This window comes from Ranitomeya variabilis, chromosome 5 (genome assembly GCF_051348905.1).
Source record: "Ranitomeya variabilis isolate aRanVar5 chromosome 5, aRanVar5.hap1, whole genome shotgun sequence".
In the NCBI taxonomy this organism is placed as follows: Eukaryota; Metazoa; Chordata; class Amphibia; order Anura; family Dendrobatidae; genus Ranitomeya; species Ranitomeya variabilis.
The window spans coordinates 206,663,943-206,808,121 of NC_135236.1; the positions used below are offsets into that span (position 1 = coordinate 206,663,943).

The window sequence follows — 144,179 nt, forward strand, 5'->3', positions numbered from 1 at the left end:
GGGAAAATTTACTAATCCTGCCTAACTTTTAGGCCGAGCGCCCACGATCTGCATGTCCAAATCGCTGCCGGCTATTGAACGCAGGGGAATCTGCATGTGTTCACTGAATCGTGCGGATTCACTGGGTCCAATACATTGTATGGGTGAAAATTCTGCATGTCCGTCTCCGCGGGTGAGCCGTTGTCATCTGTGGACGCATAGTAGACATTTCTAGAAATCCCATCCACTATGCTGTAACATCTGGCCGCTGCGGGTTTGACACTGCGTAAGTACGTAGCATCCAACCTGCAGCAACTGCGGCTCATCTGCACATACCCTAAGGGTATGTGTCCACGGTCAGTAAACGCTGCTTGTTTGACGCTGCGCAGAGCTGCAGCGTCAAACACGCAGCGTCCAGATGTTCCAGCATAGTGGAGGGGATTTTATGAAATCCCGTGTCCACTATGCGTGGAAACACGCATCCGACTTCCCTGCGACTCCGGACATGCTGCGCGTCTTTTCAGATCGCAGCATGTCCGTGCTACCTGCGGCGACGCTGCGTCGCCGCAAATAATATCACAGGGCGCTATGCGAGGGTGCGATGATCCCGGATGTGTACAGTTAACACATCCGGCATCATCGCGTCCCAGAAAGGGGGCGGGGCTTAGCGCCGAGTGGCTTCGCCGCTCCGGCGATACCGCCGGCCATCCTGACCGTGGACACGTACCCTAAGAAAGAGTAAATTTAGGGTGTGTGTACACATTGTCTTTTTATGGCTGATTCCACCCTTAATCCATCTGAAATAATGCCGCAAAAATGCCACATAAAATGAACATAATGCACAGCAACGTCAAAACGACATTGCTGCTTGCATGTTTCGTCTATTGTTACTTATTTTAACCTCTTCAGGGTTTAGCTTAGGCCTCATTAAACATCTTTTTTATTTTTTGTGTACAAGAAAAAAACAAGATCGTTTTTCATCACTGTGCATGATTCAGATTTTCATATGCTTTTGGCCCATGTGTGTATTTTTACCATCTGTGGGGTTTCCAATTTTATCATATACAACTTTTTTTTTTTTTTTACACATTAAGCAGTAAAAGCACACCACATTTATATTACACAGCTGACATCTGAGTGCCATGCTTTTTTTTCTTCACAAAAATGAGTAAGTTTGATCCGAAAATCATATCCCCATTTTTTTTGTTTGTTTATGGACAGACGGTACACAAAAGAACGGACACACGAATATGTCCAAAGAATTCACACATCCGAGTTCTGGAAAAACTCAGGTGCATGAATGGGACCTTACATGGAGCGCAGGGTCACATTCAGACCATGCCCCTTTCCTTGGAAGCCACACTCTTTTCAATGGACAATACACCTTTGCTAAACAAATATGAAAAAGATTCTAATGTTGAGTTTCAATGTGCCAACTATAGCCATTAATTGACCATCTGTTAGCTACATGCAGGCTGATAGAGGGTTTTCTAATGGCCTGTTTAGGCAGGTTAACCCCAATTCTATGCGCACAGAACAATTGTTAATATGATCGTTCTGTGCACATAGGATATCATTTTTTCAACAGCACATTTCTTTCTTAGGCTACTTTCACACTAGCGTCGGGAACAACCCGTCGCTGTGCGTCGGGCCGACGTTCCCGACGCTAGCGTGGTCTCCGCCGCACAACGGGGGCAGCGGATGCATTTTTCCCACGCATCCGCTGCCCCATTGTGAGGTGCGGGGAAGTGCGGGGAGGTGGGGGCGGAGTTCCGGCCGCGCATGCGCGGTCGGAAAAAGCGGACCGTCGGGAGCAAAAAACGTTACATGTAACGTTTTTTTCTCCCGACGGTCCGCTACCACACGCCCAAGCGTCGCAAAACGGACGCAACGTTTGGCAATGCGTCGCAAATGCGTCGCTAATGTTAGTCTATGACGAAAAAACGTATCCAGCAAGAACTTTTGCTGGATGCGTATTTTCGGCAAAACGATGCATTTGCGACGTATTGCAGTTAACGCTAGTGTGAAAGTAGCCTTACACATCACGATGTCCTGTCGACAATCACATTTTGCTAATTTTTGCTTGTTAACTGGTGATTGTTGGCCTGCTATAAACGGCCCAACGTCCATGTAAATGGGATTTAAAACACATAAGAAATGTGGAGCATGTCATGAAGGACTATTTTTTTTTACGCAAATTTAACTAGAATTATCACACATTTAACTTAGTAAATCTCCTCTAGTTTTATTATAAATATAATGGCATATATGGTTTAGGAGAATAGTGAGAGGAGATAGTACCTGTATGGAAGAGCATAACACGAAAATATAAAACATGTGCATAATATAAAAAGGCACAAATAGCACTTCTGCATTGTGACCTACCACCTTTGTATTGTACATTGTATTCACACTAACTATGATGTTGTTAAGTATTTTAATGAATCTCACAACTGACACATTATGGGGCCGATTCTTTAATAGCATTGCACATGCCCGTCTTAATGAAGGGCTCGCTGGAGTACGGTGCACCAAATTCATTAAGAGGCGCACATCACCTAATAAATTTAGTGCCACTTCTAAGTCAAGTACTCAAATAGCGGGCATAGCCATAACCCATCCCACCCTGGTGCCTCCTCGGCATGAGCCATTTTGGCAGAGCTGATTCAAATTGGCATGAAACTGCCCAGAGGTGCTGAATTTTTGCACAACTACACGTTACAGTAACATATTGAGACTTTTCAAACTGTTTTGCACCCGGTGTCTGACAAAAAAAATCCCAACACTTTGATAAAAAGCCCCCTCTGTGTTCAGCAACGTCTTCTGTCCTCCATAGAGACATGAATGATAACCCAGCCACAATTCTTTTAGCAGTTTTCCAGCATTTTTGTGCTGTGTTTTTACCTTGGTTTTTCCAGTCGTGTTTTTTCCCTGTTTAGCAGTGAAGGAACCGCTAGCAGTTTCTAAAGCGGAGACGCTGGATATACACTCAGATGTCTGGGCACCTTCTGTAAATCTTTTGAGCCTTCCAACTGTAAAGAATAGAGCGTCTTCAGAGTGGAAAATACCTGAAGAACAGTAAGTTAACTTCTTTAAGGGTGCTTTCACATTGTGGTTTTGCACCCTTTCGTTGGTCCCGTTGGGGCTTATGTCTATATGGCCTCTGACTATAAACAGTGTAAACCTATGGGAAACAAAAAACACAGTGCACATGCTGCGGAAAAAAACGTGCGGAAACGCAGCGGTTTACATTCCGCAGCATGTCACTTCTTTCTGCGGATTCCGCAGCGGTTTTATAGCTGCTCCTATAGAAAACCGCAGTTGTAAAACCGCAGTGAAATCTGCACAAAAACCGAGGTAAATCCGTGGTAAATCCACGATAAATCTGCAGCAAAAACGCAGCGCTTTTGCCCTGCATATTTATCAAATCCGCTGCGGAAAAATCCGCAGTGGACCATTATACGTGTGCACATACCCTTAGGGTGTATTGTCAGTGTTTTTTGAGGTGATTTTACCTCACAAAACGGTAGCGTTTTATTCACTGCTTAATAGACTTCAAAAAAATGTGAGAAAGTAGCTCACAAAACATACTAAAAAAAGCTCAAAATACATTACCAAAACGATTACAGAAAAAAGCCTTCGGGAAACGTTAACAAAGAGCTAACAAAAAAAGCCTAGAAAATGCAGCATTTCCAGAAGTAGTTTCTGCTTGTAAAACTTGTAGTTAAAAAAAACCTCTGTGTACACATACCAATAGAGTACATGTACAGCAAGTCGTTTTGACATTGCTGTACACAGATTCATCCTTTCTGGGATTATTTCATGCTTTTTCAGGCGGGTTTCAGGCAAAATCTGCCTTAAAAAACGTCTTGTACACATACCATTATAACCCCATAAATTACCAGCTGCTTGCAGTTTTGGGAGTAACAATATGCAAGCTAGTGTGAAAAGGAGTCACGAAGTTGAATGTTTGGTCGGCTGTGACAGGTTACATCACATCATGGCTATTTCTACCATGGAATTATATGAGCTGTATATATTCTTTTACAATAAAATATAAATTAATAGCACCATGTTCCCATACAAAGATATAGACAATTCAACAGGGTGCTCATAATATCCAACACTGATATTCCGTTTAGTGCAGTATACAATGTCATTCACAGCAAAGCATATAGGTTTGTCATTTCCCATGCAAAATGGCTAGCAGTGTAAACATATCCATTAGTGTCTGACTGAGCGTAGTGCCGCTTTGCAGATTTTCACATTTTATAACATAAGACATTGTACAATATAATGTACGATACGACAGAAAAAGCTGCACAAAATTATACATCTTTATATAATTTGGGCTATTTTTGTATGAGAGAGGGTTTTAAAAGTGCAACCAGACGAGGGCTATGAAACATTAAGCTGCATGGCCCCATTAGTTGCCAGTTGCCACAATATAGCTCTAAGGACCAAGTGTTAGGAGCTGTCTGCCATGTCTGACACCCAGCTGAAAATGCGTCTGAAAGGGTCCCTGTCAGCAGTGGCTCAGAGAAAACCGCTACGGCTGGGGGCAAGATGACTATCCCAACAGGCAGGGTCCCCGTATAGTCACCCTGCCCCACTCACCTACATCGACAAGCTCTCCCCTGGTGGGTGCATGCTGCTCGTGGTTCGCTCAGCATGGTGAAGGAAGAGTAGTTTGACAGAAATTGTTTTTGTAAAAATTCTGCAAAATTTGTGTTCCAATTTTAAAAGCTAAATCCAGAAGATGATCTAGCAGGAAGTATTAGACCATTATCACATGACACAATGTTGGTGCCTTTTTTGGCTACAATTTTCTAAATCGTGGCAAAAAAAAAATCATAGCCCAATTGCATTGTGTGAACATAGCTTAAGTGTTTCTAATAATTGTAGAAAAACAGGGATCCAACACTGCTTGCGTTAAAGCAGCAATGATGAAACTAACTACATTCGGCAACATATTATGCAGATAAGAGAAAAATGTCTAAAGTGAAAAAACATTTTATTTTCTAATTATTTCAATATGGAAGAAGAAGCTGGCGGCGAAACGCGCGTCGAAGTAAGGGGACGCTGAGGTGTACAGTCCACAGGATTCATCAGGCCACTGTTAACTAGAGGTAAACTAAGGATATTAAACACTTCATGAGAAGGTTTTAAACTAGCACTTGCTAAGATATGGTATGTATTCTATCATTATCTCTTGATATATGGGCTATAATGAAACACCTTTGTCCTGAACATGCTTATTACAGCATATTACTAATCTCCATTTAACAGCCCCGATTTAGTAGTATAACACCCTTCTTTCTTTCTTACTTATTTTAGTACAATGCATAGTGTACACTTTATTGACATTTTTTTTACCTATGCATTTTACTCACATACTTTTTTCAGTGGGCCATTTACATTTTTCTTCAACTTTTTATAAGCCAACTTTAAGTATCACCTAAACTAATATTTTTTTTTAATCTGACACCTCGCGTCCCCTATATGGCATCTCTGCTTTTTCACTATTTTGTATTTGTGATTTAATAAAAATGTAACATTTTAATTATATGGATCTCTTCATCTTTTGACCCCACATTGTTGGGGATCAAATTTGTTAAAAGAAGATTATTTTAATATGTGGCAGAGCTCAGAAAGCTAACCTTGCCACAACACAGCTTTCTATATCAATACCTATTGGCAGTGAGCTGCTTATCAGAGGGGGAGGCGGAGTTGGATCAAGATGTATGCAGGCAGCTAGTCCAGCAGTGATAATCTCCTACTGATAAAACACTCATGATATTGAAACAACAGCACACTGCCTAATAAATAATAAATGACACATCACTGAAATCAGTGTCTCAGCCTCTACCTCATGCTACACTCAGATTACATAGAAAATCCTGCTGACATATTCCCTTTAAGATCACAACTGTCCATCTTTTAGTATTAAATGCTACATATCCTGCAGTTATGGTGGAAGTGTAAACTGCGTTGTCAGCACAGATGGCAGACGTGGCAGAGCTGCAGATGTTTTCTGAGTGTATGATTAGACATCTTGTCTTCAGATATTTAGGCATTGGTACAAAAATAAGCATGAGACCTCATTTACACCTCACTATTTTTGCATCAGTATTTCATCAGTATTACTATGCTAAAACCAGGAGTGTCTCCAAACCCCAGAACAGGTATTAATCTTTCAGTTATAGTTTTACTCTGTAAATCCGCTCCTGGCTTTGGCTTATAAACACTGATGCAAGATACTGAAGTGTGGATGAGGCCTAAGACGTAGAGCCCTGGGCACATTCGATAAATACAGATGTAAAAACAACCTCTCGCCATCGGCTTGGAGGAAGTCAGCAGGAAGTAGGAATTTTCATAGTTATAATTGTATTATCCTGTATCACCCCTCAAATTGACTCGTGAATAGACGGCAAAAATTCAGGATAGTAGTGGAGAAAGTAACAGAAATGATATAAGAAGGTAAGCTTATGTCTGGCCGCTATGGACATTTTAGAGGAGCCCAGCAACAATTTAGTCACTGCTTTAATGTATAAAAAAATACATAAAAAATGTCAACTTATGTAAAATTAAATCATACACAAAATTATTGAAAGATGGCAATGCATTGTCGTGTGCCCCCTTATAAAAAAGTGAGGTCACACGGCAGCACCATGGGGTTGGCAGCGCCAGCACTTCACTGACAGTCATGGGTTCAAGGTCACATTTAACCTGTTCTGAATGAACATATGCAAAGTACAAGTGCAGGTCCTAAAAAAAATATGTATTAAAGTCTTCATAAGTCAGCAATATAAAGTAGTCCAATAGGACTGTATCACATTAGTGCAGCTATCCGTTCCACAAGTTGGCTTCTCCTTCTTCCAAAAGAAGACAGCATATGTATTTCCAGCATTCCCTCATTTACTGATGTTCCCTTTCTACTCTTTTTTGGCGGACTGCAAACAAAGACAAAAAGAATTCAGTTTATTCAAATCTGCATATTTTTCTTCACACTTATTCAAGAGTACAGAATATTGGAATCAATCAAGTAAAGTAATCGGTAATTTGGAAAGTTTGTACTTATTTCCCTGAAAACATTATAAGTGTCAGAACCGTCCATGTTTAAAATTCCTGACGTTTGACTACAAGCAATTCCAGTAAATGCCACCAGGTGGCGATGTCTTCAATGAAAATGTATATTGAAGTCTGATCTGATACAGCTTCTGCATATGGTCGGTGCAAAAATATGCAGGAAATGTAACTAAGTACACCACAAAAATAAAGTTTTTGCTTCAGCTATTTGTTATTCCAAAATCCTACCCTTTCTACCACGAAAGTCAAGCACTTTATTTAACGGCAGAAATATAGATTTGGCAGTACCCTTATGATGCACCAGGAGTTTTATAGCAAGATGTAAATTAATGAGTTAATATCACATATAGCTAAATTTAATAAAGCAAATTTTAATGGTTAATGTGATATTGTGCTTATTTTTCTATGAAGAAACACACACATGGAACATACCCAATGTTTGCTTGATAAATCCTCACATTTATTCATGATAAATAGAGAATAGTACGGGAGTAGGGGACGATCTTGGCACACGTATCCTTCATTTTATACCAGAATTGTTTATTATTATTGTTATCATAGTAGAAAAGTATCCTTAAGGGGTATGTCAAGGATTATTAACAAACATGTATAAAATCTGTATATGTATAAAATACAAGTGCTTCTCACCAAATTAAAATATCTACCACACTTTTTCCTTCCACTCCACTTTCCATTAATATGCTTGGATACAGCACTCTGTGAACAGCCAGTGTCTTTAGCAATGCCCTTTTGTGGCTTATCCTCCTTGTGGAGTGTGTCAATGACTGCCTTCTGGACATCTGTCTAGTCAGCAGTCTTCCCCATGATTGCGGAGCCTACTGAAACAGACTAAGGGTACTGTCACACAGTGGCGCTTTTGTCGCTACGACGGTACGATCCGTGACGTTCCAGCGATATCCATACGATATCGCTGTGTCTGACACGCAGCAGCGATCAGGGACCCTGCTGAGAATCGTACGTCGTAGCAGATCGTTTGGAACTTTCTTTCGTCGCTGGATCTCCCGCTGTCATCGTTGGATCGGTGTGTGTGACAGCGATCCAGCGATGCGTTCGCTTGTAACCAGGGTAAACATCGGGTTACTAAGCGCAGGGCCGCGCTTAGTAACCCGATGTTTACCCTGGTTACCATCGTAAAAGTAAAAAAAACCAAACAGTACATACTCACATTCCGGTGCCCGTCAGGTCCCTTGCCGTCTGCTTCCCGCTCTGACTGACTGCCGGCCGGAATGTAAGAGCAGAGCACAGCGGTGACGTCACCGCTGTGCTCTGCTTTCACTTTACGGCGGCACTCAGTCAGAGCGGGAAGCAGACGGCTAGGGACCTGACGGGCACCGGAATGTGAGTATGTACTGTTTGGTTTTTTTACTTTTACGATGGTAACCAGGGTAAACATCAAGTTACTAAGCGCGGCCCTGCACTTAGTAACCCGATGTTTACCCTGGTTACCCGGGGCCTTCGGCATCGTTGGTTGCTGGAGAGAGCTGTCTGTGTGACAGCTCTCCAGCGACCACACAACGACTTTCCAACGATCACGGCCAGGTCGTATCGCTGGTCGTGATCGTTGGAAAGTTGCAGAGTGTGACAGTACCCTAAGGGACCTTTTTAAGCACTTAGGAAGCCTTTGCAGGTGTGTTTTGTTAATTATTCTAATTTACTGAGATAATGACTTTTGGGTTTTCATTGGCTGTAAGCCATAATCATCAACATTAACAGAAATAAATACTTGAAATAGATCACTCTGATTGTAATGACTCTATATAATATACGAGTTTCACTTTTTGTATTGAACTGAAATAAATTAACTTTTTGCTGCTATTCTAATTTAGTGAGAAGCACTTGTATGTTAAAATAACCTGTCGCTCCAGTGCTCTGCTCCCAGGGTCCCAACCAATCCTGTAGAAATTACCGTACTTAACATAGAAAAATATTTAGAATTTAGAGTCCTCAGTGGTTGATACCTTTTAATGGCTAACTGAAAAGGTGGTAACAAATTGCTTAGCAATTTGTTAGCATCTTTTCAGTTAGCCATTAAAAGGTATCAACCACTGAGGACTCTAAATTCTAAATATTTTTCTATCTACTGGCTAACACGGTACCAAGATATGTATCTTTCCCGTACTTAACATACTCATTTATCTGACCACTGCAGTCAATCACTGGCCTCAGTCACTGCGGGGGGCCTGTGATTTGCCTCATGATGTACAGCTGGTGATTGCTGCAGGACTGCCAGGGACCACTCAAGGTAAAAAATAAATACGTACGTAAGGCTTATATTGTAATTTTAATACATTTTTAAAACTCATAGACAACCCCTTTAAGTTTCCAGGTGGCAGATCTGCTGTGTGACCAAAATCCTAAATCTCATTATTCTGAAGGCTCTCGCATACTCCTTAAATAATTGTGGGCTGAGAATGTATTTCTCCCGACTCCCCCCAAGAGCGTTCATGTGTTTTCTAGGGGGCAGAGGAATGAAGCTGTAGGTTACATTTGGCCGCATCTACCTGGCGAACACAAGGATCAGACATTTAAACTCAGAACATAAATTCCTATGGCAGATCTGTAGCTTCTCTAAACCATGTCCTTTTATATATATTTGTAAAAAATAATTAAAAACCCTTTATTGTTATCATTTTTATGATTATTATTTATGACCCGATCTGTGCGGTTCAGCAGTGATTATTCTCAGCTGTGCCATTCCTATCATAAAAGAAACTAGAGATACATAGAAGGAAAAGTTATGTTTTTGTTACGCCACTAAAATTAGTATGAGAAGGGATCACAGAGGAGAACTTGCCCTTCTCTCACTGACATATCTGGAAATAAATGTACATGACTCACAGAGTTGGAAGGAACGCCTGCTACAAGAGGATGAGGATGCCAGAAGGCTTTACTATCAGACTCTTGATTCACAGTAGGAAATAAGGTAGTTTCCAACCTTTTATTATTAGTGTTTGCAGTTCTAGATAATAAATTCTATTTTACATTAATAATGCCAATTTCATGTCCTGTTTTTTTTTTTGTTTTTTTTTTACAGCACTAGGTAAAATTTGTGAAACTGAAGAATAATATGCAAACTGCTTCTTCAGAGAGGCAAGGACTTGAACTCTAGAGCCACCTATTGGAAGCAATCCTAAAAGTCAATATCGACCCTCTAACGAGCCTTGCAATATGACTTTGGGTAAAAGCCAAACCAGAATCTCAATTTGCAGACACGGTGTTTCAGGGTGATTGCCCCTCATCAGTGCAAAGTATGAGATCTGATTTGGCCAGATGAGAGGCTCTGGACTGGGGTTTATGGAGCAAAGTTTCTCCTTGTGGAGAATGACATGTTACCTTTTAAACCCCAGTCCAGAGCCTCTCGCCTAGCCAAATCAGATCTCCAACTTTGCACTGACAAGGGCAATCACCCCAAAACACAGTGTCTACAAATTGAGATTCTGGTTTGGCTTTTATCCTATGTCATGTTGTAAGGCTGTTTGAAGGGTCGATATTGACTTTTAGGATCTCTGCTTCCAATAGGTGGCACTAGAGTTCAAGTCCTCTTCGTCTATGAAGAGAGAATTTGCATATTTAATTTCCCAGAGGAGGATGTATAAGTCTCCTCACCCTGATATGGCAGATTTGACATGTCACTCTCCAAAAGGAGATAAGTTACCCCTTAAACCTGAATCTGAAGACTAATATTTGATAATCTCTGTAGCCTTATAGGAGTTTTCTGATGTTCGACATTTATGGAGTATCCATAGAGTATGCTATACATGCGTGGTAGATGTATGTGCCACCTTTGGGACCTGTACCTTCTCCAAAATAGGGGGATCACCTGCCCAGTTAAGTGAGGGGGATGCTAGATGTGTATCCAGGTGCAGAATAGATAAAGTGGTGGGTCTCTCCATTCTCTTCTGAGAATCCCAGAAACGGCTGACCACGCTTACCTGACTACTTCCCATAGAAGTGATATGCCAGAAATACCTACGATAAGATCAGATTACTCCTTCAAACCTCTTTGGCACTGTTTAATCAACTGTGGTCTGGATGCATTACATGGCCACTACGATTATCCAGATGAATACAGAATGTAATGATGGTAAGGCAGGCAGAAATCTACATACATGCAATGACTACACCCTGCTCCTTGACATTCGGGTCGCTTTCCCTTATGTCGGTTCTGCCTGGTTGGAGAAGACTCCCTTATCTGTGATGTCTGACATCTGCTGATCACACTACTGTGGCAATTGATATCTGGTATCCCTTACGGTCACATTACTGCTCCATGCTGGTAATAACATCACATCAGGACTCACCTAAGTCATTATTGTTTGTAATGGCTGCAGCTACTCGGGTCCTTGGACCTTGCTGTGTAAACGGATATCCAAACTTCAGAATAGCCGAATTCTCCTCAAGCATCTGAGCGATTTCCATCTCCACGGCAGTCCCCAGCTGCTGTCTCTGCAGACGAGGAGCTAGATGTAAGATGGATCTGAGCTGTAGCCGGCTATCCAGGACCAAATAAATGATTATTCCATTACCTGATTAGCAATCTTAATCTCAGTGAGGGTTCTGTTTTGCTTCAGAGCTTCTACAAGGGCCAAAATCCCAGCTCCCGTCATGAAGTTTGTTTCAACGTTGAGACTTCTCAATGTTTTATTAACTTTTAACATGTCTGCAAAAGCCTTTAAAATGACAGTCTGGTAAGGGATGGGTATGCCACAAACATTAACACTTTAGTAGAGTGGACAAACTATTGGTGCAGCCGCATAGGGGGCCACTTCTACCTCTACGGCAGGTGTAATTGTGCAGTGTGATACATTCTAAGTATGTTTAATATGTAGCTCCATTTAAGTTCCCAGTAAAAGAACAGCACATTCCCTTAGCTCTACACTGAAAACTATGTCACAGTGGAACTTAAAGCAACTTTTTCAAACATTCTGCTTTAATAGTGCGCTGCCTATAAGATACTGTATATATCCCTGAATCTTAGCAGCTTTGCACAACCCAATACAAAAGTATCACCATTCTGCTGCAAGACGTGTGATCTAACAATGGAGCTCTCCCACAAGGAGTAGTGAGGATACAAGTAGGGGTAGTGGGGTGGCCTGCCATATTAGTTCAGCTAAATCTAAATTCCCCATGAGTATATAGTGGAAACCAACGCAAACACGTGACATACAAATCCCTATGATGCTGACTGCTCACAGGACCCCAGCACTGCAAAGGATCAGTGCTAACCACTGAGCCACCGTGCTGCCCATCTGGTGGGTACTTCAGCTGCCTCTCACTCTAAAGACATACTGATAGGGAACTTATATTGTGAGCCCCCGATGGGGACAGTGATGAAGGTGTCTGTAAACGCTACGCGGAATATGATGGTGCTATGTAAGCCAGTAAAATAAATCAGAGACATAAAAAGGTCCAGCACGGCCCAATTGGTGCCACATCCTGCTCTGTAAAACCCATCTACAATTCTTCATGTCTACATATTAATCCATGACTCCCAGCTGTCAGATAGCTGTGATGGGTGGGCTCAGGGGAGACAACGTCACTGCCTTGGTGAAGTCATGAGTGCACAATGTATGTGGTAACATCACAAATGTAGTGAAGTCAGTTATCGGGTGGATTCATTGTGGGCAGTGTGCATATCTGCTAGATAGCTGCTGGGGCTGCACCATGGGCATATGTTGGACGCGTGCTGTTAAAGCCCATTTATGGCAGGTGACTACACCATAGATATGATGTGGCATTAGCATGATGTGTGGGAGGTGGTCTGGGATCTCGTGGATCTCCTGTAGGGCATCATGGTAAGTGATGACATCATAATCAGACATTGCCTGATGTGTCCCTACAGGAATAGGAGGTGATGACAGCCTAAGGCCAGGGTCACACTAGCGTATAACACGGCCAAGTGCTATGGGATAAAACAATGAATAGCACTCGGCCCAGTGTTATTCTGTGGGCAGATCACATCTATTTTCTCATACGGATTGCTGACGGTCATTAGCAAATTGTATCCATTGCTCTCGCATTGGATGCCATACACTAGTGTGTTTCCAGCCTAATAATCAGTGTGACCTACTGATGATGTCACTTGGTGGTTGTCAGAGACATGGGCAGGTAGGTTCCCAATAAAACTTAAGAATATAATAAAGTCACAGTGAGGATTACATAATAAGGGTGGATGAGCTTATAGTCGGCCATGTCAGTGACATTGCTACAAGTCACCACGGGAGTCACAGCACTGGAGTCTTAGGACTGCATGGTCATTGTCAGGGACTGCGCTGTGCCCGGGGTTGTACAGGGATTTCGCATGGCCCACTTTGAGAACTCTTACTGTTTCCTTGACGTGGGTCAACATCAGTACCCTGGTGACCTCTCTGTTGATGGTGACATCTGGCAGGTTTGACAAGGACATTCTTATTGTTCAGCCTGTATGGATATTGAATAATGCTCTGAAATATAGTGCTGCTCTCAGCTAATTCCTGCAGTCTCATAGAGAATGAATGGAGATGCACCTGCACAACCTCTACTCCATTCAGACAGGGCTCTTCACAGCCCTATTCTCGGGATTTGTGGGGATCCCAGCAGTTGGTACCCCACCGATCAAAAAGTTATCCCCTACCCTAAGAAAAAACTAGACACAAACCCTTTAATCTGGCACCTTTTATTCATCTCCTCCTCTGTCCCTAGAAGACAGCCAACATTACCGGGAGTTTATGGCTATACATCAATGTAATTGTAGGCCAGGTGGATACACAGGGAATGTAAAAACCTGCAGCACAACAGGGACCAATTATAAATGAAGCACCATGGATCTCCTACTTTCTCACAACTCTTATGCTACAAGCAATTGCAGCCCCCATCACATTACATAGCCCCCTAAACTATCCTATATCTTATCATAGCCACATTCTAAGAGATTCTCCAAAATGTTACGCTCCTTCATAATTATACATTTACATAATATTTTTAGCCACAATTCTACAAATCAATGGTTCATGTTTAATATATACTTACAATAGCTACTGGATCATTGCTTCGTGTTGCCGCAAGGCTGAAACACTTAACATGGGTATTCGATTCCAAAGACTTTGCAAATTCCTTCAGGGTCGGTATTGGGATATTCTACAATTCATTAGAAAAAACAAAAAAACAATGGTATCAGCCAGAAAAGAAAAATCAGATAATGTGTGCATCTAAATCTTGTCTCATGAGTGTTAGGTTTTAAATGGGCCTCAGTGCCAAAGATAAAATAAATACCGTAAGTTACCAAAAAGGCCTCGCTCACACTGGCGTATAACATGGCTGTGTGCTATCCGATGGTTTATGGGGCAGTGCAGATCTGCAATTTTTTCTCATGCCGATTCGGAATGCTGCGAGTGCATCCGATAATCAGATCGAGTGCACCAATACAAGTCTATGAGTGCGTGTGATGTGGACATCCGAGAACATGGAGAAGATGGAGAAATTAAGTTCTCCATCTTTTCCACACCTGTGCTGCCATTATCTCATGTAAGAGAATCGGATCACCGGTAAGGTGACACTCGGCTCACACTCTGGCAGAGTTTATGCCATTTGACATTAGCATAATTATCCAGATTCTCATGCATGAGAGAATCTACGACAGTGTGAGAAAGCTCTAAAAGCTAAGAGTCTGTTATAGGGATTAACAGGTTAATTGTGAAATAACTTAAAAAAAAGACCCGTCTTTCATGTCAGAAGTGGCCAGTTTTTGCTCTTATTTTATTCCTCCCCTGAGCATTCCATGTTCTAGAGATAAGGGGTTTTCAATTAAAGTTACTTTTTATGATATTTTCCAAGGGGGCATGGCTCACAGTGTAATAAGCACAGCTGCCCAAAGATACGGCCCCAGAGAGTCCTGTGAGCTGTGCCCCTTAGTAAAGATAGTAAAAATTTGCACCAAACAAAAAGGTCCATAATTCTGGAACCGTATGGCATACTCAGGGGAGCAGAAGGAAGAATATTAGATTTAAAAACACTGTCTGCTTTTGACCTGGTGACGGGCCCTCTTAAAAAAATGTAGATATTGTCAACTTCAAGAGGAATGTCTTGCTGCTGGTTACTGAACCACCCATTCACTTGTACAAATAGGTTCCGAAAAGTCGCCTCCTACCATGTTCTCATTATACCGCCCTTGGTCCTCTGGCTGTCCAGTCTAATGGGAAGACAGACTGGAAACAGCGCTACACAACTAAGCGCCCAAAATGTTCAAGAACAAGGGTAATTGTTTAAAAGGCTTGTGTGGCTGACAAAAGAACACGTCCTTTAATACATTACTGCGTAATTCTGCGTTATTAGGGTGGAATCTCTATTTTGTAGCCTAATTTATTACAATGGAGCAGATCATATCTTTACATTTTTTTTTTCATAGGAAATTGTAGTGCTGTAGAAAACTCTTGCTGAAGATTTCAGGGCCAGCTTTCAGAAAACCTCTAATCAGATTTTAGCGGGGCACGTCTAAGGCCGAGGTCACACTTGCGAGTGCAATGTGAGAAACTCGCGCGAGTCTCTCGCATCAATACCCGGCACTGCCGCCGGCACTCAGGACCGGAGCGTACGGCAGCATAGAAATACATACAGCCACACGCTCCGGTCCCGAGTGGCGGCGGCAGTGCCGGGTATTGAGGCGAAAGACTCGCATTGCACTCGCAAGTGTGACCCCGGCCTAACAAGAAGGAATCTTTCAGCAGTTATAGCTCAGTTCACACGGACACCATAACTGCTATAAAAGTGGAAATTTATGAGGGATCCAATATGGTCTCTTTTGTAAGAGATCTTGACAAATACCATTAACCGTAATTGATCCATTTTTTTAACTTCTGTTGAACACACTTTCTCTATCCTGGACATTAATAAGCAGTGTCCCACTGTAATGCAAATGTTACATTACCCCTATTCACAAATGTACCTATTCTTCTATAAAATAATAAAATGGGCAGTTTGTAAAATGAATGATGAGATGTTTGCTTTGCCTGAACATAGTGTGTAGTGTGTCAACTACTGCTCAAATAGGGGAATGGAGCCACTCCTGCATAGGGCCAGTTCTCCTGTGGGCCAGTCCAAGCCTCATACTAAGCAACAGAGAAGAAGCTCATACGTATGACCAGAGCCTTAGGTGAGGGCTACAGTAATCACTTAAATGGAGATCATTCTGGTACGTCAGACTTTACAAGGGTACATTCCCCTCTCCCCATAAGTGCTGGAATCCACAGGAACGCTGCATCATAAAAAGCAAAATCAGCAGCAAAACTCTGATAAATACAAATGAAGAACACAGGAGAAATCGGACATGATGCAGTTTTAAGAATCTTTTCTGCTCTGTTTAAAGTGAGACATTTTTTTTTTAAATCTTCTTTCCCACAATGTAACCTCCCTTCTAAGTGTATTTCTACCAAAATAATTTCAGTATAGCAGCAGGCGATGGGAAATGAATATTTTAATTGTTGCCCTTATTTCACCCTCACTGAAGCTGCAGTTCTCTCGGGCTGACGGCTGAGTAAACAGTTCCTCGCTGAGTGCAGCCATTAATAAAGCTGTAGCCATTGTGTCCTTAGAGACCAGACATGTCTCTGCTGATCATCTCAGGTGGATGGCATTGTGCTGACATCTTGCCAACAGGCTTTCATATTACCCTCTTAGAAAATAAAGAGGTGGAGAACCTTTCTAAACCCTTAATGACCATGTCAGAAGGGCCTTAATGACCTCATTTTTGTTCTTGTTTTTGCATCTCCATAATTCAGTAGCAATAGCTTTTCTTTAGTGGTGTGGTCTTGTTTTATGCGGCAGATATTGTAATTTGTTTCGGGGATGTTTTGGTGCACATATAAATTACTGGTGGTAATTAAAATAATTATTTTTGTGGTGCAAATATAGCTGAAGAAAGCTATTTTTGGCCTTATTCTTTGTTATTCTGATATTTGTGTTGCTGTTCATGTCCCCTTTCATTTAAAATAGACTCTGGAGGCAGATTCTCAGGAAGATCTATGTCCGGCCCATAGATCTTAGCCGCACATTTACATATAAGAAAACCATGAATATCTCTGGAATAAGATATCGGATCGCAGATTTGAAGATACCATTTTATTCAGATTTCTATTACCTACATGCCCATAACGACGGTTTAGGAGGATTGATCTTACTGGCAGGTTCCCTTTAAAGAGCCGGACTTTTATAGTATCTATCTCCAGTAGATTGAACTACAGAGACATCTTTCTTTTTTCTGGAGGAGAGCTATGTTTTGCATATCTTTCTTTTTTGCCTATGTGGTCAAAAGAAAATACGGTTTTGGTACCAAAATAGCCACTTGAAACAAGATTATTGCTCTGAGTGAAAGGAGATAGATATGTTGCATATCGTATTGTAGATATACATTTTTGTTAGCCATGAATGGTGCAATATCTACAAGATTATTCATTTTTTTTCTTACGTCTTCACATGGAGCATTATCTGGTTTGCGAGGCTACTTCCATCACATGGTGTTTTCCGAGAGGAGAAACAGCACTAACCAAAACATCACCCTGCGATGGATGGTGCGGGTCTTCTGACTGTGACTAACAGCAAGACCTGGTATAAGGCTCTCTGGATGATCCCGTTAAAGGGAATCTAGCAGCAGGTATTTGCTATCTAATCGTAGTGCAGCAGGATGTATGGGGCAGAGAGCCTGATTCCAGGGATGTCACTTATTAGGCTGTGCGTTGTAGTTTCAATGAAAAGAGTGTTTTATCAGCAACAGAATATCACTGCCGGACTAGGTGTCACGTGCAGGCCAGTCAGGTTTAATCTCTATAACTCCGCCCCCACCACTGATTGGCAGCTTACTGACACAATGTACACAGGAAGCTGCCGATCGGGTGTGGGCGGGGTTATACACAGCTCAGCATTCTGACCACGCTACATCTACAAGAGAGAAAAACAAGCAAGTGATAGATTACTGGAATCAGTCTCTCTGCCCCTACATCATAATGCTCTCATATTACATAGCAAAAATCTGTTGACAGATTCCTTTTAATAGAGCCAATTCAGAAAACTAAAAACAGGACAGCTCTAAGTCACAAACTTCTGAGCTTAAAAGAAAATAAAGCTTCAGTTTTCGTATTGGAGCATGATAAAATGGGAGCATGTGAATCCCTAGAGGCTTCTAGCTAGTTTCCATCTCATGTCTGCTGATTCATGAATACATGTAACACTGTACTGCTGCAATAAGGGGGGATCTTATTATCGTATATTAAATTCTTAAAATTCACACATTTATCTTGGGTTATGAAGACAAACCTTAATGTTGTTCAGGTTGACATCAACAAGGAAAGGATCATTAGCTTTTATCCTCTGTAAAGCATCTTCCACATTAGTTGGGTTTGGGGGATCTTCAAAAGTAGGTTTTACCTTCTCAGCCTTCACAACATCTTCAATGGAAGGTCATTAATGGAAACAGATGGGCAGGTTAGCTTATGTCCCGACTGGAACCAATCATATCACCTGATATATGACATTTAGCGGTTGGGAACTTGTAGGAAGCGATGAACGTTAAGACTAAGTCCACACTGTGCAGTTTTCCAACCGTTACAAAACATGTAGTTGACTGTATGTGGTTTTTGCATATATATAATCATGCTATGGCACAGTCTTTACCCAAACTTAATAAGCCAATTTGATCAACATGGAAAATGTATTTATTTTTTTTTACTTAATTTATATGGTCTAAATAAAACCCCCACATAGATCAGGTGTCCTGTCTAACATCAGTGTTGGAAAGGAGTAATTCTCCAGCTTCCTGTCTGATAATCGAGGGCTTGTACACTACATTTTATATTCTTACTTCTTAGTTCGGGTCTATCTGATCCATCTTCATTTCTCTGTGGTCTGCTAGAAAAATGCTGCACTCCTAAGACGGCTGAAAAACGGAGAGCAGAATGCAGATATGACATAAGACCGCGGTGTTGTAATTGAGCAAGCTAGCACAAGAAAAAGCCTGCATACATAGGTTTATTATGTCCGATTAGCGCAACCCACATGACGTTGTTTAGAATGAAGGAATTTCTTCTTCAACATGTTCCACCAGTAATACATAATAGATTTTTTGTTTTGCTTCATATTTGTCATAACTTGCTATTTTAAGAAAACATTACTAAGAAATTGCTGAAGAACAATTTCCTATATCTTAATAGTGCAGTACAGGTTAAAGTGAACCTGTTAGTAGGATCAGCCCTCCTAAGTCGCCTGTATGGGCATGTAGGTCATAGGAAGCTGAATAAAATGATACATAGATATCTGCGGTCCAATGTCTTATTCCAGAGAAAACTATGTTTGTCTTACATGTAAATGAGCTGTTCAGAACGATGTGCCGGACCCTGATCTTACTGAGAATCTGCCTCCAGAGCTTGTTTTAAATGAAAGGGGAAGATACCAGTGTGAGACATGTAATGGCTGACAGTCTGCCCTCCTGATCTACATGTTTCACACTGGTAACTCTCCCATTCATGTAAAATATACTCTGGAGGCAGATTGTCAGGAAGATCAGTGTCTGTCCTATAGATCTTAAAGAAAATCTGTCAGCAGGTCTTTTGTATGTAACCTGAAGGCTGTGTCACTTGTCAAAGTATGTGCTGTTGTTTACTAACTGTGAAGGATTTATCACTAAGAGATTAACATTGCCGGACTACACTAGTCTGGCAACTAAGCCGCTGATTGTGTCAGAGGTGTTGTACCCAGTAACCTAAGTGATACATCGTTGGATTCAGCTTCTCTTTGCCTGCATTATGCTGTTCTCAGAAGAGGTAGCAAAAGCCTGCTGACAGATTCCGTTTAACAGCTGCTTTGCATATTAATAAAACTTGGATTTCTCTAGAATAAGACATCGGATTGCAGATATCAAGGTATCATTTTATTCAGCTTCCTATGACCAACATGCCCATATAGATGCTAAAAGGGTTGACCCTGCTGACAGATTCCCTTTATCTCTATGAGCATCACTATATGAACAGCTGCATATGTCCCAAATGACATTACTGACCAGAAAACATCAGATTGAATAATATTAGCTCTCAAGTACACCTTGTTTGATTTGGACACTGGTTACTAGACCACATTTGATCACCATTTCCCAATTCTTTAGTCACCAAGAAATAATGATCATGCACACGTTCTGCATGACACATGAGGCTTTTGCAGCCGATATCCTCAGCGCCTCTAAGGCCCCGTCACACTTAGCGACGCTAAAGCGATCCCGACAATGATACGACCTGTCAGGGATCGTTGCTGCGTCGCTATGAGGTCGCTGGTGAGATGTGAAACAGTGAGATCTTCCCAACGACGCAGCAGCGATGCGGCGACCTGTAGCGACCTGTACAACGATGTCGTTGGTCGTTGTGACCCTGTCACATGGCAGCTATTATGACTAGGGTTGAGCGAAACGGATCGTTCATTTTCATAAGTCGCCGACTTTTGGTAAAGTCGGCGTCTCATGAAACCCGACCCGATCCCTGTGTGGGGTCGGCCATGCGGTACGCGATCTTGGCGCCAAAGTCGCGTTTCGTATGACGCGTTTAGCGCCATTTTTTCAGCCAATGAAGGAGCGTGGGCAGAGTGATGACATAGGGGTTAGGGCGTGCACGCCCATCATTTTATTGCGAGAGAGAGAAGGAGAAGGAGAAGAAGAAGAAGAAGAAATCCCCATTGACGTGCATAGGGTTTCGTGTTCTGGCCGATCCTCGACTTTGCGCTGTAATCGGCCGATTTCGCCAGACTCGACTTTTCCAACAGTCGGGTTTCACGAAACATGACTCGACCCTAAAAAAGTCAAGGTCGCTCAACCCTAATTATGACGATTCAGACCTCGATGAGGGACGTCCTGTGTGACGTTGTAGTCAACGAGGTCGTTGGTAAGGTGTCAAACACAGCGATGTGTGCTACCCAGCGGGACCTCAATGATCAAAAAAAGGTCCAGGCCATTCCGACACCACCAGCGATCTCACAGCAGGGGCCTGGTCGCTGCTACGTGTCACACATAGCGAGATCGCTACTGAGGTCGCTGTTGCGTCACAAAACTTGTGACTCAGCAGCGATCTCGCTAGCGACCTCGCTTAGTGTGACGGGGGCTTTATAGCCCCTTGATGTCATGATGATGCATGAAGCTTACTGAATAGGTCTCACATGACTCCATGATTGCAAACACCAGAGGTGCCCAGGATGCCAGATGCATAAGTGAACACTGTCCTGGTTTAGCTGCCATGTAGGACCAGACTGTATGGTGGACCAGGGCAGCACAAATCTCTTTGCTCAGCTCTATTACATAATTTTGCCTTTGATTGTCCACATGCCCAATCTTCTGTAACATTGCAGCTCCCAGGCTTATCTTCATGACAGACAGGATATGCACTATTGACAGCCTTTAATTAAAGCACATAATAACACCTCTCCAGTGCTTCGTTAGCGAGAAAAGGTAAACTATAATAGACCGTACACCGGTACAGACATTTGTTTATATGCAGTTATTTCTGCAACTTACTCGCAAGGTCACTCAGTTCTGTGTCTGTGGCACTTGCAAGAGCTTCTTCCAGTTCAGGCTCCAAGGTTACCTGCTCCTCTGGCTCCCGCTCCAGGGGCATATGCTTGGGAATAAATACCTTACCTGCAGGAAGACAAAATAATATGGAATTCAGTTTTGCACTTCCTAGCACTCACATGAAGCAAATTGCATCGTCTTGCAATAAATTGAAGCCATAGTATACAGAGTACATAGATAGAAAGACAAATGTAAGTTTTAGAAATAAAAGGTACTCTGTGTCTCACTGATGGTCACCGCTTAGAACCGGTAGCTGCATTTTTCATATTTGGCATCCTAATGTTCCCTTATGTATCACTGTATTTGTCTCACTCATGATACTTTCATCATAATTACTAACTTTTTGAACATTCAATAAAACTTCAATAAACATATATAAGGGCAGGTATATCTGTAATACGGACTCTGTAACAAAACATTCCTTAGGTCTTTTCCAAGGTCACACATGTGCACAGGGAATTTAAAGGTTATCTAACTACAGTCCAAATACAGGGACTGTAAAGCTCCAATATTCAAATTAAGGCGTAGTCTCAGTGCACTGTTCCACCCCCTGATTTGTGCATGCCTTGCCATCCCTCAGTGCATTGTTCCGCCCCCTAATTTTTGCATGCCTTGCCATCCCTCAGTGCATTGTTCCGCCCCCTAATTTTTGCATGCCTTGCCATCCCTCAGTGCACTGTTCCGCCCCCTGATTTTTGCATGCCTTGCCACCTCCCTTAGTGTGCTTCTCTGCTCCCTGATTTTTGCATGCCTTGCCACCTCCCTCAGTGCACTGTTCCGCCCCAAATTTTGCATGCCTTGCCACCTCCCCAGTGTGCTTCTCTGCCCCCTGATTTTTGCATGCCTTGCCATCTCCCTCAGTGCACTGTTCCTCCCCGATTTTTGCATGCCTTGCCACCTCCCCTAGTGTGCTTCTCTGCTCCCTGATTTTTGCATGCCTTGCTGCCTCCCTCAGTGCACTGTTCAGCAACCTGATTTTTGCATGCCTTGCCACCTCCCTCAGTGCACTGTTCCACCCCCTGATTCTTGCATGCCTTGCCACCTCCCTCAGTGCACTGTTCCTCCCCGATTTTTGCATGCCTTGCCACCTCCCCTAGTGTGCTTCTCTGCTCCCTGATTTTTGCATGCCTTGCTGCCTCCCTCAGTGCACTGTTCAGCAACCTGATTTTTGCATGCCTTGCCACCTCCCTTAGTGTGCTTCTCTGCTCCCTGATTTTTGCATGCCTTGCCACCTCCCTCACTGCACTGTTCCACCCCGATTCTTGCATGCCTTGCCACCTCCGTCAGTGCGCTGTTCCACCCCCGATTCTTGCATGCCTTGCCACCTCCCTCAGTGCACTGTTCCACCCCCCGATTCTTGCATGCCTTGCCACCTCCCACAGTGCACTGTTCCACCCCGATTCTTGCATGCCTTGCCACCTCCCTCAGTGCACTGTTCCACCCCCCGATTCTTGCATGCCTTGCCACCTCCCATAGTGCACTGTTCCACCCCCCAATTCTTGCATGCCTTGCCACCTCCCTCAGTGCACTGTTCCACCCCGATTCTTGCATGTCTTGCCACCTCCCTTGGTGCACTATTCTGCCCCCTGAGCAAGCACATGTTAACTGCCAGGATTTACTGTACTTCAGATAACAATGTAGACATCCCAACACAGGGAACTGTGACTGCACACAGTCAATCACTGGTAATCAAGCACAACTAAGAAGTAGAGGCCAACGAAGACTCAGGGAGTATTGGAGCAGGAGCAGCAGGTGTGGGAATTTTTTTTATGCTGTTCGGAGCTTCTTTTTTTTTTCTAAACTGTTGAGGTAAACAACCTCTTTAAGATATAAAATCTCATTAAATTACAAAATAGCATACCCTCTGCATGAACTCACTTAAATACACGCGGTTACGCCCTTGTCCATGATGTTTATGAGACATTTGACCACTTTTCATCATTTTGAAAGAAGGAATATAAACCAGCTCACCCGTGATGCATAAGCCATGATTGTCATGATTAAGGGAGCATAGTCTCCAGAAACGCGTTGAGATTCTTACCCATATGGTTTGTGCTGAAGCTTGTATCCTCCATGTTTAAGTTTGTTATTAAAGAAAACTTTTTTTCACGGATTCGGTGAAGCTGGACATTTTCTTCACTTTTCATCATACAGAAATTTGGCCTGTACCCTACTAGACACAGTCACGGGAGAATATTTCATCTGCCAACAGTCATGTGTGATCAGTCTCTGGTCAGTATGACTTTCCTCTGTGCCCTGTTATGTAATTCTAACAAGTAAACTCTATGGCACTGAGAAATGCAGGCGCGATGTTTACAGACACTGAGGATTGGATTTCAATGTCAAGTAGAGAATGTGTTAAAACTCAAGAACTTAATAAATAAAATGGAACATTTTTGTCCTGGGCGATAACTGCACACACCCTTTGTGTTAGCAGGACTGAACAGAAAATACTATGGCAAGAAAAAGCTCCAGAATGACTAGAGCGTAGGCGAGATGTAGGGCTGGGGTCAGCTTATAGCAGGTGCTACTAAAGATGAAACCGGCATTGTGTTCTGTCACTTATGTATAACGTGGAACGTGGAGCACTCAGCTATTACTATCGTGAACGTGGAGCACTCAGCTAGCACTATTGTGAACGTGGAGCACTCAGTTAGCACTATCGTTTACGTGGAGCACTCAGCTATCACTATCGTGTACATGGAGCACTCAGCTGGCACTATCGTGTATGTGGAGCACTCTGCTTGGTATTATCGTGTACATGCAGCACTCAGCTGGAACCATCATGTACAGTACATGCAGCACTCAGCTATCACTTTTGTGTACATGCAGCCCCCAGCAGACACTATTATGTACTTGAACAATTCATCTGGCACTATCATGTACATGCAGCACTCAGCAGGCACTACTGTGTATGTGCAGCACTCAGAAGACACTATCGCATACTTGAACTATTCAGCTGGCACTATTGTGAACGTGGAGCACTCAGCTTGGTACTATTGTGTACATGCAGCCCTCAGTAGTCACTATTGTGTACTTGAACTATTCTTCTGGTACTATCGTGTATGTGGAGCACTCAGCTGGAACGATCATGTACGTGGAGCACTCAGCTGGCACTATCGTGTACGTGGAGCACTCAGCTGGCATTAACATTTATGTGGAGCACTCAGCTGGCGTTATCGTTTACGTGGAGCACTCAGCTGGCATCTGGAGCACTCAGCTGGCATTATAGTCTATGTGGAGCACTCACCTGGCATTATCATCTATGTGGAGCACTCAGCTGGCGTTATCGTTTACGTGGAGCACTCAGCTGGCATTATCGTTTACCTGGAGCACTCAGCTGGCATTATAGTCTATGTGGAGCACTCACCTGGCATTATCATCTATGTGGAACACTAAGGTACCGTTATCGCTTATGTGGAGCACTCAGCTGGCACTGTTTATGAGGTCACTCTGTTAGTCCTCATGTTTGTGTATATACTGTGTTTGTATGAGTCACATATGTATAACCAAATCTGGTGTTATCCTGATGGCCAGATGTGATTAACAGATCAGGACTACCTTTACACAGATATGAAGAGATTGGATGTCATGTTTAGCAGGTGTAATGTATAAAGTAAAAATGACCTCACCCTGGGGCCGCTTGTCATGGATCCTACACCAGTAAAGAGTGAGCAATTCAACTAATTATGTAATTTGGGAGTACTGTGTAATTACAAAAAAAGGGCATAGAGAAAATGACCTCTGCTTCCAGGCACTTCAGGAATGTGCCGACTGTTTTCATAAGGTCACAACTTGCAGAATATTGTAGTTTGTTCCCATTGCAGGTTATAGGGGTTTTATCACTATAGTAAGTGGGGACGTTGTTAGAATCGGTGATCAGTGTGAGTCAGTTGTCAGGATCTTTGCTAATAGTAATAATAAACTCTGTGCTGTTCCTCTATTGTTCCCCCTGAAAATGTCTGAACAATTTGACATTGACTGGGTATTATCATTGCTGTAGCCAATACAGTAGGCCGCTGCACAGAATAATACTTCCAGCTTTGGCAGGACATCACCAGAATACACACTGCTGATGGCAATTTATCTCAGCAGGTCCAACCTCAAATCCTTACAGTAGGCTCGGTTCACGCACATCCACTGCTGTCCGCTGCACTGGGGTTTCAATTGGAATAATTAAAAAAACAGGATTGTAGAGGAAACCTCAACAGACCCATTCACAATAAAAAGGCGACCGAGGCAGAAAACGTTTTATATATTGAAAAAAAAGGAAAGGGTCAGTAGAAATATGGACACTTTGATTTACATTTGCGCAATTTGTAATGTTTGTACTTTAAAATGGATCTGTTAATGGTTGACATAACAGTTGTGACTTGTTTCCCATAGGCTTCAATGTTGCAAAACGGACCCAATTACTATTCTTTTTTTTTTTGGCCGGACAAAAAGTGTAAACTACATTTTTTGTTCTGACTTAAACACAAAGAGCAGCTGGAAAAGAGACAAGCGGAAGACATTTCATGACATGTTCCCATGCATGGGTCCGAAACGGTTCCAAAGACAGAAAGGACTACCGCGCATGTGAACAGAGCCTTATTACATGAATGACTACACACTGTAAATACAATGCAGTAATAGGAATGTATCTTCTCGCCAATATCCCCGTTCCCAAAAAATACCCTGACTTTCCACGTCAGTCTTGTTACAGTTTCGCTAACAAATGTCAAACATCTGAAATTAGGCAACTTGTAAGGCTACTTTCACACTAGCGTCGGGCTCGGCCCATTGCAGTGCGTCGGGCCGAGGTCCCCGACGCTAGCGTTGTCTCCGCCGCACAACGGGGGCAGCGGATGCATTTTTCCAGCGCATCCGCTGCCCCATTGTGAGGTGCGGGGAAGTGCGGGGAGGTGGGGGCGGAGTCCCGGCCGCGCATGCGCGGTCGGAAAAAGCGGACCGTTGGGAGCAAAAAACGTTACATGTAACGTTTTTTGCTCCCGACGGTCCGGCACAGCACAGCGCAACCATCGCACGACGGTTGCGACGTGTGTCATTGCGTCGCAAATGCGTCGCTAATGTTAGTCAATGCAGAAAAAACGCATCCTGCAAGCACTTTTGCAGGATGCGTTTTTTCGGCAAAATGACGCATTGCGACGTAATGCAGTTAACGCCAGTGTGAAAGTAGCCTAAGAGAACAGATTTGTAGTGAGTGTCAAGCATTTTACCAACACGATCAAAGTAAACAAGATGAAAAAGAAGAATCCGTTCCTGTGTTTGTAGAACGCTCCTGCGAGCTTTGTGGATATAATTTGTATCTGGAAGTAATCAAAGTGGAGATCCTGTTTTTGCAAATCTCCATTACGTTATTGCCAGCTATAGGATTGTAGCAGGATACAGCGCCAAGAGACATATATTTATTTAGCTGTGCAAGCTGAATCCCGCTAGATGGGACCACCAAAGGATTCAATCTCCGTGCATGAAGGCAGCTATAGTTATAGCACCAAAATCTTAACGATATTTGTAAAGGGCTTATTAACCATATAAAGCCAGGAGACACAACTGGCCAGGGTTCCTGTGGTCCATGTTAGTTGCCTCCTATCTCTAATAATATATTCTACTGAGAGTCTATCCTTCCTCAACGTCTTAATATAATCTACTAAAAGGTTACAAAATACCGAGGACCCCTACATATATACCGCCCATGCCTCCCTGGTTTACCTAACCTTGGTTGAAAAGGTACATGGATGGCAAAAGGTTATGAGTTGTTCTAAGAAGGGCCAGTGTCAGCACCAAGCAAACCCTTTCCATTGGTGACATCTGCCATACATGCACGATGGATGTACACATAACATGTATTGAGTGAGCTCAGGAGCTTTGTTATATAGTGGCCTTCCAGTCTACCGATCAGCTCCAGTTGGGTCCAATCGCAGAATTTTAACAGCTTAAATGCAACTGTTCATTTTGACAGCAGCATTTAAAAAGTTCAATATTTGGGGAGGGATGTCCTTTCAAATGCCCGTCCATGCCCCCCACAATGCAGGGTGTCAATGCAACCAAGGACCTCCCGAATGGGCTTCTTAGCAGATCATTAATTGCAATATTACAGTATTGTCCCCTCATTTGAATATACCGTAACTAATATAAGTAACGACTGACCAGAATAATCCCTATTACATGCTGATTTGAGGTTTAGTGCTGCTGTTTAGCCTTTATTCCCTTTTTCCACAATAGTCTAATAGCTTTCACTTGCAGTTAAGCACATAGGAGCAAGACCGAGTTCTTCCCATTGATGTTTTACAAACATTTTATACAGACAGATAAGGCTGTTTCTTCATGGATCTCCATTGGATTTTAATGGATTAATTTATCATTACAATTCTGTGTCTTTAAGCAAACTTACAGCTAAAAACCATAAACTAATCATGAGACCTCCTATCTTGAGGCTTTGCAGCTCACAAACTGAAAATGAGACAGGAAATGGCAAAACACCACAGAAAATTTCTGGGAATAATACAGAACAGCTAAAAAGCAATCTGCAAACTGTCTTCATATTTTTCCCTACAAAACTAAAACCAGCGTATAGTCACAGAAAGATTGACCATTGGTGAGACAAATATTTGAAATGGGGTCACACGTGCTCTGAGAGTGATCCTAAGCCAGGTAAGGGCTTTGGCTGACATGAACAAACCCTGCCCAAACGCTGTGGACATCGGCCTCAATGACATCTACACACTAGACAGTACTGTGCACGCGCCACCCCATCATGACGCACAACGCCGGTGCGGGATTTCAGAGCCAGACAGAATATTAGGGAGGGTGTACTGAGTTTACACAAAGCATTGGCAAATTAATTTAAACACACAATATAAATAATATTTGTGAAAAGAAATTAAGTCCCTCTACACAATATATATCTTATTCAGCTATTTTTAAAAGGGTTGGCTTCCCAAAATAATGGATAGTTGATAAGTTGCTGATTGCTGGTGGTTCAACTGCTGGCAACCCAGCTACTTTTGAGTAGAGATGAGCGAACCTGAACTGTAAACGTCAGGGTTTGTACCGGACACTAGGTGCTGAACTCTGAACAGAGACTTCTACCGGAAGTCCGTTTTTTTAAATTCAGGAGTTTACAGAGAAGACAGAGTGAGAGATTTTCCAGCACCAAACTTTGGGTCCCCATTCATTTTTATGGGGTTCGGATTCAGGTTCAAGTTTGGGTACAGTCCTGATACCTAAACCGAACTTTGGACTAAACTTAGGTTGAACCTGAAAATCAACAGGTCCGCTCATCCCTACTCCTGAGAACAGTGCTCTGGAGTGACCCGTTTCAATAAAGCGATGGACCAATATACATACTACTGCTCCATTGACTATGGGAGTGACAAAGATAACTAAGTGCTGTAATCAGACATCTCTGTTGATTTCATGGACAGTGTGATGGATCGACAGGGGAAGGAGTGTGTCGACTTCACTCACCTCTGAGGAGGGGAGAGAAGAACCCAGCACAGATCGGCTTTCTGGCGCCACCACTTGCCCCAGGTCAGTCAGGGAACTGCACCGAGGGAAAATAGTCGCCGGAAAGGCTTTGCTTATAGGTACGAGTTATTGAGGTGCTCCCAGTGAGGGGGGATATACATCACCAGTCCAGGCTGGGGAAATATGTATAAACCTCCCGGCCATCACTGTCAGGGATCCTCACTAACAAAGTACGGTAAGCTGCCATCAGTTCCTTGTTCGATATAAACCCCGTCCGACAGCAGGCTTATATCGGGTGAGAAACCAACCCGGGTAGCATATAATAACCAACTGAGCGTGCTGATGTGGCGATTCGTGAATTGAGATAAAAGAGCAGCCCAAGATTCATTTTACATTTAATCGAAAGGTGCACTAGAAATATACAGGTATATATTTACAAGAACAGATATGCAAGTATACAGTCAAGAGTGTAGTACAAGGGTAGGGTACAGATAGGTTGCAATTACCGTGTTACGTAGCATGTGACCACAGGGAGGAGCTGATGGATCACAGGTCCAAATCTTTGTTACAAGATTCCCTGGCTGCGTCAGCTAACGGGCCTCCTGCCAGTAGAAAGACTGAGTCCAAAATGAGGAGCTGTCTAGTATCCCCTAGGCTGCCACCTCCCACATGCTGCGCCCACCCCTGGGCTTGTGCAGCCTCTCTCCTCCCATAACTGAGAGTATGATTTTCTGTCCAGAACATTGGATGCTCAGACCTTTCCGCCCAAAGGTCCAACTAAGACGGCGGTGGCGCCACTGGATTTTGCTGGATTTTATCTGTGCAGGGAGACCAAATATGCCTACCATATGTAATTCATACTAGCTATGCTTTATAACTCAATAATGCAGAGTTCTAGAAGTGGCTGTATGAAATGGGCTTGTGGGGAAAGGAATGCTGATTCCGATTATGTGCTCGGCTAAGCTCAGAGATATTGCATTCTTTTATTATAGGTCATTTTCTAGTTTCAATATCTCAGAGCCTTGTGCTGGCCTGAGATCTGAAGTGCCACGATGTCTGCTTGAGTCAAACAAAGGACTCCAGTTGGCTGGTCCTGCAGAAGAATTCACACCCCTATGATAATTGCGGAACTTGGTGCTGGGAAACATAGGGTCTATGGTCTTTTGCCTTCCCCTGGAGAGAGCTTCAAAGGCCTATTTGCTTGGGCTAATTAAAGAAAAACATTGATCTGCTCTGTCCAAGGAAGTGCCTGGATAAAGAGGTCCCATTGTATAATGTGTACTTGACTTGCCTTTTGGCCTGGGGGAATGCCAAGGGTGGGGGCTGAGTTTGGTGAAAGTGTTTTTGGGCCACGCATCTGACAGGGAATTCTATCAGATATCAAAATGATATCATTTTCCCATATCTCACCGACAGTAATAGGAACAATGGTGAAAATGCAGAACCATCACTCCTTCCAATGGAGGACTCCTATAGGTGATAAATTGTAATTGTGGGAAAAACCCTTTAAAAGAAATCTATAATGAAATTTTTTCTATTGATATCAGTGGTATAAATCATGTAAAGGTCTGACTACAACAGTAACAATGATGCCTGATTTATAGTAATCCGATGTGCCAGCACTGTATATTCAAGCTTTAAAGCCACATGCAAAGTAGCCTGAAAGTTCACTGGAGGCAAAGTTGTAGTATAATGTGCAAAATAATCTATGTGTGGAATGCTTTTAGGGATTGTGTCTTCAGTGTAAAGCACTTGAGTAGACAACAGACCTATATGGAAATTTAGGGTAGGTTCACGTGGGGCTGATACACTGTGGATAAATCTGCTGTAGGAAAATCCATCATCACATTGAATTAGATTATATCAAATCTTATTAACTTGCTATATAATCTGCATGCAGTGACCTGGATATTAACCTGCAGTTAATTTTTGTTGCAAATTTTCTTACCAGATTACACACTTGAATGGATTTTGCCCCCAATTTGTCATGGATTTTTTCCCACATAATCTACATTTCGTGTGGATGTATCCTTAAAGCATTTAAATTATCTTGTTCAGAAATAGTAAAAGTATTGAAAAGGGTTAAAGTAGTGCACTGTCTGCTTATGTAACCAGCCAGCAGATGAATCTAACCCTATAGCAAAGGCAAAAAAAACATAAGTGAATCTGGATGCTGACCAACCTCACTTTTTCATAATGTATCAGATGGGAAAAATTTGGCTTCTCTTGCATCATAATAAAAACCACATGTTCCTCATACTGCGGAAAAGACAAACAAGCAGAATGACCATTGTACAGCACAGTACAAATAAATGTAGGATCTTTAATAACATGGACCTCCCTTGCTGAAAATATACCAACCCTGCTTTTGGGCCTCATTCAGACATCCGTCATATTTGTCGTGTGTAAAAACACGGATTGTTGCTCATCAGTGTTTTGGATCAGAGTTTCATCAGTGTTGGGTCAGTATTACTATTTACCATCAGTGTTTCACCAGTGATTTTTTAATGGGAAAAAACCCTGCAGAGCTTCTATATACATTGCAATGTAAGACACAGGGAGCACATGGATTGCAGAAAGATTTTATCCGTGTGCAGTCCGTGATTTTCACAGACCCATGGACTTGTGTGGGTAATTTTGATCTATGACTCAGAACAAAAATAGTAAGACAAGTGGAGGGGGTTTGGAGAGGATGGGGAGGCTTGCATAGAAGGAAGGGATGGAAAATGGAGGTGGACAACCTAAGACCATCCTCTATGCCGTCTCACAGAATCTATTTCTATTAAATGTATAAAAATGCTTAGAATAAAAATCTCGTTTATGAACTGATGAATAATTAAGATCAAGAAAAATCCGTGCAGAAGCTGAGTTTAAGCAGCCTTGTGTCTAGGGATGACTATAAGAAAAATCTATAAAGTGTATTTAGAGTGTAGCTGAACCCATAATCACCGCCTTCCTGGATGGGCCGCGTTACCGCCATCTGCGGTAGATTAGTGACATGCCCGTCATTCCATTCACCACAATGGAGATGTCTATGGGATCAACAAACGCAGAGTAACGTACAGAAAGGCAACACTTCTACCGCTCACTCTATAAATGAGTGATGGACAGTAATACTCTGGGAAGCAATGGGAATAAAATAAAAACTGGTCTCTTTTGACCTGGTGACAGGACCTATTTAAACTGTAAGAGACATCATGTTACCCATCATCACATGTAAATGATCACAAGTGGTCGGAACTACTAACACTGGTTCCATTACCTTTCTTTTCCCCAGTAAAGGGCACATAGTCCTCCCGGTCTTGATGCTCCATAGCTTCTTTCTGCAGATAAGACAGAAGATGTTCTCTGTCAAATGTCCCAGACGCTTCCTTTGTTGTCTGATCCTTCTGTCGGAACCCAGCAGGTAATAGGGCATTCTGAAAATCAATAAAAGGTTTTAGACTGTTTATGCTCCTCAAAGCTAGTTACAATTTGTTAGTGTGCTTTGTGCATATTAGGCTTAGTCTAGGTGCATTAAAGAGATATTATGATTGCAGAAATTAGATGTTAGTCATTGATGACAGGTTCTATAATAATGCACTTTGCACAGCCATTTTTCTCATGGTTTTCAAGATCTCTTTTTTGCAGTCATTCAAAAGCACTTTCATGATTTACTTCCAGTGGATAATAATCTGCCCTTGTGCGTGTAGCGAAATATGTATAGGTATATATGTATGTAGTGAAATATGTATAGGTTTATATGTGTGACCAGCAGTAGTTTAACATCTGCCCTGAAACTGCTGGTCTCACAAAGATCACAACATATGTTATCCAGAGGAAGCAGTCTACTGTCTCCAATCTCGACAGGGGGTCTGCTGGGAACCAGGATGAAGGGGAAACATTTCACACCTTCTAGCTCTTTTGAAGAGAGATGTCAATTACAGCCTGACACTATCTGTGGGAAACTTTACACCAAGAATTTCAGAGAAAATAATATATTCATTGGTGGAGTGGCCATGGGCCAATGAAAAAACAAGCAATTATAATATTAACCTGAGAGGCTGGTCTAGAAATCTGACCTCCTTGGTGACTCAATAAATCAGGTCTGTATACATAGAATCGTGTTCACAGATTGAGGGGCAGCCTAGCTGATGTGTTCCAGTCCATATTCACCCCCCCTCAGGGAGCAGAAAGCAGACTACAAAGTTAACTATTTCTGTAGGTTTTCTCCTGTTTATTTTATAAGTGTTTTGCATATTTGTATGTCTTTTTATTACCATATTTTTATATATTTTTTCTTTATTGTAAGCACTGTACCTTTTGTATTAAAGCATAAAACTTTAACAAGTTGAACCTTGTATGTTCTAAAGAATCCATAGCCTTAAAGTAAAGGCTGTTCCTTATGATTAGCAGACCGTAGTAGTAATATTTCCGGGACTCATCGCCTGTGTGTTCGGTGAGTGGTGGCAGCGTGTATCAGTGGGTGTGTGGCCTGAGTCGGTGTGTGATTTAGGCTCCCATTACAGCATAGGACAGAGGTTGAATGCTGGACTGAGAGAGGGTAGATTAACCCTTGCAGGCGCAACCCCAAGTCGTGTGCTGAGAGCGGTTATGTGACAAATTGGTGGCAGCACTGTGGGATCCGTGACAGTGCGTTACCTCTGTTTCATATCCACAAGGAAAAATGTTCCTAATTCAATTCATTAGATCCCTTATGTGGCTGCTGAATACTATTACGTGGGCACTATATGGCATATTATTCAAGCAAATAAATTCCAGGACAACAACACTCTGTTCTAGGTTGGTCTTGAGTAAAAAAGTTGGGGGTGCTGAGAGACCAAGAACAGTGACTTGCACCAGAAGAACCTCTGGGAATGTATATGTCTCTGAATATTGATGATCCCGGTGTATACATACGCATTCTGTTGTTTCCTGCTCCAAATGTATTCTAATGCAAGGTGTTCTGCGACAATCACCTTTAACATCAAGATGTTGGGCTATTGGGCTGTTTATGTAATAGAGCTTTTTCTTATAAAATACTATAACTGCTAAAAGCCATGCAACTTGTGGTAGGTTGGCTTCCTCGGCTGCTCACAAAGGTAGACACAGGAAAGTTTCTCGTTAGAGTCTTCTACTGGTTTATTAAAAAAGGTACTTTTTAACATGGCCTTTCTGACATAAAGGAAAAACAATACAATAACATATAGCACAGTTCTGGAGCTCTCGTCTCCAGGCATACCGAACGCTAAATGATTCAGAAGGCTGACCATTTACCTTCTAGACCCCACCCTACGGTGGAGATATGGTGAACATTTTTTCCCAATACTCTTCAGCTGTTTACAAAAAAAAAAGAGCCCTTAACATGGCCGATTAACCCCTCTCATCACTTAGCGTGCTGGAGCATTTTCCACAGGTTTATATTACTGAAGCGAACATCCTCAGTGATGCATATCTCCCCTCCAGTACTTTACCAGTCACCTTGTCACACAGTATATAGTAATGTAACCTCCAAACTCAATGCCACTTTTTTAGTAGTGTAACTTCCAACCTCAATGCTACTATATAGTAGTGTAACCGCCAAGCTCCATACATCTGTATAGTAGTGTTATAATAAGCTCAATGCCACTGTTTAGTAATGTAACCTCTAAGCTCAATGCCACAGTATAGTGGTGTAACTTCCAAGCTCAATGTCACTCAATAATAGGCTAACCTCCAAGCTCAATGCCATTGTATAGTAGTGTAACCTTCAAGCTCAATGCCACTGTATAGTAGTGTAACTTCCAAACTCCATGCCACAGTATAGCAGTGCAACTTCCAAGCTCATATTGTATAAAATTGTATAGAAGTATAACCTCTAACCTCAATGCCATTGCATAGTAATGTAACCTCCAAGCACAATGTCACTCTATAATAGTGTAGCCTCCAAGTAAAATGCCGCTGTCAAGTAGTGTAGCCTCCAAGCTCAATGTCACTCTATAGTAGAGTAGCCTCCAAGCTCAATGTCACTGTACAGTAATGTAACCTCCAAGCTCAATGCCATGGTATAGTAGTGTAACCTCCAAGCTGAATGCCACAGTATAGTACTGCACCCTCTAAGCTCAATGTCCCTCTATAGTAGTGTAGCCTCCAAGTTCAATGCCACTGTATAGTAGTGTAACCTACAAGCACAATGCCATTGTATAGCAGCGCAACCTCCAAGCTCAATGTCACTCTATATGAGTAGCCTCTAAGTTGAATATCACTTTATAGTAGTGTAACCTTCAAGCTCAATGCCACTGTATAGTGGTCTAGCCTCCAAGCTCAATGCCACTGTACAGTAGTGTAACCTTCAAGCTCAATGCCACTGTATAGTGGTCTAGCCTCCAAGCTCAATGCCACTGTACAGTAGTGTAACCTCCAAGCTCAATGCCACTGTATAGTGGTCTAACCTCCAAGCTCAATGCCACTGCATAGTAGTGCAACCTCCAAGCTCAATGCATCTGTATAGTAGTGCAGCCTCCATGCTCAATGCCTCCGTTTAGTAATTTAATCTCCAAACTCAATGTCACGCTATAGTAGTGCAACCTCCAAGCTCAATGCCACTGTACAGTAGTGCAACCTCCAAGCTCAATGTCACTGTTTAGTAGTGTAACTGTTAAAATTTGTGCCAATTGTGTCAAGTGAACTCTATAATAATAATAATAATAATAATAATAATAATAATATTATTTATTTATATAGCACCATTGATTTCATGGTTGCAGTCGTCAAGGTGGGAGATAAGGGCATACACAAGCATTTTAGTAGATTGACGGTTGAGGAAAGGAAGGATTCTGGAGATATTTTTGAGCTGGAGGCGACAGGAGGTGGACAGAGCTTGGATGTGTGGTTTGAAGGACAGGGCAGAGTAGAAGGTTACTCCGAGGCAGCGGACTACCGGTACGGGGGAAAGCATGATGTCATTGATTGTGATAGATAGGTCAGGTAAGGAAGATCTATGGGATGGAGGAAAGAGGAGTTCAGATTTGTCCACATTGAGTTTGAGGAAGCGAGAGGAGAAGAAGGAAAATAAGGCTGATAGACACTCTGGGATTCTGGACAGCAGAGATGTGACATCTGGGCCAGAGAGGTAGATCTGAGTGTCATCAGTATAGAGGTGGTACTGGAATCCATGGGACTTTGAGTTGTCCCAAGCCAAGTGTATAGATTGAGAAGAGTAGGGGTCCTAGAACAGAGCCTTGGGGGACTCCAACAGAGAGAGGGTGGGATGAGGAGGTAGTGTGGGAGTGGGAGACGCTGAATGTGCGGTTGGAAAGGTACGAGGAGATCCAGGATAGGGCGAGGTCTTTGATGCCAAAGGAGGAGAGGATCTGTAGTAGGAGGCAGTGGTCAACTGTTTCGAAAGCAGAGGACAGGTCTAGAAGGAGGAGTACAGAGTATTGTCTATTAGCTTTGGCGGTAAGTAGGTCGTTAGTGATTTTGGTCAGGGCTGTCTCAGTTGAGTGATGGGGCGGAAACCAGATTGTAGATTGTCAAAGAGCAATTTAGATGAGAGGTGGGAGGAAAGTTCAGCATGGACGTGCTGCTCCAGGAGTTTGGAAGCGAATGGGAGCAGCGATATTGGGCTATAGCTGGACATAGCAGTTGGATCGAGGGTTGGCTTTTTAAGGATAGGCGTGATTGTGGCATGTTTGAAAGCAGAAGGGAAGGTGCCAGAAGTTAGTGATAGGTTGAAGAGGTGGGTTAGGGATGGGATAAGTGTGGTGGTGAGGTTGGGGAGGAGGTGGGATGGGATGGGGTCGAGCGCACAGGTGGCGAGGTGCGATTTGGAGAGGAGAGAATTAAACCCCCCTTCAGTGATGTTGAAAAGGGAGGTTATGGGGTTTGGGCATTGGTCTGGTATACAAAGGGGTTGTGGTGGTTGAACAATGAAGACTTGCCTTGTCTGGTCGATCTTATTTTTAAAGTGTGTGGCAAAGTCCTCAGCAGAGATGAGGGAGGTTGGAGGGGGCAGTGGGGGGGCGGAGGAGGGAGTTAAAGGTTTTGAATAACTGTTTGGGGTTGTAGGATAGAGAAGATACGAGGGTTGTGAAGTAGGCCTGTTTAGCAGAGGTGAGAGCAGATTTAAAAGCGAGTGTTGCTTGTCTGAATACAGTGAAATCATCTTGCGAATGTGTTTTCTTCCAACACCGCTCCGCAACCCTGGACACTTGCCGGAGCTTTTTAGTGGTGTTATTGTGCCAAGGTTGTCTATTGATACGTCGCACTCTGCCATGGACGAGAAGGGCAACCGTGTCAATAGCTGATGCGAGAGTGGCATTGTAGAAAGCAGTAGCAGTTTCTGTGTCGTGGAGTGAGGATATGGATGCCAGTGGTAGGATGGAGTCAGAGAGTGTGTGGGTGTCTAGGTGTGCAAGGTTTCTGCGGGGGTGCGCATGTTGCTGGACATGGGTGACCGGTGAGGAGGACAGGGATGAGAAGGTGAGCAGATGGTGGTCGGATAGAGGGAGAGGGGAGGTTGTGAAGTTAGATAGAGAGCAGAGACGGGTGAATACTAGGTCTAATGTATGTCCGTCTGTGTGGGTGGCTGCGGAGGACTACTGAGTAAGTCCAAAGGATGAGGTAAGGGACAGAAGTTTGGAGGCTGTTGACTGAAGGGTATCAATGGGCATGTTGAAGTCACCCATGATGATGGTGGGAATGTCAGCAGAGAGAAAGTGAAGAAGCCAGGTGGAGAATTGGTCAATAAAGGCAGTGGCCAGGCCTGGAGGTCGGTATATGATGGCCACTTGGAGGTTGGAGGGAGAGTAGATGCTTACAGAATGGACTTCAAAAGAGGGGAGGATAAGGGAGGGTACAGGTGGGATTGGGTTAAAGGTGCAGTTTGAAGAAAGGAGAAGACCCACTCCTCCACCATGTCTGTTGCCGGGGCAAGGGGTGTGGGTGAAGTGGAGGCCTCCGTAACACAGCGCAGCAGGGGAGGCGGTGTCAGAGGCGGTGTCGAGACCACAATATAGATGTGCAGACAAAAAAAAAAAAGACTGTGCCAATGCGTATACTGTTTTACCAAATTTTGAGAAAATTAATTTCAAGTCTCCGGCATGTCTGTGTCTGTCCTTGTGCCATCCTCAAGGTGGGAGCGGTCTTTGTGTTTCTTAATTTTAATCTCAGGGTTTTTTTGTGTATGTCAAAATAGGAAAAATAATCTTGATAATTAAAGGGTTATACTGGCACAGTCAGAGTTTGTATCGTTTTGGCAAACCTGGGACCAATGTTTTTAGTAGACAACATACACTGCTCAAAAAAATAAAGGGGACACTTAAACAACAGAATATAACTCCAAGTAAATCAAACTTCTGTGAAATCAAACTGTCCACTTAGGAAGCAACACTGATTGACAATCAATTTCACATGCTGTTGTGCAAATGGAATAGACAACAGATGGAAATTGTTGGCAATTATCAAGACAGTCAATAAAGGAGTGGTTCTGCAGGTGGGGACCACAGACCACATCTCAGTACCAATGCTTTCTGGCTTATGTTTTGGTCACTTTTGAATGTTGGTTGTGCTTTCACACTCGTGGTAGCATGAGACGGACTCTACAACCCACACAAGTGGCTCAAATAGTGCAGCTCATCCAGGAGGGCACATCACTGTGAGCTGTGGCAAGAAGGTTTGCTGTGTCTGTCAGGGTAGTGTCCAGAGGCTGGAGGTGCTACCAGGAGACAGGCCAGTACACCAGGAGACGTGGAGGGGAGCCGTAGGAGGGCAACAACCCGGCAGCAGGACCACTACCTCAGCCTTTGTGCAAGTTGGAACAGGAGGAGCACTGCCAGAGCCTTGCAAAATGATCTCCAGCAGGCCACAAATGTGCATATGTTTGCACAAATGGTTAGAAACAGACTCCATGAGGATGGCCTGAGTGCCTGACGTCCACAGATGGGGGTTGTGCTCACAGCCCAACACTGTGCAGGACACTTGGCATTTGCCACAGAACACCAGGATTGACAAATTCACCACTGGCGCCCTGTGCTCTTCACAGATGAAAGCAGGTTCACACTGAGCACATGTGACAGAGTCTGGAGATGCCGTGGAGAGCGATCTGCTGCCTGCAACTTCCTTCAGAATGACTGGTTTGGCAGTGGGTCAGTAATGGCGTGGGGCATTTCGTTGGAGGGCCGCACAGCCCTCCATGTGCTCGCCAGAGGTAGCCTGACTGCCATTAGGTACTGAGAGGAGATCCTCAGACCCCTTGTGAGACCATATGTTGGTGTGGTTGGCCCTGGGTTCCTCCTAATGCAGGACAATGCCAGACCTCATGTGGCTGGAGTGTGTCAGCAGTGCCTACAAGATGAAGGCATTGAAGCTATGGATTGGCCCACCCGTTCCCCAGACCTGAATCCGATTGTACACATCTGGGACATCATGCCTCGCACCATCCACCAATGTCACGTTGCACCACAGACTGTCCAGCAGTTGGCGGATGCCTTAGCTCAGGTCTGGGAGGAGGTCCCTCAGGAGACCATTCGCCGCCTCATCAGGAGCATGCCCAGGAGTTGTAGGGAGGTCATACACGCACGTGGAGGCCACACACGCTACTAAGCATCATTTCTTTGTCTGGAGGCATTTCCACTGAAGTTGGATCAGCCTGTAACTTCATTTTCCACTTTAATTTTGAGCATCATTCCAACTCCAGACCTCCGTGGGATATTAGTTGTGATTTATGTTGATAATTTTTAGGTTTTATTGCTCTCAACACATTCCACTATGTAATGAATACAGATTTACATCTGGAATATTTAATTCAATGATATCTAGGATGTGGGATTTTAGTGTTCCTTTTATTTTTTTGAGCAGTGTATATTGGTGAACATTTTCTGTAAAAGTGAGTGCTTGCCAAGCACTATACTCCAGTGGTAATGGGAAATGCCAATGTAGACCACCTCTTGGTTTCCAATACATTCCCTGAATACATCTCCTGCTTTATTCTTCAAGAAAAGAATGCTATGGTAATAAAAGGGTTACCCATTTAGATATTTGTTAGGCACCACTAAAGATTAACACGTGTTGATCTGGAATCAGACACACAGCTACATCACTTTCTATTTTTCGTCCCAATGCATTATGAGAAAACTGAGATTACTCATTTACCTGATGGAATGGAAATGTCTACACATTTTCCTTCCCTAAAACCAGCACATGTTTCATTTCAGGAGGAGTCATTTGTTCCCAGCTAAGGTGACTTTGCAGTCAATAAAGAGTTTTTCAGTGTTGTTCTTGGCTTCTGCGGGAAGAATGGCTGCCAGCATGCAGGAGAGTTGTAGACAGCATCCAAGAGAATGTAAAATGAAAGCCGTGCAATTAAGATCTCGCAAGTAACATGACTGGTATTAATTAGATCAAAGCAGCCATGCATCTTGAGTGTGTGATGGGACGGTTAGAATGACGTTGAAGTGGCTTGTCTATGTTTAGTACATGCCATTGGCAAAATGCATATATTTACATAAATTACAGGCTTCCTATTATTCTGTTATACTGATCTCCTGCCATACTAGTTATACAAAGTGACAGAAGTCACCAGCTGATCTGCTGTATATGGAAAATATTGGGTACATTGACAGGATAAAAATGCAATTAACTTTAAGACTGTTTTTTTCTCTTAAGAAACATCTGCAGACATCTTCACACAGGGTTCTTTTTAATCGATTTTTAAAATAGATCCACTTCAAAATCCATACTAGGCCTCCTTCACTCGTCTATTTAAACATGAACCTGAAAACACAGTACCGGTGTACCATCAGTGTGTCTGTTTTTACCATCAGTGTCATCAATGCTTACTGGAAACACGGACATGTGAAGGAGGCCTTAAAAAGTATTCAAATATGATTTAAACCCATTGGGAAGCAGATCAACTTTAAAATCCATGTAAAAAAAAAAGTAAAAAAAGCGCCATTATGTGATTATACTTAGGCCTCCTTCACACGTTCTGATATTTCCAGTACTGAAAAAAAAACAGTACCGATGCGATCCATGTCCATGTGTAACATATGTGTGGCATGCGTGTGCCGCATCAGTGACACGTATCGGCGCCTGGGAAAAAGCAGTTCAGTTAGCGCTGTTCCCAGACTCTGGGCACTGAATGCAGCTCTCATCATTGTCGCCTGGTTTCCCTGCGATAAGCGAAACCAGGCGACGCTGATGAGACTTTTAGTCAGCAGCGGAAGTCTGTGTATTGCGTTTACAAAATAAATTTTTAAATTGAAAAAATATCGTGGGGTCCCCCTTAATTTTCCTAACCAGCTGAGGGAAAGTCAACAGCAGGAGGCTGATGTTAACCCCTTTACCCCCGAGGGTGGTTTGCATGTTAATGGCCAGGTCAATTTTTACATTTCTGACCACTGTCCCTTTATGAGGTTATAACTCTGAAACGCTTCATTGAATCCCGGTGATTATGAGATTGTTTTTTTCCAAGACATATTGTACTTCATGTTAGCGGTAAAATTTATTTGATATGACTTGCTTTTATTTGTGAAAAAAATGGAAATTTGGCAAAAATTTTGCAATTTTTCAAATTTGAATTTTCATGCCCTTAAATCACAGGGATATGTCACACAAAATACTTAATACGGTAAGTAACATTTCCCACATGTGTACTTTACATCAGCACAATTTTGGAACCAAAATTTTTTTGGGGAGGAAGTTATAAGGGTAAAAAGTTAAACAGCGATTTCTCATTTTTACAACACCTTTTTTTTAGGGACCACCTCACATTTGAAGTCACTTTGAGGGGTCTATATGATAGAAAATACCCAAAAGTGACACCATTCTAAAAACTGCACCCCTCAAGGTGCTCAAAACCACATTTAGGAAGTTTATTAACCCTTCAGGTGTTTCACAGGAATTTTGGAAATGTTTAAAAAAAATTGAACATTTACCTTTTTATAACAAAAAATTTACTTCAGATCCCATTTTTTTATTGTACCAAGGGTAACAGGAAAAATTGGACCACAGAGGTTGTTGTTTAATTTGTCCTGAGTACGCTGATACCCCATATGTGGGAGTAAAAAACTGTTTGGGCGCATGGCAGAGCTCGGAAGGGAAGGAACACCGTTTTACTTTTTAAATGCAAAATTGGCTGGAATTAAGATCAGACACCATATAGTATTTGGAGAGCCCCTGATGTACCTAAACAGTGGAAACCCCCCACAAGTGACATCATTTTGGAAACTGGGCCCCCCAGGGAATTTATCTAGATGTTTGGTGAGCACTTTGAACCCCCAAGTGCTTCACAGAAGTTTATAACTTAGAGCCGTAAAAATAAAAAATCATTTTTTCCATGAAAATTATATTTTCGCCCCCAATTTTTTATTTTCCCAAGGGTAACAGGAGAAATTGGACCCCAAAAGTTGTTGTGCAATTTGTCCTGAATACACTGATACCCCATTTGTGAGGATAAACCACTGTTTGGGCACATGGCAGATCTCGGAAGGGAAGGAGCACCGTTTTACTTTTTCAATGCAAAATTGGCTGGAATTAAGATCAGACACCATGTTGCGTTTAGAGAGCCCCTGATGTGCCTAAACAGTGGAAACCCCCCACAAGTGACACCATTTTGGAAACTAGACTGCCCAAGGAACTTATCTAGATGTGTGGTGAGCGCTTTGAATCCCCAAGTGCTTCACAGAAGTTTATAAAGTAAAGCATTACAATTTAAATAAATCATATTTTTTCCACAAATGTCACATTGGCAGAGCCCTTGAGGTGCCAAAACAACAACAAAAAACCTATACGTGAACTCATTTCTCAAACTACACTTCCCAATGAATTTATCTAGGGGTGCAGTGATCATATTGACACCACATGAGCCTCACAGATTTTTATACCACTGAGCGGTGAAGAAAGAATAAATTACAATTCTACCACTAAAATGTTGTTTTAGCCCCAAGTTTTTAATTTTTCTAAGGGCTAGTAGTACATTTTTTTTTACAACAAACTGAGGTCCATTTTTTCCTGAGTGTGCCAATAACCTACATGTAATCGGGAAATATTTTTCAGGCACAGTGCAAAGCTCAGAAGGCAAGGAGCTCCAGACTTTACTGTTATGGTTCGCAGGTGCCATAACCCACTGGGAGAGCCCATGAGGTGCCAGAACAGCAGAACCCCCATAAGTGACCCCATTTTACGAACTACACCTCTCAATGAATTCATCTAGGGGTGCAGTGATCACATTGACACCATGGGTGTATCACAGAATTTTATACCATTGGGAAGTGAAGACAGAATAACTACATTTTTACCACCAAAATTTTTTTTAGCCAAAGATTTTACATTTTCACACAAAAAGTCGGTAAAAATGGCACCAAAATTTGTCCCACAATTTCTACTGAAAGTGCCAATACCTCATATGTGGCTGCACAGTACTACTTAGCCATATGGAGAGACTTGGAAGGAACGGAGCGCTATTTGCCTATTCAAGTGAATGGGTCTGTGCACATGTCAGTGTGTTTCCATGGACCATGTGTCCGTGGGCAAAACACGCTGACATGTCCATTTTTTAATGTCAACACGAGCCACAAAATGTCCAGCACACATGCATACACATAACACACATGGATGTCATCTGTGTGATATGCATCGGTGCCGGGGAAGAAGCGTTACAATAAGCGCTGTTCCCCGGCGCTGGGTGCTGAACACTGCTCTCAGAATTCTGCCCTGCTCTGGAGAAAGGGGAGAGTTATAGTTAAGTGATAAAAGAGACAGCAGGTGTTGATGGGACTATTACTCCCATCAGTCTACCCCTGCTGCTGCTCATACCGTGACAGCAGGGGCGGCTGATGGAGGTATTCATCAGCCGCCGCCTGCGCTATAAATGAAAAAAGTCGTGGGTTCCCCTGTATTTTCTATAACCAGCCAGGCAAAACACACAGCTGGGGGCTGCAAACCTTAACTGTCAGCTTCAGCAAGGCTGGTTAACAATAGAAGGGTCCCCACGCTGTTTTTTTTTAATTATTTAAATAAATAATTAAAAAAAATGGAGTGGGGTCCCCCCCCCCCATTTTTGACAACCAGCTAAAGCTAAAGCTCACAGCTGGGGGCTGGTATTCTCAGGCTGGTAAGGGGCATGGATATTGACCCCACCCTTCCTAAAAATAGCAGCCCACAGCTGCCCAGAAAAGTCACATCTATTAGACTAGCTGTTTCCAGCCAGCTAACACTTGGCACGCTCATTGCTATGTAATTAATGCTGCTGGTGATTAAACTAAAGTAAATAATGACAACACTCAATAGCGCTTACGCAGATGGTAAATTAACTTAAAATGAAGTTAATAACAATAATAATCGCCTCGTGTGGTAATGTGTGGGGATGGAGCCTCGTGTGGTAATGTGGGGGGACGGAGCCTCGTGTGGTAATGTGGGGGGACGGAGCCTCGTGTGGTAATGTGGGGGGACGGAGCCTCGTGTGGTAATGTGGGGGGGACGGAGCCTCGTGTGGTAATGTGGGGGGACGGAGCCTCGTGTGGTAATGTGTGGGGACGGAGCCTCGTGTGGTAATGTGTGGGGACGGAGCTTCGTGTGGTAATGTGTGGGGACGGAGACTCGTGTGGTAATGTGGGGGGACGGAGCCTCGTGTGGTAATGTGGGGGGACGGAGCTTAGTGTGGTAATGTGGGGGGACGGAGCCTCGTGTGGTAATGTGTGGAGACGGAGCCTCGTCTGGTAATGTGTGGAGATGGAGCCTCGTGTGGTAATGTGGGGGGCGGGATTATGTGTGGTAATGTGGTGGGGGGGCAGGATTATCTGTGGTAATGTGGTGGGGGGGCGGGATTATCTGTGGTAATGTGGTGGGGGGCGGGATTATGTGGTGATGTGGAGGGGAGGCGGGATTATGTGTGGTGATGTGGTGGAGGGGCGGGATTATGTGTGGTGATGTGGTGAGGGGTGGGATTATGTGTGGTGAAGTGGTGGAAGGCGGGATTATGTGTGGTGATGTGGTGGAGGGGTGGGATTATGTGGTGATGTGGTGGAGGGGCGGGATTATGTGGTGATGTGGTGGGGGGGCGGGATTATGTGTGGTGATGTGGTGGGGGGCGGGATTATGTGTGGTGATGTGGTGGGGGGGCGGGATTATGTGTGGTGATGTGGTGGGGGGCGGGATTATGTGTGGTAATGTGGGGGGGCGGAATTATGTGTGGTGATGTGGTGAGGGGGCGGGATTATGTGGTGATGTGGTGGGGGGGGCGGGATTATGTGTGGTGATGTGGTGGAGGGGCGGGATTATGTGGTGATGTGGTGGGGGGCAGGACTATGTGTGGTGATGTGGTGGAGGGGCGGGACTGTGTGGTGATGTGGTGGTGGGGCTGGATTATGTGTGGTGATGTGGGGGGTGGGATTATGTGTGGTGATGTGCTGGGGGGGCGGGATTATGTGTGGTGATGTGGTGGGGGGTGGGATTATGTGTGGTAATGTGCTGGGGGGCGGGATTGTGTGTGGTGATGTGCTGGGGGGGCGGGATAATGTGTGGTGATGTGCTGGGGGGGCAGGATTGTGTGTGGCGATGTGGTGGGGGCGGGATTGTGTGTGGTAATGGGGTGGGGGCAGGATAATGTGTGGTGATGTGGTGGAGGGCGGAGCTACTGTGGTGATGTGGTGGGGGACAGAGCTACTGTGCAGGGGGCGGGATTAGCGAGTAATCACGATGCCTCATATATATATAGATGTGCCAATTCTGGTGCTTTGCCCTATAGCGGTGGCAAGTGGGGTTCATATTTGTGGGGTTGATGCCATCTTTGTATTGTCAGGTGACCAAGCAAACGGCTTAGTAATGGAGAGGTGTCTACAAGGCACCTACTAATTACTAATCCTATAGTTATATTGTAAAGACACAGCCAGAATAAAGTCTTTTAATTGAAAAAATGACGCAGACTCCTTTAATATTCTCAATTAAACCATACTTACGACCTTGCCTAATTTCACCAAAGCCATCAATCTCCAGTAATAAAAATAAAATAAAAAACAATATACCATACCTGTCCATCATTCTGTCCCACGTCGTAATCCATTTCTGGGGGATAATTTTCAACCTGGACAGTGCCAAGATGCGACCATCCAGGCTGAGAACCACTGGTGAATGAGCTGCTGGGAACGCAGCGTCACTGACCGGGGTGACGTCATAGTTGCCTCCGGTAACTGGGCTCTGTTCCCAGCCGGCTGAGCTGCGGCGAGATCCCCACTAGCAACGTGAGCGCTCAGTGACCAGGGGCGATGTCATAGAGGTTACCTCTGGTCACTGGGCTCCGTTCCCAGCCGGGCTGAGCTGCGGTGAGATCCCCGCTTAGCACCGGGAACTTTAAAAGTGTTTGTTATACCACAAAACGGCCATCGTTTCCACACATCCCACTAATCCCAGAGTATGTAGTTTTATCGATGATTTAAAGTAAAGCTTTTTAATGGTTGGTGGATGGTTCTTTTCTGGATTATGTGGACTATTCGTACTTACATTTCCAAGTAGAGCACCTTCGAATCCCCTACCAGAGGGTGAGTCCTGCAATTTTTAAGTCCTTTATCTCTTGACAGTGCCAAACGTTCCTATTTTTCTCATCAGGAATTGTTAGCAAACATTAATGATGTCATGTCAAGTTAGAATAGGTGCCCCAGAGAGGAGCGATACCATGCAAACATCAGATGCAGAAATACGGCATCTACTTGCTCAATGCACATACCTCAGGATCCATCTCCTCCAGAACATTCTCCAACTGCTTTAATTCTTCCTCCGATAATTTATTCAGAATTTCATCCTCGTTTATATTCTTATACTTGTCAAAGTCTTTCCTGAATGGCAGAGACATGACTGAATGATCCGGAGTGGTTCTCCTGTAATAATAGAAGACAATCACAGACGATTTTAGCCAATGAATGAGGGTATAGACTGAATGTGGAGATGACTGTCCTGTAAGCCTCCTCCTCACACTTGTAATCTACTGGAGTCTAAGCAGAAAGAGCATCTGAAATGGGTGATGATTATTATTACTGCCAATCTTATTGGTATCTGTTTCTAAACTGCAGCAATCAAACAGCGGACATTACTGGAGATGGAGAACATTAGAACTGACATATTGGAATAGTATTAGAAGTTAATCAACCACTTGCCTTGGTAAAACAAGAGTGAAAGCAAGAATACTGTATGTGGAGCCAGTGGGGAGAAAACAAGCATAACTGTATTAATTTTAATTGTTTAATAAACCTAATACAGACGGGGGCAACTATGGAGAGTGCAGAGGTCACACTAAGGTCCAGGATGAGTGTTGATGCCAACCGATTCACCGTACCAGGTCCATAGGCCACCTCAGTTTAGTAATCTGTGGCTGCTGGACGGGAGCCCTGAGAACCGCCTCTTACATAACAGCATCAGTGGCTCTTCTTTTGATTAACCAGCCTGGTGCAACATCCCATGTGCATCACGCTATGACATCGAGCTAGGCCTGGCTAATCAAAGGAAGAGTCTTAGATGCTGGCAAGTAGGAGGCATTTTTCCTTACTCTCATCCAGAGACCACAGATTACTATCATGATGATGGATAGGGTACTGTGAATTTATTAGCACCAATTCTATCTAGGAACCATATGAGAAGACCAGTCTCATTGCAGACCTTGTATTGGGACCCAGAAGCTGTAAGTTACACCTCTTAACACTGTGCCACCATTGTCATTGGCTTATGTACTATATGCAACTGAAATTGTGCATTATACATATCTGACAGTTATAGTAATGTAGATGACCTCCCTAGAGTCCTTAAATAATGCAGCATATGTAACTACTCTTTATGACTGTCTACAGGGCGCAGTCAGACATGCAGCTGTCATGCTCGGGTGTTAGAACAGCGCTGGCTCTCCTGCATGAGTCCTCTTCCTCCTCCCAGCAGAGACGCCGGAATATTCACTTACCCACAGTGTCTGTTTCCTCCTAGGACCTGCGCACGGCACGCAGGTCTTCTGGGAGTGCGCTTAGGGCGTACGTAAAGGAGTAGTCATGCGCTTTTGAAAACATCCCCAGCCAATAGCTTGGAGACACCTGATATTTAAGATACCCTCCTCTATTGGGAGGTGCCTTAGCAACTTTAGTTATCATTGTGTATCCTGCTACATAGTTGTAAGGTCCTGTACCTGTGCTCCCTGAACCTGATCCTGTCCATCCTGTCTGCATCTGACCTTATCCGTTCTGTCTGAAACATGTTCCTGAGTCTGTCCATCCCTACCCAGTCCTGAGCCTGATCTGCCTTGTGCACACATCTACCGTCATCTTCACTTGTCCAGTCTGAACGTGGACCTGTGATCCTGTACCCGAGTCTGTTCTGTGTTCCTGTACCTATCCTGCTTGTGCCTTATCCAGCATCTGTCTACCAGCCGCATCCCTCCTGCTTTCCAGTTCCTGGCCAGTCCTGCTTCCTTGCCCTTTTGGGGTCAGCTGCCGAGGCTCCGGCAAACTGTCCTGGAGTAGCACCTGGAGTCCACCTGGGTTCAAGTCTAACCACACCATCAGGGGCTCTAGTGAAGAACCAGGTAGTAGCTTAGTTACGACCCTCCAGGATCTCCCTGGGCTGCTGCACAGTGGTTCCACAACAATGTGTGTAACATCGGGCTGGGAGAGCTGCCGTCCAGTCTGTGCACTGCATTCAAATATCAGTCCGATTTATACGTCCGATTTACAGTGAGGGAGATTAGGGAAATTTCCCAAACTTACAATAGAACAGACAAGTTTACTGCGCTTTCAATAATGTAACTGGTAGAAATGTCTGGACATTGAACTATCAAACTAGCATTGCAGAATTGATCTCTGATCAGCACCAGGAGAAAAAGGGACGTGCAAGTAACCACTATTAGACTGCTCACATGAGTATGAGTTCTTTTTATGGAGCACACGGTGACTTAGTTGCTATTGTATGTACTGCAAAAGTGATGGTTCACTAAATGTAATTAGGCAAGGTGGCAGGTAAACCCCCACTTAGGCTATATTTGTGTCATTACAATAGTCTATAATGGATTTTAGTTTTGGAAAGAGATTACAAAAGAATTGGATGAAAATGTAAGTGTTATTATTAGAGCAAAAGACAAAAAGTAATAAATTCCAAGAGAAAAGCAAACTATATTTAGTTCCATGCACTTAAAAGAACTGGAGATTAACTAAAGGATACTCCAAGACCATTAAGTCTATTAGAAGCCTTGAAATAAATAATTCATAAACATTTACTGCTCTTTGACTTGAAATGATAGAAGTAATATTGAAGGGGGCGGCTTTAACAAACTGGGAATAACACGTAAGATTTATGCATATACCAAGATTTGCACAAAGAGGGGGCATTATTTAATACTGGCGTAACATACGAGCGGTGTCCTAATGTGTCCCCATATGGTAATCGTCAAATTCAAATGTGGGGCAGGCTCAAAACAATTCCTGGTAATGTAAATGGGTCATATTCTGTTCAAGACTGTGCAAAAGTGGCCTAATATCATCAATGAACTCAATTCTCATAAACTATCCCTGCTAAGTTGGCACTTTAAAAAGGCAACTCCCATCTTCCGTCTTCAGGAGAGCACTTCCGAATTGCTGTTACGAGCCCCACCTCCATAAAAAAAAAATTAGTCCGATAAATAAAAATAATGATTACAAGAAGGAGGAAAAAGTTAAAATGTATTTTACATAGTTACATAGTTATTAAGGTTGAAGGAAGACTTTAAATCCATCTAGTTCAACCCATAGCCTAACCTAACATGCCCTAACATGTTGATCCAGAGGAAGGCAAAAAAAAACCATGTGGCAAAGAGTAAGCTCCACATTGGGGAAAAAAATTCCTTCCCGACTCCACATATGGCAATCAGACTAATTCCCTGGATCAACGCCCTATCAAGGAATCTAGTGTATATACCCTGTAACATTATATTTTTCCAGAAAGGTATCCAGTCCCCTCTTAAATTTAAGTAATGAATCACTCATTACAACATCATACGGGAGAGAGTTCCATAGTCTCACTGCTCTTACAGTAAAGAATCCACGTCTGTTATTATGCTTAATCCTTCTTTCCTCCAGACGTAGAGGATACCCCCTTGTCCCTGTCTCAGGTCTATGATTAAAAAGATCATCAGAAAGGTCTTTGTACTGTCCCCCCATATATTTATACATTAACATAAGATAACCCCTTAGCCTTCGTTTTTCCAAACTAAATAGCCCCAAGTGTAATAACCTATCTTGGTATTGCAGACCCCCCAGTCCTCTAATAACCTTGGTCGCTCTTCTCTGCACCCGTTCTAGTTCAGCTATGTCTTTCTTATACACCGGAGACCAGAACTGTGCACAGTATTCTAAGTGTGGTCAAACTAACAACTTGTATAGAGGTAAAATTATGTTCTCCTCATGAGCATCTATGCCTCTTTTAATGCATCCCATTATTTTATTTGCCCTTGTAGCAGCTGCCTGACACTGGCCACTGAATATGAGTTTGTCATCCACCCATACACCCAGGTCTTTTTTATTGACGGTTTTGCCCAGAGTTTTAGAATTAAGCACATAGTTATACATCTTATTACTTCTACCCAAGTGCATGACCTTACATTTATCCCCATTAAAGCTCATTTGCCATTTATCAGCCCAAGCTTCTAGTTTACATAAATCATCCTGTAATATAAAATTGTCCTCCTCTGTATTGATTACCCTGCAGAGTTTAGTGTCATCTGCAAATATTGAAATTCTACTCTGAATGCCCCCTACAAGGTCATTAATATGTTAAAAAGAAGAGGGCCCAATACTGACCCCTGTGGTACCCCACTGCTAACCGCGACCCAGTCCGAGTCTGCTCCATTAATAACAACCCTTTGTTTCCTATCCCCGAGCCAGCTCTTAACCCACTTACACATATTTTCCCCTATCCCCATTATTCTCATTTTATGTATCAACCTTTTGTGTGGCACCGTATCAAAAGCTTTTGAAAAGTCCATATACACTACATCCACTGGGTTCCCTTGGTCCAGTCCGGAACTTACCTCTTCATAGAAGCTGATCAAATTAGTCTGACATGAACGGTCCCTAGTAAACCCACGCTGACACTGGGTCATGAGGTTATTCCTCTTCAGATACTCCAGTATAGTATCCCTTAGAATGCCCTCCAGGATTTTACCCACAGTGGTGGTTAAGCTTACTGGCCTATAATTACTGAGTTTAGTTTTTGTCCCCTTTTTGAATATTGGCACATTTGCTATATGCCAGTCCTGTGGTACAGACCCTGTTATTATGGAGTCTTTAAAGATTAAAAATAATGGTCTATCAATGACTGTACTTAGTTCCTGCAGTACTCAGGGGTGTATCCCATCCGGGCCCAGAGATTTGTAAATTTTAGTGATTTTTAGACGCCGACGTACTTCCTGCTGGGTTAAGCAGGTGACACTTAATGGGGAGTTTTTGTTATCACTGATCATATTGTCTGCCATGGGATTTTCTTTTGTAAGTACTGATGAAAAAAAAGTCATTTAGCATGTTGGCTTTTTCCTCATCCTCATCCACCATTTCACCCAGACTATTTTTAAGGGGGCCAACACTATCATTTTTTAGTTTCTTACTATTTATGTAGTTAAAGAATATTTTGGGATTATTTTTACTCTCTTATTTTGGGATTATTTTTACTCTTTCTGGCAATGAGTCTCTCTCTCAATTTTTGCTGCCTTGATTTGCTTTTTACAGAATTTATTTAATTTTTTGTATTTATTTAATGCCTCATCACTACCTACTTCCTTTAATTCTCTAAATGCTTTCTTTTTGTCACTTATTGCGCCCCTTACAGCTCTATTTAGCCTTATTGGTTTCCTCCTATTTCTAGTATGTTTATTCCCATACGGTATATACTGTGCACATGTCCTATCCATGATGCTAATAAACATCTCCCATTTTCTTTGTGTATTTTTATGTCTCAGGATATTGTCCCAGTTAATTGCACCAAGATCATCTCTCATCCGTTGGAAATTTGCCCTCCTGAAGTTTAGTGTCCTTGTCACCCCTCTACTACACATCTTATTAAAGGATACATGAAAACTTATTATTTTGTGATCACTATTCCCCAAGTGACCCCCAACCCTTATATTTGCTATGCGGTCTGGCCTGTTGGTTAATATTAGGTCTAGCAGTGCCCCCCTTCTTGTTGGGTCCTGAACCAATTGTAAAAGGTAATTGTCTCTCATAGTTGTCAAAAACCGATTACCTTTGCTGGAACTGCAGGTTTCTGTTCCCCAATCTATTTCAGGGTAGTTGAAGTTCCCCATAATAATGACTTCTCCTTGAGTCGCAGCTTCATGTATTTGCTTTACGAGGATATTCTCCATTGCTTCCATTATTTTTGGAGATTTATAACAAACCCCTATCAGTAATTTATTATTTTTTCCCCCTCCCCTTACCTCCACCCACAGGGACTCTACATTTTCATTAAATTCACCTATATTATCACGCCAGATAGGTTTTAAGGACGATTTTACATACAGACACACTCCTCCCCCTCGCCTATCCATTCGGTCATTTCTGAACAGACTATAACCCTGCAAGTTAACAGCCCAGTCATGGCTCTCCTCCAGCCATGTTTCAGATATCCCCACCATGTCATAATTATGCTCCAACAACAATAATTCTAATTCCTCCATTTTGTTGGCGAGGCTTCTGGCATTAGTATACATGCACTTGATGTTCCTCTCTGTACCTCTATTCTTTCTTAAATTATTAACTGTTCTAACCCCACCCCCATCTTCCTTATTTGTTCCCAGGTCTCTATCTGCACTATCTTCCCCTCCCCCCCAATCCCTAGTTTAAACACTCCTCCAACCTTCTAACCATTTTCTCCCCCAGCACAGCTGCACCTTCCCCATTGAGATGCAGCCCGTCCCTAGCGTAGAGCCTGTAGCCAACTGAGAAGTTGGCCCAGTTCTGCAGGAACCCAAACCCCTCCTTCCTACACCAATTCTTGAGCCACTTATTAACCTCCCTAATCTCCTGTTGCCTCTCTGGCGTGGCACATGGTACAGGCAGTATTTCAGAAAATACCACGTTGGAGGTCCTTGCTTTCCGCTTGCAGCCTAATTCCCTGAAATCATCTTTAAGGACCTTCCATCTACCTCTAACTTTGTCATTTGTGCCAATGTGCACCATGACCGCTGGGTCCTCACCAGCCCCTCCCAGTAATCTGTCCACCCGATCAGCGATGTGTCGGACTCGAGCGCCAGGTAGGCAGCACACCGTTCGATGATCCCTGTCTTTGTGACAGATTGCCCTATCTGTTCCCCTAATAATTGAGTCCCCCACTACCAGCACCTGTCTGGCCTGCCCTGCTCTCCTATTTCCTTCCTTACTGGAGCAGTCACTCCTCCAGCTTTCAGAGGACATGCCTGGCTGCAGCAGTGCTACCCCTGTACTGGCACACCCCTCATCTGCCAACTTAGCAAACTTTTTTGGGTGGCCAGATCAGGACTAGCCTCCCTTGCACTCTTCCCTCTACCCGGCCTTATAACTGTCACCCAGCTTGCTGCTTCACTGTCCTGCAGCTCCATCCTACCATCCCCCCCTCATCTATCCCATTGAGCATCTGCTCAGTGAGCAGAAGACTCCTCTCCATATTGTCTATGGATCTCAGTGTTGCCAGCTGCACATTTAGATCAAGAATCTGGGCTTCCAAATGCACAACGTGCTCACATCTCGCACAGCAGTATGCACCCTCGACCGACTTATCAAGGACTGCATACATGTGGCAAGATGTGCACTGGATGGCATTAACAATAGTGGAGCACATTTCCTAATGGGGATTGCACCAGACAAAAGCGTTAAATAAAAATAAATACAAAGTATTAATAAAATACAGACATCAATTCCTCCCTTGGAAACTCCCTGAATCCAAAGTCACTGAATCACAAGTCACACTTACCGCCGTTCACACCGCTCAGGTCACACTCAGCTCGTTCACACTCGCTAAGCTGAAGATTTAAAGATTTTTTTTTTCTTTTTCCCCTCTGCAGCAATCCACCTTGCTGTTCAATGCACTTCCAAAAAAGGGGTCTTTTAGGGGTCTTTTGTGCACAGAAAAATAAAGTAAAACGTATGGAAAACAAAAATTAGTTTCCTTTATTTTCCCACAAATATAGCCTGATATTGGAATAAAAAACTACTTGAAACGACACACTTCTGTCAAACAACAGTGTCCCCATTGAACCCAGTGGCAGCGTCACACTACTTTCACGTGTCAATTTCCATCGGCTTCCAATGAGTGTGTCTGTAGGCAAATAACTTTTGGAATGCACTAAAAATTGCACAATTAAAAATGTTTGATAGCTAATGCATTGCAGGTTTCTGATCATTCAAATCCCTTTACACTTCATACTGATGGAGCCAATCTAACCAGTAAGGGCGTTCATATATATTGTGTGGTCAGGCTTAGTTCCCTACAGCACTTCTGTAAAAATTGGAAGAAAACTGATAGCACAATCAGCCAATAGTCAACCATGAAGATTTTGTTCCCTGCCGTACATAAGGATAAGACATTGCGCCTTTGTCTACATATTAATAAATGGTACATTATGATGCTCTGGATTCTCTGCCTATTAAAGGAAATCTTGTATCAAAAATTACCGCACACTCAGAACTGATATGATGCAAAAGTATTTTACAAGTTTATTGTGTTCACAAACCAGGTTGCCACAAAGAAAAAATGTGCAGATAGAAACCCAACGTTTCGACCCTCCCGGGTCTTATTCATTGGGTTACTTGGTGCACGATTAGACACATATACGAGTGGCAGGAGGATAAATCCCTTGGCATGTAAACTGTCGCTTAACAGGGAATAAGCTGGGGACATATAGATTCTCAATGAAACGTGGTTGTAAAATACAGAGGCCGTCCCGTTCGTGGTGGGCCTGTATAGTCCTAGACGACCTGTTAGGGCAGCACTCCCGTGTCCTGTAAAGCGTGGCATGCAAGGAAGGGGAATGTCCTGTATGAGCAGCGCTCCCGCGCCCTGCTGTTGCGGCATGCCGTAACAGGTCGTCGAGGACTATACAGGCCCACCACGAATGTGACGGCCTCTGTAACCCCATGAACAAGACCCGGGAGGGTCGAAATATTGGGGTTCCTCCCATGCCATCCATATAGGTATGTAGATCATAGGAAGCTGGATAAAATGATACTTTTACGTTTGGGATCCAATATTTTATTCCCTATTTTTCTTATACGCAAAGCTGTTAAGATCTATGGGTCGAATTCTGATCTGTATGAGAATCTGCCTCCAGAGATTATTATAAAAGAAAGGGGGAGTTACCAGTGTGAGACATGTAACAAACATTGGACAGTAGAACTGACTTTCTCTTACAATAAACACGTTAGCAGCTGCAGCTCTCACAGCTCTGCTGTACTGCAACCCAGTCTGCCTGTGAGATGGAAGGGGAGAAGAATCTGCAAATGTGTCCAGTATAATCATACACAGCTTTATTTAAAATAATCTCTGGAGGCAGATTCTTATACAGATTAGTTTCATAGACCTTAATAGCCCATTTACATATAAGAAAAACTTGGATTTCTCTGGAATAAGACATCATATCGCAGATATCAATGTATCATTTTATTCAGCTTCCTATGACCTACATGCCCATACAGGCGACTTAGGAGGACTGATCCTACTGACAGATTCCCTTTAATACATTTATTATTATGATTAAATAATATATGATAGCAAAAATACCAGATCTGTAATTTATAATATACTAAGACTCAATGCTACTAATTTAAGTTCACAATGAGGCTCTCCAAACAGCACCCTGTTGTGCGAATAGTGTGCAAATTGTCTACGCCCTTCTTCTTGTAGTGTATCCAAGGAGAATGTTCCCTTTGACAAGGCAGCTAACATCCTCTCCTTTCGTTGCCAATGGCACAATGTTTTGTGATACAGACATGCGCTTGAAAGAGCAGAAGTGGCACAGTAGGAGCTTGTCTGAAAATCTACAGCCAGACTTAGCAATTACATATAGGTACCGCATTGCAAGTATACTGTTCATGAATTTTCAATTAAATTACTATTAAAGGGGCCTAGGGATATGCCATCAATGACAGAGCAGTGGGGTCCAACTCAGAGGACCCATGCCAATTAACTGCATGAAGAGACTTTATTCCCATCGTTGTTTACCAGACATCGCTCCGTCTGTTCGCGGATCTGCCTGGTACACCAGCTCACGTCAGCTCAGTCTTATTGCAGTGATTGGGAGTGAGGTATATTAGGAGTGGGAGGCGCTGCTGACCTCACTCTGTAGCAATACCTCATCTCATGTATTCCACAACAGCGGATGCTGTTACATGGTTCTTGTATATATGTCTTTGTATTGGAGGCGCATTGTGCTTGCACCTGCATTTGTATTATTACCATAGTTAGCGCGTGCCAATTTGTAGACTTTTGGGATGGAAGGTCTCAGCACTGTAACTACCCACCTATCCAAGACTGTTTTTAAAATACCACTCCAGCGCATGTTTTTTTCAGCACTGGAGTGGTGCTAATATACTAAGGTCCCTGCACCTAGTCTTATACGTACCTGCCGTTATCTTCATCTTTTATCGTCTCTGGACCCGCTGCTCCATGACTGCAACTCCAGACTGACCGGAAGTCAGAAGTTAAGATCACAAGCTCTCAATGCAAGTCTATAAGAGCCAGAACGAGGCTGTCATAGACTTGTGTCATAAAGTCTGGAGACCAAAGGGAGAGGGGGAGAGAAAAGGTAAAGACAACGATGGACAATGGTGCTCATGGTTACCAGTGCACTTGAAAAAATGGCACAATCTCACCCATTTGTCGCCTCTCGATTTTCTGAATGTTCCTGTGGCCTCAGGATCCGTGAGACTTGTAGACATGGGGAGCAAGAAATACTAGAGGGGGGGGACAAGGGGGGACAGGGCCTACTTTCCCTGTCGTGCCCTGTGTAGATAACTCCCGCCCTCACAAGGGCAGTACCCAAGTATGAGCCTGTTAAAGTGATGCCCTTGACAAATGTAGCCACCCTGGAAATGTGTTTCCCTAACTCTTCCCAACGCGTTTCCTTCCCTGTTCAGGGGGTTCATCAGGGGAAGTTGTCCAGGTTAAAACAGGTATTCTGCAGTGGCAGACATAACCTCCAATAGTAACAGATTCCTCGGTGTGAGGGAGAAAATGGAAACCTGTTTTAACCTGGACAACTTCCCCTGATGAACCCCCTGAACAGGGGAGGAAACGCGTTGGGAAGAGTTAGGGAAACACATTTCCAGGGTGGCTACATTTGTCAAGGGCATCACTTTAACAGGCTCATACTTGGGTACTGCCCTTGTGAGGGCGGGAGTTATCTACACAGGGCACGACAGGGAAAGTAGGCCCTGTCCCCCCTTGTCCCCCCCCCTCTAGTATTTCTTGCTCCCCATGTCTACAAGTCTCACGGATCCTGAGGCCACAGGAACCTTCAGAAAATCGAGAGGCGACAAATGGGTGAGATTGTGCCATTTTTTTCAAGTGCACTGGTAACCATGAGCACCATTGTCTATTGATTGATTTTAAATAAATTTATTCCTTTTAGGTATGCATATTAAAGGTTAAGTTTTAAGGAGATAGTTTCTGTCTATGCTGTAGTATACGGATTTATGATAGTCAGTTGTACTCTAGAGCAGTACGCTTTAGTTTTGATTTGCTGATATTAAAGACAACGATGGGAAAGTATAAGAGAAGGGGCAGGGCCCTTAGATTATAAGCACCACTCCAGAACTAAAATTTAAAAAAACCTGCTCGAGTGGTACTTTAATAGAGCAACATGTATCTGGATCCTATGCTTCCCTAGTTAATTTCAGTCCATAACTCTTTAGTATAGGGTCCCTATACTTTGCCTTGTCGTTGGCAGATGGGCAATGGGCATACACAATTTGATCAAAATGTGAACTAAAAACCTTTCATTCTTACTTCTGTAGCAATAGTGGAACTCATGTGTATAATGTTAGCTATTGCATAGAGTTTGCATATATGTGTTGGTATTGCAGCCGCAGTTTGCTTACACCTGCCTATTCTTTTAAACTGGCTTGTTCACATGTAGTCCTGTTGATGCATTTTTTCATGCAGAAACAAAACACACCAATAAAGAGCAAAATTAATGAGATTTATAAAAGCTTATTCACAGAGTGCTTTTTATTTTGCTTGCATTTCTTGTCCTTTGGTACCTTTTTTAAAAAAAACCCATTAAGATCATACTGGCTTAGCCCCAAAAACCAGAATAAAAGGTGCATCAAAAACCGCAAAAAAAGAAAAAAAAAAAGCAAGTAATTCTTGGCCACTCACTTCCTCTTGATTACTAATACTTTCGAAGGTGGGTGACAGGGCTCACATGACATAACAACCGCATATGAGCCCCGCTGGAACGGCGCCGGCACTGGAGACGAGTATAAGTGATTTTGTTTTCAAGGGGGCAAACATTCAGATCGAGAAGGGGTTTTTCTAGTAATGGACAAACCTTTAAGATTTTTTTTGCCATATTGCAAAGAGAAAACAAACTAAAAAGGTAACAATAGTAGAAAGGTTACAGAGCTGTGAGGTTTTGAATTGCCTGACCAGATTACCCCCCAAAAAATTGTAGTAGGGTTTCACTTTAATAACAAGTCGTCATTCTACTGTGAATGGTGCAGGTTTAGCTGTAAGAATCTATTAGCATTAATTACAAAATCAAACAAAACTATAACGTAAAAAGAGGTACGTTTTCCTTGTACTTCTGTGTGATGTGAAAGGCTCGGCATTGTAATCTGGATACATGACCGCTGGTTACCCCGATCTGGAAGACAACACATATGTAGGACATGGGACTGTTTGTTTGGGGTCTGTGTAATGTCAGTGTCTTCTTCAACTACCGCTTTGTACTTTCTGGCCCTGGCATAACAATCATGTTACTGTTGATCAGGATGAGAAAACCCTTGAGCATCACATGCTAGGATATGAGGATCACACATCAAGGACTTTGGCATCCAAATACAATTAGTGTGTTGTGAGTATAATCAGGGTTGTAGTATTTACCATAAAGGGAACATGCCGGAAAATATTTTATACTATATTATCTCTATTTTATTCGATTATATTGTGCATAATGCAAAAAATGGCTTTTGGCTGATAGAAACAATAATACCTGTAACAAGGTACCCAATAAAGGTATAGACCAAGATCAAAATGAAATGTCTAGTTTTAGTTTAAGAAACAGTAGCACACTTGTAGCCTCATAACCTGCAATAGAAAATCAAGCCATGGACAGCAGTGCCACTGTTTCTGGAAAAAAACAACACTTTTTTAAATCCTGGATAAAACCTGTAAAGAAGCAGTGCACATGCTGAGGTTTTGCAGTTTGGGTAGCAATAAATCCTAGAAGGGTCAAGTAGACAGATGTTCCTGAGCACAGCATTGAGCCTGTACCTTAGTCTTGTACATTTGATCAATATATGCTTTGAATTGATTAAAAGGCTCCCACATAAACAGAGTAATTTTGGGGATAGGCTTGAAGGGGGGACTATTAACTATTTTATTCTTGTACATTTTTCTTAGATACAGAGCAGTATGTTGGCTTAAAGGCTTTATGATTTCTGGCTGATTTGAATATCTGCTGCTAAATGCAACTCATGAAACTGTAAATCAGTATGCAAGGCACCCATCTGTACACAGCATTGTTTCTGGGTTCTTGCCCCTCATCAGTGCAGTGCTGGGCACTGATTGTCTAAGGCTACTTTCACACTTGCGTCGGTACGGGCCCATCGCAATGCGGCCGGCCGACGTACCGACGCAACCTGTGAAATAACTGCAAGACGTGGGCAGCGGATGCAGTTTTACAACGCATCCGCTGCCCATTCTGCAGTCCGGGGAGGAGGGGGGCGGAGTTTCGGCTGCGCATGCGCGGTCGAAAATGATGGGCCGACGCACAAAAAAAAAGTTACATGGAACATTTTTTGTGCCGACGGTCTGCCACAACACGACGCATCCGTCGCACGACGGATGCGACGTGTGGCAATCCGTCGCAATGCGTCGCTAATGCTAGTCTATGGAGAAAAAACGCATCCTGCGGGCAACTTTGCAGGATGCGTTTTTTCTCCAAAACGACGCATTGCGACGGACGTTACCCGACGCTAGTGTGAAAGTAGCCTTAGGCTTTACATTCAACCACAACTCGGGTTATACTGAGTGGGCAACTAGTTCCCAGCACTGTGCCGATGAGAGGCAAGAACCCTGAATCAGTGTTGTCCATGGTATGGCTGACCTAATTTGCATACTTTTATAATAGAGCATTGACTGCAAATACATTTCTATACACCTGCTGGATCTGTGCAATGAGGAGCAGTGCCCGTCTCAAACTTATTTGGCTCATTAAAGAGAACCTGTCACTTCAAACAGTGTGTTCTGTTAGACCATACTGTAGAACAGGAAGCGCTGAACATAGTGATATTTAGTTTTATGGAAAAAGATTTAGTGTATGTGCACACGTTGCGGATATGCCTGCGGATCTGCAGCGGATTGGCCGCTGCGGATTTGTAGCAGTTTTCCATCAGGTTTACAGTACCATGTAAACCTATGGAAAACCAAATCCGCAGTGCCCATGGTGCAGAAAATACCGCACGGAAACGCTGTGATTTATTTTCCGCAGCATGTCAATTGCTTTGTGTGGATTCCGCAGCGTTTTACACCTGCTCCTCAATAGGAATCCGCAGGTGTAAAACCGCAGGTGAAATCCGCACAAAAAACGCACAAAATCCGTGGGTAATCCGCAGGTAAAACGCAGTGCGTTTTACCTACGGATTTCTAAAAAACGGTGCGGAAAAATCCGCACACGAATCCGCAACGTCTGCACATAGTCTAAGTAAAACTTGTGTTTTATTCATTGAAATCCTTGCTTATTCCTGGCTCCATGTTGTATGTGCGCACAATGTGTTTTTCCCCGGGCAGGTCGACTTAAGAAACCAGCTGAAAAAAAATGCAGATAAAAATGGTAAAAAAAACCAAACATATGCACCTCTTTTGTGCTTCTTTTAAACTCTTCAAGTTTTGAAAGTCATGAAGATGCTATAAAAAAGTGACCCCACTATTCTTCTTGTGGATTCAATTTGAAGTAGATTACCATTTTATATATAATAAAGAAACAAATACATTAGTGGCAAAGCCGCCAAGAAACTGTCCAGAATGGAGCCAAAGAAATCGCTTCAAGGAAAACACCGCCGGTGTTTTTCTGAAGCATCTTCCTCTGGAAAACTCAGTAGGTACGTTGGCATCTAAAAAGGTGCTGTGTGCACGTACCCTCACAGGTCCAGTTGGTGGTCTTTTTCAGTGCTTGTCAGCTATCTCTGTAGGTTTGCTCCAATAGAGACGGTTGTCAATCACTGATTGAGACCACTAACAGGAACTTTGAGCCAAGATTAACCAGGGAATTTAAATGAATAAAAAACAAAATTAGAAAACATATTTTCTCCCGAATGTATACAGACTATATCAGGGCCGGCTCCAGGTTTTTGAGGGCCCCGGGCAAAAGAGTCTCAGTGAGCCCCCCCCTTTAACACATACCACAATTCATGATCGCATATAACACAGCCATGTAGTATATAACACAGCCCATGTACTATATAACACAGCCACGTAGCATATAACACAGACATGTAGTGTATAACAGCCCACGTAGCATATAACACAGTCACGTAGTACAGTATATAGCACAGCCCACATAGCATATAACAGCCCATATAGTATATAGTACAGCCACATAGTATATAACATGGCCCACGTAGTATATAGAACAGCCATGTAGTATATAGCACAGCCCACGTAGCATATAACAGCCCACGTAGTATATAGAACAGCCATGTAGTATATAGCACAGCCCACGTAGCATATAACAGCCCATATAGTATATAGCACAGCCACATAGTATATAACACGGCCCACGTAGTATATAGAGCAGCCATGTAGTATACAGTACAGCCCCCCTCCCCCCAAGAATGGCCCCATTGTCCAGTACTCACTGTTATAGTTACAAAAAGAAAACAAAAACACTCCTCACCTCTCAACTTGCCCGCGCTGCTCCCTGCTCCGGTCTCGGCGGCTGCCGCTGCACTGCCTGACACAGCGAGTGCACGATGACGTCATCGCGCACCCGCAGCGGCAGTGTCAGAGGCAGAGTGGGGAATGATGGGAGAGGGAGCGTCAGGTGACGCTCTCTCCTCCATCATTTGCTTTGAACTTTACCGGCAGACGCCGGTATAGTTCAAGGTGGCGGCGGGGGAGTTGGCGCTTGCGACAGGCGGGCCCCCCTGCCTCACAGAGGCCCCATAGTGGCTGCGTGATGTGCCGCTAGCTGAGGGCCCCTGGGGGAGCGGGGCCCTAGGACAGCTGCCTGCCCCTAACGCCGGCCCTGAATGGGCCCCCCTGTCTCGCCAGGGCCCCGGCACTTGCCCGGGTACGCCGGGTGCTGACGCCGGCCCTGAACTATATTTTCCCAAACTAAATTTTCCTTTTCTCCCAAGACAGCACCACCTGAGAGAGGGGATCCTATCCAGGAAAGGAAACCTACTGAATAAAAGGTTGGTACCTCTCACTCGCATCAGTCTTGGTTTCCTGTCATTGAGAGAACCTTAAGTAAACATCAGAACAGTACTGGGAAAGAAAGGAAGACTCACCCAAGCCTGGCTGGTGGCTGAGGGAATGCTTTCCTGAAGTATCGGTGGGTTCGGGAAACGCAACTGCCGGTCCAAGAGATTGGGCGGGTGTGCAGACCGAAACCTCTTTTTCAAATGTCTTTTGCCGCTGCGTCGTCCAGGGCCTATGCATGCAAAGGACGCACTGGCGTGCTCTGGTGTCTATTGCGCTGGAGACGCTGGTCACCTAGGTCTGCACCGATGACTAGTGGATTTGAACTGGCACGCCTTGATGAGGAGCGTGCCAAAAAACAGAACGTAGGCGGAACGAGTCGCCTTACTGGGCTCCCTGTGGTAAAGCGTGATGTAGAAATCTGACCCGGAAGTAGGAAGTAATTTAATCTGAGGTCTGTCAGCTCTGGGTCTCCTTCCCCTGGTGAAATGGAGGTGAAGCAGCATCAAGGAGGATGCAGCAGCAGCCAAACTAGTGTCAGAAGTGGCAGCAAGACCAGCCAGAAAAGCAGTGCAGGTTGTGAATCCACTGCTTAAAGGGATAAAAAAATAATGTGATTTGATCTAGACTCTGATACCGGTACCCTAGACTGAACGCCAGAATGGTGAGTGATCTACATGAAAGTTCACCATTGTAATTAAGTCATTTTCATGTGCGTTTATTTACTAGAAAGGGCCTAAGAAGTGTAGCGCCAAACTGAAAAATATGATGTATGCGCTGTGCAGAGATAAGTTACTCGGTTCATACCAGAAAAGACTCTGTCCAGAGTCCAGATTGTATACAAAAAACTATCTGTGAAGAATCCCCCAACTTTGCCATGGATTTCAAATCTGTAATCAGAGCAGAAGTTAAGGATTCCATTAAGTCCCTTATTCAGAAGGAAGGTGGTAAAAAGGAGAAAAAGTCTAGGCGATAATTGATTGATTCAGATGAATCATTCAGATATAAGATTGGAAGATAAAAGTGAATGGGACCTCATCCTCTGATGGTTGTACGGGGATGGGCCGTGTTTTCCCATAGAAGACATGGATAAGTTAGTTAAAGCAGTGAGAGCTACCATAGGTATCTTGGATACTAAAAACCCCAGATCAATTCAAGATATCATGTTCGGCGGATTAGAGCAGAAGAATAGACGCACGTTTCCCATTAATGAGAAGATCCATGTGCTCATTAATAGGGAATGGAAAAAAAGCAGAGAAAAAGGTCCATTACCCTAGTCATCTAAAAGGAGATACCCTTTTATGAAGAGGAATCAACTACCGTATATGAAATAAAATCCCTAAAATAGATGTAGCTGTACCCAAAGCATCCACAAATTCTACTTTGCCCTTTTAGGATTTGAGCATTCTAAAGGACCCTCTGTATAGGAAGGCAGATGGATAATTGAAGCAGACCTGGGAGTCCTTGACGGGGGCACTAAAGCCAGCGGTCTCTGCAACTTGTACAGCTATATCTATATATCTTTGATGCAGGGAGCAGTTGCTGTTTTTGCAGATGCCTCAGAAGAGTCAGTGAGGATGGCGGCCAGGTCAGGAGGCCTCTCTAATGCCGCCCATAGAGAACTATGGCTCACAAGCTGGCCAGGAGACGTTCAATCCAAAACCAAGATGTGTTCAATCCCATGCGATGGCGAATTTCGCTTTGGACAAGCTGTGAATGATATCTTATACAAGACGGAAGATAAAAAAAAAAGGATTTCCCAGCGTGTCTATGCCAGAATATAGGAGGTCCTTTCAGAAAAGGATAAACAGTCAGGGAACATCTCCTAGAGATCAAGGGAAGTGGAAGGATAAGAGAATGAAACGGTTTTATGTTTGGAGGCCCCTCCTCAGAACCATGAAGATTTTACCCAGTGACGGGTTTTATCGGGTAGGGAGCAGGCTTTCCCTCTTCCTTCCTGCCTGCATAGTGGAAGCAGGCTAAATACTTAGGACTGTTCCCCTGCAGACCTTAACAGTAATATATCTCAGTTCTTGAGAGGAACAGTTAGCCCTGGAGACAGAGGTTCTGGGCTTAGTGCAGAAACGGGTCCCCACGGAAGTGTCAGTGGTAGAACAAGGAAGGGGATTTTATGCCTCCCTCTTCTTGATAAAGAAACCAGATGGCACCTTCAGGACTATTGTGATTCTGAAGGGTTTTAACAAATTCTTGGTGTACAGACCCTTAAAGATAGGGTCCACAAAATTGGCTATAATTCCAGGTTGCTACATGAGTGTGCTAGACCCTATTGGATGCTTATTACCATTTTCCAATCCATATGGGAGATGAAACATTTCTGAGTGTCTCTGCCTATAAACAAGGAAGGCAGGCACTTTCAGTTCAGAGTATTACCCTTCGGTATTTCCATAGTCCCGAGGGTATTAACAAAAATCAAAGCGGAAGTGACGGCGTGTCTCCGAGAACAAGATACCCTAATAATTCCCTACTTGGATGATTTTCTGGTAGTGGGCAGGTAGATAGAGCACTCCAGTTGTCAGTTGGTAAAGGTCAGGGCCATCCTGGAAGAGTTGGGTTGGCTTCTAAACCTAAAAAAAATCAAGACTGGAGCCATTGAGAGTTCAACCTTTCTTAGGTATTATTTTGGATTCAGTAAACCAGACAGTTCTCCTACCCAAAAAAAAAGATAGGCAAGGTAATGGCCTTATTTTCAGCAGCAGTGAGCAAACCCACCATGACTCTCAGGGAGACAATGTCACTACTAGGGACTATGACTTCTTGTATTTCTCCAGTCTCAGTTACATTCCAGACAACTGCAAGACATACTGATAGGCAAAAAAGGCTCAGAGAAGATTTGGAGGGAAAAAAAAAATCTTTCTCCAAAAATGAACAATTCCCTGAGGGACTGTCTGGTCCAGGGCATCTGGTCAGAAAACGAGAGGGAATGTTGGAACATCAAAGAGCTGCTGGCAAAAATATATCCAATAGAAAAATGTCTTTCATCCCTTCCATTGCATCATGTTCGCATTCTGTTGGATAATTGAACAACAGCAGCCTACATCAACCACCAAGGTGGTACGAGATCCTGCGCTCTGATGGTGGTAGAGAAGGAGATTTTTCAGATCGCAAAGCAACACCTTTTGATACTAACAGCATGGCATATAAAGGGGAAGGAAAATAGCAGAGCAGATTTTCTAAGTCGGAACCATCAAAGACAAGGAGAATAGGCATTAACCAGAGGATACACTGTAGATCTGTGGGGTCAGCAAAGCATTGACCTGTTCGCACACAGACAATACAGGAAAGCGTGAAGATTCTGCTCTCTAAATCCAAACGATAAACCCCACAAAAATCTGGCCTATGCTTTTCCACTGTTAATGATGATTCCAGCAGTGTTGAGGAAGGACAAGGAGGAACAGCCGTGAGTTATTTTAATAGCCCTGTTCTGGCCAAAGAGACCCTGGTTTTGATGGAAAAGAATGATGTCCATATCCAATCCATGGATCCAGCCAGAAATCCTGGATCTGCTCAGTCAGGGTCCAGTTTCCCATCCGCAAATGAAAGGCCTTCAGTTGACAGCCTGGAATTTGAAAGGGCACTATTGATTCAAAGAGGTCTTTTCCCGAATTTGCTATCTACTTAAAGGCAGAAAACTATTGATGACTAAGATATATGGTAGAACCTGGGCAAAGTTGTTGTCTAGTTTAGGGGAAAGCTTGGGTAGTGAATCACCAATTCATGCCATTTTCGAATTCCTCCAGAAAGGTATGGAACTGGGCCTATCCACTAGCATTCTTAAAGTACAGGTTTTTGACCTTGGGGCATTGTACAACTATAACCTGGCAGCTAATAGATGGATTGTTAGATTTATCAGAGCTTGTGATAGGTCCAGACCAATCACTAGTCCGAAGACACAGCCCTGGGATTTGAAAGGTTGTCAGTGAAGATTCTCAGCTTAAAAATGGTAATTATAATAGCATTAACTTCGGCTTGTAGAGTCAATGATATACAAGCCCTGTCAGTTAACCATCCCTTTACACAGATTTTTTAAGATAGGGTTTTCTTAAGACCAGATCCAGCCCATCTTCCAAAAGTGGCCACAAAATTTCATAGAAGCCAGGAGATTATTCTTCCTTCCTTTTATAATGATGCTAAGGACTCTAAAGAAGAGAAACTTCAAACACTACATGTTAGACGGGCTCTAGTAGAGTACTTAGTGGTAATAAATGAGTGGAGGAAAAGTTGGTCCTTGTTTCCTTCCAGGGATTTAGGAAAGGCCTCAAAGTGATAAATTGTACCCTAGCTAGATGGATTAGGGAAGCCATTAGGTTAGCCTACTCCTCTAGTAATATGTCAGTTCCAGAGAACTAGAGAGATCATTCTACTCGGGCTGTCACAACCTCTTGGGCAGAGAAGATGGAGGTCTCTATCAACCAGACATGTAAGGCAGCGACATGGTCTTCTCCTTCGACCTTCTATAAACATTATTAGCTTGATCTATCCTCCTCTGCTGATCTATTCTTTGGGAGAATGGTTTTACAAGCGGTGATTCCTCCCCAAGGTGGATTTTGTTCTCTCAGGTGGTGATGTCATGGGACAAAGGGAAAAATCTTACTTACAGATAACGGGATTTTCCAGAGCCTATGACAGCACCCTTATGCCCCCCTTCCTCCATCACTGGTTGGGTGTGTAGTCTACAAGTTGTGGTGTTTGATTGATTTTTTGTACATAGATCTGTCTGGAGGTCCTCCCATGCTCTGTAACAAACTGATGCATGGGAGCGGTACAACCCTTTTATTCAGTAGGTTTCCTGTCCTTGATAGGTGGATCCCCTCTTTCAGGTTGGTGCTGTCATGGGCTCTGGAAAATGCCGTTTACCGATAAGTAACTAAGATTTTCCCATGATGTCTTTGGATTTATAGAGAGCACATATATGACTGATCTTAGAATCATCTGCATAAAACGTTTTTATATAATAGTCTACTTTGTCTGTGCACACAAAAGATAAAGAAAATAATGCAACTTAAACGAGGACTTGTGGATCTTGGAGGTTGGAGTGGGATTTGGACTATATGACATCTACTAATAACTCTGCAAAACATCTACTTAATTCCATCTGCAAACTAACCCTCCCAATCTTAGATGGTATTTTCAACTGATAAATAGTAGAGAGCACAGTCTTATCACAGTGCTTTTACTCATATCTGAGTACTATTGATGGGCAACAGTGATAAATCCGTGACATAAAACTGAAATCCCTTGAGTCACCCTGCAGATTCTCAATGTATCCTAAGTGATGCAGCTTCACACTGCAAAGTGTCAGTGTATCCTTTGTAAACCAGCTTCAGCTTGTCCTTCCCTTACCCCTCTGTCTCCTGCTTGCAATAGGTTTTTCACTGTCAACTATTACAAGGAGGAGGCGGTAAGATGAAGCTGCATCTCATGGAAATACATACACTGGAGAGTCACAAATTTTACACAGTATTGAAACTCAGTGTAAGTCAAGGCAGCGTTATAATAGCAGCTAATCATGGAATGAACTCGCCCACTACACCACTGCTATTATACAAAGCAGAAGTTCTAATTTTAATTGCATGGAAAACATACTACCTTTAATAAAAAAAAGGTGTAAATTGTATGGATTCAAGTTTGATATGAAACAAAGTACACATCTAAAATATTGCTGTAAATATCATACTTATGGGCAAACAGAAATATGTATTGCAATACATTTGTTACACACTTGTGAACAAATAATTTTACTATTTTGGTGTATATGACCTATGAATTAAAGAAAACAGTGAGTTGATAATGTCCTATATAGAAGGTACTAGTTGGGTTTACATCTCCAGAATCACTCACTCATGACAAAGTAGATTAGAGAAACAATAGTGTAATCCTAAAACTGTTCTTAACAATTAACATGTTCCTTATCCTATAACAAGGGATGTATCAGATTCAATCCAGGGTCACACGATGTATCATATACAGGAAAGGGAGGCTCGCACGGAATAAATGATTATGAAACTGTCTCCATGTAGGTTACACAGTTTCTATCTGCAGCCTTGGATTATCAAGTTAATAACAATCTGTCGGAGTCTCTCCACTAATCCACCTGCGTGCAAACAAATATGGATGCACATATGACTGTGTGCAGTGATCTCAGAATGATCTGCATAAAACATGTGATAACAGAGTCTACTTTGTCTATGCAGACAAAAGATAAAGAAAATAATGCAACTTAAACAAGGACTTGGGGATCTTGGAGGTTGGAGCGGGATTTGCACTACGGTATATGACATCTACTAATAATTCTGCAAAACACCTACTTAATTTAGTCTGCAAACTAACCCTCCCAATCCTAGAGGGTATTTTCAACTGATACATAGTAAACATATTATGTAAAACATTTTGTAAACTATAATGTTCATTTACTCGTGCAAATAATCAATAAATGATAGTTCACAAAAACATTTGTTCCCAATTATCCCCCATGTACAACGTAAGCATCCTGATGATCAGCCGTCAAAAAGGCAAAATGATTGCTTGTTGGCGGTAGGATAATTTATGCCGGCAAACCATCGTTCTGTTCCCAGTTTGTCCTGGTTCGTGGGAAAGGACCTTTAATTGAGCACTGATCAACTTTTATATAGGAAGTCAGTGCTCGCTTATGGGCAAGTAAATGCCCCTACAGGCTTAGAACCGGCTAAATAGTGAATTGTGTTTGTAAAGCAGATGTTGATTCATATGATGCATAAGTTTCCACTTACCGATTTTGCAATAGCGACGAGAAGACGATCTCAGTCTAATAGAAACCTTACTTCTTGTGTGATATCAGCTACCACAGCTCTTGGTTTGAGATAAAACATGAAATAAACTAAATAAATAAAAATTAAATAAAATAATTAAAGAAAAATCTGCAATTGGAATATTTTTTGCTAGTCATTAAAGGTGTCATTTTTAGTCTCCTTTTTAAGCAATAATATATCAAGAGCGCAATCGTCAATGCTTTATCACTATAGACTGGGTAAGCTTAAATTGGTCCATCAGGCTTACAGAGATAGCATGAGCGCATTGTATAGTTCTGATCCCGAAATTAAAGTGATACTTCAATTTGAAGATAGCGGCTAGTAAGTATAATAATACGGGCAGGAAACTTAGATTAATGCCGCCACTCCAGCTCTGAAATAAAGAAAAATGGCTGGAGCGGTGCTTTACGGAAGGAAAAGTGTAGTTTCAAAATGAAGCTTTACCGTATTTTCCGGCGTATAAGACGACTGGGCGTATAAGACGACCCCCCAACTTTACCAGTTAAAATATAAAATCTTCTTAAAAGTCGGGGGTCTTCTTATACACCCTATGTCGTCTTATAGGGCCGGTGAATATGTGCCTTTTGGGGGGGGAGGGAGTGATCCTGATGACGAGGGGGCGTCTCACAGGAAAGTGAGTATCCCCCATTACCTTATCGTAGCGGTGCAGCGTGGGGGTCTCAGTGCTGGGAGTGGCGGCGGCGGCTGCTGTGCTCTGGTGCGGCGGCTGCTGTGCTCTGGTGCGGCGGCTCCTCTTCTGTGTGGGGCCTCTGTGCTGTGGGGTGGCGGTGGCGGCGGCATATCTTTATCCAGTTGGGGCTCCTCCGGCATCTCCTTAGCCCTGGAGGCACCGCCGCAACTCCATCGGTGCAATGCAGCGGCCATTTTCCCGGAGGCAGCTCAATAGGTGCGATGCGGTGGCCTCCGGGAAAATGGCCGCTGCTCAGATTCAGATCTCGTCCCGAAATCTCGGGACACGAGATCTGAATCTGAGCAGCGGCCATTTTCCCGGAGGCCACCACATTGCACCGATGGAGTTGCGGCGGGGCCTCCAGGGCTAAGGAGATGCCGGAGGAGCCCCAACTGGATAAAGATACGCCGCTGCCGCCGCCACCCCACAGCACAGAGGCCCCACACAGAAGAGGAGCCGCCGCACCAGAACACAGCCGCTCCCAGCACTGACACCCCCACGCTGCACCGCTAGGATAAGGTAATGGGGATTACTCACTTTCCTGTGAGACGCCCCCTCGTCATCAGGATCACTCCCCCTCCCCACCCACCATATACACCGGCGTACAAGACGATTCCCGGCGTATAAGACGACCCCCGACTTTTAAGAAGATTTTCGGGGGTTAAAAAGTCGTCTTATACGCCGGAAAATACGGGTACTTTAATTTCAGGGAATTTAGATTAGTGGCAGCATTTCAGCTGTAAAATAAAACAAAAAAAAATGATGGAGTGGTGCTTTAAAAATCTAGCAATAAAGAAGGAGGAAGAAGGGTGCAACAGCAGCCCCTGCTTCTTAATGTATGTTAGCCTCAAACTATAAAAGGGGGAGCCACTGTGGGCATAGGTCTGATCACAGAAGATAAAAAAGAAAGACAAAGACTGAAAACATGCCTGGCATATACAGCATCTAGACTTAATTGAAAGAATTGGTAGCTGTGGGCAATAAGCCCAATATATCGCATAGACAGCGGTGATACATGAAATGGGCAGCCCCACAGTCAGGTATGTGCTCCCGTCTTCCCATCTAACATCAATCACATAACTGTTCCCTGCGGTGGGCGGCTGATTCCTTGACCCCATTCTGTGCACTTTCCCTAGCACCAGCCTAGTTAGAGATGCCGCTCATGTGTTCGCTTCTTCTCCAAAAGAACTGGGATCCTTTGAAGTCTATAAGGAAATTGGGTTTATAACAATGATCTCATTGTCAAATGCTCTTTCCTTTTAAAAAATAAGGTATCATTATATTAAATAATACCGTAATTCATGTAAGTCTGTAGAAAATGACGCGGCTTTAATGATCTTTTATGAAGATCTTCTCTAATAGCAGCTCTTGGCAATACAGTAAGTGTCACTCTCCGTCTAAACCTTCTAAAAGAACAGAAAAAAGACACAATGGCCCCGATTCATCATTTGCGTTTTTGTCCTTCCTTTTTTGACTTATCAAAATGGCGCGCGTGATTCATGAATATGGTACAACATAAAAAATGGGATTCTTTCTGTTTTTGCGACTTTATTGGTGCCAAAAGTTGCAAAAAATATGCCAAAGTAATGGCGTCCTAAAAAATACACTGGGGGGTGTTTATCCTTTATATTTGTATATGTCACTTAGGCCGGGGACACACTTAACGTATAAAAAAACGGTCCGTTTTTCACGGCCGAGAATCGCACAAATGTTTCAAAAACAGTGATCCGTGTGCAGTGCGAGGATGCGATTTCCTCGCATCAAATGATCCGTGTGACATCCGTGTGACATCCGTATGGCATCCGTATGCCGAGATTTTCTCGCAAGCTTGCAAAACCAACATCTAATGGATTTATGTGCTCAAATGTTCGGGAAAACATATATACAGTATATATATATATATATATATATATATATATCATTGAGACACATATATATATATTCTGTATTTATATTTCATTCAGTGCGATATCTGTGAACAGCCGGTAATTCAATTGCCGGCTTTTCATTTCTCCTGCACAAACCCGACAGGATATGAGACATGGTTTACATACAGTAAACCATCTCATATCCCCATTTTTTTTGCATATTCCACACTACTAATGTTAGTAGTGTGTGTATGCAAAATTTCAGCGCTGTAGCTGCTGAAATAAAGGGTTAAATGGCGGAAAAAATTGGCGTGGGCTCCCGCGCAATTTTCTCCGCCAGAATGGTAAAGCCAGTGACTGAGGGCAGATATTAATAGCCAGGAGAGGGTCCATGGTTATTGGCCCCCCCGTGGCTAAAAACATCTGCCCCCAGCCACCCCAGAAAAGGCACATCTGGAAGATGCGCCTATTCTGGCACTTGGCCACTCTCTTCCCACTCCCTGTAGCGGTGGGCTATGGGGTAATGAAGGGTTAATGCCACCTTGCTATTGGAAGGTGACATTAAGCCAGATTAATAATGGAGAGGCGTCAATTATGACACCTATCCATTATTAATCCTATTGTTGGAAAGGGTTAAAAAACACACACACACATGATTTAAAAGTAGTTTAATGAAATAAACACAGCGGTTGTTGTAATAATTTATTGTTCTCGCAATCCATCAGGACCACCCTCGCTTGGAAAAATAATAAACGCACAAGATACATACCTTCTGGTGAACCGTCTCGTCCCACGAAGTAATCCATCTGAAGGGGTTAACTAATATTACAAGCAGGAGCCCTGCAAATGCAGCTGTGCTCCGTGCCTGTAATCCCCGACGAATGAATGAAATGTAGGTCATTGACCTACATTTCCTTCAGTCGCGGTGAGACGCCCCCTGGTGGATGTCCTCATATGACCTGGAGCGTGGGAAAAAGTTCCCAGGCTGCAGTTCATGAGAACATCCAGCAGAGGGCGCCTCACCGCGACTGAAGGAAATGTAGGTCAATGACCTACATTTCATTCATTCGCCGGGGATTACAGGCACGGAGCACAGCTGCATTAGCAGGGCTCCTGCTTGTAATATTAGTTAACCCCTTCAGATGGATTACTTCGTGGGACGAGACGGTTCACCAGAAGGTATGTATCTTGTGCGTTTATTATTTTTCCAAGCGAGGGTGGTCCTGATGGATTGCGAGAACAATAAATTATTACAACAACCGCTGTGTTTATTTCATTAAACTACTTTTAAATCATGTGTGTGTGTGTTTTTTAACCCTTTCCAACAATAGGATTAATAATGGATAGGTGTCATAATTGACGCCTCTCCATTATTAATCTGGCTTAATGTCACCTTCCAATAGCAAGGTGGCATTAACCCTTCATTACCCCATATCCCACCGCTACAGGGAGTGGGAAGAGAGTGGCCAAGTGCCAGAATAGGCGCATCTTCCAGATGTGCCTTTTCTGGGGTGGCTGGGGGCAGATGTTTTTAGCCACGGGGGGGCCAATAACCATGGACCCTCTCCTGGCTATTAATATCTGCCCTCAGTCACTGGCTTTACCATTCTGGCGGAGAAAATTGCGCGGGAGCCCACGCCAATTTTTTCCGCCATTTAACCCTTTATTTCAGCAGCTACAGCGCTGAAATTTTGCATACACACACTACTAACATTAGTAGTGTGGAATATGCAAAAAAAATGGGGATATGAGATGGTTTACTGTATGTAAACCATGTCTCATATCCTGTCGGGTTTGTGCAGGAGAAATGCAAAGCCGGCAATTGAATTACCGGCTTTTCTATAGAACACCGCTGCGTATTTCTCGCAATGCACACGCATGGTCCGTGTGTAATCCGATTTTTTCTCGCACCCATAGACTTGCATTGGCGAGTCTCGGCCGAGATACGCTGACAATCGCAGCAGGCTGCGAGTTCCCTCGGATCCGAAATACGGTGGAGAAAATATCGGATGATGGGAGCTGCACCATAGATTAACATTGGGCCGAGTGCTATGCGATTTTTTATCGCATAGCACTCGTCCGTATTACGGTCTAGTGTGACCCCGGCCTTAGACACTACCTCTGCTGAGAGAATAAGTAGGGTAAGGCCACATGCACACGGTCAGTATTTACATCAGTATTTGTAAGCCAAAGCCTGGCGTGGGGAAACATAAGACATATTACAATTTCTTCTTTTCATATGTACAATTGATTTATGAAATAAAAATTAAAAAAACGACTACTCTTTATAGGATTATTCCCATCTTAAGAAGCTATCACCTATCCATGAGATTAGTGATAACTTGCTATTCAGTGAGGGTTCCTCTATGGACGGTGCAGGATACGCATGTCTGACCACCGCTCCGTTCAGGCAGAGCCCCGTTTTCAGGATCAATGATGGCTCCTGCAGATTAGCACGATTTTACCTATCTGAAGGATTGATAACTTCTAAAGATGGAAATGACCCTTTAGGGCAGGTTCACAGGGACGTATAATTGGTCAGTTTCATCCAGAATACTTGGACTATTTTTTTTCTCACTGGTCATCAGTATACAATCTGTTTTTTTTTACTCAGCAGTTATTAATCCTTTACAGGACCATTTACAGTGTCCTACGTTACAGAACTACACCGTGTAAAAAAGGGATGTTACACTGCGGCTCCTTGAGGCATCTGACCTTTTTTTTTTACGCACCCATAGACTTATCTATGCGAATCTCATGCGATTTATGAGAAACTCGTGCACACTGCCATGTTTTTCACACACAGAATCAGTCAGTGAAAAAAAATCGTTCATCTGCTCTGCCCCACTGAATAACACTAGTCCAAGCGCTGTCTGCATTTTTCACAGTCGTGTGAGTCCTTAAGGCGTGGCCCCCTTAATGGGCAGAGCATGAGGCATCAGGCCACCTATATCTCCAGGCTCCTAACAAGTATATGTCACTGAATTTGTCTTAAAGGGGTTCTGCATTCCAAATCGATCACTCTGTGTGACTGCAGACTCCTGAATCCCCCCAGTGCGCGCACTGTGCGCGCTATGAGGATTCGCCAGTTTCTGACCTGGGACCAGAGGCTATGTATGAGTTATACATACTTCCAGCCTGTGGGCACAGTGTATGGATCGAGACAACTCCCAGTAAATGGGCTCTGGCCAGGAGTATGTATAACTCATACATACCCTTCAGTCCCAGAACCTTCAAATCCCCGCAGCACACAGTGTGTGCGCGGGGGGATTCCTAAGTCTGCAGTCACACAGAGTGACAGCAGACTGATCGATCTGAACCGGACAACTCCTTCAAAGGAGTCGTCCAATGACAGAAATTTATGGCATATGCCACATAGTGTAGTCCACTTTATGGGTGGCGAATAAGGCACCAGACTTTCTGTGTCTGCAAGACCCTAATATACATCTGATACTAGTTTTGTCTTAAAGGAGTGATCTCATTACAGACCATTATGCCATATCCACATCACAAAATATGCCTTACACAATAAATGTCAGCCCCACGTCTGGGACCTGCACACCTCTCTAGTACGGAGGTCCCCAGATCCTATTTTTCCACTTGGGCAGTGGTTAGCACTGTTGCCTCGAAGTGCTGGGGTCCTGGGTTAAAGTCCCAACAAGGATAACATCTGCAAGGAGTATGTATGTTCTCTCCGTGTTTGGTGGGTTTCCTCCCACATTCCAAATACATAGTGATAGCGAATTTAGATTCCCCAATGGGCACAGTGATGATGATGTCTGTAAAATGCTGCGGAATATGATGGCGCCATATAATCAAAGCACAGTAAAATTTGTGGAAGAGACAGGAGAGGTGGCCAAGCATCTAGAGTCCCTCTATTCACTGCTATGTGCATTTCTACAGTGGTTTGCAAAAGTATTCACCCCTTGGCATTTTTCGTGTTTTGCTACCTCACAACCTGGAATTTCACGATTTTTGCTTTTTTTAGAGTTTGCATCAGTTTATTAAAAAGAACATGTCGACAATTGGGAACATTTGGTTTTCTTTTTATTGTGAAGCAAATAGGACAAAATAATTGAGAACTGAAGTCAGCACTTTTTGGAGCCTCCTTTTGCGGCAATTACAGCTGCAAATCACGTTGGATAAGTCTCTCAGTTTTCCACATCTGGCCACTGGGATTTTTGCCCATTCCTCAAGGCAAAACTGCTCCAGCTCCTTCAAGTTAGATGGTTTCCCTGGTGAACAGTAATCTTCAATTCTGATCACAGATTGTCAATTGGATTAAGGTCTGATCTTTGACTAGGCCACTCCAAAACATTTCCACGTTTCCCCTTAAACCAACCAAGTGTTGCTTTAGCAGTATGCTGCGAGTCATTTCCTTGTTTTAAGGTGAACCTCCATTCCATTCTCAAATCACTGACAGACAAAACAGATTTTGCCCAAGAATCTCCCTGTACTTTGCACCATCCATCTTCCCTTTGATTAAAACCATTTACCTTGTCCCTGCTGCTGGAAAACATCCCCACAGCAAGATGCTGCCACCACATTTCACTGTGGGGATGTTCTTCTTGTAGTGATGAGCTGTGTTGGTTTGGTGCCAGACATAATATTTACCTTGGTTGCCAACAAGTTAAATTTTAGTCTCATCTGACTACAGCACCTTCCTCCATACTTTTGAGGAGTCCCCCACATGTCTTTTGGCAAACTCAAAACAAGCATTACAATTTTTTGAATATACAATTTTGTGTGTAAGTAATGTTTTTTTTTCTGCCCACATCTATGGAGTGAATGGCTTATTGTGGTTGTATGAATGGAACTCTGCAGCTCCTTCAGGTTACCTTTGGTCTCTGTTCTGCCTCTCTGATTAATGCCCTCCTTGCCCGGGCTGAGAGTTTTGATGGGCGGCCGTCTCTTTGCACGTTTGTTGTGGTACCATTTGATAATGGATTTGATAGTGCTACAGGGGATCATCAGAAACCAGGATATTTTTTATAACCCAACCCTGAGGTGGAGAGCTCCTTGGTCTTCATGGTGTTTGGTTAGTGGATCCTCTTGCTTAATGGTGTTGCAGCCTCTGTAACCTTTTAGACTAGGTAAAGTCTATATAATGACAGACCATGTGACACTTAGGTTGTGCACAGATGGACTTCCTTTCACTAACAATGTGACATAGTGACATACGAAGATAATTGCTTGCACCGGAATTTTTTTAGGGGCTTCATAGTAAAAGGGGTGTACACATATGCACATGCCAGTTTTTAGTTATTCGACTCCATAAATTTAATGTACGCCTTTATTTTTCTCAATTCACTAATAGACTATTAAGTGCTGAAGCATCACACACAAAAAAAAAAATCGGATTACAAAAATATTTAAACACAGGTTGTAATGTAACAAAATAGGTAAAACACCAAAGGAGTGAATACTTTTGCAAGCAACTGTATGTTCTCCCAACCCGCAGAACTATATCTCCCAGGAAGCTCTGACAGGCAGCAGCAAGTCACAAGCACTGACCACTGATTGAGAAGGAATCACCATTGTTAGGTATGGAGACAGGAAGAGAGCTGGCACCTTTCCCTTTGTGGCATAGCTTTTCTTATAAAGATTTCCTCCACATCCACTGTCATAGTGAGGGCAGATGAAAGCGCACACTGTGCATATGATACAACCGTCCATTACTGCCTTGAAGCATATGTGTTTCCTGCAGTTATTGATTTGCTGAGAATGTTCTGAAAATCCATAGCATATGGTGCCTGCATTATTGGGGGCCATGTGAGTGGCCATGATGAACCCTGTACCTTTTGTGGGTTTGCAGCATCATTTGTTCTATCAGAATATCTAATTTGTAGGTGTATGTGAGACAGGAACAAGTGATGCTTTACATTCTAAAGCATCACTTGTTCCTGTTTCATATACACCGCAGGACAGGAGAAATTGCTTATAATACAGGATTATTTAACCAGCTCAAGCCCAGAGGAAAGAAGAGCCTTGGAGAGGTAAGTCATCCTGGTTTGGTTTTTCCACTTAAGGCTAGGTTCACATCGCGTTAGTGCCATCCGATTAACAGATCCGTTAAATGGATGTGCTAACGCTGATGCCCAAAATCTTTTTTTCTACAATCGCGCTAACACATGGTAGCATTGCGTTGGCATGCTTTGGCAATAGAGGTCTATGCACAGCGAAAGGGTCCTGTTCACTGTGCGTTAGACCTAACGTACCCGAAAACGTGGTAGACCGCGTTCAAGGGTATGTCACAAAGTAATGCATCATTGCTAACGCATGCCGATTTTGACATGCGTTAGGATGCGTTACGCTAATTGAAGTCTATGGGTACGTTAACAGATCCGTTACATAGCATTAGTGCCGCATAGTAACGGATCCGTTAAACGGATTGCCCTAACATGATGTGAACCTAGCCTGAGATATAGGGGCACCTGAGGTCTTAAGAATGATAAGTGTGGGGTCAGCACCAACTCTCTGGACAGAACTAAAAGCGTAACGCCAATTGAAACACTTCACACATAAGAATGAATAAAGTGGCAAGTTCAATTCTGTGTTTTGTATTCTAGTTTTAATTTTCTCTTAATAAACCTGTTCCCATGCAGAGTCTTAAGAAACACTTTGATTTCATCAGAGATTATAATAGCACATTGGTGTGAATGAATTGTATTTCTGTCCCAGCGGTGTAGTAACATTTGGGGGGCTAATGTCTTGGTTATCGTTCAACAATTCATTCACCACTAAGACAATCAAAGAGATTTTCAGAGATCCTAAAAATTGTTGCCAAAGTGAAGAAAATGGTATGAAATAAAGGAACCTATAATCTCCTTGTAAAGGAAATCTGTCACCTCAAATTCTGGTGACATGTGCCGGTACATAGCATTTACATCATGTCAGGCTGGTTTACTAGAAGCGCAGGTATAGGGAGAATGTTCTCCCTGCAAGTGCTCACCTCCCCGACCTCGGAGTGGTGTAGGGGCCTGGGACAGCGTTCACTACACAGCGTGTATCTGCAGATCTGGCTGTCACTCAAAGTGCGGGAACTGTGAAGGATACATTCCCCTAAACTGCGAATGGCTGCAGGGAGAATATAACTACATTTTCTCCCTGTAGCTGCCCTTCCAATAAACCAGCCTAACATAACTTAAACACTACTTACCTGCAGATTACAGCTATAGCTGTAGATAAATAATATTTTTGGAGGGGACTGGTTCCATTTAAATCAGCGGTCTGTCTTCGCGTACTTGGCTTCACCAATGGTGCTGCCTTCTACCCACCTGACCACGGCAACCAATTACTTCAGCGGTATTTATAATGAGATCACTAAGACCATTAATCAGCTAAAGCATCATGTGACATCACATACATTTCAGTGATGATTTTTAGTGCTCGGAGATTTAGTTTTTCTTGCTGCAGCTGAATGGTTTACATCTGCTAGCCAGCATAAGTACATGTGGGGGTTGCCTGGTTGCTAGGGAATCCCCACATGTAATCAAGCTGTCTAACAGATGTAAATCATTCAGCTGCTGGGATGAAAACTAAATCTCCGAGCACTAAAAAATACTCGGAGGACGCCCGAGCAAAACCAAAGTACACACTTTATTTGTACTCCCAAGCTTCGACTTGCCCACTGGGGAACAGGTAAATCGTCCGGTGGACCCCTGTGCTGCAGTTGGCCACCACCCTCATACATGAACAGTAGTAGGCACGTTCACTATGTTCAGACAAAAGGCACGTCTCATCTGGGCATCATGGTGGCTCAGTGGTTAGCACTGTAACCTTGAAGTGCTGGGGTCCTAGGTTCAAATCCCACCAATGATTGTACTCCCAGGCTCGGACTTGCCCACTGGGGAACAGGTGAATCCCCAATGTACCTCTGTGCAGGCATTGCCCCCCCTATCCTCATCCATGAAGAATAGTAGGCACAATACACGTGATTCACTAGGTGCAGTCAAAAGGCGCACCTTATCAGGGCAGCAAGGGGCTCAGTGGTTAGCACTGCAACCTGGAAGTGCTGGGGTCCTGGGTTCAAGTCCCACCAAAAACAACATCTGTGAGGAGTGTGTACGTTCTGCATACGTTTCCTCCCACATTCTAAAAACATAGTGATAGGGAATCTACATTATGAGCCCCAATGGGGACAGTCATGATGTCTACAAAGTGCTGTGGAATTAATGGTGCTATATAAGGGAGTAAAATAAATTTATTTAAAAAACTACCCAGTTTATTATTATATTGTGCGCATACCCTTACAGCACAATGTAAATCAATGGCTAAAAAAAAAAATGCTGTGCTAATTTTGCTGGAAAATCTGCATGGAAAACGCAGCAGATTCAAAAAAGGACCATGTCACTTCTTTGTGCAGATCTGCTGCGTTTCTGCACCCATTCCATAATAGAAATCTGCAGGAGGAACAAAAAGGAAGAAATACGCACGAAAATCTGCAAAATGTGCACATACCAAAAAAAGGCGCAGATTCTGCCAAGAAATGCAGAATCTGCACAGAAAATTCCACAGTCAAATCTGCAACGTGTGCACATAGCCTACACTTACTACAATCTCATTCTATCAATATGATCAGTAATTGGAAGAGTTCATCTTATTCAGCATGCATTTCCTTTCCCCATAACATGAGAGCAGTGTTATGGTCACACAGCCTTCAATGACTATTCCACCTTTATTGCAGTCAGTGTTACATAATAGAGAAGGCGAGCCAGGAGGGAATCCCGAATACTGGGCTATAAATACCAGGTAGAGAGGAGTCACTGGGATTCACAGAACAGATGAGGTAGAAATTACTGGGTCACGGTGCAGCACCCCCAGCCTGTGGCAGACAGCGGACTCTCAGCACCAGAGCGCAGAGTGTATACATGTGTATATATGTGTGCATGTATATGTATATATGGGTATATATGTGTGCATGTATATGTATATAATGTATATATGGGTGCATGTATATGTATAGAATGTATATATGGGTATATATGTGTGCATGTATAGAATGTATATATGTGTGCATGTATATAATGTATATATGTGTATATAACGTATATATGGGTATATAATGTATATATGGGTATATATGTGTGCATGTATATATGGGTATATATGTGTGCATGTATATGTATATAATGTATATATGTGTATATATGTGTGCATGTATATGTATATAATGTATATATGTGTATATATGTGTGCATGTATATGTATATAATGTATATATGGGTATATATGTGTGCATGTATATATGGGTATATATGTGTGCATGTATATGTATATAATGTATATATGTGTATATATGTGTGCATGTATATGTATATAATGTATATATGTGTATATATGTGTGCATGTATATGTATATAATGTATATATGGGTATATATGTGTGCATGTATATGTATATAATGTATATATGGGTATATATGTGTGCATGTATATGTATATATGGGTATATATGTGTGCATGTATATGTATATAATGTATATATGTGTGCATGTATATGTATATAATGTATATATGGGTATATATGTGTGCATGTATATGTATATAATGTATATATGGGTATATATGTGTGCATGTATATGTATATATGGGTATATATGTGTGCATGTATATGTATATAATGTATATATGTGTGCATGTATATGTATATAATGTATATATGGGTATATATGTGTGCATGTAAATGTATATAATGTATATATGGGTATATATGTGTGCATGTATATGTATATAATGTATATATGGGTATATATGTGTGCATGTACATGTATATATGTGTGCATGCATATAATGTATATGTGTATGTATGTACAATGTATATGTGTATGTATGTACAATATATGTGTGTGTGTATATATGTATATATATATATGAGTATGTAAACGTATATCCCTCCTATTCTACCTCTCTCCCCAGTTCCCGTGCAGCAGCTGTGTACTCGGCGCTGTAGCAGAGCTCCAGAAGGGTCTGGCTCCTCCAGTGCAGTGATGGAGCCCAACACACCCAGTCTCCATCCCTCCCAGCTGAGCTGCTCTCCGCACCCTCACACGCAGTGGCGCCCATGCTCAGTCACTGGGCAGCACATCCCAGGCTATCCGCGCACATGCATTACTTCATAGTTATCCTGCTGCACCACGCCACTGCAGCTGTCATCCCCATCACACAGGTGCAGCCGACGAGCCCAGCACACAGCACACAGCACACAACCCCTGTATAATAAAGCCTGGCCGTCACCTCTATGACAGGCACATGACAGCACGGTGCACACAAAGAAGCATCACTGCGCTTACCCTGCAGGCTCCCGCTATCTCTCCCAGTAAGTGATGTCCAGCAAGGGTACCGCTTCTATCCTCCCACCAGTAGGTGGCGACATTCCAGCAGCGGATACAAAGGATTGACTACATATACATAGTATGCAGCCGCCATCTTTACTCAGGTATGAAAGAGGCCATAAGGAACAAGGATTTTATTCTGCCAGATACTTATTCTTTGTCACCTGAGAGGACTAATACCGAGGTAAGTAACATAGCGACCAACCTTAGTAAGGCACGGTCTCAGTCATATTAGAAAGAGAAATAGTCGCCTTGTTTCCAGTAGTAAAGATGGCTAACGGTGTCCTAGGGAGGCGTGACGTCACCTCGCAGGTAACGAGCAGCTCGTCTCTCACAAGTCAGTTTTTCTAGCCAAGAGCATCATGGGAAACGTAGTTTATAAAGATGGATTATGTGACACTGTAGCTGTAAGGGCGGATTTAGGAGACGATGTAATAGCATATAATTATTAACCGTACACATAGATGCATATATAATCACTATATACAACTACATCTGCTGTAGCTACAAGCGTAATTATATCCAATTACATTAACATATATATATATATTCCATGGTCTTGTAATTATATACAGTCATAGTTGATAAAGTTAATGTAGCTGTGTACAGTTTGCATATATATATATATATATATATATATATATATATATATATATATATATATATATATAATCTTGTTCAATATACAGTAATTATATATATATATATATATATATATATATATATATATATATATGTATATATTTGTATATAGTAATCACAAGGAGCGGATGGGTTACCATGGCAGCCAGGGGCTTACTGCGGACCCTTATGGCTGTCATTGTAGTCCCCCTATGAAGCACGGCACGGGCCCTGGATTCGGCTTCATAGAAGTAAATTATTTCTTCCATTTATTGCAATATATAATATGAGGGATTGAATGATCGCAGGTTCTAGTCCCCTGAGGAGACAAAATAAGAAAATATTTAAAAAAAACCCAAAAAACTTTAAATCACCTTCCTTTTAACGCTCAAAAATTAAAAAAATATAAAAACATATAACATAAAATAAACATATTTGGCAAAGTGTGATCTATGAAAATATAAAACTATTTAAACCGTACGGTAATTGCCTAAAAGTAACACGTTTAAACACCAGAAATGACATTTTTCAGTGGCCGCACTTTCTTACCCCCAAGAAAAAATACAATGAAAATCAATCACAACCTAATATTTACCCCCAAAATGGTATCAATAAAAATGCTAATTCCAAGCACAATAAACAATCCCCCTCAGGTACAAAAATAAACAAGTTAGGGTATGGCTCCACGGTCCGGAGGGGCGGCGGTATCGCCGCAGCGGCGAAGCCGCTCGGCGCTAAGCCCCGCCCCCTTCCTGGGACGCGATGGTGCCGGATGTGTACAGTACACATCCGGGATCATCGCACCCCTCGCCATAGGGCCCTGTGATATGCCTTGCGGGGACGCTGCGTCCCCGCAAGGTGTACGGACATGCTGCGATCTGAAAAGACGCGCAGCATGTCCGGAGTCGCAGGGCCGCCGCGTGCGGGTTTCCACGCATAGTGGAGACGGGATTTCATAAAATCCCCTCCACTATGCTGGAACATCTGGACGCTGCTTGTTTGACGCTGCAGCGTCAAACAAGCAGCGTTTACTTACCGTGGAAACATACCCTTACAGATCTCAGAAAATGGCAACACAAACAAAATAGTTTTTGACATAATTCTGATTTTTTTTTTTATCACTGAAGTATAAAAACAACCTGCTTAGTTTGGTATCGCCGTGAATGTTCTGATCTGGAGAATCATAATTCCAGGTCATTTTTATAGCACAATGACAACTGTAAAACAAAACCCCCAAAACAAGGGGATCATGGCATTTTTTTCTCACTGTATTACCTCACTTGGACTTTTGTTCTCATTTTTTAGTACAGAACATGGTAAAATGGATGCTGTCATTCACACCTATTTGTCCCACATCAAACAGTCTCTCATATTGTTTTGTAGGGAACTGGAGGAAAAAAGCGAAAGTGCAAAAACTAAAATGGCAAGGTCTTGAAAGAGTTAAAGGGGTTGTCCCAGGGTAACGGTTTCCATGATGTATTTCATCGTGTGTGATCTTTTGCAGTTGTTCTTCCATATAGCTTATGCATGTTTGCGGCGTTTTTCCCTGTAAGGCTATGTCTCCACGTTCAGGATGGCCGGCGGGATCGCCGCAGCGGCGAAGCCGCTCGGCGCTAAGCCCCGCCCCCTTTCTGGGACGCGATCATGCCGGATGTGTTAACTCTTCACATCCGGGATGATCGCTCGCTCCCATAGGGCCCTGTGATATGCCTTGCGGGGACGCTGCGTCCCCGCAAGGTGTACGGACATGCTGCGATCTGAAAAGACGCGCAGCATGTCCGGAGTCGCAGGGCCGCCGCGTGCGGGTTTCCACGCATAGTGGAGACAGGATTTCATAAAATCCCCTCCACTATGCTGGAACATCTGGACGCTGCTTGTTTGACGCTGCAGCTCTGCGCAGCGTCAAAAAAGCAGCGTTTCCTGACCGTGGAAACATACCCTTAGTGTTCTCATTCACCTCATTCATACTCCTCAACATTAAAACTGCATCACCAAGGAGGAAAAGCCGTGGGATTATGGAAATCACAGGATGGACATCTTGTTGATATGCCAGTGATGAAAAAATGGAGACAACATTTTTAAATGTTTAAAATATTCAGTATGAGCTCCACATGCAGAAATACACGCACTTACATGCCCTCCCCTGCTAATATTGGGCTTATTAACCCATTATCTACCAATGTCCTTTTTTGGGGACGCCTAATATTTAGCTTCTAGCAACTAAGATTTTATAATTTTTAGAATTAGGTCCAATTTTTTGTGTTGTGTTTGTAAAATGAATGTTTTTAAAATAGGAAATCATGTCATTGTTATTTTTAATTGAATATTGGGACGCCCTTTTCTGAAAAATCCATACTTGTAAAAATTTTAATTTGGCAAGTAATGGGTTAATGGTTGTTTGATGAGCCAATTCAAAGCACTTGTTCTCACCCACAAAGCTCTCCACAGTGCGGCACCCCCTTACATCTCCTCCCTCATTTCTGTCTATCGGCCTAACAGACCGCTGCGCTCTGCAAATGACTTTCGACTAACCTCTGCACTAATCCGTACCCCCCACTCCTGACTCCAAGACTTCTCCCGTGCTGCGCCAATCCTCTGGAATGCTCTACCCCAAGATATTAGGACCAGCCACAACTTGCACAGTTTTAGGCGCTCGCTCAAAACACATTTGTTCAGAGCGGCCTATCACGTTCCCTAATCAAAAGCTACTTCCACACTAGCGTCGTACGACGCACGACGAATTGCGTCGTTGCGACGTACCGACGCAAGCAGTGGAAGCGCCGCACAACGGGGGCAGCGGATGCTGTTTTTCAACGCATCCGCTGCCCCATTGTGAGGTGCGGGGAGGCGGGGGCGGAGTTCCGGCCGCACATGCGAGGTTGGAAAAGACGGTCTCGACGCACCAAAAAACGTTACATGCAACGTTTTTTGGTGGCGACGGACCGACGCAACACGACGCAGCTGTCGCACGACGGTTGCGACGTGTGGCAATGCGTCGCTAATGCAAGTCTATGTCGAAAAAAACGCATCCTGCAAGCACTTTTGCAGGATGCGCTTTTTCTACAAAACGACGCATAGCGACGTGCAGTGCACGACGCTAGTGTGAAAGTAGCCAAAGTTATTTTAGGTTTGTGTGTGTGTGTGTGTGTGTAGCCCATTCACTACTTCCATCTACCCCCACCCCCGGAAGATGGCTGGACCATCACTGTAAATACATCATTGTAAATACACACCTGTACTTTGTATCTCCCCTACCTCATTGTAGATTGTAAGCTCTCACGAGCAGGGTCGTCTTATTTTGCTTTAATTATTGTATTATTGTTAACGTTGTTACTTATGACTTGCGTTTTGAAACTGTTAAACTGTAAAGCGCTGCAGAATATGTTGGCGCTATATAAATAAAGATTATTATTATTATGTCTGAGGAATGTGCTGCCATAATGAATTCACTTGGGCACACCAATTATTAAGATCCGCTGCTCGCAGCTCCCTTTGTAATTGTCGACAGCGTCAGACTGGAGCACACCTTGGGCCCACCAGAGAAAATCATTCTTGGGCTCACAATGTAGTGTGGTGCGGTAACCCATGTTACAGCCAGGGGGCGCAGTGTGTGTGCTTCAGGATGCGCTTGAAGGCATAATTAGGGTGATGAGACAAAGTCCGGCAGGATTGTAAATGGCCGGTATGTGTCGCAGAGGTGATCTGAGCTGTAAGCCCAAAATGATATGGTTATGATGGGACTTATAGTTCCACAAGAGTTTGTTGTGTTTACTTATAAGGGCGGGCTTATAGGGTTAGCTGGTGAGCTGGGCGGGACTGGCTAACCACACACACTCCCATCTAGGGGAGTGGTTACAACCATAAGTGACTGAGGTCTGGTCACATGGTCAGAGTGTATGGATCCACTGTTGGGTCCATGTGCAAGGTCCTGGACGGTCGGTGTTGGAAGCTCCTGTGAGTGGAGTCTTCCTGGAAGCACCTGAGAGACCGTGGACCTGGACGGTCGGTGTTGGAGTCTCCTGTGAGTGGAGATGTGCTGGAAGCATCTAGAGAGACTGTGGACCTGAATGCTCAGGGTGTTGGATTGTCTTGGGATGGACTGGAGTCCTGCAAGCACCTGGTGAGAGTGTGAGTCCTGGAATGGGCAGGGTGTTGGATTGTCCTGGGATGGACTGGAGTCCTGCAAGCACCTGGTGAGACCATGGACTGATGGCCTGTGTGTTGGAAGTGCCTGTGATTGGACTTCCTGAAAGTGCATGGAGAGGCTGCATCTACGGAGCCTGAGACGGTTTCTGTGTTGGGGAAGCTACAGTTCCTACTGTGGGTCTGGACTCTCTGAGGTGCCCTGGTCACAAGGACGGTGATCCCAGTGAGGCAGCTTTCTCCTGTGAACCAGCACTGGCAGGAGTCAGTGTGTGGAGCCGGAGCTCCTGAAAGGTAACTCCAGATAACAAGGGGTTACGGGCAGACACGGATCTGCCATTGGAACAGACTGTCGATGGTAAATGTGTTCTGTTGATGTGTATAATGAACTGTTTATGTTATGGTTTATGACGTCTAATAAACTGGAATAGACTGTTTACGTGGAGAAACCGTGCCTGAGTGCTTAAATCCCGTGCCAAGCGAGTGTTCCCCAACACACTCATGTAGCGTTTCACCACAGTAGCTACATAGAAATAAATACAAGACCACAAATTGTGTGGTAAAATACGCTAATATCAGGGTATAATATAAGGTAGTACACATCTTAATTATGTAGCAGGGGTTGGGGTACCCCCTTATAGAATATAAAGTAGCCCCCCCATAGAATATAATATAGCCTCCCTCATGGAATATAATGTAGCCCCCTTCATAGAATATAATGCAGCCCCTCTCATAGAATAGAATGCAGGCCCTCTCATAGGGTATAATGCAGCCCTCACAAAATATAATGCAACTCCCTCATAAGGTATAATTCCATCACCTTCATCATTGCCTTCTCCCCCACCACCCCCATCATTGCCCTTTCCACCACCTGTATAATTGCTTTATCCCACACCACTCCCATCATTGCCCATTCCAACACCTCCATCATTGCCTCCCCCACCACTACCATCATTGTCCTTTCCACCACAACCATCATTGCCTTCTCCCCACCACCCCCATAACTGCTCTCTCCATTACCCACATCATTGCCCTCTCCAATACACACACACGCACAGCACCACTCTCACACACAGCTCCGCACCACTCTCTCTCGCGCACTCACACACACACAGCACCACATGCACGCAGACAGACACACAGCACCACTCACCTCTCCGCACGTTTCCCGCAGCCACAGCACATCCCGGCAGCATCTTCATTGCCAACAGCTTTCTCTCTGAGACAGGAAGCGCCGGGCAGGAAGCAGGATGGCATGGGATCCCTGCAGCTCCGCTCCACTGCCAAGCTGCAGGGATCGCTCCCTGCCCGCCGATTGCCCTCAGTGTTAGCCACCCTGCAGGACCCACATCTGGGGTCCTGATGCAGCCGCACCGGCTTTACATGCAGTATGTCCGCCCCTGTGGGCAGTGTTAGCCTCAGCCTGTGGCTAACACTGCCCGCTATTAAAGTGAAATGAATATTCACTCCTCTCCACGCCAATGGGGGCGTGAATATTCATTTCTTTTTAGCAGCGGGGGCAGGCTCCTGTCTCCAGCTGCTGCTCTGCTGGAACCGGGGGGCCCCCCTAACTCACGGGCCCCATAGCAGCTGGGTGTGCCGCTATTAGCGGCACGCCACTGGCTGGGGGCCCCTGGAGCAGCAGGGGCCCTAGGCAGCTGCCGGCCCTGCATGCCAGCAGTTGTAAGTGCCTGGGCCCACCGGAGAATCCTCCGGTTTCCTGGTGGGCCAGTCCGACCCTGATTGTCGATCAATGATGTCCTAGGAGTGCTCGATGGGAGACAAGTTCGGAGACATTGCAAACTATGGTAGCATGTGTAGGCCATGCAGGCTGTTCATAGTAGCTTCAGCAACATGTGGTCTGGTGTCATGTTAAAAAACAACTCCCGGGATACTTTGGAGAAATGGCCTTACATGAGTGTATAAGAAGTCATCTGTGTTTCATTCAGAAAAAAATGGGCGATTTTTGTCTCAATTGTCATCCGTATGCAATCCTTAGGGCATCTGATTTTATACTGTACAGCAGCACGCATTAACATATTCAAAACAAAATACAGTTTTCTATGTTAAAGAATTGCAGTGTGTGTGTAAAAATCAGATGCTTTACAATTGGTCCATGTAGGATTATTTTGCACACCCATCAACTTGAATAGGCAGGCCTCATTCAAAACATGGTAGAAACTAGTGCATGCGGTTCATGAAAATAATGCTCATCTGAACAGCCTAATTGAATAACATTGATCTTAGTAGTGTCCGCAGGGCCTGACTGGCCATTTGGCAATTCTGGCAAATGTCAGAAGGACCGGTGCAGCCTTGGGCAGATATTTCCTGCGGACTATATGAAAGCATCTTATCTATTTGTTTAATGCATTTGATACATGGGCGGACATACAGCTGGTTCAACCGGTGCGGCTGCATCGGGGCCCGGAGGCTCTGGGGGGCCCCTGCAGGGTGGCTAATATAGAGGGCAATCTGGCCAGTCTATCCGGCTCCGGGGGGCCCCTGGCCAGATTGCCCTCATGTGCGGCAGGCAGGGAGCAATCCCTGCAGCTCAGCTGCCTGCAAGAGAAAATGGCAACGGATCTGCAGGGAATGAATCCATCCTGCTTCCTGTCTCACACAGACAGCAGCGGCTGAATGACAGCTTCAGCGGCGTGCAGCTTCAGGATAGGATCTGTGCACAGAGGTGAGACATCTCCTGTCTTCTTCACAGCTGCTCCTCCTGTCTGGTGCTTGTTGTTAGATCACCCCCTTCTCCCTGCACACACTTCCAGCCTGTGCAGAACGGCGTCTGCACACTCATGGCTGGAAGGAAGCTTCAGCTGTGTGCAGGACCTCAATCACCCCCTGAACAGGAGGTAAAGAACGGCCTGAATGTGACGGATTGTTTGCAGAGTAAAGAGGGGAGGCAGGGGCTGCAGTCAGAGACTAGAAGCAGCGATGTACTGACTGTGACCCCCGGAGCTTTGTGTTCTCTGGTCAGTGCAGGATTTTCATCCACACACAGCAGGGACCAGAAAGCTCAGAACTCAGGAACACAGTCACTAAATCACTGGGTCTATTCTCTGACGGGTCTCCAGTAGTGTTGAGCGATACCGTCCGATACTTGAAAGTATCGGTATCGGAAAGTATCGGCCGATACCGGCAAAGTATCGGATCCAATCCGATACCGATACCCGATACCAATACAAGTCAATGGGACTCAAGTATCGGACGGTATCCCTGATGGTTCCCAGGGTCTGAAGGAGAGGAAACTCTCCTTCAGGCCCTGGGATCCATATTAATGTGTAAAAGAAAGAATTAAAATAAAAAATATTGCTATACTCACCTCTCCGACGCAGCCTGGACCTCAGCGAGGGAACCGGCAGCGTTGTTTGCTTAAAATTCGCGCTTTTCCTTCCTTACGTGAAGTCCCGGCTTGTGATTGGTCGCGTGCCGCCCATGTGGCCGCGACGCGACCAATCACAGCAAGCCGTGACGTAATTTTAGGTCCTTCAGGATTTTAAAATTACGTTCTGGCTTGTGATTGGTCGCGTCGCGGTCACATGGGCGACGCGACCAATCACAAGCCGTGACGTCACGGGAGGCTGGACACGCGCGCATTTTAAAATGCGCGCGTGTCCAGCCTCCCGTGACGTCACGGCTTGTGATTGGTCGCGTCGCCCATGTGGCCGCGACGCGACCAATCACAAGCCAGAACGTAATTTTAAAATCCTGAAGGACCTAAAATTACGTCACGGCTTGCTGTGATTGGTCGCGTCGCGGCCACATGGGCGGCACGCGACCAATCACAAGCCGGGACTTCACGTAAGGAAGGAAAAGCGCGAATTTTAAGCAAACAACGCTGCCGGTTCCCTCGCTGAGGTCCAGGCTGCGTCGGAGAGGTGAGTATAGCAATATTTTTTTATTTTAATTCTCTCTTTTACACATTTTTACATTAATGTTGTTTCGATACCGATACCCGATACCACAAAAGTATCGGATCTCGGTATCGGAATTCCGATACCCGCAAGTATCGGCCGATACCCGATACTTGCGGTATCGGAATGCTCAACACTAGTCTCCAGTCATCACTGCAGTATCAGATCCAGGCTGGGACTGACCCCTGAGCCCATCCCCCAGTGAAGACTTTTTCACATATACTGTAGCTGTTGCATTAAACACACAGGTACAATACATAGACACATATAAGGGTATGTTTCCATGGTCAGTAAACTCTGCAGATTGGACGCTGTGTACATCCGCAGCATCCAATCCGCAGCAGCCGGATGTTACAGCATAGTGCATGAGATTTCAAGGAATGTCCACTATGTGTGCAGCGGCACCCACAGCTTCCCTGCGGAGACGGACATGCGGCGCATCTTTCTAGACCGTAGCATGTCTATTTATCTCGCGGAGACGCTCAGTCTCCGCAAGATAAATATCACAGTCCAATGTATAGGATGCGGTGATTCCGCATGGTTCAATGAACACATGCGGAATCATCATTCGTACAAAAGCCGGCAGCGCTTTGGACCGAGCAGACATGTGCTGCGTCCAAAGCGCTGCCGATTCCTGACCGTGGAACCATACCCTTATACATTAATGTATAGTATGTCACATATGCAGTAGACACAGGTGTTTATTATACATGGGCATATTCTACAGTATATGTATGCATTTTATATAGGTATGTACTATGAGTGCACTTCATATACTGTATATAGTTATACACTGATGCATTGATATACTGTAGGCAGCTACATCATTTTTGCCTACTACTAGTTTTGAAAAATCTCCCCAGACTGTATAAGCCCTTAACGAAATATGACATACTGCATACATCATATGTTGTCTTCCTGCCTTCATGCAGGCTCGCAAGCTGATCCCGCCTATTTCCTGACAAATGATGGCAGTGATATTCCGCCATCATCTGTCACTAACAGCCACTGTTCACCTGTTAAACACCGCTGTGGATCTGTGACAGCAGCATTTACAGCATGTCGGCAGGGGAGAGTGTTGATCAATGCATCCATTGGCACTCTTGTGACATGATGGTGGGGAGCTGATGGGTTGCCATGATGGCCAGAGGCCTGTTGACAGCCTGTGCCTGCCATGACAAATTCCTGTGAAAACCAGCCTGCAGCTGACTTTCATAGGAGATTGTGATTTTTACAATATTCAGCAATACTGTGGCACTGCTAAATATAGCACAAGTAATCGGATTATTGAAGGTTCAAGCCCCCTAACGGGACTAACAATACAGAGAAAAGTAAAAGAAAAATGCTTTGAAAAATATGAAAAAAAGTTCAAGTTACCCTCCTTTTCACTGATTAGGAAGTACAAAAAAAATACACATCTTTGGTATCACTACATCAGTAATGGCGTGTCGTGGTCATAGTGTGGTGGTAATTCTACCTTGTATGTGGTATTATTCGGTCACTATATGATGATAATATGGTCTGGTCACAGTGTGGCAGTATTTGTCCCTGGTATGTGATATTATTCGGTCACTCTGTGGTGGTTAAATGTGATCTGGTCACGGTGTGGCAGTGTTTGTCTCCTGTATGTGATATTTGGTCATTATATGGTGGTAACATGTGGTTTAGTCATGGTGTGGCGGTATGTGTCCCCTGTATGTGATATTATTCGGTCACTATGTGGTGGTAATTTGTGGTCTGGTCACGGTGTGGCGGTATTTGTTGCTTTTATTTGGTATTATTTGTCTTTGTATAGGGGACTGTGTTGTGTATTGAGGTCACTTGTTCTCACTGATATCAATAAGGGGAAGATTATTGATTTCCAATACAGTCGAAATACTTGGAGGTTTTACCCCCCCTGTCCTGTGACACAGTAGAAATATGCACTTACATTTGTTCTCCTGTGAAAACAAGTAATCACCTATCCTAAGGCCACGTTCATACGTTCAGTATGTGGTCAGTATTATACATTAGTATTTGTAAGCCAAAACCAGGAGCGGCGATAAATATGGAAGTGGTGACGTGTTTCTATTATTCTTCTCCTCTGATTGTTCCATTCCTGACTTTGCCAAAACAAAAGCTGCAGGCTATGTATGTAATCTGGTGTTTGATGGGAACTGTTAATGTGTGATTGGTGAGGACGTGGAGCAGAAGTGGAGTTTTTCCAAGAGTGGGCAATGAGACTGTGGAAGGTTCGAGGTGTGGAGGCAGAGCTGGGGTGAAGCCTTAGCGGAGTGTCATGATTCTCAATGGCGAGAGAACATAGCCCAGCATATATGAGAACTAGCTCTTGGAAGATGGAAACTATACTGACCATGAACTAAACCTGCCGCACAACTAGAAGTGGCCGGGTAGCATGCCTACGTTTTTTTATCCCTAGATGCCCAGCGCCAGCCGGAGAACTACCTAATCCTAGCAGAGGAAAAGACAGTCCTGGCTCACCTCTAGAGAAATTTTCCCAAAAGGCAGACAGAGGCCCCCACATATATTGGCGGTGATTTTAGATGAAATGACAAACGTAGTATGAAAATAGGTTTAGCAAAAATCGAGGTCCGCTTACTAGATAGAAAGAAGACAGAAAGGGCACTTTCATGGTCAGCAGAAAACCCTATCAAAACACCATCCAGAAATTACTTTAAGACTCTAGCATTAACTCATAACACCAGAGTGGCAATTTCCGCTCACAAGAGCTTTCCAGACACAGTAACGAAACAGCAGCTGTGAACAGGAACAAAATGCAAAAACACACAAGGACAAAAGTCCAACTTAGCTGGGAGTTGTCTAGTAGCAGGAACATGCACAGAAAGGCTTCTGATTACATTGTTGACCGGCATGAAACTGACAGAGGAGCAAGGTTATATAGCGACTCCCACATCCTGATAGGAGCAGGTGAACAGAGGGGATGATGCACACAAGTACAATTCCACAAGTGGCCACCGGGGGAGCCCAGAATCCAATTTCACAACAGTACCCCCCCCTCAAGGAGGGGGCACCGAACCCTCACCAGAACCACCAGGGCGATCAGGATGAGCCCTATGAAAGGCACGGACAAGATCGGAGGCATGAACATCAGAGGCAGTGACCCAAGAATTATCCTCCTGACCGTATCCCTTCCATTTGACCAGATACTGGAGTTTCCGTCTGGAAACACGAGAGTCCAAGATCTTTTCCACAACGTACTCCAACTCACCCTCAACCAACACCGGAGCAGGAGGCTCAACGGAAGGCACAGCCGGTACCTCATACCTGCGCAACAATGACCGATGAAAAACATTATGAATCGAAAAGGATGCAGGGAGGTCCAAACGGAAGGACACAGGGTTAAGAATCTCCAATATCTTGTACGGGCCGATGAACCGAGGCTTAAACTTAGGAGAAGAAACCCTCATAGGGACAAAACGAGAAGACAACCACACCAAGTCCCCAACACAAAGCCGAGGACCAACACGACGACGGCGGTTGGCAAAAAGCTGAGTCTTCTCCTGGGACAACTTCAAATTGTCCACCACCTGCCCCCAAATCTGATGCAACCTCTCCACCACAGCATCCACTCCAGGACAATCCGAAGATTCCACTTGACCGGAGGAAAATCGAGGATGAAACCCCGAATTACAGAAAAACGGGGACACCAAGGTGGCAGAGCTGGCCCGATTATTGAGGGCGAACTCCGCCAAAGGCAAAAAAGCAACCCAATCATCCTGATCCGCAGACACAAAACACCTCAAATATGTCTCCAAGGTCTGATTAGTCCGCTCGGTCTGGCCATTAGTCTGAGGATGGAAAGCAGACGAAAAAGACAAATCTATGCCCATCCTAGCACAGAATGCCCGCCAAAATCTAGACACGAATTGGGTCCCTCTGTCAGAAACGATATTCTCCGGAATACCATGCAAACGAACAACATTTTGAAAAAACAGAGGAACCAACTCGGAAGAAGAAGGCAACTTAGGCAAGGGAACCAGATGGACCATCTTAGAGAAACGGTCACACACCACCCAGATGACAGACATCTTATGAGAAACAGGCAGATCCGAAATAAAATCCATCGAGATGTGCGTCCAAGGCCTCTTCGGGATAGGCAAGGGTAACAACAATCCACTAGCCCGAGAACAACAAGGCTTGGCCCGAGCACAAACGTCACAAGACTGCACAAAGCCTCGCACATCTCGTGACAGGGAAGGCCACCAGAAGGACCTTGCCACCAAATCCCTGGTACCAAAGATTCCAGGATGACCTGCCAACGCAGAAGAATGAACCTCAGAGATGACTCTACTGGTCCAATCATCAGGAACAAACAGTCTACCAGGTGGGCAACGATCAGGTCTATCCGCCTGAAACTCCTGCAAGGCCCGCCGCAGGTCTGGAGAAACGGCAGACAATATCACTCCATCTTTAAGGATACCTGTGGGCTCAGAATTACCAGGGGAGTCAGGCTCAAAACTCCTAGAAAGGGCATCCGCCTTAACATTCTTAGAACCCGGTAGGTAAGACACCACAAAATTAAACCGAGAGAAAAACAACGACCAGCGCGCCTGTCTAGGATTCAGGCGCCTGGCAGACTCAAGGTAAATTAAATTTTTGTGGTCAGTCAATACCACCACCTGATGTCTGGCCCCCTCAAGCCAGTGACGCCACTCCTCAAAAGCCCACTTCATGGCCAAAAGCTCCCGATTCCCAATATCATAATTCCGCTCGGCGGGCGAAAATTTACGGGAAAAAAAAGCACAAGGTCTCATCACGGAGCAGTCGGAACTTCTCTGCGACAACACCGCCCCAGCTCCGATTTCAGAAGCGTCGACCTCAACCTGAAAAGGAAGAGCAACATCAGGCTGACGCAACACTGGGGCGGAAGAAAAGCGGCGCTTGAGCTCCCGAAAGGCCTCCACAGCATCAGGGGACCAATCAGCAACATCAGCACCCTTCTTAGTCAAATCAGTCAATGGTTTTACAACATCAGAAAAACCAGCAATAAATCGACGATAAAAGTTAGCAAAGCCCAAAAATTTCTGAAGACTCTTAAGAGAAGAGGGTTGCGTCCAATCACCAATAGCCTGAACCTTGACAGGATCCATCTCGATGGAAGAGGGGGAAAAAATGTATCCCAAGAAGGAAATCTTTTGAACCCCAAAAACACACTTAGAACCCTTCACACACAAGGAATTAGACCGCAAAACCTGAAAAACCCTCCTGACCTGCTGGACATGAGAGTCCCAGTCATCCGAAAAAATCAGAATATCATCCAGATACACAATCATAAATTTGTCCAAATAATCGCGGAAAATGTCATGCATAAAGGACTGGAAGACTGAAGGGGCATTTGAAAGACCAAAAGGCATCACCAAATACTCAAAATGGCCCTCGGGCGTATTAAATGCGGTTTTCCACTCATCCCCCTGCTTGATTCGCACCAAATTATACGCCCCACGGAGATCAATCTTAGAGAACCACTTGGCCCCCTTTATACGAGCAAACAAATCAGTAAGCAGTGGTAACGGATATTGATATTTAACCGTGATTTTATTCAAAAGTCGATAATCAATACACGGCCTCAAAGAGCCGTCTTTCTTAGACACAAAGAAAAAACCGGCTCCTAAGGGAGATGACGAAGGACGAATATGTCCCTTTTCCAAGGACTCCTTTATATATTCTCGCATAGCCGCGTGTTCAGGCACAGACAGATTAAATAAACGACCCTTAGGGTATTTACTACCCGGGATCAAGTCTATGGCACAATCGCACTCCCGGTGCGGAGGTAGTGAACCAACCTTGGGTTCTTCAAAAACGTCACGAAAGTCAGACAAGAATTCAGAAATCTCAGAGGGAATAGATGATGAAATGGAAACCAAAGGTACGTCCCCATGAGTTCCTTTACATCCCCAGCTTAACACAGACATAGCTCTCCAGTCGAGGACTGGGTTATGAGATTGCAGCCATGGCAATCCCAGCACCAAAACATCATGTAGATTATACAGCACCAGAAAGCGAATAACCTCCTGGTGATCCGGATTAACACGCATAGTCACTTGTGTCCAGTATTGTGGTTTATTACTAGCCAATGGGGTGGAGTCAATCCCTTTCAGAGGTATCGGAGCCTCCAATGGCTCCAAATCATACCCACAGCGTTTGGCAAAGGACCAATCCATAAGACTCAAAGCAGCGCCAGAGTCGACATAGGCGTCCGCGGTAATAGATGACAAAGAACAAATCAGGGTCACAGATAGAATAAACTTAGACTGTAAAGTGCTAATTGAAACAGACTTGTCAGGCTTCTTAGTACGCTTAAAGCATGCTGATATAACATGAGTTGAATCACCACAATAGAAGCACAACCCATTTTTTCGTCTAAAATTCTGCCGCTCGCTTCTGGACAGAATTCTATCACATTGCATATTTTCTGGCGTTTTCTCAGTAGACACCGCCAAATGGTGCACAGGTTTGCGCTCCCGCAGACGCCTATCGATCTGAATAGCCATCGTCATGGACTCATTCAGACTCGCAGGCACAGGGAACCCCACCATAACATCCTTAATGGCATCAGAGAGACCTTCTCTGAAAATCGCCGCCAGGGCGCACTCATTCCACTGAGTAAGCACAGACCATTTGCGGAATTTTTGGCAGTATATTTCAGCTTCATCTTGCCCCTGAGACAAGGACATCAAGGCCTTTTCCGCCTGAAGCTCTAAATGAGGTTCCTCATAAAGCAACCCCAAGGCCAGAAAAAACGCATCCACATTGAGCAACGCAGGATCCCCTGGTGCCAATGCAAAAGCCCAGTCTTGAGGGTCGCCCCGGAGCAAGGAAATTACAATCCTGACCTGCTGTGCAGGGTCTCCGGCAGAGCGAGACTTCAGGGACAAAAACAATTTGCAATTATTTTTAAAATTTTGAAAATGAGATCTATTCCCCGAGAAGAATTCAGGCAAAGGAATTCTAGGCTCAGACATAGGTGCATGAACAACGAAATCTTGCAAATTTTGTACCTTTGTGGCGAGATTATTCAAACCTGTAGCTACACTCTTAAGATCCATTTGAAACAGGTGAACACAGAGCCATTCAAGGATAAGAAGGAGAGAAAGAGAGGAAGGCTGCAGACTAGCAAGTGATTCAATTAAGAGCACACTCAGAACTAGAGGAAAAAAAAAAAATAAAAAAATAAATTGTAGCAGACTTCTTTTTTCTCTCCTTTCTCAGCCAGTAATTTAACCCTTTTTTTTGGGCCGGTCAAACTGTCATGATTCTCAATGGCGAGAGAACATAGCCCAGCATATATGAGAACTAGGTCTTGGAAGATGGAAACTATACTGACCATGAACTAAACCTGCCGCACAACTAGAAGTGGCCGGGTAGCATGCCTACGTTTTTTTATCCCTAGATGCCCAGCGCCAGCCGGAGAACTACCTAATCCTAGCAGAGGAAAAGACAGTCCTGGCTCACCTCTAGAGAAATTTTCCCAAAAGGCAGACAGAGGCCCCCACATATATTGGCGGTGATTTTAGATGAAATGACAAACGTAGTATGAAAATAGGTTTAGCAAAAATCGAGGTCCGCTTACTAGATAGAAAGAAGACAGAAAGGGCACTTTCATGGTCAGCAGAAAACCCTATCAAAACACCATCCAGAAATTACTTTAAGACTCTAGCATTAACTCATAACACCAGAGTGGCAATTTCCGCTCACAAGAGCTTTCCAGACACAGTAACGAAACAGCAGCTGTGAACAGGAACAAAATGCAAAAACACACAAGGACAAAAGTCCAACTTAGCTGGGAGTTGTCTAGTAGCAGGAACATGCACAGAAAGGCTTCTGATTACATTGTTGACCGGCATGAAACTGACAGAGGAGCAAGGTTATATAGCGACTCCCACATCCTGATAGGAGCAGGTGAACAGAGGGGATGATGCACACAAGTACAATTCCACAAGTGGCCACCGGGGGAGCCCAGAATCCAATTTCACAACAGCGGAGTCTCAAGGGGCCCGAAAATTTTGACAGCATGGGGCCCTGAAATTCCTAGTGGCAGCCCTGGGTGGAGGAGAGGGCAATGATGGGGGTGATGAAGCAGAAGGCAATGATTGGGTTGATGGAGAGGGCTATGATGGGGCAGAAGGCAATGATTGGGTTGACGGAGTGGGCAATTATGGGGGGTGATGGGGCAGAAGGCAATGATTGGGTTGACGGAGAGGGCAATGATAGGGGTGGTGGGGGAGAAAGCAATTATGGAGGTGGTAGAAAGGGCAATAATGGGATGGTGGGGAGAAGGAAATGATGGAGGTCCTGGAATGTTTAATGATGGGGTGGTGGGGAGGAGGAAATTATGGAGGTCGTGGAATGGGTAATGATAGGGTGGTGGGGAGAAGGCAATGATGGTGGCAGTGGAAAAGACAATGATGGGGTGGTGGGGAGGAGGCAATGATGGAGGTGGTGGAATGGGCAATAATGGGGTGGTGGGGAGAAAGCAATGATGGAGGTGGTGAAGAGGGCAATTAAGGAGGTGGGGAAGTTGGCAATAATGGGATGCGGGGGGAGGAGGACAATGAGGGATGTGGGGGATTGTGGTGAGAGGAAGGGGGATTGGGATGGGAGGAAGGGGGATTTATAATGGATTTAGGAACAGGGGGAGGTGGAGGAAGACATTATTATCGATAATTATTATGTATAGCACAGTCCCTTAGTATATAGTGTACTCACTTATCTTTAGCACAGTCCCTTAGTGTATAGTGTACTCATTATGTATAAAACCATCCTTAGTTACATAGTTTCCTCTTTTGTTATGTATAACACTGGCCCTTATTACGTACCATCCTCTCTAGCTATGTATGATGCCCTCCTTTATTATATAGCTTCCTCTGCTGTTATGTACAGTGCAGTCTCTTACATAGTGTAAGAAAATGTCCAGATAAGAAAAATGACAGTGCACTCACCGGTGTTGAGCCAAAGCGATTTATTCACATGCAATCATGCGGTGCAGGGAGGGTGGTGAACACATTGCGGATGACAGCCGTTTCGTGCTATCAAGCACTTCAACAGATCCAGATCTGTTGAAGTGCTTGATAGCACGAAACGGCTGTCATCCACAATGTGTTCACCACCCTCCCTGCACCGCATGATTGTATGTGAATAAATCGCTTTGGCTCAACACCGGTGAGTGCGCTGTCATTTTTCTTATCTGGACATTTTCTTACAAATTGTTTTTTTTCTGAAAAGCAGCACCCTGGTGGAGCTTGTTTAGCGATCATTTTTTTCTATTGTGACTAAAAAGGCATACACGGTATGTTATTTTACATTCCTGAAGCAGTAAGGGTCTAACTCATAGCGGCTGTGCGATTGCAATACCTCTGGACTGTGGATTCTTACATAGTGTATTCTTGATATTTTTGTTATTCACAGCGCCTTCTTTTATTACATAGTCCCCTCTCTTGTTAGATATAAAATGACTACTGATGGAGGAGCCGGTGACTAGACTACCAGTCCATCAGCTCCTCCTTTAGAAAAGAAGCTTTCTTATGCTCCATCAGCCATCATTGCATTTTACAGCTAACAAGACAGGACGGTATGTAATAAAAACACAGGGCTCTATAAAATCCAATATGTAAGGGACGGTGCAGTACATAATAGGAGAGGGCACTGTATAATAAGGGACGGCAATACACATAATAAAGGAGACTATTTAATGTGTGTGGATATATATATATATATATATATATATATATATATATATATATATATATATATATATATAATGTAGCTTTGTCACCTTTATAGGAGGGGGGCCCAGACACATTTCCTGCACATGGGCCCCAAGCTGTCTGTGTCCGCCCCTGATTTGATATGTACTTATAACGGCACATGTGTATATGCATGTGGATCGCCCCCACGCAAGGGCAATGGGGTACTCGGTAGCGGGTCCCTCGGTTCGGTGGATGTCACGGTGGCCCAACCCGGCCCGTGGCCCTTTGAGGGGCGTCCAGTAATGACAGGACAAGAGTTTATAGGAATGATGCTCGTGACACCACCTGTGGCACTCGGTCAGGGTGACCGACGCTGCTTAGGGGTCCGCTGGGGTGATGTTATGGCAGCTTGATGGTATACCTTCCCACAGGTGAAGTGTATCCCCAGGGCTTCCCAGAGTGTAGATGGTGATGGTGTGAGGCGCAGTGAATAAAGAGGACACAAGGTTGCAGTCTCTTTACCTTTACTGAAGGCTTCGGTGTCCACAGTCCAGAGCACCGGATCACAGGGTAGGCAGAGTCCGGCTGGTCTGAAGGCAAATCCAGAGTCTCCTTATCCAGGTGGAATGCAATAGCCTTCCTATGCGCACAGTAAAACAGTAGGTCCTCGCTTGCTTAAGCTCTAATGAAGTCCTCACTGTTATTACTCTTCTCTCTCTGTTCCCCGTGGTCGGATAGAACAAAACCCGTATGACTGATGGCCTGAGGCTTGTTTATAGGGACCCTAGAGACGCCCCGACCACCACAAGTTGCCACCGTGTCTTCTTAGGTATTAAGGTCGGGCAGCCAACTTGAAATTGACTGTCCTGCCAGTCTCTGAAGCAATGGCGTAGAGCACTTTACTCCCTCGGTATTCTGGCTACCGGAACGCGCACCAGAAGGATGCAGCTCCTCTCGTCTACTATCCTCTCTGGTATCCACTTGTTGCTATGCCTTCGTTTCTCACTCACTACAACAGGCTTCCTTTCAATGTCTCTCTCTTTGGATGCTGCCGCATGTGGGGCAGGTGCAGCTCCGTGGACCCTCGTCTTCCACAGACCGCAGTCTGGACCTGACTGTGCGAAGCCCAATCAGCTGTCTGATGCTCACTGGATGGAATCCAGCTCGCGTCTCCCTCACTTCCTAACCAACCCACTAGTTTTACCCATCTGTGAGGAGTGGCCTAATAGATAGAACCTTTGCTCCCCCTTGTGGACTGGAGGGTGAAGTGTGTGGTGTGTCTGTGATACCTGGACAGAAGATCTCCTTTATTGCCTCCAGACGTAATATCACTCCCCCTGGTGGAGGAATAATATTTCTGCAGCAACCAGGACTCTGGGGCGCTGCACATGATCTTGTAACTACCATGTGTACCTCTCTCCATAGGATGTACTTACAGATTTTAATTTATTTGTAGTAATTTTCCCTCCACCCCTTCATTTTCCCCATGCTCAATAAAGATTATCAGTAATATTTTGCAAAAAAAAGTGGTCATGTATCTTTTTGTAGGCAGGTATACTCTGTTGGGTGGCTATGCCGGGACCCTCATACAGTGTAGAATGGTTGTGGTCGACATTATACAGTTTGACGAGGTCTATGGGGACATAATACATGTACTATGTTGGCGACTGTGGTGACCATTGTACTTTATTGGGGACTTTGGTGGGCATCATACTTTATATAGGGGCCTGTGGTGGACATCATACAGTGTGGGGGTCTGTGATGCACCTCATACTGTTTATTGGGGGCTGTGGTGAATACCATATTGTATGAGGGGACTGTGATTACAATCTTATTGTGGGGTGCTTTGGGGTATCATACTTTGAGTAGGGTTTGTAGAGCAGTCATACTGTGTGGGGTCATCATACAATGTGATTGCATAATACTCTATGGGGGTCATGAAAGGGGTATCATAGTGAGTCAGATCACTTAGGGGGTTTAGTAGGGGCAAAAATATCTGTGTAAATACTACAATACATATTCTTTTCTGTTTCTTAAAAAGTTAGGAAATATGTCCATTCTTGACTGTAAAGTGATAGGACATTTTCTATGGTATTATTTGAAATGTTGGTATTGTAGTAAATCTTGATTTCCTCCAGACAAGGTAGTAATAGTAACAGAGATCCCCTTCCCCCCAATCTGGGCCTTGGGGGAAGGGACAGCGTGAACCTGGGTGCTTTCAAATGGCAGGGCTGAATTTCTGTCCCAGTCCATCCCTGGCTGTCTGTGTAATATAAATTTTTTACAGACAGCATTCGGACTGAAAATACGGTTGTGTAAACATGGCTTAATGAAACACTCTTAGTGTACTTAGAAATATCACTAAATGGGTCTGTCAAGGTGAAAATATATATCTTTATACTCTTTTTGTACTTTTATATCTAATACTGTGAAACAATAAGTTTTCCCCTGCTAATGCAAATGTAATTGTATTTAAAGATGGTTGCCAGTGTTCAGTTTCGTTTCAGTTTAGTGTCCGAAGGGTTAAGATTCATTTCTTTAGAAACGAAACTTAAGGAATGTGAAGAAAAGGAGGATCCACCAGAAGATGTCCAGCGAATCATGAGGAGATTGAGCACTAGACGTATACTGTTCAAACCCCGCCTAATGCACGCCTTCCCCTAACACTCAATATAGTATTGTGTATTTTAGAATAAAGCCAGTTGCTGTGACCGTTACACACATGTGTGTGGATCCACGAGCATGCACTGAGATTGAACCAGCTACCTGTCTGACTCATTCTTACCCGGTACCACATGCTTATAGTTTAATTTGGAATGACTGGTGAATGAGAGTTTATTGTCGTTTACGACCCCGACAATTTGGCAGCCCAACGGGGGGCGTGGCCAGCGATCCGAGACCCCCTGGACCCATGCCTGGATGTCTGTGGATGATACCCGTAGTGGCTGACCTCAAGGACTGATCACCCTCCGAACACGGTAAGTGGCTATCATATACACTGTATGTGTCACACTTGCTAGTGTCTCAGCCGTTATTGGTTTGTCTGTGGTCTCCTTGGGTCCGGGAGGTGACCGGTCGAGTGGTGAGATCGAACGCGATCCTGTGCCACGCTCTGAACCAGTAACTGAGAGACGTCGCATTTTGCGCGTTCTCGTGTACACCACACCTCCTCCACCGGTCATTGTACTCCGTTCAACCACCCTACCCGTGACTATTGTCCAGTAGTGAAGTGGAGTGAAAGATTGAGCTAGTTGTAGATTGTGGGGCGGCTTAGAGGAAGGGATAGGAGACGCAGCCTCTGTGATATTGTACCAGCTAGGTAATTAAGACGTCCCGAGCAGGGACCACCTGTATTTCTGTGGAGGGCTCTCACTAGGAGACCGCCTCCCGACTGTTTAGAATATCGTAGCAGGATAGTCTGTTAATCGCTGGTGTTCAGGTTAGGGACAGAAAATATTGAGCGCGAGGCTCTTTTTCTAATACGTTGAGCGAGATTCCGTATTGTGGAACACCAGCGTTGATATCGCTGCTAGTGGTTTTACTGCAGAAAATCACAGTATTCTGTGAGTCATGTTGCGTCTCTTAAAGCGGAAGAAGTCTGTGCCCCACAAGTTAGATGAGGATGCCGTGGAAGTCAAGACAATAGTAGAGTCACGGGAGGGCAAGAGCCAGTCAAGAAGCTTATCTGCGAGTTGTGCGAGGCTTAAAGAACAAAGGATGAAAAAAGGTTGATGGAGAGCGAGGATAAGACAATATAGAACCCGTATTTGGTTATAAAATGCCTTTGAACTGTGATCTTACAGATTGTAAAATGGCCGCCGTGCCACTGATGATGAAAATGCAGTCTCAGCCAGCGCCCTGTAATGGCGACGGGAAAGAGCTTTCCAGAAGCGTAGGTGTGTCCTGTTTGTGTTGTGCAGAATCCAACCTGGGTGGAAACCTGCCGTGTGTGTGCGTACGGACCGTCCTTGGGGCTCCGCCCAGACCACGGAGGATCATAGGAAAGTTTTGTAGAAATTAAGTCTGAAAACTGCTGCAATTTGTGACTTTGTAGAAGATACGGAGCTTTGTATCAGTGCTGTGTAGTGTAGGGGAGGGGCGGAGAGGACCGCTGCGAGATTTCTTTGTCAGTTCTCCTCTTTTCTCCTGATCTGCGCTACGTGCTGGAGAAAGGGGGGTATAGAGTTGGGCTCTTGCTCTCCCTTCAGCGCTGAAGAATGCAGTGAAAGTTCTTATCTCCGTGTTACTAGATGGGAGGGGGTGAGTGAGCCCCTGCGCGATCTGCTTGAAATTTTTCCCTTCGGTGCTGTGGGCTACAGACAGGGAAACCATGTATTGCATTCCAAAGTTTTCTCTGTCCTTGGTTTAATACACACTGAGAGATTTGTATTTAAAGCAATAAGTACTGTATGAAATTGAAAGTGAAATAGATCTGTGCCTAATCTTAGAGGCAAACTTGTAAGTAATTTAAAGATTGGTAATTACCTGTATCGAGTTGAGTGGTTGATATATAGCAAATTGAAGATTAACAGGGGGGCTCCCTGTTAGATAATATGGTCTTTTCTCAGGAAATAAAGCCAAGGCACCAATATATATATCCTGGATTGCCGAGAAGTTCTGTGGGCGTCTTGTGGTGGTGTTTGAAGATCTGGGATTTTCACTGTAACAGGAAGCCCATTCATACCTTTTTGTAGTAGACCCGATATTGAGATTTCCACTCCGGATGATGCATTGAAAGTGGTAGAAAGTTTTCAAAAGAATTTAGCCCAGCAGGAAAGGCAAGGGTTAAATTACTAGCCGTAGTAATTCTTGCTCGCTCACTGGCCCCCATCGCTGCAGCTGCGAGATCAGTGTTTCTTATCTCCATGTAACAAACTCCAGTTTCTGCCCCCTCCTATCGTACATGCAAGTCCAGCTTCACACTCCAATACGCCTTTAACCCTGTATAGGAATCTAACTCCCTCCCAGCTTCGTCATGTCAATTTTCAGACCAAGAGCTTGTTTTAATCGATGTAGATAGCAGACCCCCCAGCCCGGAAAGGCCCCTACATGTCCTCTTCCCGTGAAACCTTCACACCTACAAGGCCAGACTTTCCAGGAATCTGAAGTTTGGTTCCCTGTCATTTACGCTACTACATCACACCTCAGGAATCCCAGGTTCTTTTCTCAGTAGGGTAGGTAGGAGCCATAGTGAACCCAGCTAATTCTACCCTGTCACATAGAGGTGGTTTGGCCCAACAGATAGCAAAAAAGGGAAGGCCAGTCATAGCCCAAGAGTGTCAGGCCTACCTTGCCACTTATGGCCCCTTGCATCCAGAAGATGCTATGTCCACTCAAAGAGGGAATTTGCCCTGTGATATAGTGTTACACACTGCAGGCCCCGTATATGATTACAAGACACCCGAGCACTGCTGTACAGTATTGCAGACTGCCTTGCAGACAGAGCTCACCTGCAGGGCATGCTACAGGTGTGCTGATTCAGCTTTATGGAGATAAACAGAGATCTGTTGCTTATTACAGCGGCCGCCTGGATACGGTGGCAAGAGGAAGCCCCTTCTGTGTTCGGGCTGTGTTGTATTACCCACTGATGGTCCACACCCCACACGATGTACATAGTATCTTTAACCAGGTACAACCAAGCCACATGTCCATGGCTGGACAGCTGGGATTTCAGTGTGCTATTCTCATGCCTACTAATGTGACTTTGAAAGGGTGCACTGTCCTAAACCCCGCTACTTTTCTCCTAGTTCCCCTGGATCCAAAGGGGGGAGGAGTAGGTGACAGGTGACATGAGCAAGGACACTCTCTTTTTCTTTTTTCTTTTAAGAATGGATCCAGAGGAACAAGATTAGGTTTCCAAACCACATGATTGTCTAGAATTGATGTCTCAGGAAACGGCTGGTCTCTAGTGTGCCTATTCTAATGCTGATTTTGAGCTTTTTGTAGATGGATCCCGTCACCAAGATGACCAAGGACGCTTCTGTACCAGATATGCTGTGGTCTCAGAACATGAGGTAATCAAGGTAGAGTCAATGCCAGCTCATATGTCTGCACAAGAAGCAGAGCAAACTAGCAGAAGGTAAGACTGTAAATATCTACACTGATTCCAGGTATGCTTTTGGCATTGCACACGGTTATGGGCCTATCTGGAGAGCCAGAGCTTTCCTGACAGCAAATGGCCACCCCTTTAAATATGCTGAGGCAGTCCAGCAACTTATGAATGCACTACAGTTTCCCACCCAAGCAGGCATTATAAAGGTAAAGGCACATATCAAAGGCATTGATGGACGGACAAAGGGTAACGCACTGGCAGACCAGGCTGCCAAGAAAGCAGCAAGCACTCCTGTAGCCTCTCAAGTACATCACCTAGACACCCCACCATCCCCACTTGTGTTGAAAGACATCTTAGCCCGGTTACAAGAACAGGCAAGTAAGGAGGAGAAAGATAGGTGGCAAAAGATAGGGGCTTGCTCTGATACCGTCACTGGACTATGGGGGAGGGGTGAAAAGGTCTGCCTACCACAGGTACTGTACCCAATGATGGCACAGGTTCTGCACGAGAATGTGCACCACTCGAAGACGGCCATGTGTGACACCCTACAGAAACAATGGATTGCCCCCGGGGTTTTCCACCTGCGCAGAAAGGCAGGTACAGAGCTGCATGATATGTGCCACACATAATCAGGGTAGGTCAGTGAAAACCCCATCCAAACACACTCCCCGGCCCTTTAACCAATTCCAGAGACTGCAGAATGATTATATTCAGTTACCCAGGGTAGGGACGTATGAGAATGTGTTGGTCTGCATTGATTTATTTTCAGGTTGGCCAGAAGCCTACCCAGTTGCCAAAGCTACGGCTAAGACAACGGCGAAGAAACTGATGGCTGAGATCATATGCAGGTATGGAGTTCCTGAAGTCATCAAAAGCGATCGGGGCTCCCATTTTACTGGAGAGATCATGTCAGAGGTAATGGCAGCACTGGGGGTAAGTCAAGTATTGCATACCCCATCCACAGAGTAGTGGAAAAGTGGAAAGACTAAATGGAACTCTTAAGCTTAAAATCCAGAAGGCAATGACAGAGACTGGTAAACCATGGACAGAATGCCTTCCTCTAGCTTTGTTTTCAGTAAGATATACCCCAAACAGGAAGACAGGACTGTCACCGTATGAGATTCTGTTTGGCAGGAGCCCCAATTTTGAATGTTTCTTTCCACAACAGTTGCAGCCCAAGTACCAGGACTTGACTAGCTATGTGCAGGCCTTACATGGACACCTTGCCAAAGTGCATTTAACTGTCTTCAGTTCTCTTCCAGACCCAGATAAGGTTCCTGGACACCATGACTTTGTGCCAGGAGACCTGGTGTATGTGAAAAAGTTTGTGTGCAGAGATTGTCTCCAGACAAGATTTGAAGGACTTCACACGGTGATCCTGGTCACCCCCACTGCAGTAAAACTTGAAGGAAAGAGCACCTGGATCCACGCCTCACACTGTAAAAGAGACCGAACCAGTGTTTAGTCACAGTAGTGACTGAAGGGAAATGTTGCTGTTGTTTTTGATCCTGGAACTGAGGGCTATCCTCGCCCCTACCTTTTCGGCCCCTATTGCAAAAATAAGAATTCTGGCCCCACTATTCTCTGGGTAAATCTGACAGCCCCGGTAAATATCTGGCGATTTGATTTCTGTGATGTAGTCAAGTGCCTCGAGACTGAACGGGTGGTAGAGGGAATCATCCAGTTTTATATGTGTGTTACCAGAAATGACAACAATAACCGTTATTATTGGTCAGATGCTGCCTGGAGTACGGGGAATGATTGGGGATATAAACCTAGTGAAGCCATGTTCCCTAAGGATGGGACGGGTAGGAGTCTTCGTGGAAGAATGCATCTAACAGCTTTTCTGCAACCACCTAGAGGCTGTAAATGGGGTAAAAGTTGTCACCCCCTCCTCCTAAATCTTGAAAGCCCCCAATCTGCTGATCTGCAGACGTTTGTACTGGGAAGGCATTATAATTATGTATTTAGTGCTGGACCCTATGCGTATTTAGGCCATATACAGCTCCAGGATATTAGCTCTAGACCAACCAAGGACCCTGTTACCAGTACATCTAAAATAGGCCCAGGTGAGCGTTTGCAAAATGTAGTTAATGAAGTGATACCCATTCCAGGTCTCAGTTGGCAAGAGGTTTTCTCCATAGAAACACAAACAGCCCCAAGGAAAAACCTATGGTTAGAATGGGTGAGATACAATGTAAGAGTCCAGAATATCTCTGTAGGATGTATTGCTTGTGCTGCTGCGAATACACATCTGTACACACATGCATTGCTTTTCCTGATGACAACACCACCGCCTGTGTCATGAATTTGTTGAAAGGTTTGAAGTCCACTGATTGTCCAGATTATGTCCCACTAATTCATAAGGAACTTAGACTAAAGGTCCCAGGAGAAGTAACTGTATTAGCTGACAATTACACCTGCTATAATTCCCATAACACTACAGGTACACCAGTAGGGATCTTCGAGACAGGTTTCTGCGAGGAGAACAGCACTCTAGATACTGACTTGCTAATCAAACATACACATTATATGTATGACATTTATTGGTTATGTGGGGATGGTAAGCTCCGTCCTAGGTTGCCTAATGCCTGGATAGGCCAATGCACACTTGTTAGACTGGCTATGCAGTTCAAGATTTTACCTTGGGATCCAAAGATACCTGATGAACCTACCAGGAAGAGGAGAAGCCTTGATCAGCTCCACATGAGTTATGAAGAAGATCCACTAGTATATATTGATGCCATTGGAGTGCCAAGGGGGGTGCCTGACCAGTTTAAAGCCCAGAACCAGATTTATGCCGGCTTTGCTTCTATAAGTCCCACAGGTGCAGATTAATAAAAATGTTGAATGGATCAATTACATATATTACAGAGAACAAAGATTTGTTAATTATAGCTGTGATGCCTTTCAGGATATAGTTGAGGACTTGGGCCCTAATACTTGTATGACCAGCGCTGCAACCCGACCTAAGAGAATTACACTGAATCCTGTCCAGACAAGATCACATGTAGTGATATAAGAAGCTGACACAGGATTGTGGTTGGCGGATAGTGGGGACATTAACTTTTAGGAGTAGGCTGACAGTAATCCTTTTGGGAAGGAGCTGTAGACCAGCATGTCATGTCGCCCCCACCACCAGAGAACCAACCACATCAGGTAGGGTAAGACAGATACAGGAGTATTATCCCTGGAGGCCCTCTGACTAGCTAGCTACGCAAAAACAATTGGCTGACCCTGAGAACCAACCTTTCTCATTTTACAGACGAATAATGACCATATGATAGATGTATAAGTACACCTGGGCAGGCCTAGGTAGTTAGTGAAAGCAATCCCGACTGGCACCTTCCTCAATCAAGAAGTAGACCCACCAGAGTACGATGGTACTGATTCAGGGGAGATCCCGAAGTATATTTCTCTCAAGAGAATAGATAAAACCCCCCATTCTCAGATGATGCTAAGTGATTTAGTTTAGGGACAGTGGGAGAACTCCATGTGAGGTTAGTGAAGGGTTCAGCTGCCTGGAGGCCTCTCGCTAGGGGAGAGTTTCTGAGGTGTCTGGATGAAGAAATCCACCTCCCCTTTTCCCATCACATGGACAGTCTCGAAGGATCTTTCTTTAAGGGAAAAACTTAGTGTTTAGGGGGGATTGTCAAGGTGAAAATATATATCTTTATACTCTTTTTGTACTTTTATATCTAATACTGTGAAACAATAAGTTTTCCCCTGCTAATGCAAATGTAATTGTATTTAAAGATGGTTGCCAGTGTTCAGTTTCGTTTCAGTTTAGTGTCCGAAGGGTTAAGATTCATTTCTTTAGAAACGAAACTTAAGGAATGTGAAGAAAAGGAGGATCCACCAGAAGATGTCCAGCGAATCATGAGGAGATTGAGCACTAGACGTATACTGTTCAAACCCCGCCTAATGCACGCCTTCCCCTAACACTCAATATAGTATTGTGTATTTTAGAATAAAGCCAGTTGCTGTGACCGTTACACACATGTGTGTGGATCCACGAGCATGCACTGAGATTGAACCAGCTACCTGTCTGACTCATTCTTACCCGGTACCACATGCTTATAGTTTAATTTGGAATGACTGGTGAATGAGAGTTTATTGTCGTTTACGACCCCGACAGGTCCGGTTACCTACATTATGCAACCCAACTCCATAATCCCTTGAGTAGGATCAGTGTGACGTTCCTTTTGTGAAGACCTCTTCATGATGTTGCCCACATGTTCACCAGACCAATCTCTGGCTAGTATTGCATATAAAACAAAATTAAGACTCATCGCTAAAGAGGATAAACTTCCATTGCTCTATTCCAACCTCTATTCTCCATATACAGACCATGTAGGCAACGCCATGAAGATGCCTTCATGAGGAAACATCACATCAGACCTACTACTGAGACTATGGTGAGGTGGCATGTTTGTTACCCGAACACCTCTATTCTTCATTCCTAGCACAATGACAGCTCGATGTTACATTGATATTGTGCTGAAATCTGTGTTTCGGCCATTTCTCCAAAGTGTATCGGAAGCAGTTTTTCAAAATGACAATGACAGGGAGCATGCTTCTCGTGCTACTGTTGGCAGTCTACATGGCCTAAATGTGCTACCATGGCCTGCAGCATCTCCCGACCTGTGTCCCATCAAGCTCATTCAGGATGTCATTAGTCAGCAATTGCAAAGAGAGCTGCCAGCAGCTGATCTTGATGATTTGCACGTGCAAATTTGCAAGTGTTAGTGTGACTGAACATTCCCTCATACAACAATTAATATCCTCATTGATAACATGCTAAAGTGTGCAAGTGCATATATTTCTGCATTTGAACTTCATACTCAATGCTGAATAAATCAAGTTGTTTTGAAAATGTTTCCATTTTGTATAAGTTGCATATGATTAACATATCTGTCAATTATGTGATTTCCAGAATTCCACGACTTCTCTATCATGGTGCTGCAATTTCAATGTTGAACAGTGTACCGTAACTTCATAATCATACTCGCAATGTCCTTTTACATAATGGACAAGAGTGGTATCCAAGGTGCCAGTTTATGTGGAGTGGCACCTCATAATACTTTGTATCCTTATTTGTATATTTTCATTAATTTTATTAGTATGTCTGTTCCAAATAAATAAAATATTGTTTTTTTAAATATTTACTTGATTGTTGAGTTAATTTACAACACGTAGTTTCTGTATGTTATAAAGCAGCAGTTAGAAAACTTTTGGTAGTGACTGCCTGTTCTCTTTTGATATTTACTTAAGAACTTTATTTCGGTTGAAGTTTCCCTGTAAGTAAATGTTTCTGATATAAAACATGTACCAGTATTTAAAAATGGTCACGTTTGACATTTTGGCCAGGAATTGGTAAAATGTAATGTGTTCCAAATGTCTTCGTCTCCTCTTCAGATTACAGGGTTATTGAAGGCTTTGCCTCAAGAAAAAAGGTTTCCAATCTGCAGCCAATGTACATGCAAATTCTATTGCGCTCATCATTTACAGCTGCATTGTGGTTCCTCAGGCAAGGACGCCCCACAGGAATTCCAGATATTATTTTTTTGTGCAACAGGACCAAAGGCTGAACAATAATTGTATTTAACTGGCGAGTAGGTATAGATCTCTACCAGTACATATCTAGGGAAAGGCAAAACGTTCTAAAATATGAGATTCATGAAGATTTAAAAGGAACTTGCGCATTTAGTCATAGGGGTGTGCTTCATTGCGTTCAGTCAGGGCTGTCGCCACACACACAATTTGAATTATGTTCCTGGGTTTGTGCCGATGTCACTTGAAATCCCGCGCTTGCGCAGTGTGTATTGGGTTTCCATGCTTGAGCAATATGTATTGGGGAAGCCGTGCTTGTGCAGTGTGTATAGGGTTTACATGCTTGAGCAATGTGTATTGGGAGCCACGCTTGTGCATTGTCGATCTGCGCACCGTGCATGCACTGTTACGAGCGTCTCACCACGCATGCGCACTGAAGCTGGGTGTACTTCACAGCTTCACTGACTGTGTGCACATGCACTGGTGCCAGTGACGCTGGGAACTACCCACAGCTTCAGTGTGCAGGGAGCAGCTCATCATGACACATGCGTGGCTCACAGATTGACAAAGCGCAAGCGTGACTTCCCAATACACATTGCACAAGCATGGCTCCCCCAATACACACTGCTCAAGCCCGGCTCCCCCAATACACACTGCTCAAGCGCGGCTCCCCCAATACACACTGCTCAAGCGCAGCTCCCCCAATACACACTGCTCAAGCGCGGCTCCCCCAATACACACTGCTCAAGCGCGGCTCCCCCAATACACACTGCTCAAGCGCGGCTCCCCCAATACACACTGCTCAAGCGCGGCTTCCCCAATACACACTGCTCAAGCGCGGCTCCCCCAATACACACTGCTCAAGTGGGACTCCCCCAATACACATTGCTCAAGCACGACTCCCCCAATACACATTGCTCAAGCGCGGCTCCCCCAATGCACATTGCACAAGCGCGGCTCCCCCAATGCACACTGCTCAAGAGCGGCTCCTGTTATGATCTGGTGACCTTGGAGCCGCATGAGAGACTTTCTCAGGAGTAGGTGGTACCTGTACTGACCGCAAACCCTAAACTAACACCGCAACTAGAAGTAGCCGTGGGATGTACCTAACACGTCCTAGACATATCGACACAGCCGGAGGACTAAATACCCCTATAGATGGAAATGGGAATTCTATCTTGCCTCAGAGCAGAACCCCAAAGCATAGGCAGCCCCCCACAAATATTGACTGTCAGTATAAGAGGAAAGACACACGCAGGCAGAAAAACAGGATTTAGCAAAAGAGGCACTTCTAGCTAAATAGAAAAGGATAGGACAGAATTCTAAGCGGTCAGTATTAAAATCCTAAAAATATCCACAGCAGATAATACAAATATTCCACATCTAACTAAAGACATAGAAAGTATATCTGCATCTCCTGAGAATCCAGCATGCCAAAAAAATCCAAACAAAGTCTAAGCTGGACAAAAACACAATAAATTGCACTGAATTGCAAAGCACACTGCATGTGTGCACAGAGACAAAAAAACAGACACTTATCTTAGATGAATTGGCAGCAGGGCATGAGGAGCCAGAGAGAGATGCAATCCCTCCAAGTACAATGGACAACTGGCACAGACTCATGGATCCTGCACACCTAAATACCTAATAGAGCTGCAATCAGCAGAAACACCTGCCCGGATTACAACCCCAAGACAACTGCACTACCAACAACCACCGGAGGGAGCCCAAGAGCAGAATTCACAACAGTACCCCCCCCCCTTGAAGAGGGGTCACCGAACCCTCACCAGAGCCCCCAGGCCGATCAGGACGAGCCAGATGAAAGGCACGGACCAAATCAGCAGCATGGACATCAGAGGCAAAAACCCAAGAATTATCCTCCTGGCCATAACCCTTCCATTTGACAAGGTACTGAAGCCTCCGCTTCGAAAAGCGAGAATCCAAAATCTTCTCAACCACATACTCCAACTCCCCATCAACCAACACAGGAGCAGGAGGATCAACAGAGGGAACAACGGGCACCACATATTTCCGCAATAAAGATCTATGGAAAACATTATGGATGGCAAAAGAGGCCGGAAGGGCCAAACGAAAAGACACCGGATTGATAATCTCAGAAATCCTACAAGGACCAATAAACCGAGGCTTAAACTTAGGGGAAGAAACCTTCATAGGAACATGACGGGAAGACAACCAGACCAAATCCCCAACCCGGAGCCGGGAACCAACACACCGACGACGGTTAGCAAAACGCTGAGCCTCCTCCTGAGACAATACCAAATTGTCCACCACATGAGCCCAAATCTGCTGCAACCTGTCAACCACAGAATCCACACCAGGACAATCAGAAGGTTCAACTTGCCCCGAAGAAAAACGAGGATGAAAACCAAAATTACAAAAGAAGGGCGAAACCAAGGTAGCCGAACTAGCCCGATTATTAAGGGCAAACTCGGCCAATGGCAAGAAAGCCACCCAATCATCCTGATCAGCCGACACAAAGCATCTCAAATAAGTTTCCAAAGTCTGATTAGTTCGCTCAGTCTGGCCATTTGTCTGAGGATGAAATGCAGAAGAAAAAGACAAATCAATGCCCAGCCTAGCACAAAAGGCCCGCCAAAACCTAGAAACAAACTGGGAACCTCTGTCAGACACAATATTCTCCGGAATACCATGCAAACGGACCACATACTGAAAAAACAACGGAACCAAATCAGAAGAGGAAGGCAATTTAGGCAAAGGCACCAAATGAACCATCTTAGAAAACCGGTCACAAACCACCCAGATAACCGACATCCTCTGGGAAACCAGAAGGTCTGAAATAAAATCCATAGAAATATGCGTCCAGGGCCTCTCAGGGACCGGCAAAGGCAAAAGCAACCCACTAGCACGGGAACAACAAGGCTTGGCCCGCGCACAAGTCCCACAGGACTGCACAAAAGAACGCACATCACGCGACAAAGAAGGCCACCAAAAGGACCTACCAACCAAATCTCTGGTACCAAAAATACCAGGATGGCCAGCCAACACAGAACAATGAACCTCAGAAATCACTCTACTAGTCCATCTATCAGGAACAAACAGTTTCCCCACTGGACAGCGGTCAGGTTTGTCAGCCTGAAATTCCTGCAGAACCCGTCGCAAATTAGGGGAAATGGCAGAAAGGACCACCCCTTCCTTCAGAATGCCGACCGGCTCAAGTACCTCAGGAGAATCAGGCAAAAAACTCCTAGAGAGGGCATCAGCCTTAATATTCTTAGAACCCGGAAGATACGAAACCACAAAATCAAAACGGGAGAAAAACAGGGACCATCGAGCCTGTCTAGGATTCAGCCGTTTGGCAGATTCGAGGTAAATCAGATTTTTATGATCGGTCAAGACCACAATACGGTGCTTGGCTCCCTCAAGCCAATGTCGCCATTCCTCAAACGCCCACTTCATAGCCAACAACTCCCGATTGCCGACATCATAATTGCGTTCAGCAGGCGAAAACTTACGGGAGAAGAAGGCACAAGGTTTCATCAAGGAACCATCAGAATTCCTCTGAGACAAAACGGCCCCTGCCCCAATCTCAGAAGCGTCAACCTCAACCTGAAACGGAAGAGAAACATCTGGCTCACGCAACGCCGGGGCAGAAGTAAATCGGCGTTTAAGCTCCTGAAAGGCAGAGACAGCCACAGAGGACCAATTCGTTACATCAGCGCCTTTCTTCGTCAAATCGGTCAGGGGTTTAACAACACTGGAGAAGTTAGCAATGAAACGGCGATAAAAATTAGCAAAGCCCCAAAATTTCTGAAGGCTCTTCACGGATGTGGGCTGAATCCAATCATGAATGGCCTGAACCTTAACTGGATCCATCTCTATAGATGAGGGAGAAAAAAATGAAGCCCAAAAAAGAAACCTTCTGCACTCCAAAGAGACACTTAGACCCCTTCACAAACAAAGCATTATCACGAAGGATCTGAAATACCATCCTGACCTGTTTCACATGAGACTCCCAATCATCGGAAAAAATTAAGATGTCATCCAAATATACAATCATGAATTTATCAAGATAATTCCGGAAGATATCATGCATGAAGGACTGAAAAACAGATGGAGCATTAGAGAGCCCGAATGGCATCACAAGGTATTCAAAATGGCCTTCGGGCGTATTAAACGCAGTTTTCCATTCGTCACCCTGCTTAATACGAACAAGATTATATGCCCCCCGAAGGTCAATCTTAGTAAACCAACTAGCTCCCTTAATCCTGGCAAACAAATCGGAAAGCAAAGGTAAAGGGTATTGAAACTTGACCGTGATCTTATTCAAGAGGCGATAATCAATACAGGGTCTCAAGGAGCCATCCTTCTTAGCAACAAAAAAAAATCCCGCTCCCAACGGTGAAGAAGATGGCCGAATATGCCTTTTCTCCAAAGACTCCTTAACATAACTCCGCATGGCGGTATGTTCCGGCACAGACAGGTTGAAAAGTCGGCCCTTAGGAAACTTACAGCCTGGAATCAAGTCAATAGCACAATCACAGTCCCTATGCGGTGGAAGGGAACTGGACTTGGGCTCATCGAATACATCCTGAAAATCAGACAAAAACTCTGGAACTTCAGAAGAGGAGGAAGAGGAGATTGACATCACAGGAACGTCATTATGAACCCCCTGACAACCCCAACTAGTCACAGACATAGACTTCCAATCCAACACAGGATTATGTATCTGCAACCATGGAAAACCCAGTACAATAGCATCATGCAAATTATGCAACACCATAAAACGACAATCTTCCTGATGGGCTGGCGCCATGCACATGGTCACCTGTGTCCAAAACGGGGGTTTATTTTTAGCCAAAGGTGTAGCATCAATGCCCCTTAAAGGAATAGGGTTCTGCAAAGACTGCAAGGGGAAACCATAACGCCTGGCAAATTCAAAGTCCATTAAGTTCAAAGCGGCGCCTGAATCCACAAACGCCATGACAGAAAATGACGACAATGAGCAGATCAAGGTCACAGATAACAGAAATTTAGGTTGTACAGTTCCGATGGTAACTGAACTAGCGATTCTCTTTGTACGCTTTGGGCAGACTGAAATGACATGAGAAGCATCGCCACAATAAAAACAACCTATTCTGACGTCTGAATCCTTGTTGTTCCGTTCTAGACAGAATCCTATCACACTGCATAGGCTCAGGCATCTGCTCTGAGGACAACGCCACAGCGCGCACAGTTCTGCGCTCCCGCAAGCGCCGATCAATCTGAATGGCCAGAGACATAGAATCGCTCAGACCAATAGGCGTGGGAAACCCCACCATAACATCTTTAACAGATTCAGAAAGACCCTTTCTGAAAATTGCCGCCAAAGCATCCTCATTCCATTTAGTCAGCACAGACCATTTTCTAAATTTTTGACAATACAATTCTGCCGCTTCTTGACCCTGAGACAGGGCCAACAAGGTCTTCTCCGCTTGATCCACAGAATTTGGTTCATCATATAATAATCCTAGAGCCTGAAAAAAGGCATCTACATTAAGCAAGGCCGGATTCCCAGATTCCAGGGAAAATGCCCAATCCTGAGGATCGCCACGCAGCAGGGAGATGACAATTTTAATCTGCTGAATGGGATCACCAGAGGAACGAGGCTTCAGAGCAAAAAACAGTTTACAGTTGTTTTTAAAACTCAAAAATTTGGACCTGTCCCCAAAAAACAAATCAGGAGTAGGAATCCTAGGCTCTAAAAGCGGAGTCTGAGCAATATAATTAGAAATATCCTGTACCCTAGCAGCAAGCTGGTCTACACGAGAAACTAATCCGTGAACATCCATGCTAGCACAAGACTCCTCAGTCACCCAGAGGAAAAGAGGGAAGAAAAGACACAGCAGGCTACAGAAAAAAATGGCTCTTTCTTCCCTTCTTCTGAGATGCATTTAACTCATTGTTGGCCAGTTGTACTGTTATGATCTGGTGACCTTGGAGCCGCATGAGAGACTTTCTCAGGAGTAGGTGGTACCTGTACTGACCGCAAACCCTAAACTAACACCGCAACTAGAATTAGCCGTGGGATGTACCTAACACATCCTAGACATCTCGACACAGCCGGAGGACTAAATACCCCTATAGATGGAAATGGGAATTCTATCTTGCCTCAGAGCAGAACCCCAAAGCATAGGCAGCCCCCCACAAATATTGACTGTGAGTATAAGAGGAAAGACACACGCAGGCAGAAAAACAGGATTTAGCAAAAGAGGTACTTCTAGCTAAATAGAAAAGGATAGGACAGAATTCTAAGCGGTCAGTATTAAAATCCTAAAAATATCCACAGCAGATAATACAAATATTCCACATCTAACTAAAGACATAGAAAGTATATCTGCATCTCCTGAGAATCCAGCATGCCAAAAAAATCCAAACAAAGTCTAAGCTGGACAAAAACACAATAAATTGCACTGAATTGCAAAGCACACTGCATGTGTGCACAGAGACAAAAAAACAGACACTTATCTTAGATGAATTGGCAGCAGGGCATGAGGAGCCAGAGAGAGATGCAATCCCTCCAAGTACAATGGACAACTGGCACAGACTCATGGATCCTGCACACCTAAATACCTAATAGAGCTGCAATCAGCAGAAACACCTGCCCGGATTACAACCCCAAGACAACTACACTACCACCAACAACCACCGGAGGGAGCCCAAGAGCAGAATTCACAACAGGCTCCCCCAATGCACACTGCTCAAGAGCGGCTCCCCCAATGCACACTGCTCAAGAGCGGCTCCCCCAATACACACTGCTCAAGCGCGGCTCCCCCAATACACACTGCTCAAGCATGGCAACCCAGTGCACACTGCGCAAGCACGGGATTTCCAGTGACATTATCGCAAACCCGGGAACATAATTAGAATTCTGTGGGTGGCGACATCACTGACTGAACACAATGAAGCACACCTCTATGACTAATCAACCAGGTAAGATATAACTATATAAAGTGCTTTATGATAAGAATTACAGTTGCCATTTTAACGTAAAAAAAAGTATTCGTGATGCACATTCCATCATTAACAATACACTGGGGACACTTTAGATGCTACAAATGCTGTCGCATATGAGGACCTTTAGGCTATGTGCACACGTTCAGGTTTTTTCGCGATAAAAAACGCATACATATGCATCCTATCATTTAGAATGCATTCTGCAATTTTTGTGCACATGATGCGTTTTTTTCCCGTGAATAAAAACGCATTGCGGTAAAAAAAGCAGCATGTTCATTATTTTTGCGGATTTTTTGCATTTTTCCCGCTATTTAATGCATTGGGAAAAAACGCGAAAAAAATGCGTAAAAAAACGCATGCGGATTTCTAGCAGAAATTTGTCAGGAAATTTCTGCAAGAAATCATGAACGTGTGCACATACCCTAAAGGGAATCTGTCAGAAGGATCAACCCTCCTAAGCCGTTTATATGGGCATGTAGGTCATAGGAAGCTGAATAAAATTATACCTTTTATATCAGTGACCCGATGTCTTATTCTAGAGAAATCCATGTTTTTATTTATATGTACATGAGTTGTTCAGGATCATGAGTTAAGATCCGTCTGTCACAGGTTTACTGTGACAGAGAGGACCAGAATCCCGCAGCGTCTGATTTGTCCTACTCCTCACTAATTAGAAGCACTTCACCTTCATATTAAATGGTATAAGTTTCTTTTAGCAGTGCAGGGGTTAATCTGCTCAGTTGAGAGCTCCTGATAGCTTCCCTGCATTAAGGCTCTCAGCTATGCACGGTTACCACTGCCATCTCCTATGTAAGGCTACTTTCACACTAGCGTCGTTTGGAATACGTCGCAATGCGTCGTTCAGGAGAAAAAACGCATCCTGCAAAGTTGTCTGCAGGATGCGTTTTTTACCCGTAGACTTTCATTAGTGACGCATTGCGACGTATGGCCACACGTCGCAACCGTCGTGCGACGGTTGCATCGTGTTTTGGCGCACCGTAACGTTTTTTGTGCGTCGTGTCCGCCTTTTCTGACCGCACATGCGTGGCCGGAACTCCGCCCCCTCCTCCCCGGATATTACAGTGGGGCAGCGGATGCGTTGAAAAACTGCATCCGCTGCCCCCGTTGTGCTTTTATTTCACAGCATGCGTCGGTACGTCGGCCCGAAGCACTGCGACGGGCCCGTACCGACGCTAGTGTGAAAGTAGCCTACACTGGGCCCTGGCTAGCACTCATTGTCAGATTATAGCTTTTGCTGAATGGCTGGATGTTGTTGGTGGTTGTCATTGGAGAAGGCGCTTGGTGGTTTTATCTGACTGTTGTAAGAAAAAAAATGGTGTCATTTTCCGAGATCCGTAGAGTCTCCGTTTTTTTTAGATCTGAGGCTGGATGAGGGCTTTTTTTTTTTTTCGGGAGCTGAAATTTTTATTGATACCATATTGGGGTGGATAGGAAGTTTTGATTTACTGTTATTGTATTTCATTGCAATGTTGTGGCAACAAAAATAACAACTTAATTCTGGCGTTTGATTTTTTTTTTTTTCCTGTTACGCCGTTTAGAAGTTTTTTACTGTAGGCTTCCTGTCATTGAAAGGTGGACACCCACTCTCTGTGGTGCTGTCGTGGGCTCTGAAAAATCCCATTATCGGTAATCAATTACCGTATTTTTCGGATTATAAGACTCACTTTTCTTCCCCCCAAATTTAGGGGGAAAATGGGGGTGCGTCTTATAATGCGGATATACCCTACCAGCCATTGTGGAGCAGGGTCCCAGGGTTGCTGCTGGAGGAGGCAAGAGTGGAGTGTTGCTGCAGGCCACAGGGTGGAATGTGGACGGGTGTTCAGATGTGCACCACTGCCAGTGTTCGGTGGTGCGGGGGCTTTGCCGACATTTTGTGAAAGCCCAGAGCCCCCGCACTTACATGCAGGGCCGTATTTGCCACTAGGCACTTGAGGGCATGTGCCTAGGGTGCCAGGATGCGGGAGGAGGCACCTGATCAAGGGTTTTTTTGTTGTTGTTTTTTTATTAAGTTTGGGGTTGGCCGCCTGACCACCCACCCACCTCCCCATCTTCTTGAAGACATCATACTCACCCTCCTGCAGTGATGCCTGCAACTCCTATGGTCTCAGCGCCAGCAGCTCTTCCTGTGCTCAGCGGTCACATGGTGCCACTCATTAAGGTGATGAATATGGACGCGACTCCACTCCCATAGGTGCGGAGCACATATTCATTACTTTAATAAGCGGTACCATGTGACGGCTCAACAGTGGAAGGAGCTTCAGGCCCCGGGACGAAGCAGGGAAATGCAGAGACCGCACCAGGAGGGTGAGCCATGTGATATTCACCTGTCCCTGTTCCACCGCCGGGCTGTGTCTTTCGCTTCCTCTGGCTGTGACGTTCAGGTCAGAGGTCGCGTGTTTAGTGCACGCCCTCTGCCTGAACAGTCACTGCAGAGACCCGGAAGACACAGCGGCGCGCGGTGGTGGAACGGGGACAGGTGAATATCGCAAGTACCAGGGGCCTGAGCCAGCGGCGACTTCGGCACCTGGCCCCCATAGCGTGCCGGTGTCCCCGCCTGCTCAGGACTCCGGCACTTGGCCGGTGAGTAAGTAATTTTTTTTTAATCGCAGCAGCAGCATACGGGGCATATGGAGCATCTTATGGGGCCATCAACCTTTATGGAGCAGCATATGGGGCATATTATTCTATGGAGCATCTTATGGGGCCATCAACTTTTATGGAGCATTATATGGGGCATATTATTCTATGGAGCATCTTATGGGGCCACCATTAACCTTTTATGCAGCATTATATGAGGCATATTTTAATATGGAGCATCTTATGGGGCCATTATTAACCTTTGTGCAGCATTATATGGGGCATATTTTTTTGTATAGAGAATCTTATGGGGCCCATCATGAACTTTATGGAGCATTATATGGGGCGTATTTTGTATGGAGCATCTTATGGGGCCCATCATGACTATATGGAGCATTATATGGGGCATATTTTGTATGGAGCATTATATGGGGCTCCTGATTCAATATGGATATTCAAAAACATTTAACCTACTGATGTCTCAATTAATTGTACTTTTATTGGTATCTATTTTTATTTTTGAAATTTACCAGTAGCTGCTGCATTTCCCACCCTAGGCTTATTCTCGAGTCAATAAGTTTTCCAAGTTTTTGCGGCAAAATTAGGGGTCTCGGCTAATTGTCGGGTCGGCTTATACTCGAGTATCCACTATATAATTGTCTAAGGGTCATTTTCGTCTTTCTGTCTGTCCTTCTGTCTGTCACGGAAATCCCAAGTCGCTGATTGGTCGCGGCAAAACAGCCACGACCAATCAGTGACGGCCACAGACCGGCGTCAAAATGGCCGCTCCTTACTCCCCGCAGTCAGTGCCCGCTCCATACTCCCCACAGTCAGCGCTCACACGGGGTTAATGGCAGAGTTAACGGACCGCATTATGCCGCGGTGTAACGCAGTCCGTTAACGCTGCTATAAACCCTGTGTGACCAACTTTTTACTATTGATGCTGCCTATGCAGCATCAATAGTAAAAAGATCTAATGTTAAAAATAATAAAAAATAAAAAATAGTTATATACTCACCATCCGTCGAATCAAGAACAGGCCTTTCCCGCTCCTCGCCACGCTCCGGTGACCGCTCCATGCGTTGCGATCTCGCGAGATGATGACGTAGCCGTCTCGCGAGACCGCTACGTCATCATCTCGCGAGACTGCAATGCACTCTTGGGACCGGAGCGCCCGAGGAGCATCGGTAAACGCTTCGCCTGGATCCGGGGGCCAACGGAGGGCGAGTATATAACTATTTTTTATTTTCATTCTTTTTTTTAACAGGGATATGATGCCCACATTGCTATATACTATGTGGGCTGTGCAATATACTGCGTGGGCTGTGCAATATACTGCGTGGGCTGTGCTATATACTACGTGGGCTGTGCTATACACTACGTGGGCTGTTTTATACACTACGTGGGCTGTTTTATACACAACGTGGGCTGTGTTATACACAACGTGGGCTGTTATACACTACGTGGCCTGTGTTATACACTACGTGGCCTGTGTTATACACTACGTGCGTGGGCTGTTATATACTACGTGAGCTGTGTTATATGCTATGTGGGCTGTTATACACTCCGTGGGCTGTGCTATATACTACGTGGCTGTGCTATACACTACGTGACTGTGCAATATACTACGTGGCTGTGCTATATACTACGTGGCCGGCCGCGAACAATCAGTGACAAGTGCAGTCCGCTTCGCTATTGGTCGCGGCCGGCCGAATCCTGTGTATTCAATGTATTATTCTAAAATCTTCATAAATAAACTACATACATATTCTAGAATAACCGATGCGTTAGAATCGGGCTACCATCTAGTATACGATAATTCTCATGTTTTTATTCATGTTAGGAGCATTAAAGAGAATGTCCAGGTTTGTCATGAGTCTGCAGTCATTCTATGTGACTGCAGATTTCTGAATTCTTACAGTGCGCACTGCACGCTGTCAGGATTCTCTCATGCAGGCGATTTACATACATGCAGTCATGCTCTGACTAGATATGTGTGGCCTCACTCAATGAACTGAGCGAGGCCCGGGCACACCTAGTCGGAACGTGGTCAGAAGTATACAAATAGCATGCTTGTGCTGACCTGACTGTCCACCGGCAAGGGAGAATCCTAAAAGTGTGCAGTGCATGCGTTGTGAGAATTCAGAAGCCTGCAGTGTCAGGATTCAGCTCTGCAGGTTCCAGTAGTCGTCACATGGACACTTCACTCATATGCGACTTTCATACTTACGGTCTTGTGACAACGAGCATCTCTTCTGCTTCTCTCAGTTTTTCACTGAACATTGAGAGCATTAGGGAGAGGAGCTCATCGGTACACAACGAAGTGTGCAAATCGCATATGTCCTTGGGGGGGGGGGGGGATTATGGGGGCGCCAAAATTAATTCTTGCCCCGGGTGCCAGAAAACCTAGATACACCTCTGCCGGTATGCTACTGCGAGCCGGGTCTCAGGCAGTGAGGCAGGGACTGAGGGTGTGCACAGAGAGACAATGGAGACCCGGAGACTGCCCGTCCCAGTCTACGCCGTAACCTGGAGCCCTCATTATCATAGGAATATGTCAGGTAATTGTTTTTCTAAAGCTTTATAGTGTAGTTTTAGGTCAGAGAGGGATGGTTAGGGATGAGCTAGCAAGGTGCAGGGACAGGTAGTGATGGCTACTTGCGGACATGTGCGGCACTTGCGGTTTTGCACTTGCGGTGAGATAAAAAAAAACACTGCTAGCGGTGTTTTTTTTTCCATTGCTGCAAGTACCGCATTTGCCGGATCGCGGCAAAACCGCAAGTGCCGCACATGTCCGCAAGTCCCATAGGGAATGAATGAGGCCGAATGCAGTGTTTCCGTAAGTGATCCGTTACGCTGCAGATACGGAAAAACTGCTGCAAAAGGCTAATAATAATAATCTTTATTTTTATATAGCGCTAACATATTCCGCAGCGCTTTACAGTTTGCACACATTATCACCACTGTCCCTGATGGGGCTCACAATCTAAATTCCCTATCCGTATGTCTTTGGAATGCTTGAACCCAGGACTCCAGCGCTGCAAGGCTGCTGTGCTATCCACTGCGCCACCGTGCTGCCCCGGCTACTTTCACATCAGCAATTTTTGCCAAAGTCACTGCAGATAGTGTCATACTCACCAATGGGGGAGGCAGCACTAAAAGTGCCTAGGGCAGCAGAAACTCTAAATACAGCCCTGCTTACATGGTTTAGTATAATTTCCTTTACACTTCACAAATACTTGCTACTTTGAATTGGCATATCACATAAATCTCAATAAAATACTTTTATGTTTGTGGGTGTAATGTGAAAAATGGTGAAAAAGTTTACTGGACATACAAGTGCTTCTCACAAAATTAGAATATCATCAAAAAGTTACCGTATATACTCGAGTATAAGCCGACCCCCTAATTTTGCCACAAAAAAACTGGGAAAACTTAATGACTCCAGTATAAGCCTAGGGTGGGAAATGCGCCAGCTACCGGTAAATTTCAAAAATAAAAATAGGTACCAATAAAAGTAAAATTAATTGAGATATCAGTAGGTTAAGTGTTTTTGAATATCGATATTGAATCAGGAGCCCCATATAATGCTCCATACAGTTCATGATGGGCCCCATAAGATGCTCCATAATAAAATATACCCCATACAGTGCTGCACAAAGGTTAATAATGGCCTCATAAGATGCTCCATAGACACATTTGCCCCGTATAATGCTCCACAAATGCTGATTATGGCCCCATAAGATGCTCCATAGAGATATTTGCCCCATATAATGCTGCACATGGCCCCATAGAGATATTTGCACCATATAATGCTGCACATGGCCCCATAAGATGCTCCATAGAGATATTTACCCCATATAATGCTGCACATGGCCCCATAAGATGCTCCATACAGATATTTGCCCCATATAATGCTGCACATGGCCCCATACAGATATTTGCCCCATTAATGCTGCACGTGGCCCCATACAGATATTTGCCCCATATAATGCTGCACATGGCCCCATAAGATGCTCCATAGAGATATTTGCCCCCATATAACGCTGCACATGGCCCCATAAGATGCTCCATACAGACATTTACCCCATATGCTGTTGCTGCGATTAAAAAAAAAAACATATACTCACCTCTCAGGCCCCGGGCACTTGCTATATTCACCGGTCCGCGTTTCACCGACGGCCGCCGCTGTGTCTTCTGCACTGACGTTCAGGCAGAGGGCGGCGCGCACACTAATCGTGTCACCGCGCCCTCTGACCTGAGCGTCAATGCAGAGGATGGGGAAGACGCAGCGGCAGCCGTCGGTGGAACGGGGAGCAGGTGAATATCGCGCACTGAGTTATACTCAGCTGCTCCTGGCGCGGTCCCTGGACGTCTCTGGTTCTCTGGGTGCCGGCAGCTTCTTCCTATAGTGACCGGTCACATGGTACCGCTCATTACAGTATAGAAAATGCGGCTCCACCCCTATGGGAGTCCATATTCATTACTGTAATGAGCGGTACCATGTGACCGCTCACTACAGGAAGAAGCTGCCGGCAACTGGAGAACCAGGGACGTCTAGGGACCACGCCAGGAGCAGGTGAGCATAATTAGACAGCTGCTGCTCCCCCTCCCCTGCCGACCCATGGGTGTGACTCGAGTATAAGCCAAGAGGAGCAATTTCAGCCTAAAAAAATGGGCTGAAATTCTCGGCTCATACTCGAGTATATACGGTAGTTTATTTCAGTTCAATACAAAAAGTGAAACTCATATTATATAGAGTCATTACAAACAGAGTGATGTATTTCAAGTGTTTATTTCTGTTAATGTTGATGATTATGGCTTACAGCCAATGAAAACCCAAAAGTCATTATCTCAGTAAATTAGAATAATTAACAAAAAACACCTGCAAAGGCTTCCTAAGCATTTAAAAAGGTCCCTTATTCTCCTTTGGCTCCACAATCATGAGGAAGACTGTCGACTTGACAGATGTCCAGAAGGCAGTCATTGACACTCCACAAGGAGGGTTAGCCACAAACGGTCATTGCTAAAGTAGCTGGTTGTTCATAGAGTGCTGTATCCATGCATATTAATGGAAAGTTAAGTGGAAGGAAAAAGTGTGGTAGAAAAAGGGGCACAAGCAACCGGGATAACCGCAGCCTTGAAACAACTGTTAAGAAAAGGCCATTCAAAAATTTTGGGGAGATTCACAAGGAGTGAACTGCTGCTGGAGTCATTGCTTCAAGAGTCACCACACACAGACATATCCAGGACATGGATGAGACAAGTGTCACATTCCTTGTGTCACGCCACTCATGACCAATAGACAACGCCAGAAGTGTCTTACCTGGGCCAAGGAGAAAAAGAACTGGACTGTTGCTGCCTGCAGACGGTTTTTTTCTGCAGTATGTACATTTATTATGTACTGAGGGATCACTGACCTGTCAGCAGTCTGCATTATGAATGCCTAATCAGAGCACTACATGCAGACCCCTCACTGTCCCGCCCCGGAGCACGAGAATCTCATTAAAACTGAAAATATGTATGTGTGTCAGCCTGAGTCCAACAAAGGAAGCCAGTTGGCTGGTAACTGCACGAGAGTTCACACCCATGTGATAATTGCTGGACTTGGTGCTGGGGGACATAGGGTCTATTCCTTTTGTCCCTCACTGAGGAGAGTTTTCAAAGGCATTTTTGCTCAAGCTAATTAAAAAAAGCCATTGGTCTGCCCTGTCCAAGGAAGTGTCTTGGCTGGATAATGAGGTCCCATTGCTGATGTGTATTTGACTTACCTTTTGGCCTGGGGGGAATGCCAATGGTGGGGGCTGAGTTTGGGAGCAAGTATTTTGGGCGAAACTGTATCAGATAGGGAGTTCCATCAGATATCAAAATGATATCAATTGGACATCATTTTCCCATAAAAGGTATCATTTTAATCAGTATAACGGTGCCGGTCTGTCTGTAAGTTACTATGCACAATCCTGCTGACAGGTTCCCTTTAAGCTGCATTTACGATGCAAGATTATCATGAATAAGCATTACTAGGATCCTAAAAAGTTAACATGCTACTTCTTTAACCCCATTCTGCCAGCTGACGGAATAGTACGTCAGCTGGCAGATCCCCTGCTTTGAGGTGGGCTCCGGCGCTGAGCCCACCTCAAAGCCGCGACATGTCAGCTGTTTTGTACAGCTGACATGTGCGCGCAATGAGCGCGAGCGGAATCGCGATCCGCCTGCACCCATTAACTAGTAAAATGCCGCCATCAAACGTTGACAGCGGCATTTAACTAGCGCTCCCGGCCGCGCGGCCGGAGGGGCTTGCACCGCTGACCCCCGTCACATGATCGGGGGTCATCGGTGCATTGCCATAACAACCAGAGGTCTCCTTGAGACCTCTATGGTTGTTGATGGCCGATTGCTTTGAGCGCCACCCTGTGGTCGGCGTTCAAAGCACACCTGCATTTCGGCTACATAGAGGTGATCTGTGCTTCACCTCTATGTAGCAGAGCCGATTGTGTAGTGCATGCTTCTAGCCTCCTATGGAGGCTATTGAAGCATGCCAAAATAAAAAAAAAAGTGTTTAAAAATATAAAAAAATAAAAAATATATAAAAGTTCAAATCACCCCCCTTTCGCCCCAATCAAAATAAAACAATAAAAAAAAAAATCAAACCTACACATATTTGGTATTGCCGCGTTCAGAATCGCCCGATCTATCAATAAAAACAAACTCACCTGACCCCAGATCACGAAAATTGGAGACGCTACGGGTATCGGAAAATTGTGCAATTTTTGTTGTTTTTTATTTAGCAAACTTTGGAATTTTTTTTACCACTTACTGTAGATAAAAGAGAACCTATACATGTTTGGTGTCTATGAACTCGTAATGACCTGGAGAATCATAATGGCAGGTTAGTTTTAGCATTTGGTGAACCTAGCAAAAAAGCCAAACAAAAAACAAATGTGAAATTGCACTTTTTTTGCAATTTCATCGCACTTGGAATTTTGTTCCCGTTTTCTGTTACATGGCATGGTAAAACCAATGGTATCGTTCAAAAGTACATCTCGTCCCGCAAAAAATAAGCCCTCACATGGCCATATTGACGGAAAAATAAAAAAGTTATGGTTCTGGGAAGGAGGGGAGCGAAAAACAAAAACGAAAAAAGCTCCGGGGGTGAAAGGGTTAAAGCCACTTCCTGGCTTTCAAAGTCTAAAGCAAGAAGTGACAACAGACTGAACATGTGCACAGCAATGACGTTTTTGCAGTGATGTTCATTCTTTGAAGTGTTTTTAGCTCTTTTTAAGCAGGTTAAAGATCGAATCTGCCTGAAAAATACATCATGTGCAATAACCCTCTATTCACACTTTGCTGTTTTGTTGTATCTTTTTTTTCTGATGAGATTTGTCACAAAACCTGAAGGATATTCTATTACCAGCAAAATGAATGAAATACCTAAAGTCTCATGCACACGGTGCTTATTTTTCCTCGCATATTTAAATCTGCTGCATGTCAATTCTTTCAGCATTTTTCGCTGCAGATTTCACCCATACTAATGAGTGGGATAAACACATCAAACAGGCATGCAAAAAAAAGTGTTAAAATGAATGTATTTTATGCAGCATTTTTCCTGCAAACACATCAGTATTTGCAGCAGATTTTTCTGAATGCTGGACATGGGCACACACCCCAATAGTTCTTTGTACTGAGCATTCTACCGACATGAGTGCCGCCTGTGTTATTTAGTGGTGTATAAAGGACAATGCTGTCTGGTCAGTATAGAAGTAAAACTCCCAGTCTAGTATGAACAGTTAATATTTGCATACCTCACTTCCCCCCTTGGGGGTCTACATAGGGGAAACCAGAGCAGTGGCACCCTGTATACCGAGTACTGCACCCCCGGCCAGTGGGGAACACAAAGCTTTCCTAGACTTCAGGACAAAATTAATAGGAAACATTTGGCATATTTCCAACATTTGTAAAAGGGAAAAGACTGGAAGATCTATGCCACGTGGCTGTATCTTCTGTCCTATTGTTACTGCTGTTTTGGCTCCATTTGAGGTTGTCTTTACTGTAAGATCACTCTGTAATAACATTGTCCTTTTTGATTCAGAGAAATGTAAGAAATTTACATCACTGATTACATTTCCTACTTGTGTCGGTAAGGCCTCTTTCACGCTTCCGTCTTTTCAGATCCATTGCAATGCGTCGTTTTGGGAAAAAACGGATCCTGCAAATGTGCCCGCAGGATCCGTTTTTTTCCCATAGACTTGTATTAGCGACAGATCGCGATGGATGGCCACACGTCGCATCCGTCGTGCGACGGATCCGTCGTGTTTGGCGGACCGTTGTCACAAAAAAAGTTCACTGTAACTTTTTTTGTCCGTTGCGTCCGCCATTTTCGACCGCGCATGCGTGGCCGAAACTCCGCCCCCTCCTCCCCGGACTGCAGAATGGGCAGCGTATGCGTCGAAAAACTGCATCCGCTGCCCACGTCGTGCAAAAAATTCACAACGTCCGTTGGTATGTCAGCCCGACGCATTGCCACGGACCCGTACCGACGGAAGTGTGAAAGAGGCCTAAGGCTGAAATTCCCACAATGAACTTTTGATGTTGCAGATTTTCTGCACCATTTCTGCACCTATTAACTAAAATAGGTTATTTACATCTTTTTGAAAATACCCAATGTCACGGATGACACCAGAGAGATCCCACAGATGCCTCCGCTGCTACCAGTATGCAAAGGATAGCACCAAGGAGAAGCCCCTCTGCTGCCTCCAATCCTCAATTACACAATTGACTGATAAGTGATGGACGAGGCCGAGGCTGCTTCCACTACTAAGCCGCTTATTGGGGAACTCACAGTGAGTCTATGGTATATACACCTCTGATTCCAATGCATGGAAAATATATATATAATATACACCCCAGTACGGTCATTGCCTGGTCCACAATATCAAAAGAACTGCTATCTGCCACCACCAGTTGTTTCTACAGGCCGATTGGACACCCATTATAGGTAGCGTATGGCTTCAGGGCTGTGATTTACAGAGCGAGTGGAACAGAGCTATTAAATTTTATATATCTAATTCAGAAAGTAGGCAGTGTTTATAAAAAATATACAACGATTATACTAAATGGGAACAAAACAATACGGTATATATAATTACATAGGATAAAAAGGAATAACGAAAAAAAGTACTAAACCTGATGTTGCAGGAATGGCTCTTATCTTTATGGAGGGAAGCGCTCCAATTAAGAAAATGGAACACTCACAGTGAACTATGTCTTTTAGAATGAACGATAACAGACACCCAAACTCTCATTTTTCTTACATCAAGGTTATGCTCACATATGTCCCCTTGGTGAGCTTATACGGGGGCTGGTTGTGGGATGTGCTAGGTCTGTTAGAATTTTATGAGATCCCTAACTTACAGGATATCTTTGTCCCTGGAGGTCTCAGGCGGTATAGTCCTCATGTTTCCTATTGTTATTTTATGTTTCTATACAGATGAAACATGACATGGATAGCATCATCCATTGAACTAATATTAAGTTGGAGGTGTTAGAATGGCCTTATGGTTATGAGTGAATGCTTTATGTTAGTCCGTTCCCTACTAAGCCAAAAATATATCTCCTATAAATATGATTGATGCAAATTCCAATATTTGTAATCATTGACCACTATCTCCAAAAAGTCTGGGGACCTGTGCTTTCATCAGAGGAGGCTTATACCTGTGAAGTGTACTTCTCTGCCTCTGAATAAAGCGAATCCCAGTCTTAGTGTCTGGCTCTGAGAGCAAATCTCTTGTTATAATTACCTGGTTACTGCAGTAGGTTTCTACTTCAACGTAGGTTGAAGTGTCAGCTCCCTCTCTTCCCCAGTTATAATGAATCCCCCAAGAGCAATATGAAGTCCTACTTCAATAGAGGTTGCAGTGTCAGTTTTTTCTCACTTCCCCAGTTATAATGAATTCTGTTATGTTCAATGTGAGGGTGATATGTACCCTCTCTATAGATGTCTTTATGGATTTTAATTTTTCTCTACAACACACAGCGTGAAAAAACACACCAAAAATCGTAGGAATGTAGACTAAAGGAGGATTTCCACCTTGTTGTCAGAGAATAGATGAATAGAACATAGTAACTTATCTGAAATGATGCAGTGAAACGTCCAGTGTCATAAATGCAGTGATTAAAGGGGTTGTCATGTTTAGTTTTTTTATAACGCTTAAGCTCGCAAACTAAAATAACAAACTGAGGTTTTACTTCTCCATACACCGGAGTCACACTAGAGCGTAATACTGACGAGTGCTATGCGATAAAAAAATCGCATAGCACTCAGACCAATGTTAATCTATGGGGCAGCTCCTATCATCCGTTGTTTTCTCAGCCGTATTATACGTGCCAGAGAAATCGCAGCATGCTGCCATTTGCACCGTCTTACGGCCGAGACTTCGCCAATGAAAGTCTATGGGTGCAAGAAAAACTCACACCCCACACGAACCATCAGTGTGACTTGCGAAAAATACACACCGGTGTCCTTTAGAAAAGTCGGCAATTCAGCGCGGTGTTACGTAAAATCACACTGACAGGTTAAAATAGAATAGATAAAATAAATGTCTACGCATAGTATAGGTAGGTGTATATACAGTATATATATGTCATTGACATACAGTAGAGACCAAAAGTTTGGACACACCTTCTCATTTAACCCCTTAAGCCCCAAGGGTGGTTTGCACGTTAATGACCGGGCCAATTTTTACAATTCTGACCAGTCCCTTTATGAGGGTATAACTCTGGAATGCAACGGATCCTGATGATTCTGACATTGTTTTCTCAAGACATATTGTACTTCATGATAGTGGTAAAATTTATTTGATATTACCCAGCGTTTATTTGTGAAAAAAAAGGAAATTTGGAGAAAATTTTGAAAATTTCACAATTTTCCAACTTTGAATTTTTATGCCCTTAAATCACAGAGATATGTCACACAAAATACTTAATAAGTAACATTTCCCACATGTCTACTTTACATCAGCACGATTTTGTAACCAAAATTTTTTTTGTTAGGGAGTTATAAGGGTTAAAAGTTGACCAGCAATTTCTCATTTTTACAACACCATTTTTTTTTAGGGAACACATCACATTTGAAGTCATTTTGAGGGGTCTATATGATGGAAAATAGCCAAGTGTGACACCATTCTAAAAACTGCACCACTCAAGGTGCTCAAAACCACATTCAAGAAGTTTATTAACCCTTCAGGTGTTTCACAGGAATTTTTGGAATGTTTAAAAAAAAAATGAACATTTAACTTTTTTTCACAAAAAATTTAATTCAGCTCCAATTTGTTTTATTTTACTAAGGGTAATAGGAGAAAATGGACCCCAAAAGTTGTTGTACAATTTGTCCTGAGTACGCCGATACCCCATATGTGGGGGTAAACCACTGTTTGGGCGCATGGCAGAGCTCGGAAGGGAAGGAGCACCATTTGACTTTTCAATGCAAAATTGACTGGAATTGAGATGGGACGCCATGTTGCGTTTGGAGAGCCACTGATGTGCCTAAACATTGAAACCCCCACAAGTGACACCATTTTGGAAAGTAGACCCCCTAAGGAACTTATCTAGATGTGTGGTGAGCACTTTGACCCACCAAGTGCTTCGCAGAAGTTTATAATGCAGAGCCGTAAAAATAAAAAATCATATTTTTTCACAAAAATGATCTTTTCGCCCCAAATTTTTTATTTTCCCAAGGGTAAGAGAAGAAATTGGACCCCAAAAGTTGTTGTGCAATTTGTCCTGAGTACTCTGATACCCGATATGTGGAGGTAAACCACTGTTTGGGCGCATGGCAGAGCTCGGAAGGGAAGGAACGCCGTTTGACTTTTCAATGCAAAATTGACTGGAATTGAGATGGGACGCCATGTTGCGTTTGGAGAGCCACTGATGTGCTTAAACATTGAAACCCCCCACAAGTGACACCATTTTGGAAAGTAGACCCCCTCCTAAGGAACTTATCTAGATGTGTTGTGAGAGCTTTGAACCCCCAAGTGTTTCACTACAGTTTATAACACAAAGCCGTGAAAATAAATATTTTTTTTTCCACAAAAATTATTTTTTAGCCCGCAGTTTTGTATTTTCCCAAGTGTAACAGGAGAAATTGGACCCCAAAAGTTGTTGTTCAATTTGTCCTGAGTACGCTGATACCCCATATGTGGGGGGGGAACCACCGTTTGGCGCATGGCAGAGCTCAGAAAGGAAGGAGCGCCGTTTGGAATGCAGACTTAGATGGAATGGTTGTCAGGACTCTGAACATTTTTTACCTTTTGTGCATTACTGCCCTTTTCCAAGATGGCGTCTTTGGTCTCATGTGCACTGTGTCTTCCTGCTATAAAACTCCACCCCAGCCTTCAGTCTGTGCTAGAGTATTCTGCCTTGCATCCAGCTCCTGACCTCTGGTGACTCCATGGCTATATACCTGCTCCTGTGAACCTGTGGGGTTATCCTGCTACTCTGCTCTGAGTTCCTGCTGCATACACCAGTTCCAGTAATCCTCCTTCATCTGCTGCTCGTGTTTACTTCCATCTGCATTTGCTGGACATGTAAGCTGTTGCTGCTTTGCAAGAACCTGAGACTGTTACCCAGACCTCCCTGGTTGAGCTAAGATATTGTTTGAACTGCCTTATAAGCATATCTATCTGTGTTTTGGACTAAGCAAGGACTTATTTGTGTCAAGTATCCTAAAGAATAATTGTGCTTCATAGACTTTCTGCGTGATTGCATTTTCCTCTGAAGTTTCCTATAGACTGCTGAGCTGCATTTGATATTTGAACCAAGTGTTGTGGACTTGAGTTTCTCTCTGCACCTGTTTGAATCACCGTGTGATAATATAGACTTTACCACTTATAAAACTGTGTCCTGTAGTTGTCTTGTTCCACGCAAAGAGTCTCCTGAGTTATCCCCTATAATAATTACAATGGTCTGCAGGCGTCACATTGCGTTTGCAGAGCCCCTAATGTACCTAAACAGTAGAAACCCCCCACAAGTGACCCCATATTGGAAACTAGACCCCCAAGGAACTTACCTAGATGTGTTGTGAGAACTTTGAACCCCCAAGTGTTTCACTACAGTTTATAACGCAGAGCCGTGAAAATAAAAAATCATTTTTTCCCACAAAAATGTTTTTAGCCCCCCAAATTTTTATTTTCTCAAGGGTAACAAGAGAAATTGGACCCCAAAAGTTGTACAAGTTGTCCTGAGTACGCTGATACCCCATATGTTGGGGTAAACCTCTGTTTGGGCACATGGGAGAGCTCGGAAGGGAAGGAGCACTGTTTTACTTTTTCAACGCAGAATTGGCTGGTATTGAGATCAGACGCCATGTCGCGTTTGGAGAGCCCCGAGGTGCCTAAAGAGTGGAAACCTCCCAATTCTAACTGAAACCCTAACCCAAACACACCCCTAATCCCAACCACACCCCTAACCCCAACCACACCCCTAACCCCACCCCTAACCCTAATCACACCCCTAACTCCAACACACCCCTAACCCTAATCCCAACCATATCCCCAACCACACCCCTAACCCTAATACCAACTGTAAATGTAATCCAAACACTAACTTTAGCCCCAACCCTAACTGGAGCCCTAACCCTAACTTTAGCCCCAACCCTAACTTTAACCCTAACTTTAGCCCCAACCCTAACTTTAACCCCAGCCCTAACCCTAACTTTAGCCCCAACCCTAACTTTAGCCCCAGCCCTAGCCCCAACCCTAACTAACCCCAGCCCTAGCCCTAACCCTAATGGGAAAATGGAAATAAATACATTTTTTTAATTTTACCATTTTTCCCTAACTAAGGAGGTGATGAAGGGGGATTTGATTTACTATTTATAGCGGGTATTTTAGCGTATTTTTAGTCTTTGCATCTCCACAGTTTGAGAGCTATAATTTTTCCATATTTTGGTCAAAGAGTCATGTGAGGTCTTGTTTTTTGCAGGACGAGTTGACATTTTTATTGGTATCATTTTCGGGCACGTGACATTTTTTTATCTCTTTTTATTCCGATTTTTGTGAGGCAGAATGACCAAAAACCAGCTATTCATGAATTTCTTTTTTTGGGGGGGGGCGTTTATAACTGTAACAACTCTGCTGGCATCACGGCATGGCCTCGCATTTCTCACACTATCTTACCCACTGCTCCAGGCCATGATGTGGTTTCTGTTTCTTGCCAGCTCCATGTTCTGTGTCTCTGCTCTCTGCATGCTTCATGGTTCTGTGTATAGAGGGGCGGCGCCTGAACTCTCTGGTTCTTATAGGAATCAGGTGCATCTGTCCAATCTGTTCCTGACCAATTGTCTAGAGGCCTCCAGTATATAGTGCAGCTCCACCCAGTGTTCTGGGCCTGTGCAATGTGTTAGCTCAGTTAGTGTCTTGCTTCTAAGTTTGCCTGGCCTTTCTCTGAGTTACTCCCTCTCTGGAGGATTTTCTGTGTTATTTCCTTGGTCTTGTTGTCCGCCCACCAGGAGGCAGAATATCCTGGTCCCAGTGTCTTTGTCCTTGTGTCTTGTTCCATTGCCTTGTCTGTACTTGGTCTTACCTCGGTCTCCTAGTCTTTGGCTTCCTTCCCTGTTGTCTTTCCTTGTATTCTCAGTCTGCTTACACTCCGCACTCTTGCAGCTCTGCCTGCTCTGAACCTTTGTGACTTTACCTCTGCTCCTCACTTCTGCGTTTCTGCTCCTTTCTACTCAGCTTATCTTCTGCTGTTGCAGTTATCCCTTGCGGCAGCTTCTCTCCACATTCTTTGTGGCTCTGCTCAGCTTTGCTGCAGAGACCCCTCCCGCAGCTCCTCTCCGCTCCTTGCGGTTCTACCTGGCTCCGCTCCTTGCGGTTCTACCTGGCTCCGCTCCTTGCGGTTCTACCTGGCTCCGCTCCTTGCGGTTCTACCTGGCTCCTGCACTTGGCTCCGCCGCCAGCTCTTGGCTCCGCCTCCTGCCTGTCTGCACTTGGCTCCGCCTCCAGCTCTTGGCTCCGCCTCCTGCCTGTCTGCACTTGGCTCCGCCTCCAGCTCTTGGCTCCGCCTCCTGCGGGTTTGCACTTGGCTCCGCCTCCTGCTCTTGGCTCCGCCTCCTGCATTTATGTTCTTGGCTCTAGCTCCTGTGCTTTCGCTCTGCATCCGCTCTTGCGGTCTTTCTCTACTTATTCCTAGGTCCTCGTGTCTGAACAGGTTCTTACCCGTTCTACATACCTGCCTGCAGACCGGTCCCTACCGGTTCTTCCAGTGTACCAGTCTTGTCCACCAGTCCTGCCAGAGAGCCAGCCGTGCCCGCCTGCCTTTCCAGAGACCCAGCCGTGCCCGCCTGCCTGACAGTGTTCCTGTTGTACCCGTCTGCCTGCCTATGTGCCAGCCGTGCCCGCTTGCTTGTCTATGTTCCGTTCCCCGGTGGGATCAGCAGCCACAACCAGACTTCACCCTGGAGTGGTACCTGGTAGCTTCCTATTGCACAAGTCTGACCTCACCATCAGAGGCTCCAGCGAACACCTAGGAAGCTACTTAGTTACGCCCCTTCCAGGGAGGTTTGGTCTGTGGTCCAGTGGGGCCACTCCCCCGCACGCCCGCGCCAACCAGTCTAGGCGCGAGCATGACAATAACGCTCCACGTTTGGTAAAATTGATAAAGCAGTTTTATTCTTCGGGTCAGAACGATTACAGCAATACCTAATTTATATCTTTTTTTTATGTTTTGGTGCTTTTATACGATAAAAACTATTTTAGAGAAAAAAAAATTATTTTTGCATCGCTTTATTCTGAGGACTAACTTTTTTATTTTTCCGCTGATGATGCTGTATGGCGGCTCGTTTTTTGCGGGACAAAATGACGTTTTCAGCGGTACCATGGTTACTTATATCCGTCTTTTTGATTGCGTGTTATTCCACTTTTTGTTCGGCAGTATTATAATAAAATTTTGTTTGCCACCTTTTTTTTTTTTACGGCGTTTACTGAAGGGGTTAACTAGTGGGACAGTTTTATAGGTGGGGTCGTTAAGGACGCGGCGATACTAAATATGTATACTTTTATTTTTTATTATTTAGATAAAGAAATGTATTTATGGGAACAATATTTTGTATTTAGGAATTATTTTTTTTTACACATCTAAATATTTTTTTTTTTTTTACTTTATAATGTTGTCCTAGGGGGGGACATCACACTATAGGGTCAGATCACTGATCTGACACTTTGCACAGCTCTGTGTCAGATCAGCAATCTGACAAGCAGGGCTGCAGGTTTACCAGCACCTGCTGTCACAGGCGCTTGTAAGCCACCTCCCTGCAGGACCCGGAAGTAGCCCCGCGGTCATTTTGGGTCCGGGGCCTGCAGGGAGGAGACGCTCGGTACAAGGTGAGCACACCGCCTTGTACCGAGGGTCTCAGGGAAGCACGCAGGGAGCCCCCTCCCTGCGCGATGCTTCCCTATGCCCCCGGAACGCTGCGATCATGTTTGATCGCAGTGTTTCGGGGGTTAATGTGCCAGGAGCGGTCCGTGACCGCTCCTGGCACATGGTGCCAGATGTCAGCTGCGATAGTCAGCTGACACGCGGCCGATTGCATATGACGTACTATCCCGTCACTGGGAATTAAGTCCCAGGTCACCTCGATGGGATAGTACATCATATGGGATAAAGGGGTTAAAGATTTTTCTGTATTTTCATGACTATGAAAATTGTACATTCACACTGAAGGCATCAAAACTATGAATTAACACATATGGAATTATATACTTAACAAAAAAGTGTGAAACAACTGAAATTATGTCTTATATTCTAGGTTCTTCAAAGTAGCCACCTTTTGCTTTGATGACTGCTTTGCACACTCTTGGCATTCTCTTGATGAGCTTCAAGAGGTAGTCACCGGGAATGGTTTTCACTTCACAGGTGTGCCCTGTCAGGTTTAATAAGTGGGATTTCTTGCCTTGTAAATGGGGTTGGGACCGTCAGTTATGTTGTGCAGAAGTCTGGTGGATACACAGCTGATAGTCCTACTGAATAGACTGTTAGCTGCTTTTTTCTTGCCATAATACAAATTCTAAGTAAAGAAAAACGAGTGGCCATCATTACTTTAAGAAATGAAGGTCAGTCAGTATGAAAAATTGGGAAAACTTTGAAAGTGTCCCCAAGTGCAGTTGCAAAAACCATCAAGCGCTACAAAGAAACTGGCTCACATGAGGACCACCCCAGGAAAGGAAGACCAAGAGTCACCTCTGCTTCTGAGGATAAGTTTATCCGAGTCACCAGCCTCAGAAATCGCAGGTAAACAGCAGCTCAGATTAGAGACCAGGTCAATGCCACACAGAGTTCTAGGAGCAAACACATCTCTACAACAACTGTTAAGAGGAGACTTTGTGCAGCAGGCCTTCATGGTAAAATAGCTGCTAGGAAACCACTGCTTAGGACAGGCAACAAGCAGAATAGACTTGTTTGGGCTAAAGAACACAAGGAATGGACATTAGACGAGTGGATATCTTTGCTTTGGTCTGATGAGTCCAAATTTGAGATCTTTGGTTCCAACCACCGTGTCTTTGTGCGACGCAGAAAAGGTGAACGGATGGACTCTACATGCCTGGTTCCCACCGTGAAGCATGGAGGAGGTGTGATGGTGTGGGGGTGCTTTGCTAGTGACACTGTTGGGGATTTATTTAAAATTGAAGACATACTGAACCAGCATGGCTACCACAGCATCTTGCAGCGGCATGCTATTCCATCCGGTTTGCGTTTAGTTGGACCATCATTTATTTTTCAACAGGACAATGACCCCAAACACACCTCCAGGCTGTGTGTAAGGGCTATTTGACCAAGAGGGAGAGTGATGGGGTGCTACGCCAGATGACCTGGCCTCCAGTCACCAGACCTGAACCCAATCGAGATGGTTTGGGGTGAGCTGGACCGCAGAGTGAAGGCAAAAGGGCCAGCAAGTGCTAAGCATCTCTGGGAACTCCTTCAAGATTGTTGGAAGACCATTCCCGGTGACTACCTCTTGAAGCTCATCAAGAGAATGCCAAGAGTGTGCAAAGCAGTCATCAAAGCAAAAGGTGCCTACTTTGAAGAGCCTACAATTTAAGACATAATTTCAGTTGTTTCACACTTTTTTGTTAAGTATATAATTCCACATGTGTTAATTCATAGTTTTGATGCCTTCAGTGTGAATGTACAATTTTCATCGTCATGAAAATACAGAAAAATCTTTAAATGAGGTGTGTCCAAACTTTTGGTGTGTCAATGACATATGATATATGTCAATTATATATATATACCTATACTATGTGTAGACATTTATTCTATCTAATCTATTCTAACCTGTCAGTGTGATTTTACTGTACACCGCGCTGAATTACCGGCTTTTCTATAGGACACCGGTGCGTATTTCTGGCAAGTCACACGCATGGTCTGTGTGTAACGTATTTTTCTCGCCCCCATAGATTTTCATTGGTGGATTTTTTGCGCAGTACGCTGACAAACGCAGCATTCTGTGATTTTCTCAGCCCGTAAAATACGGCCGAGAAATATACGGCTGATGGAAGCTGCCCCATAGAGAAACATTGGTCCGTGTGCATTGCGTTGTTTTTGCGCCTCTCACTCGTCCATATTTCTCTCTAATGCGACCCCGGCCTTACAGATGTGCCTTTTCTGGGGTGGCTGGGGGCAGATTTTTTTTAGCGGGAAGGGGGGGGGGGTAGGAAATAACCATGATCCCTCTCTAGGCTATTAAGATCTGCCCTCAATCACTTGCTTTCCCTCTCTTGTGGAGAAAATTACACGGGAGCCCACGCCATTTTTTTCTGTGAATTGATCCTTTAATTTAACACCGACAGCTCCCAAATTTAACACACACTACTAACATTATTAGTGAGGGATATATAAAAATATAACGGATATGCAATGGCTTACTGTATCTAAACCATGTCTCTTATCCTGTTGGGTTCGGTAAGGATTTAGCAAAAGCCGACAAATGAACTACCGGCTATTCGGCTGTCTGTATGAACTATAAATATATGTGTAACTGACATATATATATATACCTGGCTTAATGTCACCTTACAATAGCAAGGTGACATTAACCCTTTATTACCCCATATCCCACAGCTACACGGGAGTGGGAAGACAGAGGCTAAGTGCCAGAATAGGCGCATCTTACAGATGTGCCTTTTCTGGGGTGGCTGGGGGCAGATGTTTTTAGCCAGGGGGGTCCTATAACCATGGTCCCTCTCTAGGCTATTAATATCTGCCCTCAATCACTGGCTTTCCCACTCTGGTGGAGAAAATTGCGCGGGAGCCCACGCCAATTTTTTCTGGGATTTACCCTTTTAATTTAATAGCTAGAGCCCCTAAATTTTACACAGAGACACTTGTTACATTAGTAAAGAGGAATATGTAATAAAAGAAGGGCTATGAGATGGTTTACTGTATGTAAACTATGTTTCATATCCTGTCGGGTTTGTGAAGGAGATAGGAAAAGCCGGCAATTGAATTACCGGCTTTTCTGCTATCTAGTGCTGAATTAACCCCTTAGTGACGGAGCCAAAATTTTTAAATCTGACCAGTGTCCCTTTATGTAGTAATAACTCTGGAACGCTTCAACAAATCCCAGTGATTTTTAGATTGTTTTTTCGTGACACATTATACTTTATGATAATGGTAAATTTAGGTCAATATGTTTTTTGTTTATTTATAAAAAATATTAGACATTTGAGAAAATGTTAAAAAATTTGCAATTTTCAAACTTTGAATGATTATCCCTTTAATTCAGATTGTCATACCACAGCAAAACATTAATAAATAACATTTCTATCATGTCGGGTTTACATCAGCACCATTTGTAAAATGTTCTTTTATTTTGTTATCATTTTAGGAGGCTTAATAATGTATCAGTAATTTTTCATTTTTTCAAGGAAATTTTCAAAATTTCTTTTTTTTAGAGACCTATCCATGTTTGAAGTGACTTTAAGGGTCACCTATATTGGTAAACCCCCAAAAGTTATACCATTTTAAAAACAGCACCCCCTGACATATTGAAAACTTCTATCAAATAGTTTATTAACCCTTCAGGTGATTTTCTGGAATTAGTGCAATGTGGCATGACAGAAATGAAAAAGTGTATTTTTACCACCTAAATGTTGCTGACTTTTGAACAGGTTTCAACAGCCATCAGACACTAAGGCTTCTATTTGGCCGTGAATTGCCAAGACAAACATTAGGACCTCACAATCATGATCTGAGGGCACCGATGGGGATAAAGAGGAAGCCCCCACACTCTGTTAACCATTTATATGATGTAGTCACTATTGACAGCAGCATCTAAGGGGTTAAACAGATTTGGATGGTGCAAACAATGATCGTGGCTAATGCAGCAAGTTGTCAGCTATAGTGTACAGCCAACAGCTGCTGGATTGTCACCTGTATGGGGAGGCTATTCTCTTATATCTCAGGTCAGTTAAAAGACATTGGCGGTCATTAAGGGGTTAAATATAAATATATATATATATATATATATATATATATCTGTGTCTCACTGACATATATATATATATATAGACTGTATATATGTTTTTAAGAATATTTGAGCCGATGGATCCATGATATGTCCATTTTGCAAGCCTGCGAGAAGAAATCGCCGTACGGAAGCCATACGGATGACACACGGATAAATTAGTGCGTAAAAATCGCATCCTCGCATTGAATACGGAACAGGGGAAATGTTCGTGACCCCACCTGTGGTATTCGGTCAGGGTGACCGATGCTGCTTTAAGGGGTCCGCTGGGGTGATGTTATGGCAGCTAGATGGTATACCTTCCCACAGGTGAAGTATGTCCCCAGGGCTTCCCAGTATGTAGATGGTGGATGGTGAGATGCGCAATGAAGAATGAGGACACAAGGTTGCAGTCTCTTTACCTTTACTGAAGACTTCAGCATCCACAGTCCAGAGCACCAGACCACAGGGCAGGCAGAGTCCGGCCGGTTTGGAGGCAAGTCCAGAGTTCCCTTGTCCAGGCAGAAATCAGTAGCCTTCCTCTAGCGCTGCAGTGTTGTAGTCCCTTACTGCTAAGCTTCTCATAAGGTCCTCACAGATGTTATAGATGTTATGTCTCTCTCTCTCTGTCCCCCCGGGTATGAGAAACCCGTATGACCGGTGGCTTGAGGCGTTTTACAGGGACTCTTTCATGCCCCAGACTCTAAGGGGTGCCACCTTGCCTCCTGGGTGTAGGGCGGGCAGGTAATGTGAAATTAGCTGTACTGCCGGTCTCTGGAGCAAGGCATAAAGGATCGTTGCTCTCTTGGTGTTCCGGCTACCGGGATCCTGCGCCTCAGAAGGAGGCAGCCTGTGTAGGGCTGATCCCCTTCTGGTATCCACTCCTTTGCTACGACTTCTCTCACCCTTTCTGCAATACAGTTCTCCTTCAGTGTCTCTTTCTGGAAGCTGCAGCTCTCAGGGCATGCACAGCTCCGTGTCCTTCTTCCTCGATCTCTGACAGGATCCCACCCCTGCCAGGGACCAACTACCTGAGCGAAGCTCAGCCAGCAACTAACTTCCTCCCCAGGCAACCAGTTCTACCTAAGTGTGAAGAGTGCCCTAATAAATAGGAGCAGAGCTCCCCCTGGTGGCCTGGAGTGCGAAATGTGTTGCATGTTTGTGATACCTGGATGCAGTTGTCCTTCTTTGCCTCCAAACGTAACATCACTCTCCCCTAGAGGAGAATGATATTACTGCAATGACCAGGACCCTGGGGTGCTGCACTCCTCCCCCCATTAAATCCAGTACTCCCGGACTAGGAAAAGAAAACATTAATACATTAGCAAAAAGACATACAAATTTTGAATGCAATAAAACAAATTAATATAAACTGATGCTTCCCTTTATGGGAGGTGAGGTCTCTTGAACGTTGCATAACAAACATTTGTACATGGTGGAATGGAACAATTTAGCAAAACAGTATTTTAACTATGAAATGCAATTACCCGTACAGGTATACTATCTTAAAACCTCAAAGTGCAAACCAACATTTTTCTTCATTCAAGTAGAAATCACCATCTGATTACTTTGACTCTTCTTCACATGCTAGACTAGCAACCCCCACGGGCTCACTGCATTTTTCCTTCTCTTTCCTTTTATTCAAAAGTGCATCACTAAACATTTTTCTATCATCTGCCTTGCCTTAATCTCAATTTTATTATCAATCTCT

At 44.1% G+C, this 144,179-nt stretch overlaps 1 protein-coding gene across 3 annotated transcripts; it reads right to left on the reverse strand.

Moving 5' to 3' along the window:
* Window positions 1–5,406: 5,406 nt before the first annotated feature.
* Window positions 5,407–82,492, reverse strand: LOC143775519 (tropomodulin-2-like). 3 transcript variants are annotated; one of them, XM_077263752.1, is made up of 11 exons: window positions 82,361–82,444; window positions 69,472–69,578; window positions 46,812–46,962; window positions 32,394–32,550; window positions 21,605–21,727; window positions 18,917–18,991; window positions 18,373–18,503; window positions 14,098–14,205; window positions 11,616–11,759; window positions 11,391–11,535; window positions 5,407–6,932 (listed from the first exon to the last, which is right to left on the reverse strand). In XM_077263752.1, the coding sequence occupies exons 3-11, from the start codon at window positions 46,935–46,937 to the stop codon at window positions 6,898–6,900; spliced, it is 1,044 nt and encodes a 347-aa protein (XP_077119867.1). In that variant the 5' UTR covers window positions 46,938–46,962; window positions 69,472–69,578; window positions 82,361–82,444; the 3' UTR covers window positions 5,407–6,897. The 3 variants fall into 3 exon arrangements, with proteins under 3 accessions (XP_077119867.1, XP_077119866.1, XP_077119868.1); XM_077263751.1 differs by lacking the exon at window positions 69,472–69,578 and having other exon boundaries at window positions 82,361–82,492; XM_077263753.1 differs by lacking the exons at window positions 69,472–69,578; window positions 82,361–82,444 and adding an exon at window positions 62,794–62,807.
* Between the last annotated feature and the right edge of the window lie 61,687 nt (window positions 82,493–144,179).

Bases quoted from the DNA above. Each gene is read 5' to 3' on its own strand.
- LOC143775519 (XM_077263751.1), bottom strand. From the start codon at position 46,937: ATGTCTCTGCCATTCAGGAAAGACTTTGACAAGTATAAGAATATAAAC. The intron at 14,206-18,372 runs GTTTGTCTTCAT...AATGAATTGTAG, and splicing joins TCAACCTGAACAACATTAAG to AATATCCCAATACCGACCCT. The intron at 11,760-14,097 runs GTAAGTATATAT...GTCATTTTAAAG, and splicing joins GCAATGATCCAGTAGCTATT to GCTTTTGCAGACATGTTAAA.